Genomic DNA, 144,179 nt, shown 5'->3' on the forward strand with positions numbered 1-144,179 from the left:
GCCTCCCTGTCCCTATACTCTGACTCCTACTACAGGCACAAAATAATACAGTGGAAATGTTGTGGTGAGTGGAGCAGAGCATCAGAGAATTTTCAGAATGGGGATGTTTATGTGTTGGCATCAGATATTCCTCATCATGTCACATCACAGGGAAGCAGTTTATTCTGTAACAAAACATGTTGTACTTGATGTTGTATGAGGTCATTATTGAAACATTTAAAACAGGATTTTTTCCCAGTGCGGGAGTCATTTAATCGAAAAAAGAAGACGCTGATGAACGAGATCATGTTCCAGCAAAAAAAACAGATTAGAAAAGCCTGGCAGTAAGCAGCGTTAATACATCCATTGTCATGGAATCGAGTTTCGTTTCTACAGGCGCCCGAACACATATTTGAGTGAAAGCGAACAAATTGCAACCTCCATTTTGCTTCAAGACACGGGAAACGAATCTTTCAGGCCTCCAACAATTTCATGCATTATATTACAGACTGGAAATAAGTGACTTTTTTATGTTCAGCCCTTCTGATAATCTAAATGCATGTTAAATTTCTGGATATGGCTTGATCAAATGTAATTTTGAGAAAAACCTTTCGTTACGTTTTTTTTCTGGATTTGCAATGAGCAAATTGTAAAGCTTGCGTTTCATGTCTAAGTTCACATGGACGCCTGTTTTGTGACTGTTCTGCAATTATACCACTGGAAGGATTTAACATTCTTTCCGAGAAATACAACGGATTGCTGGTGTTAGTGAAGTTGGAAAAAAATGTTTTGTGCAACAGGCGTCCCTTGTCGGTAATACAACCATAACATCTGGTCACTCACCGAAGGTACAGCTTTCCCCGATTCCTTCCATCAACACATCTTGATCACACTGTTATGAATAGATCACATTTTGCTCCTGGGTTCCCCATGGCCTGTGGAAACCCTTACTTGTGGAATCCTCCCTACTGTGTTCCAACTTTCGTTACCGAATCTTTGCTTTCTTCTGCAGCATTGCAGATCTTTCGGTTTGTTCTCTAACATTTTAATGTATTTCAATATTTCGCAGCACATGCAATAACATTTGAATCAAACTGTTAACTATTTTCCAGGCTCAAAGCTTAATTTTCTTGTTTGGTTCCATTCCTTATAGTGAACATTGTCACGATGGTGGTCCTGAAATTCAGAAAATGTGGTCTCTCAAAATGTGTCACTTCTTACCTCGTGGCCATGGCAGCAGCGGATCTACTGGTCATTATCCTCGATCTGATATTGAGACACATTCCAATTGTTTATTGGGAACACTTTCTTTTCCTGCAGTATATTCCCGTGTGCAATGTCCACGCGGTTCTGCTTTACGCAGCTACTGACTGTTCTGTCTGGTTCACTGTTACTTTCACCTTTGATCGATTTGTGGCCATCTGTTCCCAAAAACTGAAAAGTAAATATTGCAGTGAGAAAACGGCAGCTGTCGTGCTGGGAACAGCGACTGTGATGAGCTGTTTAAAGAACATTTTCTGGTCCCTTATGCTGAAGGGTGCATATAGGTTGAGGAACATCCCTTGGTTTTGCCAGTACCCGAATTATGTTTTGTTCTCTCCAGTCTGGGGGACTGTTGTGTTCTTGCACAACCTTTTGAACCCATGTGTCCCATTTATCGTCATTTTGGTGCTCAATGTTTTCACCGTCAGGCACATTGTAGTAAGGAGCAGAGCCCGCAAGAGACTCCACAAGAACAAGAGTCACGAAAGCCCCAGAGACCTTGAGATGGAGAGCCGAAGGAAATCCATCATTTTATTGTTTGTTATATCGGCAAATTTCATCCTTTTATTGGCAATGTTAATGGTTTACTCTATATGGTGGCGGATGTATTACTTCGGATATCGGCACATATGGTTAGATGCATTTGTTCAGGAATTGGGATTGATGCTGCAACTCCTGAGCTGCTGCACGAACACTGCTATTTATGCCGTTACACAGACAATGTTCAGAGAGCAGCTAAAGAATGTGCTCAAGTATCCCTTAACTCCAATTCTTCAATTATTTCAACGATGAAAATAATTGACGCATTGGGAATTAGTCAATCATTTTCATTTGTTCCGAAGGTTCCAGGATTGAGAACACACAATTGTGCTTCTCTTGTCTCCCGGTAGCTGAACTGAATGTTCACATTCCCTCTTCCTCACATGGCTCACATGGATCAACCAAAACAGTACGTTTCTCTCGTCCAGTAAACCTGTACACGAGTCTGATGCTGCACACTTAATGGGCAGAATCACAGTATCTTAGGATTGTTGCAGAACAGAAAGAGGTCTGGTGGCCCGCCATGTCTCTTCCGTCTCCACATCTGAGTATTCTTCCAACCACAACACATCACCTCACACTTCACCGTATTGAATTTCACCTGTCATCTATCAGCTCTCTCCACCTGCTTGTCCATGTATTCTTTATCGTTATCGTCTCTCAGGGTACAATGCCTCCTGTGTCAAAGTAGAAACAAATATCAAATTTACTACTGTACACCAATATCGTAGTCAGTACACAACATCAAACTCAGTGGTCGCAATATCGATCTCTGGGGGATTCAAATGCAAACCTTTCTCCACCCTTAAAACTATTCTTTGACGATTACCCTTAGTTGGCTGTGATTTTGCCCATTGTGTATCAACGATTCGGCTGACCCTTTTATCCCTTGCCACACGGGTCTGTGCTTAGCACTCTGTATAATCCGTTTTGAAAGACCATTGTACACCACAAGAACAGCATTACACCAGCTATTGCGACAGGTGCGATGCTGCATCAATAAAATTTGAGCACACTTTAAAAAAATATATACTTGTTAGATTAACCAGAACAACTATTTTTCGTTTATGTATTCATCTCGGATGTTACAATACAATGATAATTTTTCCTTAATGTTTATCCATTAACCTGCATGACCCATCTCATCCGACCTTGCACTGTTTGTCCTTATACACCCTTTAAACTACCAATGACACCGCCTACAGTTATGCTATGAAAGTCACGCAGTATGACGCATGTACAATGTTTTTATCTTTGTGTAATTTTCCTGCAGATTTATTTATCTGCTTCACTCTCACGAGCTGGTGGTCTCTCGAAGATATTTAACAACTTATTTGCAATTCTTTTGTTCCATAGCACGAGCAAAATTGATTATGTTATTGATCCCCATGGGACGTAGTCTTCAACCAGCATTGCAATGCTCTCTTTAATCAATGTCGTGCTATTTTCTCCTTTCCTCCTATTCCAACATTTCCAACATAAACGGAATGACTTGGAGCCAAGAATATTTAACGCCCAGCCGTGACCTTCCTTGAGCAACAACTCTGTTATCGCTCCAACATCACATTTGTTCGAGACAATCAGCATCTGGAATGCACTAATTACATGTGTCAAATTCAATGCAATCACATACATGCAGATTAATCCTGGCTTGACCTCAGTACATTCTCCTTTCCTCCAATTGCACCTTTTTAACTTGCTCGTCTGTATACTCGTTCTTATTACCGATTGGTGTCATTTCTCTATCATATTGATGCTGTTTAATATTTCCTCACAGATCCCACCCTGATCGAGTTATTTTAAAGCCCTCGCAACAGCAGAAACACAGTGCCCTGTCTATTTTGGTGCAACGCTCCATATGTCAGAATGGTGCTTACACCAAAGAAAGGCCCAGCGTCCAATTAGTCTCAAGGCCTCCTTCCTGCACCATTCTTCCAGCCAAGAATCCTTCTGTCTTATTGTCCTACTCTTTATTGGCTTGCACGTGACACTTGTTCTGCTTGCTCATGTTCTACATAGCTCCCGCAATTGTAAAAGAGGGGGCCTATCCTTCTGAGTCATTAGTATCAATATATTCCGCAGATTTCAGCTGTTTATCCACTCCTCCCGCCTTCCCAGAAGAATGCCCTACATCTGCTCTGTGACATATTTGATCTTAACACCATGGAGGCAATACAAAATGCAAGAATCAAGCTTTCTGTGTGGAGCTTTGCTGTCTGCGTGGAGTTTGCACATTCTCCTCGTGCCTGCGTGGGTTTCCTCTGGGTGCTCCGGTTTCCTCCCACAGTCCAAAGATGTGCGGGTTCGGTTGATTGGCCATGCTAAAAATTGCCCCTTAGTGTCCTGGGATGCGTAGATTAGAGGGATTAGTGGGTGGGGCCTGGGTGAGATTGTGGTCGGTGCAGACTCGATGGGCCGAATGGCCTCTTTCTGTACTGTAGGGTTTCTATGATTTCTTTCCAACAACGTAAGCCTTTATATCACGAAACAATCACTTCAATATCACTATTCATCTTCAATTATTCTACCCTTCCTTGTTCTCCTGTCGTTTCACAGGCCATGCTCTAAATTCACTGCCAAGAGGAAACAGCATCTAAAATTACATATAAATTGCTGAGCAGGAACATTGTGACCCACGCACTATCTGCTTGCATTCATTTGAAGCTGAGTATTGACCAGTTCCCCCTTCGTTGATGCATTTAATTTAAGCTGTTACCACCTCTCTGAATTTACAATCCACATTGATCTCAGCCACGTTGTCTTCACCTGCCTCTCAATTTGTCACACCCGGATTTCAGATTGCTGCAGTGGTCAGCACCTTCAGCACATATGGTCACCAAGGATAATGTAAACTCCATGACTGTGCATATATTACTGGACACACATTCCACTGAGCTGCACTGCCATCTTCCTACTTACTTCTCTTTCCTTGCATTTTACGACTTGGCATTGATTTTATTAACTGACTACATAGGCTCAAATGTTGCGTTTTCCTGAAGTTGTTCTTCAAAACAATAACACCGAGTATTTAATCTGCTCGTACGTTTCCTGTGACGACTTAGTTGTTCTTCGTTTTCTATTGCTGCCTCATGTCAGCTGAAATAGTCACCAATAAGTCACAGGGGATAAGAACTTTCGCCGATGGCATATAACGCCCGAAAACAAACATGTAAATAACACTTCTCTCCCCTAATCACCAAGTTGCTACCTTGAACCAAATTCACAAATGTGTTTGCCTGGTCCCAATCTCACTCAGGCTGAGCTCTCCCTTACAGGTTCTGCACCTCTTACCGGTTAACAGCTATGAAATCTCTCTATATTGAATGAATATTTGAAGTGTGATTCTCTCCTTCAATCTCCTGCTGCTGTAAACAAAGTAAGACGTTTAACAACACCAGGTTAAAGTCCAATAGGTTTATTTGGTAGTAAAAGCCACACAAGCTTTCGGAGCTCGAAGCCCCTTCTTCAGGTGAGTGGGAATTCTGTTCACAAAGGCTCTGTTTGTGAACAGAATTTCCACTCACCTGAAGAAGGGGCTTGGAGCTCCGAAAGCTTGTGTGGCTTTTACTACCAAATAAACCTGTTGGACTTTAACCTGGTGTTGTTAAACTTCTTACTGTGTTTACCCCAGTCCAACGCCGGCATCTCCACATCATGGCTGTAAACTAATTCAGGTCCCATTAGAAGCGCAATCCAGCGATTGAAAATGATTTGTAATTCAGTCACATATCTCACTAAATCGTCGACTTAAAGAACAAAGATCAAAGAAAATTGCAGCACAGGAACAGGCCCTTCGGCCCTCAAGCCAGCACCGACCATGCTGCCTGACTTAACTAAAACCCTTCCGGGGACCATATCCCTCTATTCCCATCCTATTCATGTATTTGTCAAGACGCTCCTTAAAAGTCACTACCGTATCCGCTTCCACTAGCTCTCCCGGCAACGAGTTCCAGTCACCCACTACTCTCTGTGTAAAATATCTGCCTCGTACGTCTCCTTTAAACCTTGCCCCTCGCACCTTAAACCTTTGCCCCCTAGTAAGTGACTCTTCCACCCTGGGAAAAAGCTTCTGACTATCCACTCTGTCCATGTCTGTCATAAACTTGTACACTTCTATCAGGTCCGCCCCTCAACCTCCATTGTTCCAGTGAGAACAAATCAAGTTTCTCCAACCACTCCTCATAGCTAATGTCCTCCATACCAGGCAACATCCTGGTAAATCTTTTCTGTACCCTCTCCAAAGCCTCCACATCCTTCTGGTAGTGTGGCGACCAGAATTGAACACTATATTCCAATTGTGGCCTAACTAAGGTTTTATAAAGCTGTAACCATGACTTGCCAATTTTTAAACTCAATGCCCCGGCCGATGAAGGCAAGCATGCCCGTATGCTTTCTTGACTACCTTCTCCACCTGATATTGCCACTTTCAGTGACCTGTGTACCTGTATACTCAGATCCCTTTGCCTATCAATACCAATAAGGGTTCTGCCATTTACTGTATATTTCCTATCTGTATTAGACTTTCCAAACTGCCTTACCTTTAAGTTGGAAAGTGAAATCCCACTCCAGTTGCCAAATTCCCAATGCATCATTTAGTTCTCAGTTTCACTAACGTCTCGTGCTACTCTTCTACGATTTTGAATGGTAACGTGTGCTGAACAGATACATGATAACTCACAGAACAAGTACAAATTAGTTTTGAATGAAAGAGTGGATCGTAACACAGAATTGTTCTTTTTACTTGGAACTGGATGTTACTTATGAACAAAATAACGGAATGCACCAAAGTTATTTTCTTTTGCTGAAAAAAATGAATGCGTAATTCGAACAAAGAGGAAGGTATAGCACAGGAAATGGCCCTTCGGCCCTCCAATTGGCCCGTGCCGATCATAATGCCCTAACTAAACGAAAATAAAGCTTCTGTCCATACTCGGACCGTATCGCTATATTGCATCTCTATCCATGAATCCATGCAGATGCCTTTTAGATATTGCTGATGCGTCTGCTTCCAACACCTTCTCTGACAGCGCTTTCTAAGCACCCATCACTCGCTTTCTGAAAAACATGCACTACACAGCTACCTTAAACTTTCCCCCTCTCATCTTGAGTTTGTGCACCCTTGTAACTGGGTGTCCACTTCCACCCTGGTTAAAAAGCCTCTGAGTATCGACTATCGACGCTGCCTCTATTTCTCATAATTTTGTAGACCTTTATCACATCTCCCCTCAGCCTCCGTCTTTCCCGTGAAAACGATGCCAGTTTTATCAACCTCTCCTCATAGTCAGCACCCTTGAGACCCCGCAACATGCTACTGAACAGCATTTGCACTCTTTCCAAAGCTTCCCCGTCCTTCTGGTACAGTGGCCACCAGAACTGCATGCAATACTCCAAAAGCGGCCTAACGAAGGTTTTTAAATCTGCATCAGGATTTGTCAATCTACTCAATGTCCCGGCCGACAAAGGCATTCATGCCATATGCTTTAATTTCACCTTGGCCACCTGTGTTGCCACTTTTAGGGAACAGTGCACCTGCACTCCCAGGCCACTCAATATGCTAATTTTCCTGATGCTTCTGCCATTTGCAGTATAATTTACACTACATTTTATCCTCCAAAATGCAGCACGTTTGTCCAGATCACACTCCGTCTGCTATTTCCGTGCCCATGTCTCCAATCTATCTATATGCTGTTGCATCTCTTACAATTCCCGGCGCAAACTTACTGACCAGACCACCCACATTTTACTCCAGATCCTTTATATATATTGAAAACAACAGAGGTCCTCGCACTGAAAACTGCGGAACACAACTAGTTGCAGATCTCCATTTTGAATAAAAACCCTTCCACCACTACTCTCTGTCTTCTGTATCCATCTCGACAGTCTATCCCCAATCGAATGAGATTTATTTGCACTAGACTGTCATGTGGGGCCTTGGCTAACACAAAATGTGAACCATAGGACATATTTGGCAGATATCTTCCTTCACAATAGATTTGAATGCATTGCTATGAACAATAGATTGAAATGTATCATCCATGTACTCCTGCAGTAGATTTTGATGTGTCACGATGAAAAAAACGATTTGCATAGAAAACAGAAATGCTCCTCTGCTGTAGAATTGTATGCGTTATTATGGATAACATCTAAACATGGAACACAGAGATCTTCTTCCAAAGGACAAATAAATTTTATATTGTGAAAAAAAATCTTCTGAATATAACACCTGCAGGCCCTTCTAAAATGCAGCTAAGAATGCAATTGTGGACAATAATGTAGACGGATGCATAAATATATATCCAACTGTGCTCCAGATGGTCGTGTAATTGTGAACAATAAACTGCAATGGAAGGCGCACATGTTCTCATACACGGTGTTATGGAGAAAAAAGTACCGAAGATGTTTTTCGTTCGTATGGCTGGTTGCTTTATTGTGAACAATGGAGAGGAATTTAAAAACGCACCAATTTTCAGTTGTTCCAATGCATCTTATTCTGAACAATATAATGTAATATGACACGGAACGATTTTGCATATTAAAGCTGGAGGTGAAACTATGAGAAAAATAAAGTATAGAATGGAAACGGAAAGCTTATTCTATACGACTGACAGATCTCTTATTCTGAACAATCAGGGCTTAGAAGGTAATGTAACATTAAGGCAAAACACTGCAAATCCTAGAACCGGAAACAAATGCTGTAAAATGCTGGAAAATCTCAGCAGATCTGGTAGCATCCGTGGAGCGAGAATAGAACTGACGTTTCGAGTCTAAATGGCACTTCATCAGCTCTGACGAAGGATCATCGAGACTCCAAACGTTGCCTCGAATCTCTCTCGACAGATGCTGTTCAGACCTGCTGCGATGTTCCAGCATATTTCCGCCTTGGTTTGAGAATGTGCAATGTAACATAAATACATTCTTTCATAGTGTTGATTGACCTGAGTAAATTAGAATGATGAAGAACAGTGGTGTGCTCTACTACACGGAGCTGAATAAGCTTTCATGAGAAAAAAGTTTGAATGCGATAAATGGCAGGGAAGGATGTACTTTTTTTTTTAGCATTATCATAAGGTGTGATTGCTATTCTACGGTACAACATAGAGAGCAACTTACCAAATATTGTTTCCTCTACAGCGCACCTCGCTGCGTTATTCAGAGAAAAAATGGATTGGAATAAAACAGTTATTTTCTGTGAAGAAACCTGACATGTTACTGTGAAGAATCTCGTTGAATACAACAAACGAATGCTCTTCTACAGTCGAGTTGGAAGTGTGATTGTGCAAAATGGAATGAACTGGAATTTTCAAAAAAATTTCTATACTACAGCCGGATATAAATGCTCTCTATAATTCAGTTGCCTGTGCAATTGTGAAAACCAATGGATTTTAACAATTAAATTATCTTCCACAGTACAACCGGATTTGAACGCTTTTCTGAAGTAGAGTTTGATGTGTAATTGTGAAAAATGGAATACATTGGGACAAATAAATGATCTTCTACCACAAACCGGATTTTGCAGTTAAAAGTGGAGTGTTTAATGAAACAAAGTCCTGCTCTTCTATGGTATAGCCTCATGCTTTGATACAAACAAACAATAAAGATCTCCAAGCTTGCTGCCCGTCTGAACTGAAACCCGCTACCCTTCCGGGGACCATATCCCTCTATTCCCATCCTAATCATGTGTTTGTCAAGACGCCCTTTAAAAGTCACTATTGAATCTGCTTTCACTAAATGCCCCAGGAGCGAGTCCGAGTCACCTACCACACTCTATGTCAAAAACGGGCCTCATAGATCCCCTTTAAACGTTATCCCTCGCACATTAAACCTCTGCCCCCTCGTAATTGACTTTTCCACAACGGGCAATAAGTCTTGTCGACTTCCATCCGGTCGCCCCTGCACCTCCGTCGTTCCAGTGAGAACAAACGATGTTTCTCGAAACTGTCCACATAGCTATGTCCTCCATACCAGGCATCATCCTGGTAAATCTTGTCTGTAGCCTGTCCAAAGCCTACACATCCTTCTGGATGTATGGAGGCCAGAATTGAACATTATGTTCCAAGTGGGGCCTATCTAAGGTCTATAAAGCTGCAGCATGATTGCCAATTTGTAAACTCAATACCCCCGCCGATGAAGGCAAGCATGCTGTATGCCTTCTTGACGACATTCTCCACCTGTGTTGCCACTTTCAGTGACCTGCATAACTGTACACCCAGATCCATCTGCCTATCAGTACCCTTAAGTGTTCTGTCATTTACTGTATATTTCCGATGTGTATTAGACCATCCAAAATGCATTGACTCACAATTGCCCGTATTAAACTCCATCGACCATCTCTCCATCGAAGTCTCCAGTCGAGCAATAACCTGTTGCATCCTTTGACGGTCCTCCTTGCTACCCGCCAATCCACAAACCTTTGTGTCGTCTGTAAACTTACTAATCAAACATTTACATTTTCCTCCAAACCATTTATATATATTGCAAACAGCAAAGGTCCCAGCGCTGATCCCCTAGGAACACCACTTGTCACAGCCCTCCATTCTGAATCACACCGTTCCATTGTTACTCTGTGTCTTCTATGAGCCAGCCAGATCTGTATCCACCTTGCCAGCTCACCTCTGATCCGTGAGACTACACATTATGTACCAGTCTGTCATGAAGGACCTTGTCAAAGGCCTTAGAAGTCCATTTGGACAACATCCACTTCCCTACCAACCCATGTCAATCACGTTCGCCACTTCCTCGAAAAACTCGGTCAAATTAGTGAGACAAAACCTCCCCTTCAGAAAACCATGTTGCCTCTCTCTCATACGTTTACTTATTTCCAAGTGGGAGTAAATCCTGTCTCGAATAATCCTCTCCAATAATTTCCATACAACTGACGTAAGATCAGTTCATCTGGAGAAGAGAAACATTGCACATGGTGATGCTAATTTATACAACAACTGACAGTGTTATTAGAAAGAGTAGAGTGGAACTGAAGACAGAAATGTTTTTCTCCAGGACAGTTTGAAGATCGTTTTGAAGAATAGAGAGTGTTGGAACACCACAAGTCAGCTGGATGTATATTATGGACAATAAACCAGTATGGAATGAAAATAGCTCCTTCTGCAGAGCAGGTTATTGTATAATTTTGGGCATGGAACATTAAGTAAAAGAGACATTCACTTTCTAGCGAGATGTGTTATTGTGAACAAGAGCGTGGAACTTAACATTGATACCCTTCTGCTTTACATTGCATCAGCTATTTTGAACAAGTTAATGAATTGAAACACATGTAATCGTTAAAAAAGATGGGTGTCTTCTTATGAAAAAATCAGTTAAATGCAACACAAAGTTTTCATCTACATTAACGCTGAATGATGTATTTTGTTTAATAGAGTGGAACAGAGCACTGAGTTGTTCTTCAAAAGTGCAACTTAACGTGCTATTGCGAACTCCAGAATGTAACAAAACACCCACATATTCTTCTGGAGTAGTGTTCTAATGTTTCATTCTGAAAATTGGAGAACAAAATAAATGAAGATCTGCAATAGTGAAGGGAACTACTAGCCATACGAATATCACTAAAAGGGATAAACTATGCAGTAGAGAGGAACTAATTATAGAGACTGCTATTTGTGAGTCAATACCCATAGGGATAAAAATGTACACTGCTAGTTCACAGACAGAAACACTGCAGGTGTCAATACTCATGGACCATAAAACAATGTGTGGCTGTGCAGAAAACCAAATAATCTAAACATAACATGATTAATAACATGCCTATGATTTATGGCTTGAACACAGGGTTTAGTAACCTATCGCACATCACCAGCCTGGGAATTGATGAGTTATATCGGCAGAACTTATGATTTAATAATGAGTATTGATGGAGCAGATAAGGATGATTGGGCCCAGTAAACTCCCGCGTGGGCATCCTGAATTGATGCCATCGAGCTGACATGATTGACCTCCAAGGACCAAAACCATGCTCCTTGGAGCGATGCAGGGCGCAACCAGCGGTGAATTTTCCCACTGAATCCCAACTATTGCTGGATTGTCCATGCTCCTTGATCAGCCAAATTCAGCCATAATATGAGGGGCAGTCACAATCTCCCCACGTCCGTAGTTCCACTGAATATTTTTGCTAAGTTTTCCAATTGGCTTAAAATTGTTTGGAACTTTTTGAACGACAGCAAAACATTTTCCATGGTTATGACTAAAGCATGTTCAAGAATCATAAATTATCTGGAACTGTTGCAAATAAAATTAGAGAGTTTTTTTTTCATTTTAAAAGCGTTAAACATATTCAAGAATAATTATAAAGCATCACTTTGTATATCGTGAAACATGGTGATACAGTTTTATAAAATGATTAGATGGTAATGAAGGAGTTTAACCTCTTAGAAATGCATGCATGGGATTTTAGAGATGTATGCACATTTGTAAAATGTGCTTTTGGATTGTAAAATGTTATACCTGATCGCAAAGTGATTCACAATGTGTAATGCTCAACTGGTGTTTTTTTTCCACGATAGGAAACCTAATCATTTGGAGGCAGGAATTTTTCACGCTGTCCCTTGAGGCAGTTCAGCCCGTTAATTGTTGACCTGACATTACATTCAAATTCCTGCCGGAACTCAGATCACTGCCTTCTTTGTTCGCCTAGGCTGACTTGCTTCATTCAATGGCCCTAACTCCACATATCTCTCTTGCTGAAAACATTAAAAAATAACAACGCGCAAAGTATCTGGCGATTCCAGCATTTATTATACATTCCACATGTCCTTCTGAATGTGATATTGTGCTGCTTTCCCGAGTAAAAACATTTTCGGTGGTGAACATACATCGGCAGTGCTGTCGCAGGTCCCTTTCTTAATGCCCATTGTCCCCGAATGTTTTAACTGTCCCGGTCACCTCTCCAATAATGAATGTGAGTGCACTTCTCCTTTGACAGCAGTTGGTCTAACTTGCCATAAGTTTTCTATTCCACCATGCCCCAGTCACCCACCCCCATCTCCCCCATTTCTTAAAAGGTGTTGTTTCAATTGTAGTATTGCTATCCTCATGGATCTTTCAAGAATAGAGAAGATTTTGTAACTTACCAGCAATATTTCAACTATATGTTCAGCAGACTATTTAAGAACCGAGCACACCAATATGCGAGCAGACATCTCAGCAGTTTGTTCGCTGATTTTGCTTTGTCCCTTTCATCTTATTGTCTATAATTGTTTCATATTATTCATACAACTTTTCCACCTCTGCTTTCACTATTGGATTTCTTTTTTGGATTATCTTCTGTCGTAAATATCTGCACTCTGTCCTTCTCTTCTTGAAAGAGGGACACGAGATAATTATATCTCCTCTTAGTTGCATGTTTACATAACTTGACGAGAGGCTTTACTCTCAGTTTTGCTATTCGTTGATAGCATCATGTTGGATTCCAAATTTCCTTCATTTCTGCATTATGTGCTATTTTCAGAATGTTCCCCGACCATGTTTCTTGAAACTAAGCTTCTCAAATATCTGCGCCTTTTACTTCATCATGATGTCGTCCATATGTTTCCTTGTCATAAAAGACTGGTACATTTTCTATACGGTTTTCTTCAATGCATTAAATCGCTGGTAAGAGTCAGGAATAGCCCTTTCCCTTTCTGACGGTGCCTGATAGCAATGTCACGTTTTTAACAAAAGCATGAAGCATTTAAAAACGCAGCATTTCTGACTAACTTGATAGAGTTAACCTCAGGTTGTGCCTTCATAATGTTGCAAAGTATTTTAAGTGTGAAGCATTTGTTATAGATTCACAATTCTCGTTCCCAAACTGCAAATGATATTCCAGCATGATGTACTCTCCAAAAATATTTATTGTGACGTAAGTAATTAACGCCGACTCGTTGCACATCAGTTGGCCTAAAATCGCCTGATTTCTGTGGAGTTCCAGAGCGAATTTTTCCGAGTATCAACATCAAATATATTCCTGGATCGCCTCCTCTAAAATTCAAGTTACAATTCGATTCATTCAATTTGTCTGAAAGTTAATGGTTTCCATAATTATTGCAGTAAATATGTAGCAGGCTCAATTATTTGCAACTGCGAGGAGTTTCCAAATGTTTCGCTACTGTTAATGGCTCCGCAATCTACTGCAGCTGTTCTTTTATATCAGCCCAAACATTTTCAATATCTTCATCTCCTCAGCTGAGGCCATTTTCTTGTTCTTCTGTTACTCCACTCCACAGTGCCACTGTATATCTCGTTATTAAAGCCTTTGGAAGTGGAGATTTTGTTTTTTTCATGCAGAGCTGGATAGATTCTTGGTGAAGAAATGTGTGTCATGTTATCAGGACTAAGTGGAGTGCCGATTCAATGTTACCATTATATCCTCCCTCCATTTTCAAGCTGAAATGCTAAACCGACTTGAACATGCAGGCAATGTCGGTAAACTTGCAAGCACATGTTGTAAAGTGAATTATATATCCTATGACTTTTAATTGAAGTAGATATTGAGCTATATGTAAGTGACATGTCAACGGGTTTGCTCCCTGTTAGCAGAGCCACAAATATCTTCCTTGCTTAGTTACTCTGCTGGCAGCCCTGATTCAAATCAAAGAACAAAGAACAACGAACAAAGAACAGTACAGTACAGGAAACAGGCCCTTCGGCCCTCCAAGCCTGTGCCGCTCCTTGGTCCAACTAAACCAATCGTTTGTATCCCTCCATTCCCAGGCTGCTCTTGTGACCATACACGTAAGTCTTAAACGATGTCAGCGTATCTGCCTCCACCACCCTACTTGGCAGCGCATTCCAGGCCCCAACCACCCTCTGTGTAAAAAACATCCCCCTAATATCTGAGTTATACCTCGCCCCTCTCACCTTAAGCCCGTGACCCTCGTGATCGTCACTTCTGATCTGGGAAAAAGCTTCCGACCGTTCACCCTATCTATCCCCTTCATAATCTTGGACACCTCTATTAGATCTCCCCTCATTCTCCGTCTTTCCAGGGAGAACAACCCCAGTTGACCCAATCTCTCCTCATAGCTAAGACCCTCCATAACAGGCAACATCCTGGTCAACCTTCTCTGCACTCTCTCTAACGCCTCCACGTCCTTCTGGTAGTGCGGCAACCAGAACTGGATGCAGTACTCCAAATGTGGCCTAACCAGCGTGCTATACAGCTGCATCATCAGACTCCAGCTTTTATACTCTATACCCGTCCTATAAAGGCAAGCATGCCATATGCCTTATTCACCACATTCTCCACCTGCGTTGCCATCTTCAAGGTTTTGTGGAATTGCACACCTTGGTCCCTATGTGTTTCTATACTCTTGATGGCTCTGCCATTTATTGTATAACTCCTCCCTACATTATTTCTTCCAAAATGCATCAGTTCGCATTCATCTGGATTAAATTCCATCTGCCACCTCTCCACCCAATTTTCCAGCCTATCTATCTCCTGCTGTATTGCCCGACAATGCTCATCACTATCCGCAAGTCCAGCCATCTTCGTGTCATCCGCAAACTTGCTGATAACACCAGTTACACCTTCTTCCAAATCATTTATATCTATCACAAATAGCAGAGGTCCCAGTACAGAGCTCTGTGGAACATCACTGGTCACGGACCTCCAGCCGGAAAAAGACCCTTCGACTGCTACCCTCTGCCTCCTATGGCCAAGGCAGTTCTCAACCTATCTCGCCACTTATCCTTGTATCCCATGAGCCTTAACCTTTTTAACCAACCTGCCATGTGGGACTTTGTCAAGTGCCTTACTGAAATCCATACAGATGACATCCACGGTCCTTCCTTCGTCAACCGTTTTTGTCCTTTCCTCAAAACACTCCAACAAATTTGGAAGGCACGACCTCCCTCTTACAAAACCATGCTGTCTGTCATGAATGAGGTTGTTCCGTTCTAAATGCACATACATCCTGTCTCTAAGAATCCTCTCGAACAACTTCCCTACCATGGACGTCAAGCGCACCGGCCTATAATTTCCCGGGTTTTCTCTGCTACCCTTCTTAAACAACGGGACCACATTCGCTGTCCTCCAATCCTCAGGGACCTCACCTGTGTCCAACGAAGCAACAAAGATTTCCGTCAGAGGCCCAGCAATTTCATCTCTTATCTCCCTGAGCAGTCGAGGATAGATGCCATCAGGCCCTGGGGCTTTGTCAGTTTTAATGTTCCCTGAAAAACCGAACATTTCCTCCCTTGTAATGCAGATTTTCTCTAACGGGTCAACAACTCCCTCCGAGACACTCCCGGTTAACACGTCCCTCTCCTTCGTGAAAGTCCCCTATTCCCTTGGGTTCGAAGCATAATTCACCTCCTTTGTCCCTGAGAGGTCCGATTTTCTCCCTGACAACTCTTTTGTTCCCAACGTATGAATGGAATGCCTTAGAATTCTCCTTAATCCTGTCTGCCAAGAACATCTCGTGACCTCTTTTTGCCCTTCTAACTCCCCGTTTGAGTTATTTCCTACTCTCTCTGTATTCCTCCAGAGCTCCACCTGCTTTCAGTTGCCTGGACTTAACGTACGCCTCCCTTTTCATTTTAATCAGATCATCAATTTCCCTGGTTATCCATGGCTCTCGAATCCCACATTTCCTATCTTTCCTTTTTACAGGCACATGCCTATCCTGCAGCCTTATCAATTGTTCCTTAAAAGACTCCCATATGCCAGACGTGGACTTACTTTTGAACATCCTCTCCCATTCAACGTCCACCAATTCCTGCCTAATCCGGCTACCGTTAGCCTTCCCCCAATTTAGCACGCTGCCCGTAGGACAGCACTCATCCTTGTCCATTACTATCCTAAAGTTAACAGAGTTGTGGTCACTATTTGCCACATGTTCCCCTACCGAAACTTTGACGACCTGACCGGGCTCATTTCACAGAACTAGGTCCAGTATAGCCCCCTCTCCAGTCGGGCTATCTACATACTGTTCCAAATAACCTTCCAGTATGCATTTTACAAATTCCTCCCCGTCCGGAACCCCTGCTCTCAGCACTTTCCAGTCTATTCCAGGGAAATTAAAGTCCCCCACTACAACAACCCTATTTTTTCTGCACCTATCCAGAATCTCCTGACATATCCTTTCCTCCACTTTCCGTGGGCTGTTGGGTGGTCTGTCGTTCACCCCCAGCATAGTGACTGCACCCTTCCTGTTTCTGAGTTCCACCTACAGTGATTCAGTACATGACCCCTCTAAGTTGTCTACACTCTGCACCGCGGTAATATGCTCCTTAACTAATATCGCTGCTCCCCCACCTTTTTTAGCCCATCCTCTGTCTTGCCTAAAACACTTATACCCCGGAACATTCAGCTGCCAGTCCTGTCCTTCTTTTAACCAAGTCTCCGTCACCGCAACCACATTCAAATTCCGCGTAAGCATTAAGGCCCTATGTTCGTCTGATTACTCGTTATGCTCCTCGCATTGAAGCAGATGCACTCGACAACTCCAGGCTCACTAAGATCATCCTCTTCCAGAGTGCTCCTCTTCTTAGCTAGCCTTGCCCTGGCCCCCAGCTCAACCCCAGCCTCAGTACTTACTCACCTACTGATTTGTTCCCCACCCCCCTGCCACACTAGTTTAAATCCTGCCGAAATACTCCAGCAAAACTTCCAGCCAGGATAGTTGCTCCCTTCCAGTTAAGGTGTAATCCATCCATTCTGTACAGTTGCCATTCTGACTTGAGGACTTCCCAGTTATCTATGAATTTAAAACCCTCCCTCTTGCACCAGTCCTTTAACCATGCGTTCAACTGTAGAATCTCCCTGTTCCTCGCCTGACTTGCACTAGAGACCGGGAGCAGTCCAGAGATTGCTACCCTGGAGGCCTTACTTTTTAGCCTCGCACCCATCTCGCTGAATTGCTCTCGTATGACCCCCTCCCCCCTGCTCTTCGTACATACATCATACCTACATCCTACCTAAATCAATGCCACGACGTAGAGCCACTCACTTTGTTCTGTCCCTACGTGGACGCATCTCATTTCAACCCTTTGGTCATAAACACTGATCTTGAATCCACTCTCAACCGTTAGCTACAGATCTTGCGTTTGGTCTAACTGCTGCAATTAAAGCCATTTCAAACAGTCCCAAAATAGACAACATCACCTCTGCTCTGTGACGACAGAACGAGAACGGGACACCACCAATTGACATACTGATCAACACCAACATTCATTGATCCCACATAAATCTGAAATGCATATTAAGGTCGGCTCTATCATGACAGTGACATCACCACTGTCTAACGAGAAAGCCAGAAGGGGAAGAAAACAATGTAATTCTGGACACAGCCAGCGATCCCGTTATTCCGATAGTTGAAACAATTGAACAATTGAAGTAAAAGGATACATCAGCATATTCTTCAATTGCATTCTGAATTTAGTCTGTGTTACGGCATAAATACAAGTGTTTGTGCAGCAACTCATGAGCTGCAGCATGAAAACTAATTCTTTCACAAAAAGATGTAGATTCATGGAATAGTACCCCAAATAGCTCATTCTGCACTATATAGAATAAAACGTTAACGTTGGCCTTGAAATAATGAAATTTTCCCAGATGGCAAATAGTAGAACGATGGATGTTCTTCGACTTTCAATCTCTGGGTCTCTGGGACTGTCCCCTTAGAGTCTTCTGCGGGCTCTGCTGGATGTTAAAATATGTCGGACAGTGAAAATGCTGAGGAGCACAATCAGGAAAAATAGCAGAGAACAGGACATGTAATTCTGAGAAACAAAACAAATGAGAGTTCCTCAGTTGATAGTGACCTGTAAGCATTAAATACCAGAAAACTTTCCTTAAACAACTCAGACTGCTTAATATTCCCAACACAGCAGCTGCTATTTTCTCGGTGCAATATTTAATTTTAAGCTTTGGAGGACAAATGGCCACGAATCGATCAAAGGTGAAAGAGACAGTCAACCAAACAGAACAATCAGTCGTGGCATAAAGTACGGCAGCGTGGATGTTACAAAGAGGGATATGCATCACAAGTGAAATTCTTCTTCAAAAACAATTGGTGTTTGTCTGAATATCAGATCGAATATTACCACCAGTAGATCCGCCGCTGCCATGGCCACCAGGTAGGTTGTTACGCACTTGGAGAGGCCACACTTTCTTCCAGAAAGGATCACAATCGTCAATACATGTTCTGTCGAAGCATTGATGGCGAGAACAATGTCAGTTCCAAAATAAAGCTACGGGTTTGATTGAGATTTTGAAATTAAATATGTAATTCTCTATTTCGTAGTTTCGCAGGAAAGAACGACATAATTGTGTTATACTTGAATGCAGCGTTGATTTAATTACCAAGGATGAATGCAGAAACGATTTCCCTCAATGTTGATCATTTATGTCTCCTGCTTCATTTCAAGGTGTGATACAACAGCACAAAAGACGACATTTGCAGTGTCTAATTGTTACCTGTTCTGCCAAATGGCCAACACATTATGCTTAGAACCCAAGGGAATAGGGGAGATCCTAAATGAATACTTTGCATCGGTATTCACGAAGGAGAGGGGCGTGTTAACCGGGAGTGTCTCGGAGGGAGGTGTTGACCCGCTAGAGAAAATCTCCATTACAAGAGAGGAAGTGTTAGGTTTTTTAGGGAACATTAAAACTGACAAAGCCCCAGAGCCTGATGGCATCTATCCTCGACTGCTCAGGGAGACGAGAGATGAAATTGCTGGGCCTCTGACGGAAAACTTTGTCGCTTCTTTGGACACGGGTGAGGTCCCTGAGGATTGGAGCATATTGAATGTGTTCCCGTTGTTTACGAAGGGGAGCAGGGATAACCAAGGAAATTATAGAACGGTGAGCTTGACGTCCGTGGTAGGGAAGTTGTTGGAGAGCATTCTTAGAGACAGGATGTATGTGCATTTAGAACGGAACAATCTCATTAGTGACAGACAGCATGGTTTTGTAAGAGGGAGGTCGTACCTTACAAATTTGGTGGAGTTTTTTGAGGAAGTGACAAAAACGGTTGATGAAGGAAGGGCCGTGGATGTCGTCTATATGGATTTCAGTAAGTCTTTTGACAAAGTCCCACATGGCAGGTTGGTTAAGAAGGTTAAGGCTCATGGGATACAAGGAGAAGTGGCTAGATGGGTGGAGAACTGGCTTGGCCTCGGAGACAGAGGGTAGTGGTCGAAGGGTCTTTTTCCAGCTGGAGGTCTGTGACCAGTGGTGTTCCGCAGGGCTCTGTACTGGGACCTCTGCTATTTGTGATATATATAAATGATTTGGAAGAAGGTGTAACTGGTGTAAGCAGCAAGTTTGCGGATGACACGAAGATGGCTGGACTTGCGGATAGCGAAGAGCATTGTCGGGCAATACAGCAGGATATAGATAGGCTGGAAAATTGGGCGGAGAGGTGGCAGATGGAGTTTAATCCGGATAAATGCGAACTGATGCATTTTGGAAGAAATAATGTAGGGAGGAGTTATGCAATAAATGGCAGAGTCATCAGGAGTATAGAAACACAGAGGGACCTAGGTGTGCAAGTCCACAAATCCTTGAAGGTGGCAACACAGGTGGAGAAGGTGGTGAAGAAGGCATATGGTATGCTTGCCTTTAAAGGATGGGGTATAGAGTATAAAAGCTGGAGTCTGATGATGCAGCTGTATAGAATGCTGGTTCGGCCACATTTGGAGTACTGCATCCAATTCTGTTCGCCGCACTACCTGAAGGACGTGGAGGCATTAGAGAGAGTGCAGAGAAGGTTTACCAGGATGTTGCCTGCTATGGAGGGTCTTAGCTATGAGGAGAGATTGGGTAAACTGGGGTTGTTCTCCCTGGAAAGACGGAGAATGAGGGGAGATCTAATAGAGGTGTCCAAGATTATGAAGGGGATAGATAGGGTGAACGGTGGGAAGCTTTTTCCCAGGTCAGAAGTGACGTTCACGAGGGGTCACCGGATCAAGGTGCGAGGGGCGAAGTTTAACTCAGATATTAGAGGGATGTTTTTTACACAGAGGGTGGTGGGGGCCTGGAATGCGCTGCCAAGTAGGGTGGTGGAGGCATACCCTCTTGCTCCGAATACATGCAGAAAAGCCTTGGGATTCTCCATCTCCCTGTTTGCGAACAACATTTCATGGTCTCTTTTAGCCCTCCTAATTTGGCGTTTAAATTCCTTGCTATATTCTCCATACTCCTCAGGGCCTTTGTCAGTTTTTTAGTTGCCTCGACCTATTGTATGCTTTCTTTTTGACTAAGGTTACAATTTTCCTTGTCGCCCATTGTTCCCGAATTCTGCTATTAGTAGCCTTCATTTTTATGGGTCATGCATGTTCTGCAATTCCGTTAACCGGCCTTTAAAAGCTGCCCACATGCCAGACCTGGACTTGCCGTCAGATTTCCGCTCCCCGACCAAATTCCCCTGATCCTCTCTAACTTGTATGTATTTGGCTCTCGTCCTGAACCAAGGGCCACTCTTGTCCTTCTCCATTGCTCCCCGAAATCCTATGGAATTATATGGAATCCTTTGCTTCTGTGTCTGTTCTGATTTTTCCAGTTGATGTGTAGCTGACTCATGCATTTTTAAATTTGAATTTCCTTGCTCCACCTTCGACTTGCTCTTAGCATCTTTGCAGTTCGTGGCTAAACCCCCATTTTTGTTGCAGTGGCGACAAACAGCATCAAAGCATTTGCAATGATCCACATAATGTGTCCCTCAACACCTGACACATTCTATTGCTTTCGCCTTTCTTCTTGCTGCCTCTTTCTTTACTTGATGCAGTGTCCCCTCCTGCGCACCACCATTGGCCTTCTGGATATCTTTTGCATTGCAGCCATTTCGAGGCACTGATAAATTTCTGGGGTCCTCTTGAAAGTCAACGTGGCTTCACCCAATAACTGATGCTGGCTCGGTGTGGGCGAGGCCGGGTCATTGGGGTTGATGAGGAATAAATCCGGATCTGTTCAGATGACCAGATGTGTATTACAGAGCCTCGCTAGAATGATATTGTAAATTTAGTGTTAAATTGAAGCGACCCATCAGGGAGAATGAATTTGTGCTTTGGGATTTTTTTTTTAACAAAATCAGACACACTGGAAATCTGAGTTGTTCTACGAGATTAAGAGTGAAACGGGTAACTGCATTTTACATTGCTGGTTTTAAACCTTGGTTGTAAATTATTGCTGTTGAATAACTTCCAATTCTAATTTGAAGAAATTAAATGTCTGAATCACTTTTCCATTTCCATATCGGAGAAAGGAGAGGACAATAGCTGAGTTTGATTCGGGGTACAGGTATAGGGACTCAGACACTGACACATCCACACGAGTGGGGAATATGGAGCCACGTGCATTTGTATAGCACCTTTAACGTAGCAAAACATCCCAAGACACTCAACAAGAGAACAATTCAGTGGGAAAACAAATACATAAAACATTCGAAGGGATTGCTGGGCAGGTGACTAATTTTTGTCAGATTGTTAATCCTTTTAAGGTGAATCTGAGAAGAGGGAAAAGTAAAGCAGCCGAGAGGCTTCGGGAGGGAATTCCGGAGCTCAGTAATTGGTCTGGATTGTGGACAAATTATCCTCAAGATACACAACTTGTCAGACTGGGCAAGGTAGAGATGTCGCTGGCTTCTGGGGCTGCTGTAGGCTGCATGAATAGGAAGAGAGGGGCCATGGAGAGATTGAAAAGCTAGTTTGAGCATTTTAAAATTGAGCTGTTGTCAGGCTGTGAGACAGTGAGAGTTGGTGAACACAGGTGAATGAACTGAGACGTGGTGTGAGTTAGCCAGGATTCAGGAAGCAGAGTTTCAGAGCAGTGAGAATGTAGAGCTGGATATCAGCAGTTTGCATGTTGAACCTGCTGCCAGGTTACCGAGGGGCAGCATGTTGATGAGAAATACAAGAGGGCCAATGATAGAGATAATGGTGTGGGAGTGGCAAGAGAAAGCAATGTCACTGATTCTCTGGATGTAAAGTAATAGATCAGAATTGAACCAGGGGCCTTTGATGCATTTCCACTCAGCTGCACGACAAGAGGGAGGAGTTGGACAAGGATAACATGGTCAAGCACGTTAAAGGTTGCAGATGGGTGAATGAAGATACTTCACTGACTGTTGTCAGAGTCGGATAGGATAGTATTTGTGATTTCAAGAGCAGTGGCAGGTTCAAACTTGGCTGCAAGGTGCTCCTGCAAAAATGGTCATGGATTTGGGAGGTAACAACATTTTCAATGACTTTGGAGAGCAAAGTGGAAACTGGAAATTGGGTATAGGATTGAAAGGGAAAAGGATTTTTCAACGGACGTGATGATGGCAACTGATACTTTGTGAAACAACTGTTACTAATATCACAGTAACATATCTGAGACTGTAATATTCTGAAATATATCTTGCATATTAGTCAAGATCTCAACGCCCTGCTTCTGATTTCAATACTTACATCTGATCCTGACATTGATATTATCCTCATTACAGAGTCTCAGAATCAGGCAAGGCCTGTCAATATCATGGCTGAAGGTTCAAACAGGAGAGAATATACAGCAGCTTCATCAAAAATGAGAATGGACACAGGTAGGATCACAAAACTACAAATATAATTTCTATCCTGTCTACAGCTCAAACAGGAAGAGGGAACAGGACAGGGACTGAGTGGAAAGTGGGGGAGAGTGACCATTTAGAGTAGGATTATCCAAGCTTCGGACCGAGGGGGCCGGGTGTGACCCGCAAAGCTCCTCTACGCGGCACCGGAGACAGTTTCTAAATTGTTGTAAAACAGCTGAGTTTCAATTCAGGATTCTGCTTGGAGCTGATCCTCCAATCAGAGGTAATTTCTCTCTCCCATTGCTGCTGATTTGTCGACTATTGACTGTGAATGAGAGAAACAAACCACGATTGGTGGCACAGTGAACAGTGTGCTGAAGGCTGGTGTGAGAAAAGCAAAAGCATCTCTGGGTGGGACAAACTGCAGTGGGGCTGGATCTCCCCAACATTCGCTGCGAATAGAGCGATTAGTGAGTGGGAGTGAGGCACTGAGTGGAGGGGTGTGGGGTGGGGGATGTGTGGGAGTGAGCGACTGAGGGGGGGATGTGTGGGGGTGCGTGGGCGAGGCAGTAAGGGGCTTGGGTGTGTGCATGGGTGAGGGGCACTTGGGGCTCGGTGGCTGGGACTGCAGGGAGGGGGCCTGACAGTTGGGACTGCAGTGGGAGGGCTGTGCGAGTGGGATGTGGGGTGGGGATCAGAGGCTTGGTGGGTGGGAGTGCAGTGGCGGGCGCTGCGTGTGTGGGACTGTGGGTGGGGGGAGGGTCAGGGTCTGGTTGGGTGGAACTGCAAGGGGTGGCTGCGTGGGTGTTTGGGATTGCGGGGTGGGACTGGGGCATGGGGCTGGGTGGGTGGTGCTGTGGGAGTGGGCAGGGTGGGTGGGGCTGGATGGGTGGTGCTGTGGGTGAGAGGGACTGGGGGGTGCTTACCACTTAGCATCTCATGAATGCGTATAGTCTTCTTTGTATTATATGGGGAAGGACTGCTTCAGTATTGGAATAGTTATGAGATCAAATGAACATTGTGCAATCAGTCAGCATCCCCACTTCTGGCCTTCTGATGAAAGGAAGTCTTTAATGAAGCAAATGAAAATGTTTGGGCCTCGCACATCACTGAAGAACTCTTGGAGCTGAGATGGTTGGCGCCCAACCACCACAACAATTGTTGTTAGGTGTGACTCCAGCCGGTGGAAAGATTTCCCTGATTCCCACTGATTTCAGTTCTACCCGGACTCCCTAATGTCACAATTGGTCAAATATTCCCGTGATGTCAAAGACAGTTAGATCAGCTCACATCTCGCATAACTTACAGAAGAGAGTTCCTGTGTGGGAAATCTTCTCCTAATTTCACTCTTGAAAGTCAATCTCTGGAATTCTCTGCTCCAAAGGTGGATGGAGACTGGATCATGCGAAATATTTAAAGCAGAGGTAGATAAATATTTGATCGATGGATGAATGCAGGGCAATGGGGAAATGGCACAGGAAAGGAGTTGAGGCCGGCATCGATTAGCGATGATTGTACTGAATGGCGGGGCAGGCTTGAAGGAACTGGTGGCCTACTCATGCTTTCATTTCTTGTGGGTTTTCATGTTGTGAAAGGGCGCCTTATTTTAACTATGCCGCCTCGTACTCGAGCCTAAATCGAGGCGGAATCCTACATTAAGGCGGTGTAGGCTGAAAATTTAAGTGTCTGCCTTCATGCGACAGGGAATTTTCTGAACAATGTAATGGTCACAGGACCATAAAGTGGGTCAGGGCAAGACTTAAGCTGCCATCAAGAAGGATGTCCTGGCTCTGAGTTATCCAGCTGATCAAATAGCATGCAGCATTTGTGCTATACAATGCCAAGGAATGATGATTTCTAACAAGAGAGAATCTAACCATCTGCGGCTGACAGTCAGTTCAGCATTGCCATCACTGAATTGGCCATTCTTGACATTCTGGAGATTGTTTTTGACCAGGGTAATCAAACATCCAGATTTTCTGCACTGTCCTATTTTTGAGCCCTGTATCTCTGGGTTGTCTCCTGCCAGGATGCTTGTTGTCCTGAAATTTTGTGTTTCCAATTCTGCACATGCGCTGTGTGTATTCGCAAAGGCACAGCCTTTCTGGCTCTGACCCGTCACGAAGCAACCTGCTGCAAACTCCTCTGCCCCAGCAGTTACATGCTTGGTAGCCGCTCACCTGCCCATTCCAATGCCAGAGGTATTTCCTTACCTAAGAGTTGTTCACCGTGACTTTAACCTGAAACTGAACTGGGTTAGCCATATCAATACAGGAGCACGTCAGATGCGAGGCATTCTTTGGAGAGTAAGTCATCTCCTGTCTCCCCAAAGTCTACAATGTACAAGGCACAAATGGAAAATTTGCAATTTGTCTACTGTGGTTCCATGAACACTCAAAGCTCTACATCACCCAGGACAAAGTAGCTCAATTGATTGACACCACCCATCCACCACCTCATTCTCTTTGCCACCGATGAAAGTGATAGCAATATGCATCATTTACAGGATGCATTTCAGCACCTTACCAAGGCTCCTTCAACAACACTTTCCAAACCCGAGACCTCTGCCACCCTAGAAGGCCAAGGGCAGCAGATACATGGGGATACCATCATCTGTAAGTTGCCCTTTAATCCACACACCATTCTTACTTGAACAATATTGCTGCTTCACTTTTCCTGTATAGAAGTCTTGGTGTTCCCTTCCCAGCAGTACTGAGTGTATACGCACCATGCAAATTGCAGCAGTTCAGAATGGTGTCTCAGCAGCTTTCCAATAACAATTAAGGATTCACAACAAATCCCGGCCTTGCCTGGAACCCTCACACCCACTGACCAATGTAAAAAATGTTGATTTTATATTTGAAATTGATGGACTCTTGTTAACCAAGGGTGAGAATGGATTTAGGACAAAGGTGATTATAGTCAGGTCAAATATGCTTTCACTGAATGTTTGTGTTCCCAGAAGGTGGGATAATGTGGCTCACAGGAGGCTTTAGTTGCTCTCTGTAAAGGGAAGTGTAACAACATTAATAGGAATTCATTGACAGAAATGTGTTTATTTTACTCCATTTGTGTTTACAGATCCAAACTCCACAATTCCTCAGCTCCTGACAAAGAGTGATGATTATCAACTCTTCAAATTGACAAAATTCTACCGGGACAGACTAGAACAGGCAATGGAAGGAGGAGTGGATGGAGTCAGCTTATCGTTAACGTATGAGAGGATTTTCACTGGACAGGAGCATCGGGTAAGAGGGAGGGACCCAGGATAGAACAAAGAACAGTACAGCACAGGAATAGACCCTTCGGCCCTCCAAGCCTGCGCAGACCATGATGCCTGCCTAAACTAAAACCATATGCACTTACAGAGTCCGTATCCTTCCATTCCCATCCAATTCATGTTTTCATCCAGATGGCCTTTAAATGCCGCTTTCGTACCTCCTCCCATCACCGCCCCACCCCCTGGGCAGCACGTTCCAGACATTCACCACCATCTGTGTAAAAAAAAACTTCCCTCGCACATCTACTCTGAACATCTCCCTATACACCTTAATCCGGTGTCCCAAGTACTTGACTTTTCGACCTGAGGAAAGAGCATCTGACTATACACTCTGTCAATGCCACTCATAATCTTGTAAACTTCGATCAGGTCACTCCTCAACCTCTGTCATGCCAATGAGAGCAAACCGGGTTCATAGCTAATACCCTCCAGACCAGGCAACATCCTGGTAAACCTCTTCTCTACCCTCTCCAACACATCCACATCCTTCTGGTACTTTGGTGATCAGAATTATACACAATATTCTAAATGAGGCCTAACTGAGGTTCTGTACAGCTGCAGTATGAACTGTCAATTTCTAAACTCAATGCCCTGACTGATGAAGGCAAGCATGCCGTATGCTTCTTGACTACGTTTCCACTTTAAGTGATCGGTGGACATGTTCGCCCAGATCTCTCTCCCTGTCAATACTCCTAAGGATTCTACCATTTACTAAATAATTCCTACATGCTGTATCTTCCAAAATGCATTACCTCATATTTGTCCGGAATAAACTCCATCTGCCATTTCTCCACCCAAGTCTCCAACCGGTCTATATTCATAGAATGATTTATAGAATCCCTGCAATACAGAAGGAGGCCAATCGGCCTATCGAGTCTGGACCGACCACAATCCCACCCAGGCCTTATTCCCGTAACCCCATATGTTTACTTTGCTATTCCCCCTGACACTCGGTTCAATTTTAGCATGGCCAATCAACCTAACCCGCACAACGTTGGACTGTGGGAGGAAACCGGAGCACCCGGAGGAAACCCACGCAGACACAGGGAGGAAGTGAAAACTCCACACAGACAGTGACCCAGGCCAGAATCGAACCTGGCTCCCTGGCGCTGTGAGGCAGCAGCAATATTCTATTTTAAATGAGTTAATGAATTTGAAACTTTCCTTTGTAAACTCCAGTCTGAAATTCTCCATTGCTCTGACTCTGCACAGCCACTTCTTCAGACTCCCACTTGCAGCTGAACATGTTTATCTCTCAACTATCTAACTCACCAATCCTCCTTACTGAGCTTTTATGCCAGAAATAAATTGACAAATAACATTCTGTTTCTGACACTTGAGTTAATGAGTAGAAATGATTAAATGATTAGATTTTTCACCATTATTATTGCTTCATTCTCCTGACATAAATCAAGAGTCGGTGTTTGGGTTAGTCAAAAGTTTATTCATCAGCTAATTTTCATTTTAGGATTTCCATTCTTCTATTTAAATAACGTAATAATCAGAAGCATCCTATCCTTGCTCCCTGAGTTCTTACTCGCCACTGTATTATTTACATACAGAGAACAGGAGTGGGCTGTTCCACTCCTCTGTTTAACATCATTGTGGCCGATTTCATAGTGAGTTCAAATCTGCATCTTGCCGATCCCTTATAAACTATCACCCCCTTGTTTACCAAGTGTCCATCTACCTCCGTCTTAGAATTAGTCCATGGCCTTTTCAGGAAGAGAGTTCCAAAGACTTATGACCTCCTCAGAGAAACAAACTACCTCATCACCTCCGGATTTCGGAGTAAATCACAAAGTGATGCAGCAGGAATTGAGAGAAAGAAATGGATCATATTGTCAATCAGTAACCAACCAGATGTCATGTTGGACTCTGAAGGGCAGACAACTAATTACATTAAAATACTGCAGATTCTCAGTGATCCCTCACTCTCCTTGAAATATATTTTTGATTCGAGTTTAGTTGATTCTCATTTCTTAATCGTTAATGACTGGAATGAGATGTGAAGAGAATTTTCAGTCCATGTTTATTGTGGATCAGGACCCGGCCCAGTGACTGATTTCTGAGCTGAAAACAACTGGGAAATCCCATCACTGAGCAGATTCCATCTCATTCTCAGTGTTTACCTTTCACTCTGCGTCTCATTATTCTTCATCACTATTCTTCATAGAAAGTCACTGAGCTCGTGGATAAGGGAAACCGGGCGGACAGTTCCAAACTTCTTCTCAATCTGGTGATGGAAAAAGGATCTCGGGCTAGAAGGGTGATGTGGGAATCCTTTGTCAGAATGCGTCACGGAGTCCCAAAGCTGGATAAAATACTGAAAGAAATACAGGAGCTTGGTACGGTAAAATCACAGTGAATTCAATTTCACATTTAAACACTGCCGATATCACTGATTTGATTTCATGAATTATTTAAACAGGTTCTGATGCATTCGATGAGATGAACTTTGCACAAGATTTATCTGAATTGCCCAGTCACCTGAAAGGTAAGAGAGGAAATTGAGATTGTAAACGATTTCACTTCTGAGAATCAGAATGATTAATTACCGCCTTTGTTTAGGAGGTAGTCAAAAACCTGAGAATCAGAAAGATAAAGGCTGGGGTAACAGGGCTGAACATGATTGGGGTTTGTCATTGATCCTCAACTATGCAGAGATTCAAATTACAATTCATCGCATTTTTCTTGCATTCTGTTAATGTGTTGCCATTGCATCTTTTCACTTAATCAGCTGCTCATTTCTAGTATTTCTGATGTCTTATACACTTCACAGAATCCTGCTACAATATGAATCTCATACAAACCTATGTGTGTGCATGAATGGTCTGGATGGCAGTGAAGAGTAGAGCCTTGCTCCAGAAGTTAAGGTTTGTCTACACTGGGGTGGCACGGTGACAAAGTGGTTAGCTCTGCTGCCTCAGAGTGCCAGGGACCTGGGTTCAATTCCGGCCTCGGGCGACTGTCTGTGTGGAGTTTACACGTTCTCCACGTGTCTGTGTCGAACACCTTTGGGTCCTCCGGTTTTCTCTCTCAGTCCACAGATGCGCAGGTTAGGTGGATTGGCCGTAGTTAATGTGTCGCGTTCCGGGGACAGGGAGGGAGGGATACGTAGGCCTTGGTAAGATGCATTATTGGAGAGTCGGTGCAGACTTGATCGGCCGAATTCTGCACTGATGGGATTCTATGGTTCCATGGAAATCATTCGAAACAAACACAAACCAAAATACTGAGCAAAAAAATCCCAGAAGGTCAATCAAACAAAGATAACAAGGGTTCAGGCATCATGGCGAATGATATCTTTCACTGGTGCCTCCCAGTCCAAATTCTGCCACGAACAATGACCATGCAATCTTCTTGTAGCAGCAAAAATAGAAACGCCTCGAGTTTAAATGGAAAAATGCTGTGTTTAATATTCCCCTCGAATCCCTCAGCTGACTGTATCCAATCGTGTAGATCACGTTGCCCCATTGTTCCTCATATGCACTTCTCTTCCACATGATGCAGTCTCTGTGCCAGAGAGGATTCGACTGGCTCCCTCTTTAGAGTCGCCACAGCTACTCGAAACACCTTACAGAGGCTCATAGTTCTCTGGAGATAACGAAACGCTGAACATCCACTCTATTCCTGCATTTACATAATTCAAACATGTGCTATCTGATCCCACACAATTTGAAGACTGGAATCATCTATCAATAGTAATTCTGCACTCACTCAGATATTGACTCGACCTCTTTCAATTAAAGTTTGTATCAGTACTTCAAAATAAATAAACCATGGTCCTTGATGTTTTCCATGTAGCTGAGCTTCTCAAAGCTGTTAATCACTTTTGTAGCTTGCTTCTGTGAGTTTTTGACTCTATGTTGGGGGGTAACTACAGCTGTGCACACTATCCAGTTGTGATGTGAGCAGGAAAGTGTGCAGGCAAAATCATGTCGTAGAAATATCGAAAGTAGGAGCAGGAGTAGATCATTCGGCCCTTCGAACCTGCTTATATAGACGATCTGGAGGAGGGGACTGAGTGTACGGTAACAAGGTTTGCAGACGACACAAAGATAAGTGGAAAATTGAATCATGTGGAGGGCGTAGAAGGTCTGCAGAGAGGTTTGGACAGGCTGAGTGAGTGGGCGAGGATCTGGCAGATGGAGTATAATGTTAACAAATGCGAGGTTATTCAATTTGGAAGAAATAATAGCAAATCGGATTATTATCTAAATGGAAAGAAATTACAACATGCTGCTGTGCAGAGGGGCCTGGGGGTCCTTGTGCATGAGACGCAAAAACCCAGTCTGCAGGTACAACAGGTGATCAAGAAGGCAAATGGGATGTTGGCCTATATCGCAAGGGGGATAGAATATAAAAGCAGAGATGTCTTGCTGCATCTGTACAGGCCATTGGTGAGGCCGCAGCTGGAATACTGTGTGCAGTATTGGTCCCCTTATTTGCGGAAGGATATATTGGCCTTGGAGGGAGTGCAGAGAAGGTTCACCAGGTTGATACCAGAGATGAGGGGTGTTGATTATGAGGAGAGACTCAGCAGATGGGGTTTGTATTCATTAGAAATTAGAAGGCTGAGGGGGGTCTTATAGAGACCTATAAGATAATGAAGGGGCTGGATAGGGTAGAGATGGAGAGATTCTTTCCACTTAGAAAGGAAACTAGAACTAGAGGGCACTGCCTCAAAATAAAGGGGGGGTCAGTTTAGGAAAGAGTTGAGGAGGAACTTCTTCGCTCAGAGGGTGGTGAATCTCTGGAATTCTCTGCCCACTGAAGTGGTGGAGGCTACCTCGTTGAATATGTTTAAATCACTGATAGATGGATTCCTGATCGGTAAGGGAATTAGGGGTTATAGGGATCAGGTGGGTAAGTGGAACTGATCCACTTCAGATCAGCCATGATCTTATTGAATGGTGGGGCAGGCTCGAGGGGCTTGATGGCCTACTCCTGCTCCTATTTCTTATGTTCTTATGTTCTTTACCATTCATTATGATCATGGTTGAACATTCAACTCATTAGCCTTATCCCTGCAAATTGTTTGAGCCCTTTAGCTCCTGGAGGTACAGCTAAGTCCTTCTTGAAAACATACAATGTTTTAGCTTCAATTGTTTTTTGTAATAGCCAATTTCATACGGTCATGACTCTTTGCATTTCTCTGCATTTCAGTCCAAAATAGTGTACCCTGTGACCTCAGACTGCGATCCCATTTCTGGAATTCCCCGCCATCGGGTACATACTACCTACATCCATCCTGTCTAGCCCTGTTAGAATTTAGGTTGCTATGAAATCCCCCCCTTATTCTTCTGAACTCCAGTGAATATAATCCTGATTGACTCAATCTTTCTTCATACATCAGTCCTGCCATCCCAGGAATCAGCCTGGTATACCTTCTCTGTGCCCTGGGATGGGCGGCGGTCGGTGGGGGCGGGGCCGGGGCAGCGGGCGTGGGGAACTCCCAGGAATCAGCCTGGTATACCTTCTCTGCACCCCCATTATAGCAAGAACAACCTTCCTCAGATAAGGAGTCCAAAATTGCATGTAATATCCAGGTGTAATCTCACAAAGTCCCTGTTGTTGCAACAAGACATCACTGCTTCTGTACTCGAATCCTCTTGGTATGAAGCCCAACACACCACTTGCCTTTTTTACTGCCTTCTGCACCAGCATGTTTACCTTCAGTGACTGGTGAGCGATGACAGCCGGGTCTCGTTGCACATCTCCCTTAATCTATAGCCATTCAGATAGTAATCAGCCTTCCAGTTTTTTGCGACCAAAGTGGCTAAGTTCACACCGCATCTGCCATGCAGACACTTTGAGTCAGACACTTTAGGAACATTTAAGCGGTTATTGGATAGGCACATGGAGCACACCAGGATGGTAGGGAGTGGGATAGCGTGATCTTGGTTTCAGATGAAGGTCGGCACAACATCGTGGGCCGAAGGGCCTGTTCTGTGCTGTAATGTTCTATGTTCTATGCATTTCCCCACTTAATCAGCTTCTCCATATTACATGGAAGCATCTCTGCATCCTTCACACAGCTCACCCACCCGCCCAGTTTTGTGTAGTCTGCACATTTGGAGATATTAGATTTAGTTCCCTCATCTAAATCATTAATATATATCATGAATAAGTGATGTTGTAGTAATTGGTATCAGCCTTTTAATTGATCACAACTTTATCTTTCAAGGAACTAGACCAAGTCACGGAGTTCTCTTAAACAACTGTTTTAATCATCTACGTAGTGAAGTCTCTGGAAAGTCACAGGTCACAGTCTGTAACGAGCCAGAATACAGAATTCCTAAATACAGAAGCAATTATAGCCTCAAATTCAATTGCAGGTAATTAGCATACACCAATCACATTTTAGGAGCTACCTCAGTCCGCTCAGTTATTGATTGAGCTCATATCATTCAGATATTAAAACCAATCACAGTCCCCTTAAGCTACTCGTCTTGGTGCTTATCTGTGAAAACTTTTATAAGAACTTTTTTTTCATCGCAGCTTGGGTGACATTAACCATTTCATTGGTCTCCCAGCACCGATCCGTGCGGTATCCCAATAGTCACAGTCTGCTATTTGGAAAAAGACCCAGTTATTGCTACTCTGTTTCCTGCCTGCCAGCTTATTTCCTGTCCATCATAATACACTGCTCCCAAATCAATGTATTGAGTTTTAGAGGCTCATCTCTTACCTGGGACCTTGTCAAAAGCCTTCTGAAAGTCCAAATAAATCACAAACATTTACTCACCTTCGTCACCTCTGCTAGTTGCTTCCTGGAAAAAATTCAAGTAGATTTGTCGAACAAGACTTCCATTTCATATATCCATGCTGACTGTCCAATCCTGCCACTGTCTTCAAGTGCTATTAATGAACTATAGCATTTTCCCCACTACCAATAGAATGTTCCAGAAAACTATTCCGTATACAATCCAGGAACTCCTACTCGACGTTATTGTGTTTGATTTCACTTGGCCAGTCTATATGGAGATTAGAATCACCCACAATTACTGATGTTCCTTCAGCATATGCGTCACTAATTTCCTTTTAAATACCATCCCCAACCTCACCACTACAGTTTGTGGGTCTATCTACAACCCCCATTAAAGTTTTCATAAGTTCATAAGATATAGGAGCAGAGTTAGGCCATTCCGCCCATCCAGTAGACTCTAACGTTCCATCATGACTGATATGCTCCTTATCCTCATTTTCGTGCCTTCTTCCCATAATCCTTCAGCCCATTACCAATTAAAAATCTGTCTAACTCCTTAAATGTACTCACTGTCCCAGCGTCCACCGCACTTTCGGGTAGTGAATTCCACAGATTCACAACCCTTTGGGAGAAGTAGTTTCTCCTCAACTTTGTGTTAAATTTGCGACCCCTTATCCTAAGACTATGACCTCTCATCCTAGAATGCCCCACCAGCGGAAGCATCCGCTCCATGCCGACTTTATCAATACCTTTTATCATCTTAAACAGCTTCAATTTGATCTCCCCTCATTCTTATAAATTCCAGAGAGTACAGCTGAATCTATTTTAAATCTCTCTTCATACAACAAACCCCTCATCTCTGGAATTAATCTCATGAATCTCCTCTGAACTGCCTCAATGTCACGACATCTTTCCTCAAATAAGGGGACCAAAACTATGCACAATACTCCAGGTGCGGCGACACCAATGCCGTGCATAATTGCAACGACTTCCTTACCTTTATATTCTATTCCTGTAGATATAAATGCCGATGGTAGTCATGATGTGGAGATCCCGGCGTTGGACTGGGGTAAAAACAGTAAGAAGTTTAACAACACCAGGTTAAAGTCCAACAGGTTTATTTGGTAGCAAAAGCCACACAAGCTTTCGGAGCTCTAAGCCCCTTCTTCAGGTGAGTGGGAATTCTCTTCACAAACAGAGCATATAAAGACACAAACTCAATTTACATGAATAATGGTTGGAATGTGAATACATACAACTAATCAAGTCTTTAAGAAACAAAACAACGTGAGTGGAGAGAGCATCAAGACAGGCTAAAAAGATGTGTATTGTCTCCAGACAAGACAGCCAGTGAAACTCTGTGGGGGTTACAAATAGTGTGACATGAACCCAATATCCCGGTTGAGGCCGTCCTCGTGTGTGCGGAACTTGGCTATCAGTTTCTGCTCAGCGACTCTGCGCCATCATGTGTCGCGAAGGCCGCCTTGGAGAACGCTTACCCGAATATCAGAGGCCGAATGCCCATGACCGCTGAAGTGCTCCCCAACAGGAAGAGAACAGTCTTGCCTGGTAATTTTCGAGCGGTGTTCATTCATCCGCTGTTGCAGCGTCTGCATAGTTTCCCCAATGTACCATGCGTCGGGACATCCTTTCTTGCAGCGTGTCAGGTAGACAACTTTGGCCGAGTTGCAAGAGTATGTACCGTGTACCTGGTGGATGGTGTTCTCACGTGAGATGATGGCATCTGTGTCGATGATCCGGCAGGTCTTGCAGAGGTTGCTGTGGCAGGGTTGTGTGGTGTCATGGTCACTGTTCTCCTGAAGGCTGGATAGTTTGCTGCGGACAATGGTCTGTTTGAGGTTCTGCAGTTGTTTGAATGCGAGAAGTGGGGGTGTGGGGATGGCCTTGGCGAGATGTTCGTCTTCATCAATGACATGTTGAAGGCTCCGGAGGAGATGCCGTAGCTTCGCCGCTCCGGGGAAGTACTGCACAACGAAGGGTACTCTGTCCACTGTGTCCCGTGTTTGTCTTCTGAGGAGGTCGGTGCGGTTTTTCGCTGTGGCGCGTTGGAACTGTTGATCAATGAGTCGAGCGCCATATCCTGTTCTTATGAGGGCATCTTTCAGCGTCTGGAGGTGCCTGTTGCGATCCTCCTCATCCGAGCAGATCCTGTGTCAACGGAGGGCTTGTCCGTATGGGGATGGCTTCTTTAACGTGTTTAGGGTGGAAGCTGGAGAAGTGGAGCATCGTGAGGTTATCCGTGGGCTTGCGGTACAGTGAGGTGCTGAGGTGACCGTCCTTAATGGAGATGCGTGTGTCCAAGAATGCAACCCATTCCGGATAGTAGTCCATGGTGAGTCTGATGGTGGGATGGAACTTGTTGATGTCATCATAGAGTTGTTTCAGTGCTTGTACACCATGAGTCCAAAGGAAGAAAATGTCATCGATGTATCTAGTGTATAGCATCGGTTGAAGGTCCCGTGCGGTGAAGAAGTCTTGTTCGAACCTGTGCATGAAGATGTTGGCATATTGAGGTGCGAATTTGGTCCCCATGGCTGTTCCGTGTGTCTGGATGAAGAACTGGTTGTTGAAGGCCAAGTTCCGCACACACGAGGACGGCCTCAACCGGGATATTGGGTTCATGTCACACTATTTGTAACCCCCACAGAGTTTCACTGGCTGTCTTGTCTGGAGACAATACACATCTTTTTAGCCTGTCTTGATGCTCTCTCCACTCACGTTGTTTTGTTTCTTAAAGACTTGATGAGTTGTAAGTATTCGCATTCCAACCATTATTCATGTAAATTGAGTTTGTGTCTTTATATGCTTTGTTTGTGAAGAGAATTCCCACTCACCTGAAGAAGGGGCTTGGAGCTCCGAAAGCTTGTGTGGCTTTTGCTACCAAATAAACCTGTTGGACTTTAACCTGGTGTTGTTAAACTTCTTACGATATAAATGCCAACATCTCATTCGCTTTCTTTATTATCTGTTCTACCTGCATTGTAGTTTTCTGTGACTCAGATCCCTCTGCACCCGAGCACCCCGAAGTCTCTCCCCATTTAAATAATAAGTCGCCTTCCTATTTTTGTGACCAAAATGCATGACCTCACACTTATCCAAGTTAAACTTTTGTAACCTCTGAGCCTTTTCAGCACGACCCATGCGGATTACACATCATCAGAGCTAATATCCTACCTCATTATTTACCTAATTTCCTCTTTAACCAGCAAACCAGCTCTATCATCTTTTCCTTTTTGACTCTCCTTCCTAGATAGTGAACAGCACTGGATGTCCCATCGCTTGTCAATCTGCAGTCATTCCCGACGACATCACACCTGTTTGCATCTATTTGCACGATTAATTCATCCACTTTATTTCAAATTTTCTGTGCGTTAAAGCACAAAGTATTTTTGTCAATTGTCCCATTCCCACTGTGTGTTCATTTTGGCACTGTTTGATTTTGGCCCTTGATTTATCTGCCTATCACTTTTCTTAATCTCCCTTACTGTCTTTTTTTAACTTGTCCATGAAAAATGTTTGACTCTAGAACGTGGGAGGCAACGTATCATCCAGGAATTTTGTCTGTGACCACAGAAGGGCCTGTCTATTTCTCTTACAATTAAATCCCCGATAACAATTGCATTCCCATACTTTTTTCTCATCCTCTATGCAGCAGGGCCAACCCTGGTGCAACAGATTTGTCTGTTGCTGCTTTCCCCTAAGAGGTCATTTCCAAAGCGGTATACCTGATTTGCAGGGGAGTGGCTACAGGCGATTCCTGCACTGCCTGCCTCGTCCTCCTGATCTGCCTGGTCGTCACCCATTCCCTTCCTGCCTGTTGAGACTTAACTTGCGGTGTCACCACCTGTCCATAAGTGTAATCCTCAATACTTGTGGATGCTCCATAGTGTCCCAGCCGACCTCCAGCTCTAAAACATGGGCTTCCAGCAGCTGCAGCTGGAGACACTTGCTGCACACGTGGGCTTCCGACATGGAACACGAGGAGCACACCACAGCTTTGAGATCTCCTGCCATGACCTAGCCCTCTACCTTTTGAAAGATATCTAAAATGAAATAATATCAAATACTCTACATCGCTTCTTCCCGGTTCCTTGTTCCTGCATAATGGCACGGACAAACAAGAAACCACAAAATAAATACTTTAAAAACCATAAGTGATAAAACCAATAAAAACTTACCCGATCATACTTACCCAATCAGCTGCTTCCCCTGGCCCCGCACCATTTTTGAATCCTGATGTCAACACAGCATCTCCAAACTCCAAGCTAGTGTTCAAATTTCTCACTGCAGTCTTTGCTGTATATTTAATCTTCTCTTGATGCTGCTGACTATCTGTCTGAGTGACCCAGTGTCTTCCTCTCGCACTCTCCTCGAGGTGCTGCTGACTGTCTGTCCCAGTGTCCTACTCTCTCCCTCTTCTTTAGGTGCTGCTGACTGTCCCAGTATTCCAGTGTTCTCCCCTCTCACTCTCCTCTCGGTGCTGTTGAATGTCTGTGCCAGTGTCGTCCTCTAACGCTCTCCTCTAGGTTCTGTTGTCTGTCTCAGTATCCCAGTGTTCTCTTCTCACACTCTCTCCCCGAAGGGCTATTGAATGTCTGTCCCGGTGTCCTCTGCTCTCACTCTCCTATAGCTACTGCTTCTTTATCTAATATTGATTGGTTCTGTGAATGTAACCCAATATCGTGTTACCTTTAGCTACAGATTCTCAACATTGATCACAGACCTCCAGTGATATGTGTATGCTGGCACTGAGGTCTATTTCTGTGTCTCAATATCTTTCGCGCAAAGAATCCGTCTGTTCAATATTGGCTCGACCACTATGTATGAGATACATCTATCTTAATACGTTGTTTTGCGAATCTGTGGAATTGGCGACCCTGAGGTGCTGGGGCAGTGAGTAAATTTAAGGAGGAATGAGACATATTTTTAATTGGTAATGGGGAGAAGGCTGGAAAATTGAGATAAGGAGCATTTCAGCCATGATCGAATGGCGAGGCAGACTAGATGGGCCGAATGGCCAATTCTACTCCTATATGTTATTAACTTATGAACAATGTGTGCCCACTGCTATCACAGATCTAAACTTTTCTTTATCTCACTGCCTTCTACCATGTAAACCATTGTATTGTTGGCATCTGCAAACTTACTGTAGACATCACGTTAATGCTGCAAGCCCCTAGTTCATATGTTAAACCTTGCTCAGCTCTTGAATATCAGACTGTGAGGAGTAGAGAGACCCGGGCTAACATTTTTAATAAAACTATGGAAGTGGAAATCTGTAAAAACAAAAAAAAAGTGTGATAGACTTAGTTTTGGCAGTACCTGGAGAAAGAACGATAGTTAACATTTTGAGTCCAATGTGACTGAGTTCTGAGGTACCGCCATATGGAATAAAAATGATAATTACTGTCTCCATGGATGCTGATCTTACCCAATATTTTCTGTTCAGATCATTTGTGACATGTCTTCAAGCCAAACTACATCTGGTCCACTAAGTTTTAGTTGCAATATTGAAGACGATTCCTGAAGCAGAGTTTCAAATTTCCACTGATATAACAACTTTCTTTGGTGAGGAAACCTATCAACGGCTTTCTAAAAGTCTAGGGAGACAATGTCCACCGTATTTCCATCATTTATGATTCTACTCACTTCCTCAAACTCCAGCAAGTTGGACCTTTTTCAGTTCTTCTGTGAATTTCTAATGGTCTCTTCCCTTTCCCAGTGATCATAAGGAAAACTTTATATTATCACTTGCAATGTCCACTTGGTAACGGACGTCTGGCTCGTCGACTTGCAGTTCCCGAGCTCTGATTTTCCCCACGTTAGGGCTAAATGTGGAAGTTTATTGTGAATTTCTAATGTTTCATAAAGAATATCTCTTATTATCCCTTCCAGTATCTTCCCAATAACAGTGGTCAGGCTGAGAGGCCTGTACTTCCGGGGCTCTGATTTGTTCCATTTTGAACTGCAGGGAAAATGGTAAAGAAATGAGGAACATTGGGGGCGATTCTCCCAAAAGGGTTCTATGTGCTGAATTGGCGGGAAACTGGTATAAATGACGATTGTTTTTTCAGTGGGAGTTCAAACTCTAATCTCCCACACAGTGTGCAATGCAGAGGTCAAAAGCGTGAATCTCATTAAAGGTTTAGGGGGTGGGGCCGATTCACACCAGAGGCTGACAGTGCCTGACCTCTGCGCATGCGCAGTGCCCCCGAGCTGTCAGCCTGCAGTTTGCTGGCCCGCCACGGGACCCTCGTAGTGCTGCCCCTTGGGTCCACCGCCCCTAACGGCCCCCCCAACTTCCCAGGCCAGCCCCGACCCTCTCCCGTCCCGGAGCACCGCGATCTTCTCCGGATCTCTCTCTCTCTCTCTTACCCCCCCCCTCCCACCAATGGGAGGCAGACACCCTAGTCCCGCCCAGCAGATGCCCCCCACCACCAAAGAAAGCAGACACCACGCCCATGGAGGCCACCTAGGCCCTGCCCCCTTGGCACTGCCCCATGCCTGGTTCTTAGTGCCAAGGTGCCCCATGGGCATGGGCACTTTGCCCATTAGGCAGTGCCGGGAGCATAGACTGGCCCTGCCACAGTGCCCATACCCAGGGGGGAACAACCTGAAGCCACCCAACCCCCTGAGGGGCCCCAATTGCACCCCTCCCTTCACTCCAGCGGGGTCTCCTGTTAGTTCCCTGAAACTGGGGAGCGAATCTGAACGGCGCCGGAGTGAAATTGCACTGACGAGAGTGGGAGATGTTGCGGGTTCGGAGGCTTCAGTCCTGGGACCGCTAATAACTTTAAAATAAGGTTAAAATAGATTAAAATCTCGTACCAGTTGTTCCCACTGGTTTTCAGCGTGGTCCCCACCGTGCTGGATATCCGGCACTCGGAGATGCGTGCGCGTCGGGAATGCATGCTTGAATCCCACAAATCGGCCCACAAGCGATTCTTCCGGCCCGCCGCACTAAAAATTTAGAGCGTTGGGATGGGAGAATCGCCCCCAATAATCTTTCCCATATCACAGAACAGATTGAGAGGTCAGACAACCTTTGATAAAAATGATGATACTACAGGTGTTCACACAATTGAACATTAATCTGAAGAATGTCTCTGAGGAAAAGGGAATATTTAGGCTTATTACAAAATTACTGGTTAGTTTCCTAATGGTAGTTAAAGAGAGCACATTACTCTACTGAAAGGATAATCCCTTAATTCAGGGTTTTCCTTCAAACCCAATGTATGAACGAAGATAAATACATTTTCCATTTCCCAAAACGAGGTGATAGGAAACAAGTAACATAATTAACCATGAATTATAATTATTGTTAAATAGTTCAAATGAACTGTGAATGTTTCCTGGTTTCATATTACACTTAGTAAAGTAGCTCCTTGTTCTTTTTCTTGTTGCCATCATGGCAGAATGGTTATCAAAACACAGTTAATGTATCTACATGTACAACTGTTGAAACATAGTTATTGATTACTGAAATACACTACATCAAAGGGGTGGGTATTCTTTGAGTTCTCTGTCTGAAGGCAGGTTTGAACCACGGCTGAATGATCTCTGGCACGGATAAGGCAAGGAGTGAGGTCCGGAATTTGCCCCAGATACAACGGGGATCGGACCCCATGCTGCTGACACAATATAGCCCACAATCTGACCAACTGAGCCAACCGGCTCCCCAGTAACATGGGTGACCAGGTTACAGCCTGATAGAATAGGAGAACTTTCCATGTTCAAAACTGTTGGAATTCCAATGCTCACACAGTATGAAAGGGAACCTGTTGAAGGAGGGATGCAGTCACAGTGAGACTCCTGAACAATTACAATCTCTCCATCTCCCATTCATATCCAATATCCCATTTACCATTTCTGCAGCAGATTGGGAACACCGACTAGTTCACAGACTAATGGACTAGAAAATCGTCTAACATGTAACCATGATCCTTGCAGACTCCCAGTGAGGTGTCTGTATTAAGGGCAGGCTGGAAAGCATTAACCATCAGAGAGGAAACATCACCTTCATAAAATGGACAAGTTATGGAAATATTAGAGTTAAGTCACGATCTGAAACTTTAATTGAAAATTGGTGCTTGGGAAGCGAGGTTTCCAATAACTTAATTTCAATTCCTGCACAAACCTTGACTGACACTGTAAAGTAAGTCTAACAATTCAGCAAAGATGGTATTTTAATGCAACTAACATTTTCTCTCTGTTCTAATTGAAGATCTCCAACAGAAACACAAGGAGACACTCCGGGTACAAACTGAAACACTGAGAGTGAACACTATCCTCATAAAGGAGAAGGTTAAGATTTTCCAGCTGGTTGATCGATACGCTGAGCTAACGGTTATTTCTACTGTTCGAGATCGGACACTTGTCGAACATGAACTGCTGGCAAGAGGCCGAGACCATGAAGAGTGGAGAGAGAAACATCTCCGGAGAGAACTGGAAAAAATCCGAACTGATCAATTGTTTCAGAGCAGCTTTTCCCAGAGAAAATCCAAATCTGGGAATTCAGCAGCAGTGAGCGGAGTGCCGGGAATTGGAAAAACAACAATGGTACAAAAGATTGTTTATGACTGGGCCACTGGGAAAATATACCCACACTTTCAATTTGTTTTCAGTTTTAAATTCCGGGATTTAAACACTATTAACTGTAGAATAAACCTGAGGAATCTGATATTGGATCAGTATCCCTACTTTGGGAATATTCTGGGAGAGCTCTGGAGGAACCAAGAGGGATTGCTGTTTATATTCGATGGTTTGGATGAATTCAAGGACAGGATTGATTTTGCCGACAATCGGAGAAATACAGAACCTCAGTTCATGTGCACAGATCCTGAATGCTGGTGTGAAGTGTCTGACATTGTGTACAGTTTAATACAGCACAAGCTGCTCCCAGGATGTTCAGTGCTAGTGACCAGCCGCCCCACTGCATTACATTTATTGGAAAAGGCTGACGTCAGTGTCTGGGCTGAAATCCTGGGATTTGTTGGTGATGAACGGAAGGAATATTTCAACAAGTTTTTTGAAGATCAGACGGTGGCAGCAGCTGTTTTCAAACACGTGGAGGAGAACGAGATCCTGTACACCATGTGTTACAACCCTTCCTACTGCTGGATCCTCGGTCTGTCACTGGGTCCCTTCTTTACACAAAGAGACAGGAAACAGCAACAAGTTCCCAAGACCATCACCCAACTATATTCCTACTATATTTACAACATTCTGAAAAACCATGGCCGAGAGATTGAAAACCCCCGTGATGTGTTACTAAAGCTTGGTGAGATGGCCTACACAGGAGTCTCCGAGAATAAGATTGTGTTTAGAAATGGAGATTTGATTGAGTACAATCTACACCCTTCCCAGTTCCTGTCTGGATTTCTGATGGAACTTTTAGAGAGAGATGTTTCTGCCCAGAGTGTGGTTTACACATTCCCACACCTCACCATCCAAGAGTTTGCAGCTGCACTCACACAATTCCTGACTCCAGATCCTGGGGAGATCGGGAAATTCCTCAATGAAGCCGACAGGATGGAAGATGGGCGATTTGAGATATTTCTCCGTTTTGTTGCTGGTCTGTCCTCCCCACAGTCAGCTCGACCCCTGGAGAAGTTTCTGGGTCCATTTCTTCATCAAACAACCTGCCGAGTGATTGCCTGGGTGAAGGAGAAAGTTGAAGGACAGAATGAAAACAGAAGATTTAGAATTGGGAAGAGGAAGCTCCTGAACACATTCCACTACCTGTTTGAGTCTCAGAATAAAGCACTGGCTCGGAACACAGTGGGATCTATGGAAAAACTTTCATTTGCCGGATTCGGACTGACCCCGATTGACTGTGCGGTCCTGTCTCATGTCATTGGACTCTGTGATACAATAAAACACCTCGATCTACAGAACTGCAACATTCAGTGTGAAGGCCTCCAGCAGCTGGGACGTGTTCTGCACAAGTGTCAGGAGTTGAGGTAACTGTTTGTTTGGTCTCGTCCCTGATATTTTCATTGAGAAGCTATTTCCTTTGTTCTAAATAAAGCAGAGACATGTTCAGTTGAGGAAATCAAGAGGGAAACAGTGTCCAATGGTCACAGAGAAAGTGCGGGAGAATGGCGCAAAGTCATAAAGCTCATTTGAGGGCAGCTGCAGACATGATGGGCCGATTGGCCTCCTTCTGAACCTGTAATAAATCTGATTCTCTGATAAAACTACAGCGGTTCAAGAAGGCAGATTCTCGTGGGCAAATCAGCATGGGCAATAAATGTTGGCATAACCAGCGATGACACATTCCTTGAGTGAATAAAAGCATTATTGGCATAAATTTTAAATAATTAGAGGTGCAAAGGCCTCCCTGCAAAATTTTTTAAAAAGGATATTTCACTCTCCCAACAGAAACCATCTGATTATGTATGATGCTGGAAAGAAATTTGTTTCTCTTGTGTTCAGTATAGCTTACAGTTTGTGGCTAATTATTGTCAGGATTATTTTCCTGCACGCTGCCTCTGTTATCTATTATAGTTGGTGTGTGTTATATCGGGACAGTGTTCCTTTATAAGTCATGTGATCACTGGTGACATCAGTCAGGGTCGCAGTGGCAGTTCAGTCTTGTATTAAACTTTACAGTGTGCAGTTCTGAAAATAAATCTCCCTGTTAGGTTACAGCAGCCCACGAGTTTTCTGTTCCATGGTTCTGACTGCAGTCTCATAAAAGGCCCAGAAGAAAATAGCCTCCACCTCAATTCCAGGCAGTGCATTCCAGACCTGAACCACTCACTGTGTTCAAAAGAATTGCTTTTTTCACACTATTTGCATCTTTTGCAAATCACTTTAAATCTTTTCTTGATCCTTGTCTGAGCAGCAACTTTTTTATTTGCTACCTGTTCTGTTCAGCACCATCCCTATTTTGGACATTTCTATCAAATCTCCTCTTCACGTTCTTCCTTCCAAGGAGAACAACCTCTCCAATCGATCCTATGACTGAAGTTTCATATCCCTGAACCAATCTTGTAAACCTCTTCAGCACCCTGTCCGATGTGTTCTCAGACTTCCTAAAATATGACGCGCTGAACAGGGATCTAACTGATGTATTTTGCAGGTTCAGCACAGACTCTTTGCTCTATGCCCCTATTGACAATGTTACGATCCCATCTGACTACTGGACAGTCAGGGCTAAGAGCTGGCTCAGTAGATCATAACTTTTATTTATTTTTTTATTATTTAAAAATGTAGATGAACAGAATAACAAGGTAGTCGATTAACTTTTCACAAAAGACTAAAATCTTTGTTAAAAAATAACTATAATGCACCACTACTTCACCCCATGTAACTTCATAGATGTCTGCAGATCTGTAAGGATGTCACAAGTTAACAAATAGATCTTATGCTTTAATGTTCTCAGCAAGTACACAGTCAATGAAAACCAACAAGCCAGGTGTGGTCAGATACACCACACTGTGAAACTAATGGACAAATGCCACCCAAAGTAACTTCAGTGGATTCTTCTTCAAATCCTCCCAAGGTTTGTCACACTGTGAGAAATCTCGTCTCACTGGGACTCTTGCTTTCACACGAGTGTCTCTAAGCTTCACTCTAGAAAAAAAAAACAGCTTTTGGAATCTTTTCACAAACAATGCTTTCTCTCAGATGTCTTCACCAAGGACCCCCCTTCAGTATTCAAAGTTTCCTTTCATTATTCCTTCATATTCAGCCATGCCAGCAGACATCGGTGTTTCATAGTCTGTATTAAGGTGTCATCAACTTTAGGATTATATCAGATGTCTGGGTTCTCGTGAGCAACCTTTAACATGTCTGCACCGAGCAGCTCTGTCTTTAACTGGGAGCTTCTCTCTGCTCCTCTGTTTAACTTCGGGAGCAGTAGCTTGTTCAGATTCAGGTTTTTTTGACACTTTGACTTCTGTCTTCCTGGCACTCCTCTTTTCCTCCTTGGTATCTGACGGCGACTTATCTTTTGGGACCTGCTTTCTGAATCCCTGCATTGCGCTGCCTCTACTGGCAGCCTCTGTGAACTCCATCTTGCTTCCTGGATTAACTGGTTGTAACTGAAACTCAGTGCTTCTATCATTCATTGTGGGCCTCTGAATAGAAGCAACCATTTCTTTAAACCTCCATAACTCTTACAACATCGTAAACCTTAAATTAAAATGCAGGGACAGTTTAAAGTGAAACCAAAAACCTGCAGGCAGGCAGATTTGTTTAACATGAAGTGAAATTAAAGTTTTAGCCATTTCTGAGCTCACAAGCACAGAAACACAAATTAAACTTAAACTCATGATTTATTTTCTAATGCCCACAAACGTAAATTATTTCATAACAGTAAAGCCGAAGATGCTGTATTCTTTATTAAGTGCTTCCTACAATTGCCCTGCGAACAGCAATGATCGATGCACATATACATCCAGTCTCTCTGTTCCTGCAATCCGTTAACAATTCTACCGATTATTTTATATTGCTTGCTCGTGTGCATGTTTCCTGAAAGTATCACCTCACAACGTGTCTGCATTGAACTTAATCTGTACCCTCGACCATAGTCCGTTTTTCAGTCCAAGCTCTCCTCACAGTTTACGATGCCTCAAAGGTTTCTGTGATCAACAAACTTTGAAATGTTCCTCTACACTGCAAATACCCAGATCATTCATATATATCAGGGAAAAGCAAAGATCCCAATACTGACCTCTAGGGTTCTCCATTACCGACATCCTCCAGCCTTAAAAATATCCATTACTCATTGTTCATCCAATTTTGTATCCACGTTGCTACTTTCCCATTTATTTTATGAGCTTATACCACAAGTCTGTTGTGTCACTGCATCAGATGATTTTTTTATATCCATGTACACCACATCAACAGCAGAACCATCATTGAACCTTTCTGTTGCTTCCTCCAAATCACAGCAATATAAAGCCAGTCAAAAACTGCATTTTTTTAAACAACCAATGAATTTCGTTTCCTCTGTGTCACTATTAGATTCACCATTTCCTTTTTGAACTCAGCGTGGGCCGGCTCAGAGTAGCTGAATGATCAACTGACCCTCAGACCCTCAGCTAAGTTTCACACTACTTCTCAAGGCTGGAGCCGCAGACTTGACAAAATTGGATTGACCCACTCTTTTCAGTTGTGGTTACTACCTCCTGGCCCTCTCTTCATCCAGTCCAACAAACTGAGATAGCTGGGAATTAAACCTGTATCAACTGCTTGGAAAGCAACTATGCTCACTATTATATCACTGTCATTGCATTTTGTGACTCCTGTCATGTAGGTGCACCTACAGAGCTGTGAGAAAGAGAGTTCCAGAATTTTGACCCAGTCACTGTGAAGGAACGGTGATATATTTCCAAGCCAGGATGGTGTGTACCATGGAAGGAAACTTCCAGGTGGTGATGTTTCCATTCAGCTGCTGCCCTTGTCCTTAGGGATAGAAATCGCAAGTTTGGAAGGTGGTGTGTAACGAGCCATGGTGAATTGTTGCACTGCATCTTGTAGATGGTACACACTGCTAGCTCTGTACCTCTGTGGTGGATGGAATGAATGTTGAAGGTGATGGGTGGAGAACCAGTCAACAAGCAGAGTTATCCTAGATCGTGGCGAGCTTCCTGAATTTTGAGCTGCACTCATTTAGACAAGTGGATGATGTTCAATTAAATTCCTCACATGTGTCTTGTAGATGGTGGAAATATTTTGGGAAGTGAGGAGGTGAGTTATTCTGTGCAGAAATCTTTGCCTTTATTCTTCACTTATAGCTGCAGTATTCGGTGGCTAATCTGTTTCTGATCAATGGTAACAAACACCCAAGGTGTTGACAGTTGGGGATTCATGGTGATGATAATCCCATTGAATGTAAAGGGAAATGACTGTATTCTCTCTTGGTGAAGATAGTCATCGCCTGGCACTTGTCAGCCCTTCCCTTGTTCAAGCCTTGCTAAACATGGAAATGTTCTGCATCACTGTCTTGAGAAGATAGGAATGGTGCTGAACATTGTGCAGACATCAGCAAACATCTCCACTTCTGACCTGATGATGGAGGAAATGTAATTGATGAAGCAGCTGAAGATGGTTGGGCCGAGGGCAGTCCCCTGAGAAATTCCTGCTGTAATTTCCTGGAGATGAGATGACCTTCTGTTCACACACTCCAATAAACTGGGAAAGCAGGGAATTAAACCTGTATCAAATGCTTGGAGAGCAACTATGCTCGCAATTATATCACCAGCATTGCATTTAGGGACTCCTGTGGTGTAGGTGCACCCACTGTGCTGTAAGAAAGAGAGTTCCAGGATTTTGACCCAATCACTGTGAAGGAACGGTGATATTTGTCCAAGTCAGGATGGTGTGTACCTTGGAAGGGAACTTCCAGGTGGTGATGTTTCCATTCATCTGCTGCCCTTGTCCTTCCAGGGATAGAAATCACAAGACTGGACAGTGCTGTGTAACGAGCCATGGTGAGTTGTTGCACTGCATCTTGTAGATGGTCCAACAACCATAACTAACTTTGTTTGTGCTGGTATTACTCCAATCGGCAGATAGTTTTCATGGAAAGAAATCATAGGAACCCTACAGTGCAGAAAGAGGCCACTCGGCCCATCGAGTCTGCACTGACCACAATCCCACCCAGACCCTACCTCCATATCCCTACATATTTTACCCACTAATCCCTCTAATCTACGCATCTTGAGACACTAAGGGGCAATTTTTTTAGCATAGCCAATCAAACGAACCCGCACATCTTTGGACTGTGGGAGGAAACCGGAGTACCCGGAGGAAACCCACGCAGACACGAGGAGAATGTGCAAATTACACAGAGACAGTGACCCGAGCCGGGAATCGAACCCAGGTCCTTGGAGCTGTTAAGCAGCGGTGCTAACCACTGTGCTACCGTGCTGCCCATTTCTCATTTCCATTGACTTCAGTTTTTCTCTGGCTCCTTTTTGCTACATGTAGCCATATGCTGCCTTGATGTCAAGGGCAGACACTCTCCCCTCTCATCGCCAGTTTGGAAGGTGCTGTGTAACGGGCCATGGTGCCTGTTGCACTGCATCTTATAGATGGTTCAACAACCAGAACTATCTTCCTTTGTGCTGGTCTTCCTCCAACCGGTAGAGAGTTTTTTTCCCCCCCATTTCCATTGACTTCAGTTTTTCTCGGGCTCCTTTTTGCTACATCTGGTCATACGTTGAATTGATGTCAAGGGCAGACACTCTCATCTCACATCCTGAGTTCAGCTCTGTTGTCCGTGTTTGCATCAAGGCTGTAATGAGGTAGGGGGCTGAGTGACCCTGAGTAAGCACAAGCTCAGAGTCAGATAGCAGGTCATTGCTAATTAAGTGCTACTTGATAGTCTCGATGACGCCTTCCATTACTCTGCTGATGATTGAGAGTAGACTGATGGGGTGGTAAATGGACAGATTGGATTTGTTCTCTCCTTTTTGTTTACGGTCAATTCTGGGCAATTTCCCACTATTTTGGGTAAACATCAGTGTTGTAGCTTCACTGGAACAGCTTGGCGAGGAACAGAGCAAATTCTGGAGCAGTAATCTTCAGTACAGTTACTGGAATATTGTCAAGATCAGTGGTCTTTGCAGTATCCATTATCTTGAGCTATTTCTTGACATCATGTGGAGTGAATGGAATGAGCTGATATCTCTGATGTTGGGGACCTCTGGATGGTTCAGCCACTGAAGTTAGTTACTAATATTTGAACCATATCTTTTGCACTGATGTGCCAGTCTCCTCCGTCATGAGGATGGGATATTTGTGGAGCCTCCTCCTTCTGTTGTTTCATCGTCCACTACCATTCACAACTAAATGTGGCAGGACTGCAGAGCTTGCATCTGAGCCGAGGAAACCAGAATTTCCTGCATGAGGAAACCTGCTGCTGAAAATTCTCCAGTCAGACTGTCATTGATATGAAACAGGATTTTCGGATAATCCTTTTTCTATGTGAGGATCTACCGGGAAGAGAGAACTCCCGGTAATTCCCGGAGATAGAACACGAGTCATACCTGCAGAAAAAGTAGAGCCCGTTTACTGTGGAATGTAGCGGGAGACACCCCTCCCCTATAAACTAATCAAACAGATATATTTCAACTTTCTAATGGGAGAATAATCTTTCCGTGTATCAAATCTAGGGGATGGATCTTAAAGCAACAGTTAGCACAGTTTCACAGTTTAACTCAGCCTGAGACATTATACAGATGTTATAATGTCAATAGTTAAGAAGCACAGGGTATCCCGAGCGATCCACTCTCACAGCTTTATCATTTAGCTCTCAGTAAAATGTACAATTCTCAGAAAATCCTGGATTTATGGAACAGCAGAAATGATTTGAATTTCCGGAAACTTAGCAGGTTCAGTGAGATTCAGGAGGGTAATTCTGAGGATCAGGAAACAAAACCAGAATGTGGGACATGTTTAAAAATTACTTGCTTGTTCACAGGATGTGTGCATCACCTACTCAAGGGGCCTTTAGCAGTGGGAAATAAATGCTGATCCAGCCAGCAACACCCATATCCCATGGACAATTAAACAAAATATACATTTTGAGAGGTGTAAAAGTGGTTTCCCCCAGTAGGGAAACCAATGAGAGTGAATTGATCATCATTTTTCAATGCTGCCTTTTCAATTATTGCCTTTTCCATTCAACAGAAAGGGTTTGATATTATCTGATTTAATATTGTCACATTTGTGAGTGCCAAAGCATACCGTACATAGGGAAGGAAAGGGTCCAGAATGTAGTGTTACCTTCACAGCTAGGGTGTAGAGAAAGATCAACTTGGGTGAGGTATCGTATCGTAACTTGAATCAGTTCACCACTGGTGCTAAGTTTCTGACACAAAAATAGATTCAGCTATTTTTTCTGCTGAACATTAATCTAAATTTAATGTGTTTCTCACTTTCTCCATTTGGTCTGGGTGGCAATAAAGTGGGAGATTCAGGAGTGAAACTATTGTCTGTGGCTCTGAGGAATCCAGAATGTAAAATACAGAAACTGAAGTAAGTATCAGACTGTGTGAGATTGTGTTAATGATCAGTGGATGTCTCACACTGTAAATTATTATCAGTGTCAGTAATAGTGTCATTAGTAACCATTCCACGTTATTCCTGTCAGTGTGCGTGTTAAGCACCACGGATTCACTCTGATTCCTGAAATCTTTCTCTCTCTGATCTCCAGTTTGGAGAGTAACAGCCTCAGATATTCTCACCTCTGCTCTCAGTACAAACCAGTCAGTGATGTGTCTGAACCTGAGTTACAATAAACTGCAAGATTCAGGAGTGAAAGATTTGACTAATCACTTATAATTATTCTCAAAACCATTCATGAGAATAAAAAAGATGGACAAAACAACTAAATGTTTATAGAATTAGCAGATATGGCTGGTCACATATTCAATTTAGTTTAATTTGTCATTCAGATTATAGATGTTTATGTCTGTCGGCTTCTCAATTTGATTAAACATAGAAAACTGCTGTATATTGGTACAGTAAGGAGTCTATCAATACCAGGTTAAAGTCCAACAGGTTTATTTGGTAGCAAACGCCAAGGCAGATTACAAACTACATTGAATTCTGATGAGTTTTACTCCAATGGATCCACTCTCAAATTTACGTTAAATGGAGCTTAAGGAGCATCTCAAAAGAGAATACAGAGATCGAGGTGGGGAGGGTTATGAAGATAATTCCAGAGCTTACAACCCAGCAGTTCAAGGCACAGCTCAGCTGGCAATAGCAATAATCACAGTGCAGAATAGTCTGAATGATGTCCCTATTAATAATGGACATTGTTTTTAAGAACACAAATAATGATGCTAAATATACCATTGCTATCAGTATTCGTGTTATTAAAAACACTGTCCGCTATTAGTCGACACAAAATAAGCTTGGCAGCAAAGTTGGAGACCATGAAATAAAAGAGGCAAAGGCAGCCTGGATATGAAGTTATCTGAGTGACAGGAAACAGGCAGGAGAGGTGAACTGTACCTTTTCATTTATAGGAAGCTGACAGTGGCTTTCCCCAGCAACCAGTACTGTGTTACTACGACTAATTTTCTTTACATGTACTACCAAATGAGACTTGGGTTTATCTAAAGATGAGATGTGAAGCTCCAGCACACGGCCACCAGACCACAGAGTGGACGCAGCATATGATAGACCGAGCTCAATCACACCAAAACCAATGGATCAGATCAGAGATCTGCTGTCTTGCCATATACAGTCATAACTAGTGTTAGACCTGCCGCAAAATGTTGGACATGCCGGTTAAATTAGGCGACAAGGTGGCACAGTGGTTAGCACTGCTGCCTCACAGCGCCAGGGACCCAGGGTCAATTCTGGCCTTGGGTGACTTTATGTGTAGAGTTTGCACGTTCTCCCAGTGTCTGTGTGGGTTTTATCTGGATACTCCAATTTTCTCCCACAGTCCAAAGATGTGTAGGTTCGGTTGATTGGCTATACTCAGTTGTCCTTCGGTGTCTCAGGGTGTGTAGGTTGTGTAACAATTCCATTTCTACAAAGTCTCATCAAAAATGAAATCCTTACATTTGGGTCCACGATGAATGCAGCATGTGGAGTTACAGAGATAGGGCCTGGGTATAATATTCTTTCAAAGAATTGGTGAAGACTATGTGGGCCAAAGGTTCTCCTTGTACACTGCGGGAATTCTATGATTCTATAAACATGCCACAAGAATTCCATCATTACTGATGAGGGAGGCCAGAGCATCAGTGCCAGAAGTGCTGAGTAGAATGATTAATCTCGGCCTCCTCCTGAGGTCCCCAGCATTACAGATCACAATTTGATTCACTGCATGTGAGGTAAAGAAATGACTGAAGGCGCTGCATACTGCAAACTCTCTCAGCCTGGCAGTACCCCAGCAATGGTACTGAAGAATTGTGCTCCAAACTAGCCATTCCCCTCGCCAAGCTGTTCCAGTGCAGCTACAACACTGGATCTACCGGACAATGTGGAACAAAGCAGGGCAAATCCAATCTGATGAATTGCTGCTCCATCAGTCTGCTCTTGAACGTCAGAAAGGTGTCATCCTTCCAGCGCCTCATGAACATCACTGCAGGAGTTCCTGAGGGTGATGTCCAAAGCCAACCACCTTCAATTGCTTTATCAATGCCCTCCCTTCCATTATAATGTCAGAAGTGAGGATGCTCACTAATGATTGCACAATGCTCAGTACTGTTCACAATTCCTCAGAGACTGAAGCAGTCCATGTCCATAAACAGCAAGACCTGAACAAAACAGAAAATGCTGGAAAGGTTCAGCATGTCTGACAGCTTCTGTGGAGAGAGAACAACTAATCCTTCGAATCTGGATGACTCTTCGACAGAGATAGCGTCTTAAGGTCTGAAGAACATTCAGGCTGAACCTGATAAATGTCAAGTAATGTTTCACTACACAAATGTCAGGCAAGGACCATCTCCAACAGAAGGGAATCTAACCATATTCCCTTTACGTTGAATGGCAGCACCATCGCTGAATCCTCGACCATCAACATCCTGAGTGGTGGGGGCGCACTGGGACCATTGAACAGACACTGAACTGTAAACACTATGGCTCCAAGGGTGGATGACAGTCTGGGAATTTGGAGAGAAGGAACTCGCCTCCTGTCTCCCAAATTTTTCCCACCATCTCCAAGGCACAAGTCAGCAGTGTGTTGGAATCCGCTCATCTTGCTGGATTGACTGCAGCTTCAAAAACACTGAAGAAGCTCATCCATGAAAAAGGAGCCCACTGGATCAGCTGGCCATTCACCAAATTAAACATTGACTGTCTCTACCACTGACGCACAGTGGCAGTATTTTACCACATACAAGGTGGAATGTAGCAGCTCACCAAGGTTCCTGAGTCAGCATCATCCAAACAGGCACTATCCATCACCGAGATGGGCAAGGAGATCAGAAGGATGGAACACCAACCAGCTTCAGATTTCTTTCCAAACCACACACCATTCTGACTTGGAATAAAGTGCTTTTCCATCACTGATGCGGGATCATAGTCCCGGATGCCCCTTCCTAGCGGTTTTGTACCAGATGCTCTGCAGAATTTAAGAAGCTGGCTCACCACTTCCTTCTCAAGGGCAATTGGGGATGGGCTGCAAGTGTTTGCATTGCCAGTGATACCATCAACCCTTGAAAGAATTAATAAAGACAAGCGTTACCCACTGTAGGGATGGGTAATTGTGCCTGTGTGTAACCCAAACACAGTCACAGAAGAGAGAAAAAACAGCTGCGACAGGACAAATTGTGTGACCATTGCGCAGGCCAGAGGAATTCTAAAGATAGATCTGGTGGAACTATTCAATATACTCAGCGAGGGTCTCAAATGTCCTGGTGTTGTGCTGTGTGCGATACAACCTGGAGTTAGAGTGGCGAAGCTTTGAACAAAGTGTGATGCAACACAATGTTGACCAGGTGCTTCATGATGAGGAACCCCATGGACCACAGGCCAGGGACATGGGATATGTGTCAGGAAGGATCGAGATTCAGTGATACAGACATGTTTTCCAAGAACCTGAATTCACACAGCCATTCGGTGTAATAAATCTTCACCATCTCCAGCACTGTTGCTGTTTCTTTGAATGTTCCATAATTTCCCTGGAGCCGTCACGACATGAAACAAAGGTATTGGAATTGTATTGACCTCATTCAGTGCTGTATTTCCCATCTCACATTCCCAGTGAACTGTTAAAGACCCAGTAATATGGTGAAGGATTTTTTTAGTGGTGCTCCATCTCTGAATTTACTGAAAATACGTGGATAACAAAGTGACCAGTAACAACAAAGTATAACCCTGTGTGTATTAACCTGGTGGTGTTAAACATCTTACTGTGTTCACCCTGTGAAACCCAAGGAAGCAACCCCACCATGACAACCACCCCCATCCCCGCACTTTCCGCTGAGCTGCAGGCAGGACCTTTACCTCTCCTCTGAGAATTTCGATGACCGTGGCCTTTGTCTTCGGATTTCCTGAGTCCTGGAAGGATCCGGCCAACTGCGGGTCCTCTGCACAGATGTTGGAGTTGTCTCTGTCATCATAGCTTCGTGAGGTGCTTGTGTCACAGTCGGAGCAGAAGAGGACGCACTGTCCACACCAGGGGCATCCTGAGAGGAGCTCCCAAATGCTGCAGGCAGCCGCACCTCTATCCATTCAGGGCAAACTGGACCCTCCCTGCTCAGCCGGGAAGTTCTGACAGTTACTCCAGACACATTTTCCCACCCCTCCCGCAGCCCGTGTTCCACAGAGCTCATGGAGGTGTTGAGAACATGCAGGTTCATTTGTATTTCCTGTGGGTGATAGGCTGGATGTGACTCTCCATGAAGGTCACCAATCTCTCTGTGGAGGATGTTATTTGTGCTCATACCTGAGACATGGTAACACTGCTGGCCTGGATTGACTCCTCCATCCTTTGTGTATGGATACACAGAGCCTTTGGAAATTCCACCAAATGTTAAAATACCTTACGCTGCAGCTCCAGTATCTGCTGCCTTGTTAAAGACTCCAGTCACATTTCACCTTCCACAAGCTGGCTCTTCCCTCTCCCCTCAAGAGTGTGAGTGAACTCAGCTATTGCTGCCTCCATAAGCTGCTCGGATTTGTGTGTGCTGTCCTGTGCTGCCAGATTGTAACCCCTTTGCTATTCGTGTGAGGCAGTATCTGCTCTGGCAGACGTTATGGGGAATAATATGACAATCCATCCTCTGGCGACCCCTTCTCATCTTCAGAGCTGCACGCCCGTCTCCCGCTCACAGCAGCTGTTGTTTTATGTGAGAGAGTGAAGAATGTTAGAGGGTAATGCACATTCCAACATGTCCTGCAGACTTCCTAATGGAGAGCTCCATGTGACCAATGGTGAACACACAATTGCCAAATTATGGACTCGAGCAGCAGAGTCTGTCCTGTGCCCATCCATTCACTCACTCACTCTCTCTGGATCCACAACCCATCTCACCATCAGCGATTGCCCACCCAGCCTCCAGGTCTCCCAGCTCCAGCACTGCATCTTCAATTGGCATAAGGATGACACAATCCAGACACTGTCACTCTTGGCTCCTTCTCTGAGGCTGTGTGCCCTCTTCTACAAGCACATAAATTTCCATTGTTACTCACCCAACAAAGACACACACAAGCCTATGATGCTGCCAGACTGCCCATCATGGAACCACCAGGATGGTCACTCAGTGTCGGCAGTGCAGCAGTCATCTCTGACTGATTGGAACCCATCATAGAGAGGCTGACATGTTCCTGAAGATTGATGCTGCTGTCTGGACATTGCCAGTGTCTGGGTGGAGATGTTCTTTCCACAATTTCTCTTTCATCCTTATTCACATCTCAGCCTGTAAGTTTAACGCTCACCTTGTCAGAACATATCAGGTTATTGATCCCTTTGCCTCACTGCAGCCACGTGCTGCCTGCTCTGGCCCTCGGCAGTTTCCATCTAGACTTGCTTGGGTTGATGTGACAGGACTCCTCCTCCACTCCTGAGGGAACAGAACCTCCCTCCAAACCGATACAGCCTTGAGAATTTCCAGGGAAGTGTCAGCGAATTGGGTTTAATCTGCCTTCTGCCATTTCAGCCCTTTGTTCATTAACCAGGGCTCCCTCACTGCTCCCTTCAGAGCCTTTGAAAGTGCTGCTGGCTGCCTTTAAATCTCATGCCAGCATTGCCTGAATGGGGTCTTCCCCTGCAGCCAGTGGTTAAGATCTGGAATGCACAGGGTTTTGGGGGGAAGGTCGGGGGATGACACTTAGTGAGTTGCTCATTCGGAGAGTCAGTGCAGACACAATGGGCCGAATGGCGTCCTCCTGCTCTGTAACAATTCAGTGATTCTGCCTGTGCTGCCTGAGTGGACGGATTCCCCTCACCTGTCAGATATTAATGTGCCTGTTTGGTTATATGTGGAGTTGGTTAGTTCATTTGGTTTGGTGTTTAGAGTGTGATGGAGAATGATGCTAAATCTGAGGGCTTGGTCCTCTTACCGGCTGTGGGGTTCATGGAATCCCATCTCCTCCCGTTGCCGCACGTTTGTTAAGTTTTGTTCCTGAAGCTACATGTAACAAATTGTCTCTCTCTATTGGAGAGAAATACAAGGAACAAAGAAAATTACAGCACAGGAACAGGCCCTTCGGCCCTTCAAGACTGCACCGACCATGCTGCCCGACTTAACTAATACCCCGTACCCTTCCGGGGACCATATCCCTCTATTCCCATCCTATTCATGTACTTGTCAAGAGTCACCACCATATCCGCTTTCACTACCTCCCCCGGCAGCGAGTTCCAGGCACCCACTACTCTCTGTGTAAAAAATCTGCCTCGTGCATCTCCTTTAAACCTTGCCCCTCGCACCATTGTGAGGAGGATGCAAAAATATTTCAAGGGGATGTGGAGAGGCTCAGGGAGTGATCGCATTGAGGGGGTGAGACAGGGTGGTTGCTGAGAGGCTGTTTCTTCTTGTAAGAGAGACCAGAACAAGGGACAGATTTTAAAATGTAATTGTCAGTCCCTTAAGACTGAGATGAGGAGAAATTTATTTCTTAGATGGTCGCGGGAGAGTGGAACTCTATTCCCTCGAGACTAGTGCAGACAGAGTCATTGAATATATTCAAAGCTGAGTTAGCAATGACTTTGGATTGAGAAGCGAATCAAGGGTTACAGAGGAGCGAGCGGGAAAATAATTGTGACTGCAATTAGAACAGCCGGGATGGAGTATGCTCGAGGGGCTGAATGGCCTTCTGCTGCTCCTAGTTATTTTGTTCTTATCCCAATACGTCCCTCAGACTGCTCTCTCTGACCAGTGATAGATACACAATCTCTATGTTTTGTCCTCACCAGACGCTCTCCTGTGCCCATTCATTAGGCCACCCACTCAACCCATCTCACCAGCAGTAATTACCCACTCTGCCCCCAGGCCTTCCTGATCCAGCACCTCATCTTCCATTGGCGTAAGGTTGGCAAGACCTGGATGTCTCCACTCGTCTTCACTCATTCCCTGATGATGTTTGCTCTCTTTCCAAACACATAAAATGTTACTCACTCACCAAACACATGCAGTAGCCCAGGGTTGTCCAACGTGTGGACCAAGGGGCGAATGTGACCCTCGAAGCCCCTCAATGCGGCCCCCGGAGCGAGTTTCAAGAATCTCAGTCACACAGTTCAGTTTGAATGGAAGAATCTGCATGGAGCTACTCCTCCAATCACATCCCATTCATTTCCCATGTTTGCTGCTGATAGGTTTTTGAGCCAATCTGCAGCAAATGTGGGAGAGAAACAATTTGTGATTGATGAGGATTAAACTCTAATAATCATCTTTATTTATTACTCATCATTGTGCTCAGCAGGTTGGTTCTTTTCATATCTCAGTTTAGTTTTTAATTGAAATTTCTGCTGTGCCAAACTTTATCATTCTGAAATTTACTCATCGGCCCCTTGAGTGAGAAAAACATTGACGTGTGTTTGCCCAGTGAATATGTTGGTCAACCCTGCTCGAGCCTATGCTTGTGCCAGCCTAACGGACATGTCTCTGACAGTCAATGCTGCTGCCTTTGCATTGCCAGTGTCTGGGTGGAGATGTTCTATCTACAATTTCCCTCTCATCCTTATTCACATATCAGGCTGTGCTGCACTCACCGTGGCAGAACACATCAGGACATTCATCCTTTTCCACTCTGTAACCACGTGTCTGAAACCTGCTCACCTCCCAGCAATTTCCATCCAGACTTGTTTGTACCGATGGGATAATCTTCTCCTTCCATCCTGAGGGAACAGGATCTCCCTCTGAACCCGAGCAGCCGGGAGGAGCCCCTCCAGGGAGGAATTAGTGATTGGGGAGCAACCCTTGCTCTGCTTTCTGTCATTTCAGCCCCTCATTCAATAAGCAGAGCTCCCTCGCTGCTCCCTCCAGAGCTGCTGTGTTTGAAAGTCCTGCTGGCTGCCTTTGGAGATGGTGCCAGCATTGCCTGAACCGGGACTGCCCCCTGCCAAGGCTGCCTCAGTGGGCACCTCCCCCTGCCTGCCAGCCGTTAATTGTCCGCCTCTGACAATATCACCTTCATAACTCTGCCTATGCTGCCCAGACGGACACACCACCCATTTCCAATCCCCATGTTGGGACTTCAGAGCTTCTGATAAAATCACAGCCATTATCTTCAACCTCACCACAAACTGCATTCCCAAACCACTGACCATCCCATGTCCCTCCCGAGCCACTCCGAGTAAGGACATGGGGATCCTGTGATTATGGTCCTGTCCCATCATCACTTTTATCATTTAATCACTCCTGTAATTCCAGTTTGTCCTTTCTTTGTTTCTTCCCCAGCCACCCACCGCTGTCACTTCAAACCTGTCAATTTACTGCCCGTTCCCAGTTCCAATGGAAGCTCAAACTTTACCCCTGTTTCTCTCTTCACAAATATTTCCCTAACCTGCTGAGCATTTCCCATTTATTTATATTTCATTTTCAGCATTGAGTATTTCCTCATTCTACTGAAATGCAAGTTGTGTTTTTGGAATGTCTGATACAATACATTATTATTGTTATTAACATTATTATTTAAAACACCGGGGATTGAGCCTGATTCCTGTTATTCCTCTCTCTGGTCTCCAGTCTGGATAAGAACGCTCTGACAGATTCTTGTGCTGAGGATCTCACCTCCGCTCTCTGCACAAACCAGACACTGAGGATTCTGAACCTGGGATTAAACTCTTTCACAGATCAATCTGTCCCTGCTCTCCGCCGCCTCATACTGACCTGCAGGAGTCTGGAGGAGATCTGGTGAGTGTTTGTGTTAATTTTTAGTGTAACAATTAAAATATAAATGGATTTAAAATATAAATGGGCCTGAATCTTCCAAGCAGCAGCAATGGTAAGCAGATTGCCGGTATGTTTAAAAATTCCCCCAACCTGAAACTGCTGCATATTTCTCCCAGAATCCTCAGCACTGCGACCCTGGGAGCTTCATCAGAGCAGACAAGAGTCGGGGAAGAGACAGCACACACCCTATTTACAGCACAGTGACCCCGGGGAGCTCCATCAGAGTAGAGTCGGGGAAGAGAGAGCACACACCCTAATTACAGCACAGTGTCCCCAGGGAGCTCCAGCACAGCAGACTCGAGTCGAGGAAGAGAGAGCACAGGCCCTATTCATAGCACAGTGACCCCGGGGAGCTCCATCAGAGCAGAGCAGAGCAGAGTCGGGGAAGAGAGAGCACAGGCCCTATTCATAGCACAGTGACCCCGGGGAGCTCCATCAGAGCAGAGTAGAGTCGGGGAAGAGAGAACACACACCCTATTTACAGCAGTGACCCCGGCGATCTCCATCAGAGCAGAGTGGAGTCGCGGTAGAGCGAGCACACCTTATTTACAGCACAGTGACCCCGGGGAGCTCCATCAGAGCAGAGTGGAGTCGCGGTCGAGCGAGCACACCTTATTTACAGCACAGTGACCCCGGGGAGCTCCATAAGTGTTAGTTGATTGTGGCAGTGAATGGGTTGGTGTGTCGCTAGATGAATGGTTAGTCAGGGAACTGAGGAGAGGTTCAAGGAATAGTTCTGGGTGTCGGGAGGGTGGTCGAGTTGTATTGTGTTGGTTTGGGGAGTAAATCAGCAGTTTGGATGGTGGCTGGGAGTTGGTCATGTTGTTGGGTGTCTCGTTAGATTTGGTTGCGTGGTCGGAGGTTGGGATTGGTTAATAGCTTTGGAGAGTAGTGGGTTGGGGTTGCTTCTTGAGTCATCAGTTTAAGTCAGAGATATAGTCAAGAATGTATTCAAGAGGCGGCTGGATATCGCACTTGGGGCGAACAGGATCAAAGGTTATGGGGAGAAAGCAGGATTAGGCTATTGAGTTGGACGATCAGCCATGATTGTGATGGATGGTGGAGTAGGCTTAAAGGGCCAAATGGCCGCCTCCTGCTCCTATCTTCCATGTTTCTATGTCAGTTCAGGAGAGGTTTGGAAGGATGAGGCCAAGTTGGGAGGTTTAGTCAGATTTGTTCAAGGGCTAGTGGGAGGTAGTCGGGCTGGAGGGGAGGGAGAGATGATTTACGGGAGTGATAGCCTGTCAGGGGGAGATACCAGCAGTAGCCAGGCCTGTGACACCACAGCTGGTTCTGCTGTGGGACAGGGTCGGGCAAAGAGCAAACGAGCAGTAGTAATAGGGGACTCGCTAGTTAGAGGCACAGACAGGCGTTTCTGTGGCCGCAATCGAGACTTCAGAATGGTGTGTTGCCTCCCTGGTGCCAGGGTCAAGGACGTCTCTGAGCGATTGCAGGACATTCTTAAGGGGGAGGGTGAGCAGCCAGAGGTCGTTGTACATATTGGTACCAACGACATAGGTAGGAAAAGGGATGAGGTCCTGAAATGTGAATATAGAGAGTTAGGCAGAAGGCTAACGTGTAGGACCTCGAAGGTAGTAATTTCAGGACTACTATCGGTACCACGTGCTAGTGAGAGGAGGAATAGGAGGATTAGGCAGATGAATGACTGGCTTGAGAGCTGGTGCAGGGGGCAGGGATTTAGATTTTTGGATCATTGGGAGTTTTCCTGGGGAAGGGCTGATCTGTTCAAGAGGGATGGGTTACATTTGAACTGGAGGGGGACTAACATCCTGGCGGGGAGATTTGCTCAAGCAGCTCGGGAGTGTTTAAACTAGTTTGGCAGAGGGGTGGGATCCAAAGCAGTAGGGAGACAAAAGAGAAGCTTGAGGACAGCACGGAAGTTAAAGAGAGCACATTAATTAGTAAAGGCAGTGTCAGTAATCCTAGTACCAGACACATAAGACAGAAGCAAGACAGAGAGCAAGGGAAGTCCAGATTAAACTGTATTTATTTCAATGCAAGAGGCCTGACGGGCAAGGCAGGTGAACTCAGGGCATTGATGGGTTTGTGGGACTGGGATATTATAGCAATTACTGAAACATGGCTAAGGGAGGGACAGGACTGGCAGCTTAATGTTCCAGGGTACAGGTGCTATAGGAAAGATAGAACAGGAAGTAAGAGAGGAGGGGGAGTTGCACTTTTGATCAGGGAAAGCATCACGGCCGTACTGAGAGGGGATATATCCGAGGGTTCGGCCACTGAGTCTATATGGGTAGAACTGAGAAATAAGAAGGGGGAAATCACTTTGATAGGGTTGTACTATAGGCCCCCAAATAGTCAGCGGGAAATTGAGGAGCAAGTATGTAAGGAGATGACAGATAGCTCCAAGAAAAATAGGGCGGTAATAGTCGGAGATTTTAATTTTCCCAACATTGACTGGGACAGCCATAGTATTAGAGGGTTGGATGGTGAGAAATTTGTTGAGTGTATTCAGGAGGGATTTCTCATTCAGTATGTGGATGGCCCGACTAGAGAGGAGGCAAAACTTGACCTCCTCTTGGGAAATAAGGAACGGCAGGTGACAGAAGTGTTTGTGCGGGATCACTTTGGGACCAGTGGCCATAATTCTATTAGTTTTAAGATAGCTATGGAGAATGATAGGTCTGTCCCAAAAGTTAATATTCTAAATTGGGACAAGGCCAATTTTGATGGTATCAGGCAGGAACTTTCAAAAGTTAATTGGGGGAGTCTGTGGGAAGGAAGAGCGACGCCTGGTAAGTGGCATGCTTTCAAAAGTGTATTAACCAGGGTTCAGGGTAAACACATTCCTCTCAGAGTGAAGGGCAAGGCTGGTAGAAGTAGGGAACCCTGGATGACTCGGGATATTGAGGCCCTGGTCAAGAAGAAGAAAGAAGCACATGATGTGCATAAACAGCTGGGATCAAGTGAATCTCTTGAAGAGTATAGGGGGTGGAGGAGTAGAGTTAAGAGAGAAATCAGGAGGGCAAAAAGGGGACACAAAATTGTCTTGGCAAATAAGGCAAAGGAGAATCCAAAGAGCTTCTCCAAATACATAAAGGGCAAAATAGTAACAAGGGAGAGAGTAGGCCCTCTTAAGGATCAACAAGGTCATCTATGTGCGGATCCACAAGAGATGGTTGAGATCCTAAATGAATATTTCTCATCAGTATTTACTTTTGAGAAAAGCATGGATGTTCGGGAACTTGGGGAAATAAATATTGATGTCTTGAGGAGTGTACATATTACAGAGAAGGAGGTGCTGGAAGCCTTAAAGCGCATCGAGGTTGATAAATCTGCGGGACCTGATGAGATATATCCCAGGACCTTGTGCGAGGCGAGGGAGGAAATTGCGGTTCCCCTAGTCGAGTTATTTGAATCATCGATAGTCACGGGTGAGCTGCCTGAAGATTGGAGAGTGGCAAATGTTGTGCCTTTGTTCAGAAAAGGCTGCAGGGAAAAGCCTGGAAACTACAGGCCCTCACTGGTCTGTGGTGGGTAAATTATTGGAAGATTATTTTGAGGGACAGGATCTCCAGGCATTTAGAGACACAAGGACTGATTAGGGACAGTCAGCATGGCTTTGTGAGTGGAAAATCATGTCTCAAATTTAATTGAGCTTTTTGAAGGGGTAACCAAGAAGGTAGATGAGGGCAGTGCAGTTGATGTCTACATGGACTTTAGCAAGGCCTTTGACAAGGTACCACATGGTAGGTTGTTGCATGAGGTTAAATCTCACGGGATCCAGGGTGAGGTAGCTAAATGGATACAAAATTGGCTCCTTGGCAGAATAAGCCAGAGGGTGGTTGTAGAGGGTTGTTTTTCAAACTGGAGGCCTGTAACCAGTGGTGTGCCTCAGGGATCGGTGCTGGGTCCACTGTTATTTGTCATTTCTATTAATGATTTGGATCAGAATATAGGGGGCATGGTTAGTAAGTTTGCAGATGACTTGTGTATAAAATGATGAAGGGGATAGATAGAGTGAACGTTCAAAGACTATTTCCTCGGGTGGATGGAGCTATTACAAGGGGGCATAACTGTAGGGTTCGTGGTGGGAGATACAGGACGGATATCAGAGGTAGGTTCTTTACGCAGAGAGTGGTTGGGGTGTGGAATGGACTGCCTGCAGTGATAGTGGAGTCAGACACTTTAGAAACATTTAAGCGGTTATTGGATAGGCACATGGAGCACACCAGGATGATAGGGAGTGGGATAGCTTGATCTTGGTTTCAGATAAAGCTCGGCACAACATCGTGGGCCGAAGGGCCTGTTCTGTGCTGTACTGTTCTATGTTCTATGTTCTATGACACCAAGATTGGTGGCATGGTGGACGGTGAGGAAGGTTATCTCCAATTGCAGCGGGATCTTGATCAATTGGGCCAGTGGGCTGACGAATGGCAGATGGAGTTTAATTTAGACAAATGCGAGGTAATGCATTTTTGTAGATTGAACCAGGGCAGGACTTACTCAGTTAATGGTAGGGCGTTGTTGAGAGTTACAGAACAAAGAGATCTCGGCGTACACATTCATAGCTCCTTGAAAGTGGAGTCACTGGTGGATAGAGTGGTGAAGAAGGCATTCAGCATGCTTGGTTTAATCGGTCAGAACATTGAATACAGGAGTTGGGACGTCTTGTTAAAGTTGTACAAGATATTGGCACGGCCGAACTTGGAATACTGTGTGCAATTCTGGTCACCCTATTATAGAAAGGATATTATTAAACTAGAAAGAATGCAGAAAAGATTTACTAGGATGCTACTGGGACTTGATGGATTGAGTTATAAGGAGAGGCTAATAGATTGGGACTTTTTTCCTTGGAGGGTAGGGGGCTGAGGGGTGACCTTATAGAGGTCTATAAAATAATGAGGGGCTTAGATCAGCTAGTTGGTTGATATCTTTTCCCAAAGGTAGGGGAGTCTAAAACTAGAGGGCAAAGGTTTAAGGTGAGAGCGGAGAGATACAAAAGTGTCCAGAGAGGCAAGTCTTTCACACACAGGGTGGTGAGTGTCTGGAACAAGCTGCCAGAGGCAGTAGTAGAGGCGGGTACAATTTTATCTTTCAAAAAGCATTTAGCTAGTTACATGGGTACGATGGGTATAGAGGGATATGGGCCCAATGCGGATAATTGGGATTAGTTTCAGGGTTTTTTTAAAAAAGGGTGGCATGGACAAGTTGGGCCTGTTTCCATGCTGTAAACCTCTGAGACTCTATGAGTGGGTCTAGTCGGATTGTGGGAGGTGTAGTATGGGGATCAGTGAGAAGTGATTGGGGGACTGGGGTGTGCTATTCAGGTATTAGCCCAGGGGGTGAGCTGTCTAACATTACCTGATTAACTATCCAGGTAAACTTTGTGGATCTGTCCCAAGTATCTGACTCTAACTGCAGCAGGGGAGTTCCCCAATAGTAGTGAATACCTCTGGGACAATTCCCAGGTAGATCAGTGCGTCAGGACATCCACAGGGTCCCGATGCTCATGTTCGGATGTGTGTCTGGCCTCTGGCGATCCAGAGACCAGAAGATTTGTCCCATTAACTCCAGTCACCTGTTATTTACTCTGTTGTTCAATCTGTTTATTTCCTGTTTCATCTTTACTCTGTTTCAGGCTGTTTGGTAATCAGTTCAGTCCAAATGGGAAGAGACATCTGGAGTCGCTGCAAGGATCCAGACGGGGACTGAGGGTGACATTGTGAACATTTCAATCTATAAACATTGCTGCTCCACCGGTTACAGTGAAATCCTGAATTGTGAAGATCTTCGACAACTCCTTCCAAACCCTTCATTCCTGCCCCTCTCCCTCCCTATTCCATCAGCTCCTCCAGCCTGGCAGTGATTTCCCTGCTTACCTGGTTTCCCAGCTGGGAAACTGTTGTAGTTTTAGTCTCCACATTGAAGGAAAGATTGCTGCAAACCATTGTTTAAGCAGCAATGTGTTGTCAGTGTTCTCAGCAACAGAGACTTCACCCTCCTTTCAAAATGGAGCAGCAGAGATCATTCTCCAGAGAGAGAACAGTGTGTGTGATTCTGACAGTACCCAGCAGAGGGCAGATTGGTCAATCTTGTCAGAGTTTCCTCTCTGTCTCTGTGAATGAATTAAAGGCTCCACCAGCCTCTCCTCAAAACCTCTTTCACTATCTGGTGATTAAAGTGATACAATGCCACCATCTGCTGGTGGCTCACAGCTACTGCAGGGGCTGCTCTCTGTGAGCCTCAGACAAGTTCAGTAAGTCCCATGTCTGCATCAGGGAACCGGTTCCTGCAGCGTGAATATTGAACAATATTGACAGGGATTGAAGTTTGCAGCAGGAACCCCGGCTGGTGAATTAACCCTTTTATCACCAGACACTGTACATGAACTCTGTTCCCCCATTCCCTATGGGAGATATTGTCTGGAGATTGTAGTTGGGGATGATCTCAGACTGTAATGTGTACATTTGGTGCAGTTTTCAGACACTAATCCCATTCAGAATGGGAGTGGGTAAACTCTGCTGCACTCTGGAATTCCTGTTTCCAAGATAACACATCTGCACCTATTTCCAGACACACAGGCACAAACTGACACCCACATACTCACAAACACACACACACATACTCACAGGCACAGAGAAACACACTATCACAAACACACACACCCAGACACTTCCACACTCTTACCCGTGTACTGATAGACAGGGAGACTTACAGAGAGAAACACAGAATCTCTCTTAAATACACACAACACCCACAGATCACAAACTACAAGCAACAAACTCATGCACGACAGCGGTTACTGACTTCTCAGCGCCCCGTATCCAAATTAAAGTTAAGTTGGACAAAAGTAATAGCATTTCCTCTGAAACAGACATCCCTAGAACGAAAGCAACACAGCAACACTGGCGCAGCATTGCACAGGATTGGAGCTTTGGAAATGCGATTCCCTCTTTCCTTGTTTCTCATATCTCACTGAGCAGATGCAGAGCTATACCATAGAAAGGTAGAATTCACAATTTCACTCTGTTCCTGCACACTCGCCTCAGCTTTATTTAATTTCTGAATGTATGATTTATTTTGGATTATCCCAAAAATCTCAGGACAGATGCATCATGTCAGATATTGCCATTATTTATAAAACTGTTTGTTTTACCATGACAGATATTACCTGGTGTTTGTCGGATTGTTGTTTTTCATCCATCTACAGTTGCAGATGCCGGCGCTGAAAAGTGGGTAGATATTCTACACCATTAAAAGCATCACATTGAATCGGGGAAATTCTTCAAAGACTATGAATTAATCACTTTCAAATTAGTATCATTTCTTCAGAACAAACTATTCATATCATCTATTATGTCAATTTAAACTGACTTTATTGTGTTGTCTGGTCTGTGCTAGTTTGAACTGAATACTGCTCGGTTGGAATGCTGAAACTAAAGCATACACTGAAGCTAATAAAGAGTGGGGGACTAGTGTAAATACTGTAGCTAACAGTGAGCGTGAAACTAAAAAGGCCATATGATATAGGAGCCGAATTTAAGGTATTCTGCTCATTGAGTCTACTCCGTCATTTAATCATGGCCGATAAGTTTCTCAACCCCACTCTCCCGTCTTTTCCCCATAACATTTGATCCCCTTACCAATCAAGAACATATTTATCTCTGTCTTAAATACACTCAATGAACTGGCCATGCACAGCCGTCTCTGGCAATGAATTGCACAGATTCACGACCCTCTGGCTGAAGAAAGTCTTCCTCATCTTGCTGCAAAAGGGTCATCCTTTTATTTTGAGGCTGTGCCCTCGGATCATCGTCTCTCCTACAAATGGAAGCATCTTCCTCATGTCCACTCTATCCAGGCCTTTCAGTATTCTGTACGTTTCAATGAGGACCCGCTCATCTTTCTAAACTCTGAGAACAGACCCAGAGTCCTCAAACGCTCCTCCAATGTCCAGCTTTTCATTCCCGGGATCATTCTTGTGAACCTCTTCTGGACTTTCTCCAGGGCCAGCACATTCTTTAATACAGGTCCAAATTTGCTCACAATACTCCAAAGGTAGTCTGATCAGAGCCTTATAAAGCTTCAGCAGTACATCCCTGGTTTTGGTGGCACAAAATATTTTAATTTCTAAATGTGGTACAGACCTTGAAGTTAACAAATAAAACTCAGCTGATAAAGTCATTTATTACATGTCAATGTCCCAGATTTGTCTGTCATGGTTGACCGAACAACAGGAGATTCAGATGCAGCTTCCAGTCGCTTTCTCATCTGCTGGGATTTTAAAGGATGATTTATCTTTTGATTTGATTTATTGTTGTCACATGTATTAACATAGAGTGTAAAGTATTGTTTCTTGCACGCAAGACAGGCAGAGCATAACATTCATAGAGAAGGAAAGGAGAGAGTGCAAAATGTAGTGTTACAGTGAGAGCTCGGGTGTAGCAATGCACGAGGGTGTACTAATGCAAGATAGGTCCATTCAAAAGTCTGACGGCAGCTGGGAAGAAGCTGTTCTTGAGTCGGTTGGAACGCGACCTCAGACGTAGAGCAGGAGCCATAAAAAAATGAGACAATCAGAAAGAATGCTTTCCGTGGTGCATTTGTAAAAGTTGCTGAGAGTCGTAGTGGGCATGCCAAATTTCCTTTGTCTGTGATCGCCTTGGACAAATATTAATTTGGAGAGATGATAATGTTTGAATTGTAATATCTAATGGTTTAAAGTATCTGGGAGCTGAGTGGATTTGATAAAGGCTGGAATACAGACTGGGGGAATGAGTGGGAAGATGTTGTGCTGAATGAATGGTTCTTGTTGTCGGAGAGGGATGGATGGAGAGAGGGAAGGAGGGTGAGGTGGATAGAGGGAGGGTGAGATGGATGCAGGGTGGGTGAGATGGATGCAGGGAGGGTGAGATGGATGCAGGGTGGGTGAGATGGATGCAGGGAGGGTTACGTGGATAGAGGGAGGGTGAGATGGATGCAGGGAGGGTGAGATGGATGCAGGGAGGGTGAGATGGATGCAGGGAGGGTGAGATGGATGCAGGGAGGGTGCGATGGATGCAGGGAGGGTGAGATGGATGCAGAGAGGGTGAGATGGATGCAGGGAGGATGAGATGGATGCAGGGAGGGTGAGATAGATGGATGGAGAATTTGAGAAGCTGCAGTTTACATTTGAAGAGGTTCCCAGTGCCTCTGAGCAGCTGAATTGGGGAAGCCTTTGGGGCAGAGACTGTGCTGTTGCTGTTTCCCTCCCTAGCCATCAGGGGTCGCTGCAACACTCCCGGCTGCTGCTGCTGCCGCTCCTCCCAGTGTCACCTCCTGCCGTAACCGGCCGAGCCGCTGCTCGTTGGCGGAACATCCGGGGCCTGTGGAGGGGCGGGACCGCCGCCATGTTGACCCGACGTCACGGCGAGCCCCTCCCTCGCCGCCGTTTATTTTTAAATAAAAAGGAAGAAGTGAGTGTTCAGCAATGGGGAAAGTGCGAGAAATTCCCAGCCGGAAACCCCGCCAGGAAACCAATCAAAATTAAATCAAATCCATATTTATGGCCAGAGGCCGGGGCGGGACCGCGCATGCGCGGTGTGTTCTCCCAGACTGCACCGCGCGGGTCAGATTTTTAAACACACAATTTTAAAAAAAGCGACGATCCCGAATCGGAACCGAAATTCTGCCGGGAGCGGGTTAGAAATAAAAACCAACAACATTTAGTAATAATTAACATCTACCTACCGGTGCGCAAGTGCGGGAGGGCAATTCTCCCAGAGGGCCGCGCGCGGGACGCCGCCGCCGCCGCATTGAAGCCGTCTCCCCTGGCAACCGCAAGATGGCCGCCTTCCGTCTCCCCTGGCAACCGCAAGATGGCCGCCGGCGGTGAGTGCTGGTGGCGCAGCCGCAAACCGGGATTGGAAGCCGGGCCCCCGGCGCAGAAAGAGGCCATTCAGCCCATCAGAGCGGCAGCAGCTCGGGGAATGGAAACTAGCCGCCCATTGTAACCGCAGCTTCCAGTCAGGCAGCCCCCAGCCCCCTGTTTCCAGCCGGCAGCATTTCAGCTCCAGGTGCGGCTGCTGATGGAGTGAAGCCCAGGGCTTTGTGTCTGAAGCTCCAGTTTAGGCAGCGAATTGCAGACAGGCAGCAGCCTCTGAGTGAAAAGCTTCTTCCTAATGTCCCCTCTAATGCTGCCAGCAATCCCCTTCAATCTGTGGCAGCCCCCCCACTGCCCCCCCCCCCCCCTCCCGGGTCAGTCACCTCTCTCTGCTCGGGGGAAACTGCCCTTTCCTCTCCACCCTGTCTCCCACCCTCACCATTCTGGACACCTCAGTTCACTCACCCCTCAGCCTCCTGTGTTCCCAGCAACACAACCCTGGCCAATCCAATCTTTCCCCATCGCCGCCATTCCCCAGCCCCGGGGCAACACTTTTATAAATCCAAATGGTTCTCCAATCCCATTAAACTGTCCATTTAACATTGCCCCATCGCCAACTGTGACCAACCAACAGAGACACAAACCAGAGGCACAGACGCTGCAAATGTCGCAATCTTTATTTACAAAACAATGGAACATTTATTGACAGGTTCAGGTCAATCTCAGTGATGGGCGGTGACCAGGTCCACATTAAAACAATGGCTCAGTCCAAGGTTAAACATCATTGGAACAAAGTTGAAGTTTATTCTGAAATTGGACATTGCCGGTGACTTCCAATGTGATGGAGAGATCCAAACTCACACCACACCCTGATGTGGCAAAGGGGACAAAAGGCCGAGCTACAGAGTTGGATGTGAAGAACAGCGGCATGTGTTTGATTCTGGTGATGCACACACTCCGAGCCAGTATTGAATAATTCTGAGGCAGAGAGACATCAGATTGAGACCATATGACACATTGGGCCTTTTAATCTCCCATAATACACCCCCCTCTCTCTAATAAGATCTCCCTGTGTGTGTGAATAGAGGGATCTTTGAGTGAGTGTCCACTGATTCCTGAAGGTAGCAGGACAGCTCGATAAAGTGGTTTCGACCGGCAGATGGAATACTTTCCTTTACTGGCCGATGTATAGAATGCATTAAGAGGTCTCACAACACCAGGTTAAAGTCCAACAGATTTATTTGGTAGCAAAAGCCACTAGCTTTCGGAGCGCTGCTCCTTCATCAGGTGAGTGGGATTTCAGTTCAGAAACAGGGCATATAGAGACACATATAAAAACAGGACATATAAAGTGTAGACCACAGTTAGGATCAAGTATACAGCTGTGGTCACCACTGGTGAGAGTCCAGAGAGAATTATCCCCGTGTCTGAATGAGTTTACTCCGGGTGCTCCGGTTTCCTCCCACAGTCCAAAGATGTGCAGTTTCGATTGAGTCGCCATGGTAAATTGCCCCTTAGTGTCAGGGGGATTAGCAGGGTAAATATGTGGGGTGACAGAAATAGGGCCTGGGTGGGATTGTTGTCGGTGCAGGCACAATGGCCCGAATGGCCTCCTTCAGCACTGTCGGGTTTCTAAATTTACAGAGGAAGTTATCAATTGTGGCAGAGATTTGAAAAGCAGGGAGGTCATGTTGGAGTTATACAGAACTTTGGTGAGGTCACAGCTGGAGTACTGTGTGCCGTTCTGGTCGCCACATTATCGGAAGGATGTGATTGCAGTGTAGGTGGTGCAGAGGAGATTCACCAGGATGCTGCCTGGGATGGAGCATTTCAGTTATGAAGAGAGGTTGGATAGACTTGGGTTGTTTTCGTTGGAGCAGGGAAGACTGAGGGGGCGACCTGATCGAGGTGTACACGAATATTCAAAACGGCAAAAAAGAAAATATGCAGAAATCCACCAAAATATCCATTAATATGAACACAGAAAATATGATTAATGATCACATCTTATGACTTCGACGGGAAAAATAAAATTACATTTTCATATAAAACTAACACAGCAAACATTATCGAAAATGACGACAGAGCACATTGCCTTTAACGGCCACAGCAACTCTCACAGATAATCTGAATTCAAATGAAGACAAGATTGCAAGTAAAACACCCCACAAAAAATTTAGTTAGAATGACGCACTAAATGGGCAGACACAGAGACACACACACAGTCTCACACACGCACACACACACACACACAGTCTCACACACGCACACACACAGTCACACAACGGAGACATGCACAAATATGGACACACACACAGACACAGCGACACAAAGTAACACACACACACGGAGATACACAGAGACACACACACACAGAGACACACAAAGACACACACACACATGCACAGAGAGACAAAGGCACTTACACGGACACATGGATACATCATGCACAGAGACACACACACATACAGACTTAGACAGAGATACACACACATACATTGTCACACACAGACACAGAGAGATACATAACCCTCGTTTTTGTCTCTAAAGCTGCTTCTCTGTCACATTTAACGTCCTAACGTTACCTTAGTGAGGAGACAACTCTGTCAGAAATATGTCAGTGCTGCGTTCACATAAAATGGCCACTGTGAAGAAACGCCAAATGGCTGACTGATGTTTGTGGATATTTTTCAGATTCCTAGAGAGGGAGAGCGAGATGGAGAGAGGGACAGAAGACACAGACACAGAGAGTGAGAAAAAGAGCGAGACACAGATTGAGAGAGGTATAGAAGGTCTCCCTTTTGCTGCACATTTTAACTTGTTCCCATTTTGTTTATATTTTCTCTCCTCAACTTATTATCCAAAATGCATCACATTGCTCAGCGTTGAAGTTAACTCTCTGTCCGGGGACTAAAATCCTCGATGTGTTATTTCACCACCTTGTTATTTAACCCTTGCTATCCTGCTATCATTCTGATAAATCTACACTGCACACTAATGGATGGACCAATGCCACATAGGAGATTAGTGCGCTAACTTAAAGTCCATAGTATTGGGGGTAGTATAATTGCACAGATTGAGAATTGGTTAGCAGGCAGGAAACAGTGAGTTGGAATTAATTAATCTTTTTTCTAAGTGGCAGCCAGTGACTAGTGGGGTCCCGTAGGGGTCAGTTCTTGGATCCCAGCTCTTCACAAAATACATCACTGATTTGGGTAAGCTGTGTATCCTCCAGTCTCTCTGTAGTTCTCTGTTTATCTGTCTGTTCACCGTATTTCTCTGTGTATCTGCCTGTCTCTCCGTATTTCTCTGTGTATCTTCCAGTCTCTATGTATTTCTCTGTGTATCTGCGTGTTCACTGTATTTCTCTGTGTATCTGCCTGTCTCTCTGTATTTTGCACTGTATCTGCCTGTGTCTCTGTATGTATAAATACAGAGAGACACGCAGATACACAGAGAAATACAGTGAGATAGGCTTGAGGCTGTCAACAACACTCAGATTTGAATTCAATTGGTTCCGTGTCTCTGAGTGCTTCTTGCTCCAAATTCAGAAGCTGTTTTGCTCTGCTGGGACTCTGGATGCTGCTCTGGATACAAATGTTGCAATGTTGTCTTCTGCAGCCTGCTTTCTGCAGTTTAAACCCCCAGCACAAAGACACAGGCTTTTAAAAGAGACAATGCTGTGTGATTTCTTCTTTTGGTTTCAGCATTTCTTTTCAATGTGTACATCTGTCAAACACCACATTTTTAACCGTATATGTGCAACTTCATAACAACATGGACACAAATTGAATTCTAAATGGGGAATGCAAGTACAAATTAATAACGTCAGAAAAGTAACAGTCAGAAATTTTAAAATTAAATAGCATTTAAAATAAAGTGTTCTTATCAATTAAAATATACACAACAGATATTGTTTGAAATGTGCACCACAAATGTCATTTAGAATTGTCACAGCACACATCACTTCAGTTGTACAAAGCAAATATCTCTAAAACTGAACAGAACTAACAACTCTGAAAATGATCATGCTGTTTATCGTCACAGCTTAACACAGCAAACTCTCATTCAATTGTCCATAAAAGGACAAAAGAACAGTTGAGCAGACACAACAAACATATGTTTAAATGGTTTACAACAAGCGGCATTCAAACTGGACACAGGACAGATCTTTAACATTGTCACAGCAGTCATGTTTTTAAATGATCATGAAAAAAACAAATTAAATTGAGGCAGAAACTGAGCGAGATGGAGAGAGGGACAGAAGACACAGGCATAGAGAGTGAGAAAGAGAGAGAAACACAGATTGAGAGAGGTGTAGAAGGTCTCCCTTTTGCAGCACATTTTAACTTGTTTCCATTGAATACATTCAATGTCCCAACGCCCACTGCTCTCTGGGGAAGGGAATTCTAAACAGTAACCACACCCTGAGAGAATAAATTATTCCTCCTCATCTCCATCTTTAATGGGAGCTCCATGAATTTTAAACTGTGCCCTCCCTGATACTAGATTCCCCCATGTTGGCCCCGTTCTGTGATAATTAATGCAGATGTTTAAAGATTATTCAATTGCTCTTTAAGGGACACAGGGGAAAAACATGCAGTTCTTTACACAACAGATATATTTCAAGGGGATACTGCAGCCAGCTGTAACTGAGTGGGCAGTAATCTTCCTCAGAATCAGACAGATTGTGGGTTCAGCTCAGATCCTCAAATACTAGGCCCTTAGCATCGATCAGAGACTCCGCGCACAGCATGATGGGAGAGGGGACAAAGGAAACTGGTGTTGAATTTGTGAGCCTTGCTTTGTGGAAAGCTTTAGTGTTGGGGAGAATGGCAACTTTTCAATGGACCTACCATATATTAAGCTGATCTTTCTCTACACCCTATCGGGAACTGCAACACTATATTCTGCACCCTTTCCTCTCCTCCACCACTATGTACTCTACAAGAAACTCTGCTCAGTCCTGTGTTGAGTGTGGGATCAGTGTTTGCTTTTCTCAAACCGCACTGATATTCCCAACAAGGGCAAGAGGTTTCAGTGTTTAAAAATGTAAAAAATTAAAAACAAAAGCAGATAGGATTGGGTTAGATCTCACGGGATCCAGGGTGAGGTAGCCAAATGGATACAAAATAGGCTTGATGACAGAAGACAGAGGGTGGCTGTAGAGGGTTGTTTCTTTGTCAAACTGGAGGCCTGTGACCAGCGGGGTGCCTCAGGGATCGGTGCTGGGTCCACTGTTATTTGTCATTTATATTAATGATTTGGATGAGAATTTAGGAGGCAAGGTTAGTAAGTTTGCCGATGACACCAAGATTTGTGGCATGGTGGACAGTGAAGAAGATTCTGATCCGCTGTTGAACCGTTCGATCGACTATTCTCAGATTCTCAGCCGATGTTGTAAAATACGAGTCGGTTGCCCTCAGATTCTGAGCCACACCTCATTCTTCGACCTGTTAATAGACGTGGTTATCACTCCAGAGGCACAGTTGGGTTCTATTGAGAATGACATGAATTACAGTCCAGTTACAGAACAAACTGGTTCAGTTATCCCCTTCCAATTCATTTTGTACCAAAATAAAGTGGAACAACGAATGGTGGGAGAACAGGATTGCTGAGGGAAACAAGATGGAAATACTGGATGCACTGGCAAATCTGTCCTTCGTGGTAGTATATGCGAGTTATTCAGGTTAATTTTCAGGATGTGAATGATTTTTTTCTTAATGGTGAGATTAAAGGTTATGAATCTTCTAAATTTAGCCGTTGGTCTGATGTTACTGATGATGGAATTCCGAGAGGGCACAATTAAATACAGCAGGATTATTTGCTTGTAAGGAAAATGCGTTAATAAATGGAAATGGTCGCAAATATGTGAATGGAAAATTTTGTCTGATGAACTTAGTCAAGTCATTGCTGTATTTCCTGAAATGGCTGAAGGAGATAGATATGTCCGTGTCATGTGCATGGTCTTCGAAAGGTTGTGCAATCAAGAGCAATGTAACGGAATTGTCATGGAAACTGCAATGTATCGATGCACGGGCAGTATCCGCATAGATGTTATTTCTTCCAATAAAACAGGAATCACAGGTGAATGGGGAAGGGCCGTTTTTCATATGACTTCATTTTTTGCATAAGTGATAAACAGTGAGTGGGTTGGATGCAGGATGTTGAGGATAAAGATTGGTGAAACAGGATCGTGGCAGTTGGAAATGTTCATAAGGAAGAGAGAAACGAAAAAGAACGTACGTTGGAGGTAAGGGGAGATATATGGTAAAATATATCAGATTAAAATATTACTGATGACTTGTTAGGTCTCAGCTGGAATGATGTGTCTCATTCTGGACGCAACAATTTACGATGTATTTGCTGACCACAAATACTTCTTTCTGTCTCCGAGAGATAAGGTACAGGGAAGAAGCAATACCTTTAGTTGACCTCTCGTCAGTAATTGCATCTTTCCTGGCGTTTGTCAAGACAAATGTTTGAGAAGTAGATCCTGCCACAAACTGCAATACTGATGCTGTCAAGTGACATGGCTGGTAGTAATGTTGGACCTCGGCGCCTTTTCCCAAGATCCCACAGTCACTGTCAATTGTCCTGATGGATGCTAGCTCATATGAAGTGTCACTATTTCCCTCTTTCTCTGACTATACTCCGCATTAGTCGACGTTTAGAGCCTTAACCTCTTTCCAACATTCTTCAGCCGTAGCTTTGACGTCTGTTGTGGCTATCTCTCCCTATAGGAGGCCACATGTCTGAAACATTCTTCCATCCAGTGGCCGTGCGTGATCCTCCAAAGTTGTCTCTATATGATAATTCCCGCAAAACTTCTGAGTTCTCCCTTTGTTAGAGTTCTGAATTCGTGATTGGTTTTCAATCGGCGCAGACCTGTGGTGAGCCAGCCAATGAAAGGAGGCGAAATTAAATTCTAGGCCGCTATGTACCGCCAACTTTCCATAACCATTGCATTTGGCGCTGGGAATGCAAACGTTACGAACCAGCAGATTGTTCCTAAGTGTCAGCTCCATGTTATCCTGCGCACGTGTTTTGATTTGTTCGAAGATATTGGCTACTTTTCCTATCCGTGCTTTGGGCTCTGCTTCAAGGGTAGTGATGTATTTCACCCTGAACCCAATTTAGTTGCATTGGCTATCCTCTTCCTGTGGATTTTCATTTAGTTTAATCAGGGGCACAAACACAAACAGAAAACTAGCCTCACCATCACTGCTTGAATTGCAAGTTTAGTTAGGAAGAAACAGTTCAATTTATCTGACAGAGACTCACTGAGCACTTTTCACAACGTTTCCATGACTACTACAACATTTTCAGCCTTGATGACTGATTTGTTCAGGATGTCAAATTATGTCTTTTTTGCCTTCACTGAACGTCTTTTCAGATGGCAGAGCTTACAGTCTGGCCGAGTCAGTAAGTGAATGCCTTTCGTACCTACAGATTGGAATCATAGGCAAAGAAATGACACAACTGCCTGGAACAGAGGCCATATTTCACCTCATTTTTCATTCTTAGTCTGAGTGGAATGGGAGAATTGAAATTATGGAATGCATTGTATGTTGTTATAGAAGGACGGGATGAAGCTGAACAGCTTGTGTGAAAAGAAAATGTACTCACAATTGTGTAGGCACCATCTTCTTTAAAAGCATTGAATACCAAATTGAGATATGATAAAGTAAATAAATAATTCGTATATGGATTAGATCATAGCCACAGCACATCTGTTCGCATGAGTGTCATTGTTCCACTGGTACATGGAGACTCTTCTGCTAATTCGCATAAAATTACATGTTCCTGGTGCTAAGAATAGAACGACGTTGTGTTCATGCAGCTTGCTCTGTCATCGTTGATTGTGTGTCGTTAGGTGACTTTGCCTAACGTACACGCTGTGGATGAGAGCCTATCTTCCAGCAGAGAAGTAAACACGTTGAATATTCTTGCGCTGGCTGGCGCTTTCTTTTTTTGAGCAGTTCAGCAAATATTCTTTCTTTTCCATGTTTACAACTGTTCTCTGGGTGGCCGCTTCCCATTATGAGTTCAATGAGGCAGATTGTCATGATCTCATTCTGCACTGTGGGATCCGATGATTATAAGATTCGATGTAAATCAGTCGGGGTAGGAATTTGTAAGCGAGTGTCAAGCCCGGACTCAGTGGCATCAATCTTAGAAGCATTGCGGGAAATTGGTTTATTTTCTTCACTGAGTACTTCAGCATCTGCTAGACTCCGAAACTAATCTTTGTTGTTGCCAGGGCTTTGGGACCAGTCTGACTGAACTTGTCGTTCTTCATTGTAAGCAGTGATTTTTTTTTACATAAATTGATCTGCCTTTGCCCAGGATAGCATCTCCGTTTCTGGCATGGCTGTTCTGCTTGCCTGAAGGTCATGCAGTGCTTCAGATGTTGAGTGTATGTTGGTCATCATGGCTTTCTTTTTTGGAATAATGAATTATGTTATCTTAGCAGACAATGCCGAAATCCAACTTTTATGTTCGGATGCCAAATAATGTTCCTCTTGCTTCATGGATGATTGAATTCAGTGGCTTTCAACGTTCCTCAAGATCTGTTGATGCAATGTGGGCCCTTGTGTATGAACATTTCAAATGTATGTCTTTGCATGATCACTTGGTGGAGAGATCATTTCTTCCACATGTCATTAAAATGTTCTTCATATTTGACAATGCAGAAGAAAATTTGTGTGGAGAAGCTTCTGGTATTCTTTTTTTCTGACCCCATATCAGGTGTGGTACACCGACGTTGCTGCTGTTGGTTCGATGGACTGTGTCAGCTGGTTTATTCTGCAAAGCTTACATTAACCTAATGATCGTTTTCTCTGTTATTCCTCTGGCAGAATAATGTATACATAACCTAATATATAGATGATGATGTTGTTACTCCGGTTTCGTGGAAAACAACCAAGTAGATACCAATTATGTTTCGCTCATGATATATCAGGGTCGACTTGCACGATTTACTCTTCAGTTTATGCCACAGAGCACAGATCTTGCCTTGCTGCTGCCAGGCCAAAATGTTGCACTCTTTCATCTTCTTTCTCACAGCTTATCCTGGCCATAGTTTTCGGAGATGCAATCCTGCCCATAACTTCTCAAATGCACAGACTTGAACCCAAAGGGACAGTGAAAACGTAATGTCTGGGGTCCAATAGTGTCTGGCTTTTCTCACAATAAGTTCATTTGATCGAGAAAAAACACTCGTCCAACTGGGACAAACTTTATCTTTGTTCCATCCAAAAATTTTGATTTTGGTATTGTCGACAGCGATTTGAAAGGCATTGACCTGTCAAGCGCAAAACTTCATTCTGAGATGCACTTTTTTGTCCTGCAGATGCCCCATTTTATGGCAACTTTAGGGACGGTCAGCCTATTAGCACTGGTACTGATTTGAAATCCCAGCGATAAAGGAAAAATTCAGTTAATTCTAATTACTTAAAGTAAATCAGTCCTCCTCAATGATAAAGGAAGCCACTGGTTCAGTCATATAAACAACCGCAGTGCACATGCACATGACCACAAATACCGTTTAATTTGGCAACAGAGTCAGCACGATAAACCCTCAAATCTCTCTATTAAAACAGAAAATGCACCACAACAGATGCTTTACATAAAACTGGAAGCCCACCAATACTCTCAGCAGAATAAAGCATTCCTGCATAACAAAAATCCATGGACTCACTTATTACACAACACTGAAGGTCACTGCATCAAGCCCACCACATCACAGCAATCCAGGTGCCCAAATCATCCTTCCCGGAGCAGTCTGATAAGCAAAAGAGCTCAGCACAACAAATTCTCCAAAAAATATGTTCATCCCTCACTAGCTAAACAAAACATATTCTTACTCACTAACTAAGCCCGAGTCAAACAGAGCAGTGGCATTTAATCATCTGCCTCCCGCCATATGCGAGCTCAGGCGTGTAGCAGTCAGAGACCTAGCTGCATGACTGGTGGAGTATTCGCAGAAACTCTTCCCCTTCCACTCCAACGAGAGCCTCCTAGAGTCAATGCCAAACGACTACTGCCTTTCTACAGTCATCTGCTGATATGTCGGGGATTGCAGTAAATTCTGAAGTTCTTCGAAGAGCGAGAGGAATGATGAGGCGCTCAACAACCTCCTGCAGTTATGAGCCTCTATGCCTCTCCTCCTCTATAGCAACAAACTTTAATTTTGATTTGGTTTGTTATTGTCACATGTATTGGCATGCAGTGAAAAATATTGCTTTTTGCCCAGCATACCGTTCATGCAGAAGGCAAGGATATCGGGCAAAATGTAGTGATACAGCCATAGCCAGTGTGTAGAGAAAGATCAACTTAATGCGATGTAAATCCATTCAGTTGTCAGATGGCAGCATGGAAGAAGCTGTTCTTGAGTCGGTTGGCATGTGTCCTTAGACTTATGCATCTTTTTCCCGACTGAAGAATGTGAGAGAGAGTATATGAAGCGAGCATACCACAGCAGTGCAGCACTGAAGCTGCAGCAGACCAGGGGGGAGCCGTGCAGCAGGATGATATTTCTGATTTCCATATTGATATACAGGAAAATGCAACGGTTAAGGACTGCAACAATTGCATTGACATGGCTGCTGTGTTGAAGGAAGGCTCAGAGCCTTCAGCGGGGAGGAGCCTTCAGCGTTTTCAGTGGAAGAGCCCACACCTCCTTAATGTCACATTCATACTGGTCACTGAATAATTCCGTTATCCTCAGTTTTTTGAGGTTTGTAAATGGCCTGAAAATTATTAGGCCACAGCAAGGATCCAAGAAGAAACCTTAAGACATGTCTCCCAGCAGCTGAAAAGCGTTGCTGACGTCAATACTCACCACATACAGGTTTTGAAGCAAGTTGGTGAGACAGCATAATGACATTCCATTACAGCAAATTGAGCCGCTGAAACAGCACAGTGTGCGCCATCATCAGGTTATCAAGAATATGGTGGCACTTCATACTGCATCATCCGGCCAGGAGCTGCCACGTACAGAGACAATTGCTGCTGGACCAGATGCAGCGCCATCAGGAATGCAGGAGGCACATGAACCGGCACGGGTCACTGGCCGCCAGGAGGGACCCTCTCTCCCTCCAACCCTGCACCCTGTACTTCAACATTATCATGTTCATGCTCTTGCTCTAATTGCACTGTGCAGCATGGCACTGGTCTGATGCAATAAATAAGCTGCTGAAGCGATATCTTTTTAATATGGGCTTTATCATCAGTATGTTTTGGCTTTGTTTCCTTAAATGATGCTGTTCAGTTATAATTATCTCGCATTTCAATATTGCCCCATAACCTCTGATCGCCGACGGTCCGCCTAAAATTGAAAGAAAATTGAATATTGACGTTTCCTGAGCAGCTCGAACGAAACTCCCGATGTGTGAAGCCGACTGGGACCCTCAGCGCAGCCATCGCAACAGGCGCCAGCACGTCGCAAAATATTCCAACCCAGGACCCCTTCCGACACAGCAACCCAGAAACGTCCATTGAGGTCCAGATTTAAAAAGACAGTTTGACATTGAAAACGGAGTCCCCTGCTCTTATGGAAGGAATGTGTTTGTACTTGCACTTGAGTTATTTTCCTCCAACTTTGAAGCAGTTAATAGACTGTTATTGGTTCACTAGAATTCTAATTCTTAAACCAATTCTAATGATTGACCACGAGTATTATTTCACATGTATAAATAAATGTCATAATTGTTTTAAAGTCGTGAACGCATTATTTAAAGTAATAGATTTGGAGGGGCGAGTTTCCCCATTCCACCCTCCACGGGAATCGTTGCGACCATGGAAAGGTCCGTTGACCTCAGGCGGGATTTTCAATTTCGGGGTGAACACAGCCAGAAAATCTCACACATAGAATCTCGACGGTGAAGAAGGAAGCCATTCGGTCCACCAAGCCTGCACCAACAGCATTTCCACCCAGACTCTATGCCCGTAGACACATGAATTTACGTTGCTCATACCCCTGACACTAAGGGGCAGTTTAGCATGGCCAATCAACCTAACTCGCAACTCCTTGGACTGTGCGAGGAAATCGGAGCACCCAGAGGAAACTCATGCCGACATGGGTAGGACGTGCAAACTGCACACCGACAGCAAATCAAGGACAACATTGAACGTGGGCCGCTGGCACTGTGAGGTAGCAGTGCCAATGTGTCGCCCTAAATCTGCATCATATTACTGTTATGTACCTTTCTAATATACGTGGTATTCATATAAGTACATTTTGTGTTTAAAGTCAGAATATAGTTAGTGAAAAGTTTGCTGCAAGAAAAGAGATCTCAGAATGTCTTTGACCATGATTTCGAAAATTTATTGCATGAAGTAGAACACAGTTCAAACCTTGTGCAATGGTAAATCAAAGCCAGCAAGGAAAATACAAGCTATGGCTTGGAACGAAATTGAAACATTGGTGTCTGCAGATAGTGAAGTGGCTGCAGATCACTGTCGCAACAAAGTAATTTGATGCTTTCAGATGGGTATGTAACGTTTTGGATGAAAAATTAAAACGAACAAAATCACTTTCAAAGTAAAGATTTCAGTATGCTTTGCATAAATAGTAGTCACCTCGCAGCTTTGCAGAAGGTGTTGTAAAATTCAATAACAAGGATGATTTCCGACGCAAGTGAAATGACCAAGATGCAGCTCGGAATGGTGTCCCCCAGGAGCCCCAAATGGCAAATGAGCTGCTGAGACAGCATCGTGAGAGTTCGCTGCAGTGAAATGAGCAGCTGAGACAGGAAAACGAGGTCCTTCAGCAGATAATAATGAATAAAGAGGTGACATCTAAGAACATAAGAAATAGGAGCAGGAGTAGGCCATCGAGCCCCTCGAGCCTGCCCTGCCATTCAATAAGATCATGGCTGATCTGAAGTGGATCAGTTCCACTTACCCGCCTGATCCCTATAACCCCTAATATCCTTACCGATCAGGAATCCATCTATCCGTGATTTAAACATATTCAACGAGGTAGCCTCCATCACTTCAGTGGGCAGAGAATTCCAGAGATTCACCACCCTCTGAGAGAAGAAGTTCCTTCTCAACTCTGTCCTAAACTGACCCGCCTTTATTTTGAGGCTGTGCCCTCTAGTTCTAGTTTCCTTTGTAAGTGGAAAGAATCTCTCCATCTCTACCCTATCCAGCCCGTTCATTACCTTATCGGTCTCGATAAGATCCCCCCTCAGCCTTCTAAATTCCAACGAATACCAACCCAATCTGCTCAGCCTCTCCTCATTGTCAACACCCCTCATCTCTGGTATCAACCTGGTGAACCTTCTCTGCACTCCCTCCAAGGCCAATATATCCTTCCGCAAATAAGGGGACCAATACTGCATACAGTATTCCAGCCGCGGCCTCACCAATGCCCTGTACAGATGCAGCAAGACATCTCTGCTTTTATATTCTATCCCCCTTGTGATATAGGCCAACATCCCATTTGCCTTCTTGATCACCTGTTGCACCTGCAGACTGGGTTTTTGCGTCTCATGTACAAGGACCCCCAGGTCCCTCTGCACAGCAGCATGTTGTAATGTCATTCCATTTAGATAATAATCCAATTTGCTATTATTTCTTCCAAAGTGAATAACCTCGCATTTGTTAACGTTATACTCCATCTGCCAGATCCTCGCCCACTCACTCAGCCTGTCCAAATCTCTCTCCAGACCTTCTACGCCCTCCGCACGATTCACTTTTCCACTTACCTTTGTGTCGTCTGCAAACTTTGTTACCCTACACACAGTCCCCTCCTCCAGATCGTCTATATAAATGGTAAATAGTTGAGGTCCCAGTACCGATCCCTGCGGCACGCCACTAGTTACCATCTGCCAACCAGAAAAAGCACCCATGTATTCCGACTCTCTGCTTCCTGTCGGATAGCCAACAGGATCTGCTGCTGCACTCTCTGTCCAGCAGCCACCCTTTTGCAGAGACTGTTGTTGCTGGGCAACATACTGTTCCATCTGGGATGCAGGAAGATCGGTCATGTGGACGGGGAAGTCCCCATGGATAACGCAAGAATATTTAGTGTCCCGATCCTCTCCCTCCAACACTTCCACCTCCACCTCAACAACTTTTCCTTTTATGTATGTTGCGTTTTTAATTGCTTATTTTGATTCAGTTATGGTTAATCTTTCTACCTTTTTTATTTGAATTATCCAATTACTATTCTCATATTTGAATATTTCGTTTTGATGTTTGACGTTTTAGTAAAAAATGTATAATTGTGCTAATTTCAATGGAAAAGAACATTTTAGCCCAACGACAAAAATATATTTGTAATTGGAAAAAAATAAATATGTTCACATTTATCTGAACATAACTACCTCATCTTTTCAACTTGTTTGCAATAAAATATTTTGTATACCTTTAATACCACAAATAATTGATCACCTGAACATAATGCATGGGAAAGTTTGGTGACCGGAGGAAGACTGGCGTGTATTAAGGAGATTACTCCACAGGAGGAACATGCTTGGGACCTGCTGGGTTCGTCAACGCCCAGAATATGTGATGATGGGGATATTGGGTTTGGTCAGGGCGGACGAAAAGCCAATTGATTATATAGACACACACGACAGTTATGATGATGGAAAATAATTGTGCTTTCTTTAACTCTCACGGATGCCATGATGACAGAACAGCGAAACATGGTTGAGAGTCAGGCCATCCTATCTGCTGGTGATGTAACGGAAGCTGGTACATCACAGCAGTACAGCACGGAATCTGTGGCAAATGAGCGAGAAACCTTGTATCCTGCTGAGTTTTTTGACATTGATACTGATGTTCAGGATGATCCAGTGTTTAGAAGGGAGAGGCCAGTGATGACCCGGCTGCTGTAATGGAGGAAGAACAACCAGAACTATCAAGAGCTGAGGAGCCTTTGCAGAGGAAGATTCTGCAGCCCCTGAACATCAATGTCTTACTGTCAATGACAGTGAGGAAGTAGTTATTAATAAACTGTATGAGGTTGTAACGGTGTTGACTGAATGTTGTGCTGAAACTGGAAGGAGGAAAGCTGTAGCCCTGAGTGATTTCTCCCCATAGCTCTAAATAGCAAATGCGCTGCTGAGGCAGCATCATGAGGGTTCGGTGCAGCAGAATGAGCTGCTGGGACAGAGTTCGTTATAGTAGAATGAATTGCTGATGCGATGGAATGAGTTGCGAAGAGAGCAAAATGAATTCCTTCAGCAGAGAATGAATAAAGTGGTGAGACGTGCAGGAGAAAGAAAGAACAGAAAGAAAGCTTCCGCGTGTGTGTGACGTCGCTTGCCTTCGCGAAACTTGTGTTTCATGCTGGTTCTTCTGACCTATCCAAGTGAGTAAATCTTCGCCTACTTATGTCGAAGAAAAACGCTAATTCAAAGACTTACACAAACAAAAGGGCGACCATAGATTTGTGCGAAGGTGATGACCAATAAAGCATGAGCCACTCCAATTGTGCAGTATGTAAGAATGGGAGACGTACTTACACCCTTGCTAACAGCTCTTACTTACCTGGACCATTTCAGAATACTTTTCTGCACCTTCTCCAAGATGCTGACACTTGGTCCATGTGCATTGTCAGAGTTTGCGAAGAAATTAGCGACGGCCTGTCTAATGACTAATAAGGTTTGCAGATTTGTTTATTTAATTAGTCTTCATTGCTCTCTTTGCCTTTTTACGTTTTGAAGAAAGTAAGAAGCATACTTTACAACTTGGAACACCAGCATACATACGACTCATTTCCCAGGAGCATCATTACATCTAACCAATTTGTTCCATTTAGACGTTATTGCAATTTAAGCTGCATGTGTCTTTTGACTTTAACATCCGGTTTAAATTCACCAACGGCCTTCAACTTCGCCCTCGCTGTATTTTTTTTTACCGCGTTGACAGGCGCCTCCTTCGCATGTTTTGCAATTATTTTCTTCATGCAAAAGAATGTACAATTTATTGAATGAAATGCAATGTTTTTAATACCAAAAGAGAAAATAAGCTGGAAAACCTCAGCAGGTCTGGCAGCATCTGTAAGGCGGGTAAAGAGCTGACGTTTCGAGTCTAGACGACTCTTTGTCAAAGAACCTTTGTCGTCTGGACTCAAAACGTCAGCTTTTCTCTCCTTGCAGATGCTGCCAGACCCTGCTGAGATTTTCCAACATTTTCTCTTCTGGTTTCAGACTCCAGCCTCCATAGTAAATTGCTTTTATCCAGTGCTTTAATATCCCAGTGAAACCACTGTATACATTTGGCCTGAGTGATTAGCAACAAACCGCCACTTCTCTGATTTCTGATCTTATCAGTCTCACTTCCACACCGCATCTGCTCTGTAATGTGTGGGTTTCAGTTTGCCGACCACAACTATTGAATTCCAGCTGATAATACGCCATTTCTGAGTCCACATGCCTAACACAACAACACGATGGCCATTAACCCTTTCCATTAGTTCATCGGATGTCCTTTAGGGTCGTCAGAAATGACTTTTCCATGAATGAAGCCATACTGCTTGCCATTTATTATTTTATATTTTCGAAGAAACGAATAATTTTATCCTTAATTATGATGTCTGGAAACAGAGCACGGTGTCATTGCAAAGCCAGTACAGTGCTTATCACCTTGCCTCCCTTTCAGTCATACCCTAATATGTTCATTCCTCAAATCCCCTCGCGTCACTTCAAAATCCAAGAATGATTAACAGATTGAAGTCAGTGTGTGATGCAAAACTTGTCTCATCGGAAGGGGTTAACTCAATCTGTTTTTTCAGAGAATGAAAAAAAGATCCTAATTGTTTCCCTTGAGGGATTCCATCTTCTTTAAAACGAGACTCCTTTCAATGCCTTCTCTCATAGTGGCTGTTAGAGACCCCTGGGTATATCTGGAATCAGCGCCTGGAGACGGAGGGCGATGAGAGATCGCAATCTGTGCTTGACAGACTGGAATGTTAAAACAGTGGCTCATAATCTGAGGACAATGGATTTGAATGTTTCAACAATGACCCCCAATATGAGCACAACAGATTGGAATTGTACACCAACGGATCATAATTGGAAAATTAGAGATTTGAATGTTCCATCGATGAGCAGGAGTTTATCTGGAGCTCTTTACCAACTTTCTACATATTATTCCTGGATGTCATTAAACACCCGGATCTATTTTGCATTACTGATTATTCAGGCAGGTTACTATCCCATCCTGGCTATTGTTGGCGTCCCTGGTAAGTGGGTTTATCCCTCCATTAATTATAGCATATTTTTAATGATCCTGTCATTTTATTTGGGAAGACCAGATGCATTTTTTAAAAGTTCCGGTCACGAAAACGGTGTCCTACCCACCAATGTCCTTTCCCCCGAACTGCCCAATGCCTGAACCTCAAGAAAAAGAATGTTCACAACCTCCAAAATTGATTTGAAGTTGGGTTGTATCCAGAATCCACCTTTTTCTACATTATCAAACAAGGACCATGCCCCAACTCTGCCTTAAGGGAATGCTGCACAGATCCTCCTTTGTTCTTTCATTACAAAATGACTCGATGATTCGAAAGTCATCTGGCCGTTGCAAGCCTTCATAACCCACAGTCCATCCCGAAAGCGACTCTCTGTCGTGGAAATCACAGCAAACCAGTTCAGTCACTGTCCTGATGCAGAATGATATAGACAGCCGTCCATGCCAGCTGCTCGTTAAGTTAAGTAGTTTCCTTATTTCTCCAAAACATTTCCAAGAATATTGATATTATGCCCTTTAAAAAATGACTTAAATCTGCATCTGTCCTTGCGTACAATTTCCACACTCTCTCTCATCACTGGAGAAGGTGTGACGGAATTATGGTTTACAGCGTTGCAAGCTGCATTGTTGTCCCGTTCGTCTTCGGCACATCCCCCTGCAGGACAATGCATTACTCTGGCTGCATCATCAATGCTTCGCCAGCATGAGCAGGGATCTGTATAAGAAAGCAAGCAGTGGTCCCAGTCTTATTTTAAGCACAAATTTCAACCAATTTCAAATCCGTCTGTCAATGTTTACTCAACCCATGTGTTTGTCGCTGTCATCTTAAGTCGTGCTCTGTAGCTTCGGGAAACATTGCACCGTAATTTTAACATATTAGTCTGCAATTGAGGCAATTTATGAGCTGCAAACCCAGCTGGATAGTTAGAAGAGGTGTTGTGAATGTTTTTTTTTTTCTTGTGGCTGTTTCTGCCTTGCAGCACATAATGATTTTCTGTAGTCCTGGGTGCCAATCTAATCTCTTTGGAAAGTAATGCAATGAATTCCTGTCGACTATTCAATCCCAAGACGTCTGTGTTTTGCTTTCAATACGGCACTGTGGCACAGTGGTTAGCACTGCTGCCTCACAGTGCCAGGGACTCGGGTTCAATTCCCACCTTGGGCCACAATTTGTGTGGAGTCTGTACTTCCTCTCTGTGTCTGTGTAGGTTCCCTCGGATGCCACGGTTTCGTCCCACAGTCCGAAAGACGTGCTAGTTAAATGCATTGGCCATGCTAAAGTCTCCCTCAGTTAGCTAAACAGGCACGAGTGTGACGATTTTCACAGCAATTTCATTGGAGTGTAAATGGAAGCCGACTTGTGACACTATTAAAAAAAACTTCAATTCTCGCATTTTGTGAATCCCTTCATGAAAGTCACTGTCGAATATGATTAAGACAGCGCAATCCAGGTACCACCCCCTCACCGCCCTCCCCCACACCCCCCACCCCCTCCCCCTTCCGTGTCGGCGACATTGGTTTCGTGAAACTTGATGGTTTTGTGTTAGTCAAGCGGATCAATGGTTCACGGAGGGAGCTGGGACATGGAATTCCAAACACATTCAGATCAGCCATGATCTCATTCAATATGAATGCAGGCTTGTGTGGCAGAATGGCCAAATGCTGCTCTTATTTATTAAGTTCCTGATCTTCTAGAAATCTGCATTGTGATCTTTATTTTCATAATTTTGTCAACTCCGTGCTCAGAAGGTATTATTGAATCAGTTTTACGAAGCTTTGATAACGCATTTCACACCCTTTCAACTTTGTTAAAACAATGATCTGTTTCTTTTTTGCCAGTTAACTAAGATTTAACTCTGATCAGTATATATCTCGGTTCCGAAACAGAAAACTATATTGTCTGAAATTTTCATTAATTATAATTCAAAATGGTGGCCGAAATGTGGCGGCATCTTGAGTGCTATCTGCAGCCTACTCTTTAATTCTATCTTTTACTCTCATTCTATGCAATTAAATCTGGACTCTAACAATTTTGCCTGCTGCCAAAGGACTTTCGAATTAGCCTACCTTCGTTAAGCTGATCTTTCTCTTCACCCTAGCTATGACTGTAACAGTATATTTTGCACCCTCTCCTCCTCCCTATGTACTCTACATACTCTATGAATATGTTTTCTCCATAAAGCACGCAAGAAGCAATACTTTTTTTGTCAAGGAGACATTTAATAACCAATGATCTGAGCATTTAAGTCCCGGGCTCCGAGACTCAGCACCTACTTTAAAGTGTTTGCATTGTGTTCCTGCGCACAGCATAAAAAATTATCATTTAACCCTTGCCTGCCATAAATTTCATTTGTCAACTGACTTCCCACCTTCCCATTTCATCAGACCCTCCCCTGACTGCAACTTAAGGCATTCTTCATCACTATTAGGAACCATGCCACTCTTTTGAGGACAGTATTATTGGAGGGAGAACAGAACCTGGGCAACAGTGCAGTCCATTAGTGACGAATTGTTATTTTGCAAGTGGAGCAAGAGAACATTGATAAGGTGTAAATGAGTGTGTCGCATCTATCTTCACTCTGAAGAAGGAGGATAAAAGTAGTAAATTCGAAAATAGATTATGTATCCTTCTTAACAACGTGACTGAAGGAATGACGAGGTATTGGATGTTTTGGCGAGCTTAAACGTCCACAAATTCCAAGCTCCGGTAAGCTGTGTCCCAGGCGCCTGTGGGAGGGAAGGGATGAAATAGCAGCGGCGCTGACCCAAATTCTTTATTCTTCACTGACCACAGGGCAGGTCATGATGTCAGAATACAGGCGTTGGACTGGCGTAAGCACAGGACGAAGTCTCACAACGCCTGGTTCAAGTCCAACTGGTTTATTTGGTAGCACAAGCTTTCGGAGCGTTGCTCCTTCTTCAGGTGAGAGGGGAGGTGCCAGAGGGTCAGGCGGCAGCGAATGTGGTTCCACTTTTAAGCAAGGTAGTAAATATATCCGATTGAATTACAGGGTGTTGTCCTCACGTCATGATAGGAGAACTATTGACAAAATTCTGCATCAGAAGATTAATCTGCACTTGCAGAGGGAAGTTATGATCAGGGATAGTCTCATGGCCCTTCTGGAGGGAGATTAAGCCAAACGAATATGATTGAATATTTCAACGAGGTGACTTGGTGTGTAGATGCAGGTTCTGTGATTAATTTAATTCATATGGATTTCAGAAAAGCATTAAGTAAGTTCCACATGTAATGCACGATCGGTTGGCAAGATGAATCCAAAAAACATGATTAGTGCTGGGAGACAGAGGCCACAGTTTAACTGGCTCGGTCCGTCCATCAATGGGCGAGCCGGTAAAATCATGTGAGAGGCAAGAACTCATCTTCATGCCCGATTTCAAAGAATAGAATTTCTGCAGTTCAGGAAGAGGTCTTTCGGCCAACTGAGTCTGTACCAACCAGAATTCCACACAAGGCCTATTCCCATCGCCGCACATATTTACCCTGCTTATTCCCCTGACAAAAGGGTCAATTTAGCATGACCAATCAACCTAATCTGCACATCTTTGGACTGCGGGAGGAAACCAGTGCTCCCGGAGGAAACCCACACAGACACAGAGAGAAAGTGCAAATTGCACAGAGACAGTGACCCAAGGCCGGAATTGAACCCGAGCCCCAGGCACTGTGAGGCAGAAGTTTTAACGACAGTGCCATCGTGTCGTTTTCTCGACTTTTCTGATCTTCCCCGCATTGGATTTTCTGTGCGGCCAGCCTCTCGCACATTTCCAGTGAAAGACTGATTTATTTGTTTATATTTATTATAATGCTTATTTGCATGTTCTTAGTGAACCTGGCGCTCAACCGTCTGGGCTCATAGAAACAAAGAAACCATGAGCAGGAGTAGGCCATTCGGTCCTTCGATACTGCAATGCCATTCATCTTGATCATGGCTTCTCGTCGTATTCAATATGCTGATCCCCACTACCCCGCAAATCCCTTGATCCCTTCAGCCCCAAGAGCAATATCTAATTCCAGTCCATCTAGATTTCAAACAATATTTTGTCTTCGCCTACATAATGTGGTAATGAATTCTACATATTTACAGCACTCCGGGTGAAGAAATTTCTCCTCACCACAGTTCTAAACGGTTTACACCGTATCCTCAAATTGTAACCTCTAGTTTTGGACTCTCCCACCATTGGGAATATTCTTTCTGAATCTATCCTGTCTAATCCTGTTCGAATTTTATAAGATTCTATGAGATCCCCTTTCAATCTTGTAACCTCCAGTCAATATAATCCTAACCGACTTAATCTCACCTGGAATGACAGGCCTGTCATCCCAGAAATTAGCCTGCTGAACCTTGACTTTACTCCGTCACTAGCAAGGACATCCTTCGTCAGATAAGGACAGCAAAACTGCACTCCAGGTTTGGCCTCACCAAAGCGCATTGCTATTGCTGTATAGCGTCTCTATTCCTGGACTCAAAACCTCTCGCTATGAAGGCCAACAAAGCATTTGCGTTGTTTACTGTCTGCTGTGCCTGCGTAATTACTTTCAGTGACTGAAAAGGTCTCCTTTTGTATTCAATTTATAGCCATTCAAGGAATAATTGGTCTTCTGGTGAAACCAAAGCGGATGACCTCACATGTATCCACATTATTCTGCATCTGCCATGCACACTCAGCCTTTTCAAATCACGATGAAGCATTTCTGAAACATTCTCAGCGCTCACCCTCTCGCCCAAAATTGTATCATCAACAAATGTGGTGACAAGGCATTTAGAATCCTCTTCCAAATCAATAACATATTATGTGAAAAGTTGAGGTCCCAGCACAAATGCCTGCAGAACCCCATAAGTCACTGACTGTCAATCAGAAAAAGACTCATTTATGCCAACTCTTTGCTTCCTCTCTGCAAACCAGCTTTCTATCCATTTCAAGACATTGCCAGCAATGCAGCGTGCTTTTAAAGTTACATTGCCATCTTTTATGTAAGACTCCCTCGAAAACCTGGAAGACTAAATAAACAACATCCACTGGTTCTCCTCATTCAAATCTAGTAGTTAATTCATCATAGAATTACAATAGATTTGCAAGAATGATTTCCCTTTGATAAATCCATGCTGAGTGTATCTTATTATACCACTACCTTCCAAATGCTGATTTATGAAATCCTTGACAACAGACGCTGGCAACTTCCCCAATACCGATGTTAGCCGCGTTGGCCTATAGTTCCGTGTTGTCTCTCTACCTCCCTTTTTGAATAGTGGGCTTACATTAGCTGCCCACCAATCTGTAGGCGCTATTGCAGAGTCCAAAGCATTTTGAAAAGTAACCAGCAATGGATCTACAATTTCCCTATTTCCAGGGCCACTTCCTTAAGCAGTCCGTGATGAAGATTATCAGGACCTGCAGATTTACCCACCTTCAATCCTATCAATTTCCCCAAAACGATTTATCTACTAATGGTGATTTCCTTCAGCTCCTCACTACAACATGCTTCTCTCAGAAATTCTGGTACATTATTCGTGTATGCCTTTGTGAAAACTGAAGCAAATTACGAAGTTAATTGCTCAGCCATTTGTTCATTTCCCGTTATGAATTCTCTCAATTCTGATGGTAAGGTGCCGACATTATTTTTTTGTCAGTCTTTTTTTCTTTGCATGCCGATAGAAGATTTAACAGAGTGTTTTTTATGTTACATAGAAACAAACATAGAAAAGTACAGCACAAAAAAGGCCCTTCGGCCCCACAAGTTGTGCCGAACATATCCCTACCTTCTCAGCCTACCTATAACCCTCCATCCTATTAAGTCCCATGTACTCATCCAGGAGTCTCTTAAAATACCCTATTGAGTTTGCCTCCACCACCACTGACGGCAGCCGATTCCACTCGCCCACCACCCTCTGTGTGAAAAACTTTCCCCTAACATTTCCCCTGTACCTACACCCCAGCACGTTAAACCTGTCTCCTCTCGTAGCAGCCATTTCCACCCTGGGAAAAAGCCTCTGAGAGTCCACCTGATCTATGCCTCTCAACATCCTATGTACCTCTATTAGGTCTCCTCTCATCCTACATCTCTTCAAGGAGAAAAGACCGAGCTCCCTCAGCCTATCCTCACCAGGCATGCCACTCAATCCAGGCAACATCCTTGTAAATCTCCTCTGCACCCTTCCAATCTTTTCCACATCCTTCCTGTAATGAGGCGACCAGAACTGAGCACAGTACTCCAAGTGGGGTCTGACGAGGGTCATTATCCCCGGACTCCTAAACTCAATCCCTCGATTGATAAAGGCCAGCACGCCATACACATTCTTGACTACCTCCTCCACCTGCGGTGCCGATTTTCGAGTTCTATGGACCCGGACCCCAAGGTCCTTCTGATCCTCTACAGTACTAAGAGTCTTTCCCTTTATATTGTACTCCTTCATCCCATTTGACCTGCCAAAATGGACCACTACGCATTTATCTGGATTGAAGTCCATCTGCCACTTCTCCGCTCAGTCTTGCATCCTATCTGTGTCCCTCTGTAACTGCTGACATCCCTCCGGACTATCCACAACGCCACCAACCGCCAACTTACTTTCATACACTATTTTCCCCTTCTCAATCAATCCATTGGTCCTCCATTGCTGAATTTTAAACTGCTCCCAATTCTCAGACCTATTGCTTTTTCTTGCCAATTTGTATCCATCTTCTTTGAATCTGATACATTACTTATTTCCCTTCTATGCCATGTTTGGCCACAATTCCTTTACCACTGTTACACCAAACAGGATTAAACAAATTCTGGAGTTCATCTATTCGTTAATTCAACGTTGGCCATTGCCTGTGTACTATCTTTGATTTCATGAATGTTTCCCATTCCATCATGGCCAATTCATGCCTCATACCAGCTTAGTTACCATTATTGAGATTCAGGACCCTGATCTCAGAATCAACAACATCACTATCTTCTCTGACAATGATTACTACCATATGATGGTCACTCATCCCCAATGGTTCTCTCACAACTAGATTGCAAACTAATCATTTATCACTGCTCAACACCAAGTCCAATAAGGACTGATCCTTTCTTGGTTCCTCAACACATTGCTCCAGAAAACCATCCCGTATGCACTCCAGAAATGCCTCTGCTAGTTTACTGTGTCTAATTTGATTCTCCCACTCGATATGCAGACTAAATTCTCCCATATCACAGAAGCTCCTTTAATATTTGCATTTTGGATTTCCTGTCTCATGCTTTTCCCAATATTGCCACTGCAGTTTGATGGTCTGTATATCACGCCCATCAATGTCTTCACCCCTTGTTTTTTTTGTACCTCAACGCATTTAGGTTCCACATCATCGATGCTCATATATTTCATCAATGTCGTATCAATAGCATATTTAATGAACAATGGAACACCACAACTTTTCCTTTCTGTCAGCTTGGTTGCCTTTGTGGCCTTGCAAGGAGATTTTCTCTCCGGCGAGGAAAATGCTTGCTTCACATGAACAGGAAACAGTCACGTTGCCCTCGCCGGTACAACGGGAGACCATTGATGTCCCCTGGGGAAGCCGAGGGTAAGGGGAGAGAACCCCTTGGCCTGGCCATCATGGAACATTGGAAATACCCACAAGGCACATTTGCAATGCTCGTCGGTTCGTGCCAGGGGCTGCGCCTGAAGATGGGTCTATGGGGGCTGGATCTGGATAGTTTGGGATAATAGGGGAGCTGCCATGCTGGAGCGGCCTGATCAGGGAGAAAGGCGGCATTGTGATTGGTGTGGGCGAGCGCGGTGCCCGCTGACGCTCTGCAGCTGTGATTGGTGAGGAGAGGGAGGGGGCCCCGGGGAGGGGGCCCCACTGCCATTCTAAATGTGATCGGTCGAGGGTGGTGATCGATCTGGGCCATGGATGTTGCGGGGCGGGCGCACTATTTACTGGCAGTGTTTGTTCTTGCGTTCAGTTGCGGGCCACGTGATTATTTTGGGGGTTGCAGGGGGCTGGGTTGAGCCTTGCTCAATTTGTTTCGTAAAATTCCGCCGAAAGGGTGCTATTAGAAATTTTTTCACGTGACCGGAGGTCGGTGGCCAGTGGCATATCACAGGAGTCAGTGCGGTGTCGCATATTGGTCATGACATAAGTTAACAATGCAGACCAGAATGTCTTTTGGGGTGGGTTGAGCAGATGACAGAAAAATTCTGGAAAAGTGGAGAAGTAAATTTTGCATTGCCAAAAGACATAGATTGGTTGGACATCCAGGCAGATGATTGGCAGTTGGAGTTTAAAATTGAAAATTACATGTGATTCACTTTGGAAGGAACAACACGATAAGCTTGTATGAAATGAATTACAGGGCACTCAACACTGAGAAAAAAGAGGGATGTCCGGAGTGCTTGTCTTTTTTCCAGATGTAAGAAGTAGTTGGAAGAGAGAATGTCCGGGTGCATGAGGTCCTTATTGTGCTGGCTGCTTTTCCGAAGTAGCGGGAAGTGTCGACAGAGCCAATGGATGGGAGACGGGATTGAGTGATGGACTGGGCTACGTTCACAACACTTTGTAGTTTCTTGTGGCCTTGGGCAGAGCAGGAGCCAGACCAAGCTGTGATGTGACGAGAACAATTGCTTTCTAGGGTGCTTCTGTGAAGGCTGGTAAGAGCTGTAGCGGACGTGACAAGTTTCGTTAGTCTTCTGAGAAAGTAGAGGTGATGGTGGGCTTTCGTAACTGTAACCACTGTGTGGCGGGACCAGGACAGGTAGTTGGTGATGTGGACACCGAGAAACCTGAAACTCGGCCACTTCCACTTCTTCCCAGTTGATGCAGACAGGGGCATGTCCTCCAATATGCTTCGTGAAGTCGATGACTATCTCTTTCGTTTTGTTGATATCGAGGGAGGGATTATTGTCGCCGCACCATTTCACCACATGGTCTATCTCTTTCATGCACTCCATCTGATATTGCCTGAGATCTATTGAGTTACCAGCAAACTTGAAAATCGAGTTGGGGGGTGAATTGGCCAGATGCTCGTTGGTTTATAATGAGTTTAGTAAGGGGCTGAGGGCACCGCCTTGAGGGACATCAATATTGAGGAAAATCTTGGAGCAGGTATTGTTGCCTTTCCCTCCTGTTTATGGTCTCTGTGTTAGAACAACTACGATCCTGTCACAAATGGAGGAGCTGAACCCCTGTCCACGGAGTTTGGAGATGGGTTCTGGAGTAACAATGGTCTGAAAGGTTGAGATGTTTTTCATAAATAGGAGTCTGCCATAAATGCCCTTGCTATCCAGGTGTTCCAGCGTGGGGAACAGGCCCTGGGGATGGCTTCTATTTGGGCATTTTGTGGCGATAGACGACCTGTAGTGGATAGTGGCATAAACTATAGGAATAGCAGGGTTATATTGGAGATGCCCATTCTTTGGTTAGGTCACAAATGGAGTACATGTGTCGTTCGGTTTGCTTCACTACCAGAAGGATTTGAACGCACCGGAGAGGGTGTTCATGATATTTGCAAGCATGTATTCGGGATGGAGAATTTGGGGAATGAAGAGTGGTTGAATAGGCTCATTGAGTTTTATTTAGAGTAGGGAAGGCTGAGGGTAACCTCATTGAACTGCACAAGATTATGAGCGTTGTAGATAAGATGGGTATGAAGCTGCTTTCCCCTCAGCTGAAATGTCCGTAACGAAGGGACATCATTTCAAAGTGTAGAGCAGGAGGTTTAGAGGTGATTTGAAGAAATATGTTACAACCCAGAGGGTCTCGATTGCACTTCCTGGGAGAGTCACAGAGGTGGGCAAACCCACAACAGCTAATGAGTGTAAAAATGAGCACTTGACATGGCATAACACTCAAGGCTTTGGGCCGAGTGCTGGAATGTGACATTAGTGCAGATTTAGTGTAGTCCTGTCGATGCAGACTCGATGGTCCTCACGGCCTCTCCTGTAAAGGATAACACAATGCCTAATACTTCTGAACGTGTAACTCTAATTTCCAATGCTGATGTATTTATATTCCCTGCAATCTGAAAACTTCAAACTTATACAAAGCTATCACCATGCACCAGAATATTAGTGTAACCAACAGTAACCCAAACGATCCCATGAAAATAAAACAAAACAGTCAATCTTGTCTCTGCTCTTTTTTTGTTGCAAGACCAATGTATGAACCACGATGCAATCGACATTTACTCACGTCTTTTTTTTTACATTGGCAGCAATTATTTTAACTTGTACTTAATCATGTAATTTTTAGGAAGACACGAACATTGGAAAGTTATATGGAAGCAAGTGTCATGTAAGCAGATAATAGGTTAGCAGCGAATATTATCAGGTTCTTCACAGCCTGGCTCCTTCCCATATCTCTGCATTTTTAAATCTTCAAATGTTTTAACAATTCAAAATTAGAATCGACCAACGGAACTGATTCCAGGAACCGATCGGAAATTGCATTCCAAATCCGCCATTACAGCCACTGCCAACATTTACTCTTCATTTAATTTAAATTCTTGAAAATTTTACACTCTGTATCAAATTCTCAACTAATCTCTACTGCTCAAAGCAGCAAAGCCCCAGATACTGAATTGTCCTCACCTAAACTACCATCTGACATGTCCGTACCGAGGTGATTATACCCCTTTTGTGCATCGAACATGATATACAATTTGCATTCAAACTAAAGAATGGAAATCGTGCTTGGCAAATCTAGGAGACATTTTGGAGGATTTAACTTATGGACTTCATTAACAGGAGCCAGCGGATGTCATTTGTTTTGACTTATAGAAGGCTTTCGTCGAAGTGCCACACACGAGATCAGCAAGTTAAGTTGAAGCACATGCGATTGAGGGAAGAGCATTGAGAAGGGTCGGAACTCGATGGCAGACCGGAAAAAAGAGAATAGGAATAAACAGATCGTATTCCGAGATGACACAAACCTGGGTGGGGCGAAGCGGGCGGGGTGGGGTGGGAGTGGTGGTGGTGGTGGGGGGGGGGGGGGGGGGCGGGGAGAGGTGGAGGAGGGATCAGTCTGTGTTGTTGTGGCCTATTAGTGGAGAACTATGTGAAATTTGAGGGCTGAAACGTGCATCACCAGTACTTCCGGTGACCAACATAGAAAGAACAGTACAGCACAGGAAACAGGCCAATCGGCCCTCCAAGCCTGTGCCGCTCCTTGGTCCAACTAGACCAATCGTTTGTATCCCTCCATTTCCAGCCTGCTCATGTGACTATCCAGGTAAGTTTTAAACGATGTCAGCGTGCCTGCCTCCACCACCCTACTTGGCAGCGCATTCCAGGCCCCCACCACACTCTGTGTAAAAAACGTCCCTCTGATGTCTGAGTTATACTTCGCCCCTCTCACCTTGAGCCCGTGACCCCTCGTGATCGTCACCTCCTACCTGGGAAAAAGCTTCCCACTGTTCACCCTATCTATACCCTTCATAATCTTGTACACCTCTATTAGATCTCCCCTCATTCTCCGTCTTTCCAAGGAGAACAACCCCAGTCTTCCCAATCTCTCCTCATAGCTAAGACCCTCCATACCAGGCAACATCCTGGTAAACCTTCTCTGCACTCTCTCCAATGCCTCCACGTCCTTCTGGTAGTGCGGCGATCAGAACTGGACGCAGTACTCCAAATGTGGCCTAACCAGCGTTCTATACAGCTGCATCATCAGACTCCAGCTTTTATACTCTATGCTCCGTCCTATAAAGGCAAGCATACCATATGCCTTCTTCACCACCTTCTCCACCTGTGTTGCCACCTTCAAGGATTTGTGGACTTGCACACCTAGGTCCCTCTGTGTTACTATACTCCTGATGACTGCCATTTATTGTATAACTCCTCCCTACATTATTTCTTCCAAAATGCATCACTTCGCATTCATCCGGATTAAACTCCATTTGCCACCTCTCCACCCAATTTTCCAACCTATCTATATCCTGCTGTATTGCCCGACAATGCTCTTCGCTATCCGCAATTCCAGCCATCTTCGTGTCATCCGCAAACTTGCTGATTACACCAGTTACACCTTCTTCCAAATCATTTATATATATCACAAATAGCAGAGGTCCCAGTACAGAGCCCTACGGAACACCACTGGGCAGCACGGTAGCACGGTAGCACAGTGGTTAGCATTGCTGCTTCACAGCTCCAGGGTCCCAGGTTCAATTCCCGGCTCGGGTCACTGTCTGTGTGGAGTTTGCACATTCTCCTCGTGTCTGCGTGGGTTTCCTCCGGGTGCTCCGGTTTCCTCCCACAGTCCAAAGATGTGCGGGTTAGGTTGATTGGCCAGGTTAAAAATTGTCCCTTAGAGTCCTAGGATGCATAGGTTAGAGGGATTAGCGGGTAAAATGTGTGGGGGTAGGGCCTGGGTGGGATTGTGGTCGGTGCAGACTCGATGGGCCGAATGGCCTCCTTCTGCACTGTAGGGTTTCTATGTTACTTCTATGTTACCTCCAGCCGGAAAACGACCCTTCGACCACTACCCTCTGTCTCCTATGGCCAAGCCAGTTCTCCACACATCCAGCCACTTCTCCTTGTATCCCATGAGCCTTAACCTTCTTAACCAACCTGCCATGGAGGGACTTTGTCAAATGCCTTACTGAAATCCATATAGACGACATCCACGGCCCTTCCTTCATCAACCGTTTTTGTTACTTCCTCAACATCTGGAAATTGCAGTGCTCTTAATTCCACGCTATTTGCTGCATTGGGATTTGTCAGACGGGAAATTGGAATGGATGAGAAGATGAACACACGTTTTGCATTGCTGAATGAGAGCATGCCGTCGTGGCTTCAAAGGCTGCTCTGGCCACATCTTTGATCAAGCAGCAGGACTTACCAATCGGCAGGACATATTGTGGGGTTACTCTTAATCCAAGATTACCTCCAGAAAGGCCACACAATGTGACTGCCATTTTGGCTGCATAAAGTCGCCAGCAGCATGGCAACTTCTGTAATCCGTGCACGACTTAGATTCCTGGCAATCAGACTCGGTTCCGGCATGCTCACTACAGCGGTGTCATAGCAGCATCATACCAAGAGTTCTCCACTCACTTCCTACACCACACTCCACCTCCAACAGGCAGTCCCCACCAAACCGCAACTCCTGTTCGGCCGCAGCATCTCGGGTTCCACACATCTCATCACAAGCCTTCTGCACCCTCCACCTCAGGCTTCTCAGCCACAGACTCCTGTGCTACGTTTCCAACCACAATATTCACCTCTCTCTGTCACTTGCTGCCACAGCTGTAGCAGTCATCCAGGACTCACTGAACACCGAATCGTTCACTGTTCATGTGACACCACCATGCAACCCCGCTTCCCCCTCCCAATACACAGACACGCTGTGCGATGCACCTCTGGGTATATTACGAGTACTCACATATGTACGTTGGACCCTTACTTTTAAACTGCAACCGAATCATAGATCCCCTTCAAAGTTGCACAGATGGCTCGTCACCTCCCCGACACAAAATAGCTGCGGTCCCCCTGGATCAAAGGCTCTCTCTCTCTCCGACCTATTCACCCCAGGAAATCAAACGCCACCTCATGTGTATACCAGTGCTCCGTCGCACACTCCTGTCTCAGCTTTAGTCATTCTTCAACCTGCCTCATAGAGAATCTCTAAAGAAAATTCTGCCTCCATCGACAACTTCGCAATCGACCAACAAACCCGTACCCACTGCTTCTCAGCGCTGTCGCTATTGCCAGTTTGCATGGTATACAGGTGGAGAGTTGGGATATGAAGCCTCGAGGGAACGGGACAAAAAAGAAATCCTGTATTGGGGGTATGAGGCCATTGGATGTGTCACGTTGGGCGGGCCAGATGCGGTAAATTGGTAAAGAATCCGTCTGAGGAGTGTTGAGGAAATATCAGAGGTCAATGATTTTAATTAAAAATGAATGAAATTGCATATTGCAGAGAATCAGGAAACAAATTACCTGAACTTGGCATGATGCACACATTCAAGGGATCGACGTTCAGCTCAAAACATTAAATGGGGATGTTCCAAATAGAACCTTTGAGCAACGGGTGGAGGAAGATACTGCTGTAACCAAGGGAGCAGTGTGATTCGCTTCATGAAATGTTCACTGGCTAATGGTGGTAGATCAAGGCACAAGAATTCAGCAATTGGGACTCGAGATCCAGGAGGGAACGAATTTAAGAGAAGGAAGGGAGAAGACAAGGAAGGAACAGAATGGACGATAAAAGTTAACAATTCAACAATTTCAGGACCTTCCGCTTTGCCACTCACTCCCTTCTGCATTCTGCCACTTAACTGACTTTGTAGTTTATTCAAATTAAAAGCCCTTCAATATGTTTCTGGATTAGGTAATATATTTGACGACAGTGGATAAGTCGTCACTAAAACTAATGTTCTTCCCATCCTGACGTATAATTTCCCTTTTTTTTCTGTCTCCTGCAGCTAACTTAGCTACGATTGCGATCTTAGCCTTTCGAAAATGTGGTCTCTCCAAATCTGTCACACGCTACCTGCTGGCCATGGCAACAGCAGATCTACTCCTTCTTATTATCGATTTGATATTAAGACACATTCCAATTGTTTACTGGGAACATTTTTACTTTCTGTGGTCCATGCGTGTGTGTAATATCCATGCAGTTCTCCTGTATGCATCAACTGACTGTTCTGTTTGGTTTACTGTGACTTTCACCTTTGATCGTTGTGTTGCTATTTGTTGCCAGAAGCTGAAAAATCAATATTGTACAGAGAAAATGGCTGCTGGGGTTCTGGCAACTGTTGTTGTGCTGAGCTGTTTCAAGAACATCTTCTGGTATTTTATGTTGTCGGGCAGATACATGCTGTGGAACAACCCATGGTTCTGTTTGGTAACATTCAGTGTTCAGGTGTCTCCAGTTTGGATAATTGTCGAGTTTCTGCATCACATTCTAACCCCATGCTTACCATTTGTCCTGATTTTCTTGATCAATGTTGTCACCATCAGGCACATTATAGTGAATAGCAGAGCCCGTAGAAGACTTCGAGCTGCAAACACTGGGGATAGTTCCAAAGATCCAGAGATAGATAGTCGACGGAAATCTATAATCTTACTGTTTGTTATCTCTTTGAATTTCATTGTGTTGTGGGCTGCTATAATGGTGTTTTCTGTATGCAGGCGGATGTATTATCTATTGGATAATTATGTACTGATAAGTGATGTTGTGCAGGAAATGGGCTTCATGTTGCAGCTGCTGGGTTGCTGCACAAACACTTGCATCTATGCTGTGACCCAGACTATGTTCAGAGAACAATTGAAAATTGTGCTCAAATAACCGTTTATTTCTGTTGTTCAATGCATTCAAAGTTATAAAGAACTGAATCACTGATCATTCGATAATTTTGTCATCATACGTTTTTTTTCTAACGGGGTCACAAGCTACCACAATCGCGACAGAGCAGGAAGTGAGCTGCCCACATGCTAAAAAAAATGTGGACCGGTCTGTCACTGCAACAAGAGACTGCTGTGTATTTCCCACTCTGAAGAAAGGGAGACACTGCAACGATCATTAGAGAATGAGAAATTGTTGCAATGCAGAGAGACAAGGTGCCCGCTTTGCTATGGTAATAACACTGACACTGTATGTATGCGTATAATGGTAATGGAGGGCAAGACTTCTCGCTATGTTGACAATCAGGACGTTCTCTGTCGCTATGATGGCAGAGGGACGGCTGGACATTCTCAATATAGTAGCAAGGCAGGCAGGGTCTTCTTTCTATAGAGGCAGAGCTAGTCCATCATGTTTTTAGCTGAACGCACCAGGACCAATTCCCAATAATTCAACAGCTCCATTTATCGCCTGCACTCACAAATTAGAAAGTAGATGAGGAAGAAATATTATCCATTGGTCCAAGTTCCATTGCTCGCCATTACAGTGAATTACGGAGTTGGAAATTCATTTCAAGTGTACTGTAGAATGGCCTACTGGTATTACTCCAAAAACTCAGCTCATGTTGTGTGGACCCTGATTCAAAACCCGCCATGGTAGATGGTGGAATTTGAACACAATTTTAAAAAATCTGGAATTAAATATCTACTGATGACCATGAAACATTGCCAATTGCGGGAAAAAAACGGATTCACTAATATCCTTTTGGGATTGAAATCTGCCGTCCTTACCTGGTCTGGCCTGCATGTAACTCCAATACCAGTCCAACGTGGCTGACTCTCAAGTCCTCTCTGAAATGGCCTAGTAAATCATTTAGTTTCAATTGCTACTAGAGACGGCCAACAAATGCTGGTCATCCAACGAAGCGCGCATGCCCAACAAATGAATAAATAAAATGTTGCCAAAATGCCTGGCTCACCGGGGTGGCATGAGATATCCCAGGTAAACCATCGTGCGATAGTTGTATTACAATCAGTACTGGAAGGTTAATTTGAACCGCATACACTGGAGGGAAAATCTGCCAGGTCCGCTAGGGAAGGGGAAGATACACCAGGTGCATTCTGAGAAGCAGAATGAAATATATAATACACTAGGCAAGATGAGGTATGCTACTGTAAATTGGGCAATTTCTTCATATGCCATGTGCAACGGTTAATGTGTGGTGAAAAACTGAGCGGATATGAGACATACGATATGGCAAGGAGGAATTGGTCAGATGCAAGGTGCATTGGAAACTGATTGCAACTTACAAAGGGATACAGACGGTTGAGTGTTCGAGATGCTTAATGTAGCATAGTACCGAGGGGAGGCATGGAAATTACCATCTCGTCGTCGAGAGGGCTTATTCACAAGGTGCTGGATGTGAGGTAATATACTCTGCCACAAGGTGTGAGGTCCTACTTTTCCAAGCAAAATGGGAGGGGTTTGATTCACCCGGTACGATACTGCAGGCAGAGAAATATACCACATATACTGTGGTGTATGTCATATGAAGCACACCGAGGGAGGGGACAATATACATGGTGATCTCGGAGAAATGCACACATATGCCACCGACATGAGACATCTGCAAAGCGATACAAACATAAGGAGGAATTGTATGAGTTGCACTCGGTGCAATCGATGGAATATAGAAATGTAACATGAAAAACATAGTAGGGGCATCATATACCAGCTTTCTTACAGAGTGAAGAAATGTAACAGTTAAATTGGGGAAGTGGGTAATTATAAAAGATTGAAAATTCGTCAGCAACGAGATACAAAGCAAACCAGAGCACCTTGCCTATTATGGCATGTGTCTGGCACAGTCCAACATATTTTCTTCATGTTGCACAAAATCCTTGGGATCTGTACTGGTTTTACGACGTGCACAATTTTATGGTCTGTATGCTGTGAGAGTCGATATTAGATTCAGCATCCATATTCTTTATGGGGTGGCACCGTGACACGGTGGTCAGCACTGCTGGCTCACAGCTCAAGGGATCTGTGTCCGATTCATTGCTTGGGTCACTGTCTGTATGCAGTTGCACGTTCACCCCCTGCCTGTGTGGGTTTCCTCTGGGTGCAACGGTTTCCTCCCACAGTCCAACAATGCGCAGGTTCATTGGCCTTGCTAAATTGTCCCTCAATGCGTATGTAAGAGGCATTAATAGGGTAAATATGTGGGTTTATGGGGCGAGCGCCCAAGGTGGGATCGTGATCGGTGCAGACTCGAAGGGCCGAATGGCCTCCTTCTGCACAGTAGGGATTCTATGATGATTCTATTTCAGTGTTTGTAATTTTTCAGGGTCTGTATTTGTTCAGGTTCTGACGTGCAAAGAACAATACAGCTCAGGCACAGGCTTTTTGGCCCTCCAAGCCTGCGCCGCTCATGTGCCCAACTCGACCATCCGTTTGTATCCCTCTATTCCCAGTCTATTCATGTGGCTATCTTGATAAGTCCTAAACGATCCCAGCTTGTACGCCTCAAACTTTCGTGGCAGTGCATTCCAGGCCCCCACCACCCTCTGTGTAAAAAACGCCCCCCTGACATCTGTGTTGAACCTTGCCCCCCTCACCTTGAACCTGTGACCCCTTGCGTTCGTCACCTCCGACCTGGGAAAAAGCTTCCCACCGTTCACCCTATCAATGCCCCTCATAATTTTATACACCTCTATTAGGTCGCCCCTCATCCTCCATCTTTCCAGGGAGAACAACCCCAGTTTACCCAATCTCTCCTCATGGCTAAGACCCTCCATACCAGGCAACATCCTGGTAAACATTCTCTGTACTCTCTCCAAAGCCTCCACGTCCTTCTGGTAGTGTGGCGACCAGAACTGGACGTAGTATTCCAAATGTGGCCTAGCCAACGTTCTATAGAGACGTAACATCATATGCCACGTTTTATATTGTATGCCCCGTCCAATAAAGGCAAGCATACCATATAAATTCTTCACCACCCTCTCCACCTGTGCTGCCACCTTTAAGGATCTGTGGACTTGTAGACAGTACAAGTCCACAATAGTTTGCAGCCATAAGTTATTTTAGATTTTTCATTTGTTTTGGTTCCTTTGTTATTCTCGGTAAGGTTATCATTTTCCAAGCCCATGTTGTTTTCAAGTTATGCTTTAATTTCATGTTCCAGCTTCATGTTATGACAGGTAGATTATCCCATTGAGCGTCATTATTATTCTTTAAGCATCTATCAATTGTGGTGTTCATTCAAAAACCATATTGGTATTGTACGTATTTTCAGGTCAATATTACGCCAATAGCGTATATGGGTTTGCAGCATTGGATTCATTTTGTTGCACGCATTGGGATCAGTGAGTCCATTAGTTTCAGGATCTTTTATCGTTTCATTGTCTTTATTCAATTCAGAATCTCTATTAGCTTCTGGGCCTGAATTAGCTTCAGGATGCGAACAATGGGCGCTTTAGCTGTTCTTCATTCATTTGAACGAGAGGCATCGTGTTCAAATCTTACTCCCACACTTGATAGTCAAGGAAGCAGCTTTCATAATGCGGCCAGACCGATTGAGGTATTAAATTTCTCATCCTGTGAACATGAGTCAATCACAACTGGTAACAATTTCATAGATTCTTGGTCACGATGGGTTGGACATTAATTTGAGCTTCGACTGTCACTTCTCAATCTAAGGACAACCATCTTTTGGAAACAAACGCTGGCCTTGCTTGCGAAGCTCAGATAGAATGAAAGAATAAACAAAAAGCTTCGCAAAATAAAAGTAGGCACGAGCAGTAGTCAAGTTGACGAGATGGAAATAATTTCAACCTATGTTGTATGTTATTAAGAAGCTTGGACGAGTGTTATTCACAATGACACCTCGAGTATCATCTCTGGAAAAATGACGATAAAGGATTGATATTACTGGAGAAGTTTTAGTTTTAATAATTGTGTTCTATCTTAAATATTTTACACGCTGTGTGGAAGCTGCGAAACAATACAAGCGGAACATGTTGAGGGATAATTCTGCATCTTACTTTCAAACTCAGATAATCTGGAAGACGGTCCTCGTGTCAATGTTTCTGCCTGGTAATATCCCCCGTGAACTTTCCATTATGATTCGTGAATGAAGTCATTGATGGAAGAAACTTGGATTTGTTTTCCCTTTTGTAATAAGATATGTACCTGACCAGGAAAAGAACTGCGATCTAAACTACTGAAGCAATTTTAACAGACACTGATATTCACAATATTTGATGAAATTACTGAAGATATTTTAACTTATGCATATTATTAAGGAAATCTCCATTATTATAGTCAAAAAGCAGAACATAGAACATAGAACATAGAACATAGAAAGCCACAGCACAAACAGGCCCTTCGGCCCACAAGTTGCGCCGATCACATCCCCACCTCTAGGCCTATCTATAGCCCTCAATCCCATTAAATCCCATGTACTCATCCAGAAGTCTCTTAAAAGACCCCAACGAGTTTGCCTCCACCACCACCGACGTCAGCCGATTCCACTCACCCACCACCCTCTGAGTGAAAAACCTACCCCTGACATCCCCCCTGTACCTACCCCCCAGCACCTTAAACCTGTGTCCTCTCGTAGCAACCATTTCAGCCCTTGGAAATAGCCTCTGAGAGTCCACCCTATCCAGACCCCTCAACATCTTGTAAACCTCTATCAGGTCACCTCTCATCCTTCGTCTCTCCAGGGAGAAGAGACCAAGCTCCCTCAACCTATCCTCATAAGGCATGCCCCCCAATCCAGGCAACATCCTTGTAAATCTCCTCTGCACCCTTTCAATGGCTTCAACATCTTTCCTGTAATGAGGTGACCAGAACTGCGCGCAGTACTCCAAGTGGGGTCTAACCAGGGTCCTATAAAGCTGCAGCATTATCTCCCGACTCCTAAACTCAATCCCTCGATTAATGAAGGCTAGTACGCCATACGCCTTCTTGACCGCATCCTCCACCTGCGAGGCCGATTTAAGAGTCCTATGGACCCGGACCCCAAGGTCCTTCTGATCCTCTACACTGCTAAGAATGGTACCCTTCATTTTATACTGCTGCTCCATCCCATTGGATCTGCCAAAATGGATCACTACACACTTATCCGGGTTGAAGTCCATCTGCCACTTCTCCGCCCAGTCTTGCATTCTATCTATGTCTCGCTGCAACTTCTGACATCCCTCCAAACTATCCACAACACCACCTACCTTGGTGTCGTCAGCAAACTTACCAACCCATCCCTCCACTTCCTCATCCAGGTCATTTATGAAAATGACAAACAGCAAGGGTCCCAGAACAGATCCCTGGGGCACTCCACTGGTCACTGACCTCCATGCAGAGAAAGACCCCTCCACAGCCACTCTCTGCCTTCTGCAGGCAAGCCAGTTCTGGATCCACAAGGCAACAGCCCCTTGGATCCCATGCCCTCTCACGGATGTGGTGCCAATCAAGTGGGCTGCTTTGTCCTGAATAGTGTCAAGCTTCATGAGCGTTGTTGGAGCTGAATCCATGAAGGCAAATGAGGAGTATTCCATCAGACTCCTGACTTGAGCCTTGCAGATGGAGGGCAAGCTTTGCGGAGTCAGGAGGTGAGATATTTGCACAGTATTCCATGCCCGTGACCTGCACTTGTAGCCACTGTGTTTATGTGGTGACTCCCGTTGAATTGCTGGCCAATAGCAACCCCAAGGATGTAGACAGTTGGAGGCTCAATGGTAGTATCACCACGGAATATCAGATGGCGGAGTTCAGATTGTCGCTCATTAATGATGGTAAATGCCAGGCATTAGTGTGGCGCGAATATTACTTGCCACTTGTCAGCGCAAGTCTGGATATTGTCCAGATCATGTTGCATTTGAACCTGGACCGCTTCAGTATCTGAAGAGTCGCGAATGTTGCTGAACATTGGCAATCATCAGCGGGCATCCCCACGTCTGAGGTGATGACGAAGGGAGGTCATTGATGAATCAGCTGAAGATGGTTGGGCCTCTGACAGTACTCTGACAGATTCCAGCAGAAATGACCTGGAGCCCTCCACAACTACACGCATCTTCCTATGTGCCAGGCATGACTCCAACAAGCGGAATGTTTGCCCCCTGATGCCCATTGATTCCAGATGTGCTGGGGCTCCTCGATGCCACACTCGGTCGAATGCGGCCTTGATGTCAAGGGATTTCAGTCTCACCTCACCTATGGAATTCAGCTGTTTTGCCCATGTTTGAACCAAAGCTGTAATGAGGTCAAGAGCTGATTTACTCTGGCGAAACGCAAACAGGGCTTCACTGAGCAGGTTATTGCTGAACACTGAACAGGTTATTGACTACACCGCCGATGACGCCTTCCATCGCTTTGTTGATGATCGAGTGCAGACTGATAGGTTGGTAATTGGCTTGGTTGGATTTGTCCTGCTTTCTGTGTACACGACATACCTGGGCAATTTTGCACATTGTCGGTACATGTCAGTGTTGTAACTCTACTGGAAGAACTTGGTTAGGGGAGCGGCAAATTCTGGAGCACAAGTCTTCAGTCCTATTGCCGGAATGTTATCAAGGCCCATTGCCTTTGCGGTATCCAGTGCCTCCAACCATTTCTTGATATAACATGGTGTGAATCGAATTGGCTGGAGACTGGCCACTGAGATGCTGGACACCACTGCAGGAGGCCGAAGTGGATCATCCACTTGGCACTTCTGGCTGATGATTGCTGCAAATACTTCAGCCTTAACTTTTGCACTGATGTGCTGAACTCCTCCATCATTGAGGATGGGGATAATTGTGGAGCCTTCTCCTCCAGTCAGTTGTTTAATGGTGTAGGGGAATCACACCAATTCCAGGTAGAATTAGATCAAGAAGGATAGAGGAGATGGGTGCCGACGGTTCATGAATGGGGAATTTTGCACAGGATGGGCCGGCGTAAACCATAACGGATCGATCATCCATAAGGGTGGGATAGCTCGGGGAATGCACGTCCATGTAGCAGATATGTGGTAATATTTAGCAAGGACAACACACTGGTTAACTGATCGATTGGAGGGAGTCTGCAAGATGGAATATTGTTTCATGTGGCAGATGTTGAACAATGACAGCTGCAAGGACCTGTGATGGGGCCCGCAGCAATTTATAATACATATTATGGATTCGAACATAAACACTCATGATTCAACGCTTCATTTTCATAAAAGGGCTGTAATTTGCTATTGGGAAGACAAAGAGAGGCATCAGGGAAATATGGCAGAATAAATGAATGACCAGCGGGATTCCAGAACGATTCCAATGAGTTGGAGAATCGAATGTACTTAATTTGGTCATTGGAATAGAAAACCATAAGGTACTTATGAAACATGTAACACTGTATGTTCAAAAGATATGGATATTCTTGTGCAAGGCACGCACAATGTCAACAGACATATGCAACTTTCAGGCAAATGTGGTTTTTTTTGCCTTTTATGTAAAACCCAGGGACCCAGGTTGAATTCCCGGCCTGGGTCTCTGTCTGTGCGGACTCTGGTTGTTCTCCCCATGTCTGCGTGGTTTTCTTCCTGGTGCTCCAGTTTCATCCCACAGTCTGAAAGATGTGCTGGTTAGGTAGATGGGCCAAATAAATTCTCCCTCATTGTACACAATGTGTGGCGACTCGGAGATTTTCGCAAAAACCTCACTGCCGTGTTGATGCAAGCCTACATGTGACACTAATAAACGTAACTACTGTGCCCCAAGTCCGCCCTAAGCAAAGTGAAATGTAATCGTTCAGCCCTCAATCATATCATGCTAACTTCTCACCCAAAGTGATAGTTGCCATGTTCCACATCTCTCCAAACTCATACAAACTTGAACAGGCATTAAAAGGCTATTACCTGAGGCCCACATGATCGTGCTGGCCGTATGAAGAGGCAGTGTGGGAAGACTAGTCAACAGGTTAAAAGGCTTCCATCCAGGGTCAGGAACAAACCTCTTTCGCAACGTGGGAAGAGAAGAGAGTACACGTTATTGCAATTCTTTGCGACCAATTTTTGTACGTGTACAAAACGATAATAAAAGGTATTGAATTTGAAGCCATAACGAGTCGCATTCTGACTTAAGACACCGGCGACGAGGAAACACTTCCCTTCAGCACTGGAAGATGGCAGTGTATTGCTAGATAGTGAGGGGAGTGAGCCTCGAACGTACAAAATAGTGTGTTATATACGCCAATTAAAATGTGGCAACATGGAAAGAACGAGCTGCTTGGCTCAGAAGAGAAGAAGTGAGGTCAATAGAGTGAAATGTTGTGATATTTCGTTGTAGCAAATGGAAAGATAACTCACAAATAATAGCCAAGATAGAAGTTTAACATCTGTCGCTCCAATGGTTGGAATTTTAGCGCCCTGCCCGTCACGGGAAGTGGGGTGAGCGTGGGGCAGACAATGGGAAAGCCCCTTGCTCTCCGGTGGGATTTTATTGCCTCGCTCGTCCCAAAAACGTACAATCCCACCGAGGTCAATGGACCTTTCCATTGTCCGCCACTTGCTTGCTTTGCTTTCTGTGGAAGGTGGGGCAGTAAAATTGTGGACAATGTCTTTTGAACAGACAGTCTATTTGGCCATGCAGCATTTTAACCCCGACTATCAGTCGTAATTTAAATGTACAAATTGCATTTTCCAGTGTGTGAGTAAGTCGAGAGAATATCCGGTTTCCTGGCCGGTTTGCTTCTTCAGGGGAGATGTTAGGAGACGATAGAAAATTAGAAAGAAAAAAGCAGGAGTGGACCAAACAGCCCTTCGAACTTGTTCCTCATTTATTTTGATCATAGATGATCATTCAATTCAATGTTCATTCCCACCTTCTCCCATATCTCTTGATACCTTCACCCAAACAGATGTACCCAATTTCTTCTTGAAATCATGCACCGTTTTGGTCTCAAATATTGATTGTGATAGTGAATTCCACAGGGTCACCATCCGCTGAGTTTGTTCTATGAAATAAATAGCCTTGTAATGCAAAGGAATTTACAGGCTGAGCTCAAAATCTCCTGAGAAAAAACTGTGGAAATGCTCAGGCGACCTAAAGCACTGAGCAGGTCGCCAGTAAACCACATGGCGCGCCCAAAGCGGTGAACTCTTTGTGGTGGGAAGTGGCCACTGCGAGCAAAAGCCCGACTGGCAAGAAATAGCAAGAGATCAACAGAAATGGAGACAAACACTAAGATTGTTTCCATTCGGAAGCGGCAGGTGTGCATTTCAGAGAAACGATCTGATGCCGAAATTACATATTTTAGCAATGTAATAGGAAGCGTCATTTCCAGACGTGACGCAAAGTGAAGCGGTTCGGGCAGAACTTGCGAAAAAAAAGGGAATCCGACTCGGGGCACGATGGCATGCCTTAAACGAGGTACAAATCAGGAAAGTGACTGCAAAAGATTGTAAAAGCATAGAATCTACAGTGCAGAAGGAGGCCATGTGGCCATCCAACCTGCACTGCGAACGACCTCCACCATAATCCCACACATGTGCCCTCCTATTCCCCATGACATCAAAGGCCGAACACCTGCCCCTTCATTCTTCCATGCTTACCAGCCAAGGGCCAAAACAATCATTCCAATTTATGCAGCGTTTCACTTGCACTCTTTCGATTTGTTCTATTGCATTCGATACTCCCAACGTCGTCTCCTCTGTATACGACAGACCAAACGTAGACTCGGTGATTGCTTTGCTGGGCACCTTCGGTCTGTGCACAATCAGGACCCTGGTCTTCCTGGTGCTTGCATTTGAACACACGATCTTGCTCCCATTACCACATGTCTGTCATTGGCCTGCGGCAATGTTCCAGTGAGGCTTAATGCAAACTGGAGAAACAGCATCTCATCTTCTGGCTGGGCACATTACAGCCTTCCGGTCTCAACATCGAATTCAACTTCAGATGATTAGCTCTAACCCACTTCGACCCCTGTGTTATTATTTCACTTAATTTTTATCTGTTCTCTACCTTTTATTTCTTTATTGTCTTTCTTCATTTTACTTCCCACCCACTCTTTCCCCCTACTTTATCCCTCATTTCCTTAGGTTTTCTTCTCATTTGCTTCCCCTTTTTTCTCAAGTTTAGCTGTCTCTCACCCATCTTCCCACTCCCCTCACATCTTCATCTGTGGCAGCTTACCTTATGATTACAGCTTCTCTGCCATTTGACCATTCACACACTTTAGTCTCTCTATGTCTGCTATCAGTAGCCGGTCACCTTGTTTTTGTAGCTATGGCTCATCCTTCATTCCCTCACACTTTAATATAAATATCTCACACTTTCTATGAATTTTAGCTTTGTCAAAGTGTTATCGGTATTTGAGACGTCAGTTTTTTTTCCCCCTGCTTCGGCTTGCTGAGATTTTCCAGCATTTTCTCTTTTGGTTCCAATCCCACAGTTCCCCAGTTCCCATTACGTCTGATGCCCAATTTATGTTGTTTCTCTACAACCCATTTTGGAAGGGATAGATTGAGAGGGATTTTTAATGCATGGCTATATCCGAATGTTTTACTTGTTCCCACTTTATGTGTACAGATATGTTCAAAATTACCAAAGAAGTCGAAATTTTAAAACAGGTCATTATGGAGGAACCGACCTCTCGGCCCACGATGTGGACCGAACATGACGCCACATTAAACGAATCCCTTCTAACTGCCTTTGAAATTTCTCCCTCTATTACTTGCATATTCGTGTGCTTATCTAAAATCGCCTTAAACGCCCCTATCGTCTCTGTGTACACCTCTAACCGTGGCAGCGCGTTCCAGAGACATACCAATGTGTAAAAAAACCTCACGTCTCTTTTGAACTTTCCCCCTCTCACCTTAAATCCACCCCCCCCCTAGTATTAGACATTTGAACTCTGAGAAGAACGATTCCGGCTGTCAACCCGATCTATGTCTCTCCCCTCATAATTTTAAACATTTCTATCAGGTCTGCACTCAGCCTCCGACACTCCAGAGAAATCAACCTTAGTTGTCCAGCTTCTCCTTATAACTTGTTGTAAGTTTTAGGGCAAATCCTCCATGGGATAAGGAAAATGGCCGACTGGTTGTCAAGCCACATGAATATGCAAGAGGCTGGGAATAACGAGAAGGTCGAGACTGGGATAATCTAATCAACCGGAAACAAAGGAGTAAATAGCCCAGCAGCAAGACAATGGGAACAGAGATCATTCCATCCACAGACAACATCAATGACTCAGCTCGCTGATGGGATTCCAATCAGGATGACTCAGAGAACATTTAAAAGACATTAAAATGTCAATTTAGGCTGTCGGCCCTTTTGTCCCAGTCAATCGAAACTATTAATGATCAGAAACTGTTTTGTGTGAGAGAATCACTGCTTCAGGTTTTAAAAAGGGACAAGAAAGCTCTGGTTTCTCTCTCTTTTCTCTTCGGACGAGCATGGCAACACTCTCCACTCTCTTCTCCTGTTCCTGCCTCTCGTTCGTCTCTAGCACGCAGCCCGAAGCCCACTGAGCAAATTAAACTAGGATTGTGAGTACCCACCGGTAATTCGCGAAGTTCCGGAGATCATCATAGTGGATGAGGCTTTGGGGAAAGGGGGGCTTTTGCATGCACCTTTCATAGTTTAAGACACTGGTAAACTTGTGTAAAATAAGCATTCCGTGTGCCCGTTTTAGTATTCCTTCCATAGCCATAGTCTTATAGAGCATAAGGCATTGTGTGTTGTTTTCCTGGTGTTTGGTGATTGACCTTGATGTTTTAACAAATATATATACATATATATATATATATATATATCTTTGACTTCCATTGGAGTCCGTTTTGATCTTTTCAATTTCTCACCAACGATCTCTGACCAAGTCACAATATTAAATATCCCTCACCATAATTCCGGAGTCTAGAACTGAGGGTACCCTGGCCGCTTCGAAACCGCCCACTCAGGAAAGGCTGCCAGGTAGTGGATAGGCAGCAGTTTCCTTTTCTCTCTCTTGGGAGCGCTACTCGAGTGAAGTAGACGCAAAGTGGCTGTTGTTCCATCGGCGAGAGAGAGAATCACTCGGGCATTGGTGGGGTTTGGGTAACGGAGAACCAAACCTAAAATAAGCCCAGTGGAGTTAAAAAGGGGATCCCGCTACAATGGCGGCCGCGACAGGACTCCGGTCGTCTGGGATATGTGACTTATCAGAGAGGGTGAGGGAAAGAAGCAAAATGGAGGAGTGAATCTCCTCATAACTGTGGGAAAAGGTCAACCTCACCAAAACGTGGGTATTAGCACTAATCAATGCGGAGCAGCCCGGAATGGCTGCGGCTGCATTGACAGAGAGCAAGGAATACACTAAAGGGTTGGAAAAGGCAGTTTGGCTAGCCTGCCTGTCCCAGCAGGTAGCCAAAATGGAAAGGAAAATTGTTGTTCTGGAGGGAGAGTTGAGCAAAGTTAGGGCCAGCGTGGGGGACAGCGCTGGAGCAGAGGAACAGTTATTTAATGAATTAACTGATGCGAGGCAGTGCATCCTACAAGCTAGCGAGTCACACCGATACGAAAAGGAATTCCTCCAATACCAGGTAGTTGAGGCAAAGGAGAGGGAACGGGAGGCCCAGGAACTCCTGGCTCAAGGTGCGCAGAGGTACAAGGAGCTGGAAGGGAGGTTCAGGGACACCCAGACAGCTTACAGGGTGGCTTGCGACGAGTTAGGTGACGGCGAGCATGGGCTGTGCCAGGCACGGGTAGAAGAGCTGGAGGAGGCTCTGTCCACGGTCAGGGGACGGGTGTACCTGGGAGGTCCAGGAGGGTCCCCGAGGGGCAGAGGGCTCCTCGCAGCGGATGATTCCCCGGGCGCTAAGGGGAATAGACCGCTTCCTGAGGCGCCGGAAACGTGCCCGGGTCGGCAGGTGGGGTTCGGGCTGTCCAGAGAGGGGCAGGTCCAAGGGGGGTCAACGGGGTACCCCCAGGTAGCGGCGTGTCCGCCGGGTATAGCGCATAATTCCTTTGGGAAAGGGAACAGACCGCTGCCTGAGATGCCGGTAATGTGTCCGGGTCAGCAGGTAGGGTTCGGGACGTCCAGGGAGGGACGGGTCCAAGGGGGGTCAGTGGAGTATCCCCAGGTTATGATGTCTCCGACATGGGTAACACACCCCGGAGTGGTGGGGCTACCGAGCATGGAGGGAGAGCCGGATGCCGATGAGGCAGGGGGGCAACAGCCCCAGATGGGGCAGATGTGCCTGGTTAGACAAAAAAAGTATGGTCCCCCGGTGGGAGGGGACGCAAGGGGACCGATAGAGAATGATATAATAATTCCCCATGGGGCACATGTGCCCAGGGGGATGGTAACCCACATCCCAAGACTGACTAGGGCGGGAGACCCATCGTTACATTTTACGGAAGTGCATCAGGCAGCCGACATAAATGATTGTGATGGAACGGGTGAAAATACTGCTGATGACCCTGGATTCCTATTTATGTAAGGCAGTGACCTCCAGGGAAGGGGGAAGACCTGCCACATGGGTAGCGGCACAGACAGCGGTTCTGGAGGCCATGGGGTTAAACGAAGGTAGTCCCTTCGCAAGGGTGTGGGAGACAAAGCAGCAAGTCGCAGAGTCTCCAGACATGTTCGCAGACAGGCTGTGGACGGTGTATGAGGGAACGTGTGGGATTCCCTTAGACAGGCAACATCTGGACGAGAGGACAGCCCACTGGCTGAAGACTCTCGTGGCTAACTGCCTTCCGCGAGTTTGAACAAAGGCCGAGCATTGGTTCGACCCGCTGGACCCCAACCTTAACGAGGCGGAGGTAATAAGGAAGCTCACCCTTGCGTATCGCAACGGGGAGAGAAGTGAGGAAAAGCCCCATAAGGGCAAGGTGCATGAGGTCGCACGGGCACCCCTCCCTAGGAGGGAGTGGAAGCAGGAAGGCAGCCGGGCCTCAGACCGGAGGCCGGTGTGCTACGGGTGTGGGAAGCCCGGGCACTTCAGGAGGGAGTGTAGGAACACAAGCAGGGAGGAAAGGGCTCGCATGAAAAAGACACCAACCCCGGTGGTAGGAGCACTTACCCCGGAGACGATCGATGTAAAGGATCTGCTGGCTTCTCTGCAGACTAAGGCAACAGGGTCCGGGCAGGTAGCGATGGCAACAGGTCAGGGCGAGCCCGCACCACGAGCTCCCTTATGACTGCCAGCGGGGCAGCCCACCTTCCTATGTCCATTAGAGTATGGCCCATGCGGGAGACCCTGGGTCAGAATGGAAGTCCAGGATGTGGTCGGGAGTTCCCTACTGGACACAGGTGCTTCCAGTACCATTGTCCACACGGACAATCCCCAAACATCCCCCCTATCCAGCGGGGCGCCCTACAGTCTTGTTGGCTTCACGGGAAACGAGAAGACTGTTTTTTTCTCTGTTCCCCTGTCCATCAGGTTGGGGACACTCCAGGCGCGGTGGAAATGCGTCCTGATGAGAGGGGAGCAGGAGGGAAAGGGGATCCTAGGCGCCGATTTTATAGTGGCTCATCAGGTCTTGGTGGACCTGAGGAACCACTGTTTGTGGGGAATAGCAGGGGAAGGGGCTGAGAAGGAGTTCATGGTCATAGAGAGGGCACAAGAAAGGGGGGCTTTGTGTGTAGTGAAACCCAAGGAGGGGTATGATTTGGCAGCAATGGTAGGGAATACCTCGGAGGAATATAGGGGGTATGTCCGGAAGAATATGGCCGCCTTTGCGACCCAGAAGCACCATTGCGGCAGGGTCACTGGGACAGAGGTCAGGATAGATGGAGACCCCATGTCCCGACCCCAGAAACAGTATAGTTTCCCCCGGGAAGCGGAGGCAGATTTAGAGGTGGCCCTAAATTCACCGGTAAGGCAAGGCATTTTGAGACCAATTGCCACACATGTGAACTCACCGCTCTGGCCGGTGAGGAAGCCAGATAATTCCGGGAGGGCCACAGTGGACTACAGAGTCCTTAATAAGAATATTCCGGCATGCGCCCCAACGATAGCAGCCGTGGCGGACCTGTTAGGAGAAATTCCAGCGTCAGCCTCTGTTTTCACAGTGCTGGATATTTCGAATTGGTTTTGGTCCATCCCAGTCAGGCGGGAGGACCAGGAGAAGTTCGCCTTCACGTTTAACGGGCAGCAGTATACATGGAGCTGTCTCCCACAGGGTTTCCACAACAGCCCCAGCATTTTTCACCAGTGCATGGCCGAATGCCTGAAAGAGTTTAGTGAGCCCCACAGATTGGTCCAGTATGTGGATGACATACTACTGTTCGCAGACAGCAGCGAGGAACATGCCCCCCTGGTAGACGAGTTGTTGAGGTTACTCCATAAGGGAGGGTTAAAGGTTAACCCCAAGAAAGCCCAAATCGGGTTGAGGGAGGTCAAGTTCCTGGGTTTAACCCTTAGGGCTGGGGAGAGAGGGATAGATGCGGCCAGGAGACAGGCGGTGCAGGAACTCCCAGTCCCCGTAGACGTTAGGGGGTACGGTCCTTTTTGGGAGTCACAGGCTATTGCCGTGACTTCATTGAAGATTACGCCGCAACTGCAGCGCCTCTGCTCAGGCTGCTGCACAAGGGGGTGGAATGGGAGTGGGACAGCAAGTGCGAGTCGGCATTCGTCCGACTCAAGGAGGACTTGCAAAAGGCCCCAGCTCTGGGAGCCATTGACCCCCGGGAGGAATTTTTCCTGGAGGTAGCAGCAGGCAGTGATGGCCTGAGCGCTGTACTCCTCCAGGAACGGCATGGCAAGCTTAGTCCCGTGGTGTATTCCTCCCGAGTTCTCACAGAATTGGAGCGGGCATACTCCAACTGTGAATGGCACCTGCTAGGCACATACTGGGCGGTGAAGCGGGTGCAGGTTTTTATTAGAATTGCACCCATCACCCTCCTGACTCATCACACCTCAACACAAATGTTGTTAAACGGCCGGATTAAAGATGGCACGGTCAGTAGTGCCAGGATCACCCGGTGTACTCTCTTGTTGTCCCAAATGGCGCTATGGGTGAAGGGGCTGAGTGAGCCACAGCTCGCAGCCAACCTGGTGTACCCAGGGGAGCCACACCGTTGTTCCGTAGAGGGGGTATGGGAGGTAGGTTTTTGTTTTCGGGCAGGGCTGCATCACACGGGTAGGGAGATATACGTAGACGGATCCAGTTCCGTATCGGGGGGCATCAGATTCACGGGTTGTGGGATCTGGGACCCCGAAGCAGAGAAAGCCCTGGCCCTCAAGCTCCCCCACACACTGAGCGCTCAGCAGGCAGAGCTGGCCGCAGTGATGTATGTGGTCACACATCCGGACTGTTTCCCCATTCCATGCACCATCTGCTCGGACAGCATGTTTACGTGCATCTCGTGCACGGAGTATCTGGCCATCTGGTCCCGCCGAGGGTACACCTCCTCGGATGGGAATCCCTTCGCCACAAAACCCCTGTTAGAGAGGATCGTGGCTGCTGTAGGAGAGGGCGGGGATAGGTACATCCATAAGGTTAAAACCCACTCCAAGACGGAGCCACGGGCTGAGGGGAACCAGAGGGCAGACAGTCTGGCCAGACAGGGGGCTAGGTACGGGGTAGAGTGGGATCCTTACGGGGAAGGACAGGTGGCAGCAGTCAGGGGACAGCCCCGGAGAGGGGATCCAAGAGTGACCTTAGCCCCAGACCTAGCCACTGTTCAGGCACAGGACCCCGAGTTGAAGACCGCCATAGCAGCCCTGGGTAGGCAGGAAAGGGTAGAGGGTCCTTATGGAGAGAAGGACATGACCTTAAAGGAAGGCATGCCCTTTAGAGGGGACCAGTGGATAGTGCCTTCCCAGCATAGGAGGGAATTCTTAGAGGTAGCTCATGAGAGCCCCAGAGCGGGACATCCCGGTTCCGAGACCACCTGGCAGCGGGTAGAGAAGGTAGGATCGTGGCCTGGCCTCCGGGAGGACGTTCGCGACTTTTGTGCGAACTGTTTAGTGTGTGCCATGAATAATCCCGGTCCCCAAAAGAGGAAGGTTTCGCTGGGGCACGTCCGTAGGGTGGAGGGGCCCTGGCAGTCGGTCCAGATCGATTATATTGGACCCCTTCCCACCGCCGCAGGGGGATACAAGTACTGCCTTGTATTAGTGGATGTGTTTTCGAAGTGGGTGGAAGCCTTCCCGTGCCGAACAGCCACCGCTGTAGGCACGGCCAAGATCCTAGTCAGGGAGATGTTATGCAGGTGGGGACTCCCGCAATTTGTGGAGTCGGACCAGGGGAGTCATTTCACGGGGCAGGTCATGCAGGCGACCCTTAAGTTCCTGTGCATCAGGGCAAAATGGCATGTGGCCTATAACCCCCAGTCCTCGGGTCCTGGAGAGAGGTTGAAACGCACCATTAAACAGAGGTTGCGGAAGGAGACCGGCAACTCTCCTAACCGGTGGGTCGAAGTTCTGCCCCTAGTACTCATGGGGATCCGGGCTCGTCAGTCCACGAGTACAGGATATTCCCCACACGAGCTCATGACCGGGCGAGTCATGAGGACTTCGATTCATGTCATGGCACCTGCCCTGACAGAGGGACAGCTCAGGGAGGTCAACAGGGATAAGTTCGCAAAACAGCTGTTGGAACAGCTGAAACATGTTCACTGGCAGGCAGCCAGTAACATGTGGGCCCAGCACCGCAGAAACTGGCTGCTGCTGGAGCCCCGCACTACTCACGAGTGGGCCATAGGAGAGCAGGTGATGGTCCGCAATTTTGCGCGGGTGGGGACCTTTGAGCCACTGTACGCGGTGCCGCTCAGTATAGTGAACAAGGCCAGCCCCATGGTATACGCTGTTCAGCACCCCCGCCACGTGAAATGGTTTCATGTAAACCAATGCAAGCTCTTTGACCCCACCATGAATGGGAAGAGCAAGAAGGGAGTGAGGAAGTGGGTAGCAAGTGAGGAAGCCCCCGTAAAGGTGGAAACAGTAGGGGAAATACCTGACCCCACCGTTACCCAACAGGTGACAATGTGCTGTCCCAGCTGGGCAGCACCGGAGGTAGCGGCCGCAGTGAGGTTAACGGTGATACAAGCATCCAGCCCGGGTAATTTTAAACTACCCGAGCATCAGCTCACCGGCCGGGTCAACTGCCTCAGTGAGGCCGAAGTTTGGGAGGCAGAGGAGATGGAGGTATCACCCCTGGTATGGAAGTCAGGGAGGGGTCGTCGGAGCAGCAGGGTCTCCAGACCCCCGGTTTGGTGGACTCCCTCACACATTGCACTCGGGGCCCGACCCCGCAGCAAAAGGGCCCGGGTGGAAAGTAGAAGGCGTGGGGCACTACCAAGTGCGGCGACGGGTAGCCCAGTCTCCGCAGGGAACGGAGAGGGATTCCGGAAACCCTTTGGGGAAGGGGAGGCCAGGGGCAGTCAGGACCCTCGGCCCATGGAGGTCCGGACCGGACGGTCAGGCCAGGCAGACAACTGACCTCAGCAGGGTGAGGATCAGTTTTAAGTTGGCCACCCGGAGACGGGTGGCGGTGGAAACAGATATAGGACTCACGCTTTGGTTGTTTTAGTAGTTTTCCTTGTAGATTATTCTGTGTATGTGATGTTTTCCGAATTGGGAACAGTCGTGTGGAGGTCGGGAACTTACCTTGATTAAGAATGGACGCAGGGCACTAGGACCCTGGGGAGCCGGGCTGCGAAATACAGGACCGCAGCCGGCAGCTTGTGAAATTGCACGGCGGCAATTTCAAAAGCGGTAACTGCAAGCGGGGAATACAATGGCGCCCTTCCGTTTGAAGTGGTTCCAGGAAGGGTGGACGGCAATGTGGAGGCAAGGAGGTATTCTGTTTTGTTTTACAGATGGGTCGTCCTGCCATATGGATACTGAGTATAACAATGTGCCTGGAGATGTGTGAGACCGGCAGAGGGGAAATGGAGGAGTCGTTGGGTGCTCTGGCGGCAGGGCACCCCTCGTAACTACCGGTCAGGGAGACCTGGTGGCCTCGGAGCAGGCAGGCTACTCCCACGTGAGGAGGTGGCCTGGGTGGCTGGGGTCGAACTCGACCAGGTACCCCAGCCACCAGAGCTTCACATACGGAGAGGCCTCTGTACTCTGCAAAGAGATACAGGTGGCGACTGACCGGGTTAGGGTGACTGAGGGCAGGCGGGTGTGTTTAACCTGTAAGGGGGATGTTCCTTTGGGGAGGTGGTGGTGGCTCAGGAAGCTGAGCCCGGACATGAGGGATCGATCCTCGGACTGGGAACGACTGGACAATGATACCTACCGGACCATCACGGGGTCACCAGGAGGGATTACTGTATGTTGGGAGAAATGTTGGGCTTATGACCAGGGGATATATTTGTGCCTATGGGGGTCTGCCAGGGTATATCCACAAGGGGCATCGATCACCTTCGTGAGGTGGTGGCAAGACTCCGGGGGCGGGATAAATTGGGACCGCAGTGGAAAGGGATGCGTAACTCCCTGGGCTGGGATGACTGTGAAAGCTACCAAACTGCTGGTTCAGGTAAAGAGACCCCTGCCCACGGCCCGACCGATCGACCCCCACAGCTGTCCGACAACCACCAAGGGGCCCGAGAATGGCCTAGTGCTCGTCCCCACCAAGAAGGTATTGTACCAGGGGGTACATTACGCTGTTGCCTCTGTTGTGTTAAATTTGACTGAAGTGCGTCTACCAGCATGGTGCCCTCGCGAGACAGAGCTATTATACCAGGAGTTGTTAAGAGAAAAACCGCTACTGTATCCCAATGCTGTGAAGTTTCTGTACATATATGCGGTAACCCCTACGTTTGGGGGCCGCTGGTTTATTGCTGTACTTGTTGTATTTAATGTTTTTCCATCCCGCATATTGCAAGGGATTGTTGTAACGTACCTACCTATGTCACCTTTCTCTGTGTTGCTGTATATAAGAGGGGTGTAGCTCAGATTAAGGGGACTCCTCTGGACACAGAGCTTCGCGGGTTAGTAAGGGGTGCTTACAGTCACGAAGGAGGAGAAGTGTTGCCCCTCAAACATTTATGTCGATACGGTCCGAGCGAGTCTGGACGTATCGAAGGGGCATCTTTAAGTTTTTCGGGCAACTCAGGCCTTTTTTATGAGCTGGGAAAAGGACTTGAACCCTAATGAACTGTGAAACTGGGCACACCTGGCTGCAGGACTTGACCAAAAATGTCCCAGGGAGCTCAGCCAGCCTGTGTGTGTGTGTGTGTGTGTGTGTGTGTGTGTGAAGGGGCCCAGTCCAAAAATTGCAAGCAGCCAGAAACCAGACGGGCTGCTGATTAGGTTATCAGCAGCAGAAAAAGGAACTCACGACATCACCAGACTAGGCCGGCAGCAAGATAATGCACCTGGTCTGGACTCAATACAGGTGATAATGGCCTTGTCCCAGAGCGAGGAGAAGCCCATTTCCCTAATGGGAAAACAATTAAACGATCTCCGATGGAACAATACAGGACAGCAAGAGACCTATCACCTGGGATGGGACCATCTGGTCTCTATGGACTGTAAGATCGCAGTTGCAGATAAGGAGCAAGCCTTTGTCTGTGGAAACTGCCGGTTGGAAGGGGGGCGGAGTTGGCAGGAAAAGAATTCAAGTTTTACAATATAAAAGGATGGTCAGGCCGGCCATTTCTTTTCCTTTTCTCTTTGGACCAGCATGACAGCACTCCTCTCCTGGTTCCTGCCTCTCGTTCGTATCCAGCACGCAGCCCGAAGCCCACTGAGCAATTTAAACTAGGATCGTGAGTATCGCCTGGTGATTTGCGAAGTTCCCGAGATCATCATAGTGGATGAGGCTTTGGGGAAAGTGGGGGGGGGGCGGGGGGGGGGGGGGCTTTTGCATGCACCTTTCATAGTTTAAGACACTGGTAAACTTGAATAAAGTAAGAATTCCGTGGTGTCCGTTTTAGTATTCCTTCCATAGTTATCGTCTTTTAGAGCAGAAGGCATTGTGTGTTGTTTTCCTGGTGTTTGGTGATCTTTGACCTTGATGTTTTAATAAATATATATATACATATATATATATCTTTGACTTCCGTTGGAGTCCGTTTTGATCTTTTCAATTTCTCACCAATGATCTCTGACTAAGTCACAATATAAATATTCCTTACCATAATTCCGGAGTCTAGAACTGAGGGTACCCTGGGCGCTTCGAAACCGCCCACTTAGGAAAGGCTGCCAGGTAGTGGATAGGCAGCAGTTTCCTTTCCTCTCTCTTGGGAGCGCTACTATCGTGAAGTAGATGCAAAGTGGCCATTGTTCCATCGGCAAGAGAGAGAATCACTCGGGCATTGGTGGGGTTTGGGTGACGGAGAACCAAACCTAAAATAAGCCCAGTGGAGTTAAAAAGAGGGATCCCGCTACACTCTAAATAGTGACACAATCCCCAAGGATCACAATAAATAGCGACACAATCCCGAAGGAACGCTCTCAATAGTGACGCAATCCCGAAGGATCACTCTCAATAGTGACACAACCCCCAAGGATCACTCCCAATAGTGACACAACCCCCAAGGATCACTCTAAATAGTGACACAACCCCCAAGGATCACTCTCAATGGTGACAGAATCCCCAAGGTTCACTCTAAATAGTGACACAATCCCAAAGGATCACTCTAAATAGTGACACAATCCCCAAGGATCAATCTAAATACTGACACAATCCCAAAGGATCTCCCTAAATAGTGACACAATCCCCAGGGATCACTCTAAATCGTGACACAACCCCCAAGGATCATTCTCAAGAGTGACACAACCCCAAGGATCTCACTAAATAGTGACACAACCCCAAGGATCACAATAAATAGTCACACAACCCCTAAGGAACGCTCTCAATTGTGACACTATCCACAAAGATCACTCGAAATACTGACACATTACCCAAAGATCACATTAAATAGTGACATAATCCACAAGGATAACTCTAAATAGTGACAAGATCCCCAAGGATCACTCTAAATAGTGACACAATCCCCAAGGATCACTCTCAATGTTGAAACAATCCCCAAGGGTCACACTAAATAGTGACACATTACCCAAAGATCACATTAAATAGTGACACAATCCCCAAGGATCACTCTAAATAGTGACACAATCTCCAAGGATCACTCTAAATAGTGACACAATCTCCAAGGATCACTCTAAATCGTGACACAATCTACGAGGATCACTCTAAATAGTGACACAAACCACAAAGGATCACTCTAAATTGTGACACAATCCCCAAGGATCACTCTAAATAGTGACGCAATCCCCAAGGTTCACTCTAAATAGTGACACAATCCCCAAGGATCACTCTAAATAGTGGCACAATCCCCAAGGATCACTCTAAATAGTGACACAATCCCTAAGGATCACTCTCAATAGTGACACAATCCCCAAGGATCACTCTAAATAGCGACACAATCCCGAAGGATCACTCTAAATAGTGTCACAATTCCAAGACCTTGACCAAAACGGAAGTAAGGCTCACCGGCCTATAATTACCAGGGTTGTCCCTACTCCCCTTCTTGAACAAGGGAACAACATTTGCTATTCTCAAGTCTTCTGGCACAGTTCCTTTAGACAATGACGACACAAAGATCAAAGCCAAAGGCTCTGCAATCTGCTCTCGCGCCTCCCTGAGAATCCTAGGATAAATCCCATCCGGCCCAGGGGACATATCTGTTTTTACCCTTTCCAGAATTACTAACACCTCCTCCTTATGAACATCAATCCCATCCAGTCCAACAGCCTGCATCTCAGTACTCCCCTCAACAACACTGTCCCTCTCCAGTGTGAATACTGACGAAAAATATTCATTTAGTGCCTCTCCTATCTCTTCAGACTCCACGCACAACTTCCCACTCCTGTCCTTGACTGGCCCTAATCTTACCCTAGTCATTCTTTTACTCCAGACATACCTTTAGAAAGCTTTAGGGTTTTCCTTGATCCTACCTGCCAAAGACTTCTCATGTCCCCTCCTGGCTCTTCTTAACTCTTTCTTTTGGTCCTTCCTGGCTAACTTGTGACTCTCAAGCGCCCTAACTGAGCCTTCACGTCGCATCTTAACATAAGTCCCCTTCTTCCTCTTCACAAGAGATTCAACCTCCTAAGTAAACCACGATACCCTCACACGTCTGCTTCCTCCCTGCCTGACAGGTACATATTTATCAAGGACGCGTAGTAGCTGTTCCTTGAACAAGTTCCACATTACAATTGTGCCCATCCCCTGCAGTTTCCTTCCCCAACCTATGCCACCTAAATCTCGCCTAATCGCATCATAATTTCCTTTCCCCCAGCAATAACTCTTGCCCTTCGGTATATACTTATTCCTTTTCCATTGCGAAGGTAAACGTAATCGAACTGTGGTCACTGTCACCAAAGTGCTCACCGACCTCCAAATCTAACACCTGGTCTGGTTCATTACCCATTACCAAATCCAATGTGGCCACGTCTCTTGTTGGTCTATCTACATACTGCGTCAGGAAGCCTTCCTGCACACACTGGACAAAAAACGACCCATCTAAAGTACTCGAACTATTGCTTTTCCAGTCAATATCTGTAAAGTTAAAGTCCCCCAGCACAACTACCCTGTTACTAAATAGTGACACAATCCCCAAGGATCACTCTAAATAGTGACACAATTTCCAACGATCACACTAAATCGTGACACAATCCACATGGATCATTTTAAATAGAGACACAAAACCCAAGAATCACTCTCAATAGTGACACAATCCCGAAGGTTCACTCAAAATAGTGACACAATCCCCAAGGATCACTCTAAATAGTGACACAATCCACAAGAATCACTCTAAATAGTGACACAATCCACAACGATCACTCTACGTAGTGACACAATCCCCAAGGATCACACTAAATCGTGACAGAATACACATGGATCATTTTAAATAGTGACACCCACCCCTAGGATTACTGAAAATATAGACACAATCCCCAAGGATCACTCTAAATACGGACACAATCCCCAAGGATCACTCCAAATAGTGACACAATCCGCAACGATCACTCTAAATAGTGACACAATCCCCAAGGATCACTCTAAATAGTGACACAATCCCCAAGAATCACTCTCAAAAGTGACACAATCGCCAAGGATCACTCCAAATACTGACACAATCCCCAAGGATCACTCTAAATAGTGACACAATCCCCAAGGATCACTCTAAATTGTGACAAACTCCACAAGGATCACGCTAAATAGTGACACAATCCCCAAGGATCAGTCTAAATAGTGACACAATCCCCAAGGTTCACTCTAAATAGTGACACAATCCCGAAGGATCATTCTAAATAGTGACACAATCCCCATGATTTCTCTCTATAGTGACGCAATCCCCAAGGATCACTCTAAATTGTGACACAATCCCCAACGATCACTCCAAAGTTGTGACACAATCCCCAAAGATCACTCTAAATATTGACACAATCCCCAAGAATCACGCTAAATAGTGACACAATCCCCATGGATCAATCTAAATAGTGACAGAATCCCCAAGGTTCACTCTAAATAGTGACACAATCCCAAAGGATCACTCTAAATAGTGACAAAATCCCCAAGGATCAATCTAAATACTGACACAATCCCAAAGGATCTCTCTAAATAGTGACACAATCCCCAGGGATCACTCTAAATCGTGACACAACCCCCAAGGATCATTCTCAAGAGCGACACAACCCCAAGGATCTCACTAAATAGTGACACAATCCCCAAGGATCACAATAAATAGTCACACAACCCCTAAGGAACGTTCTCAATTGTGACACTATCCACAAAGATCACTCGAAATACTGACACATTACCCAAAGATCACATTAAATAGTGACACAATCCCCAAGGATCACTCTAAATAGTGACAAAATCCCCAAGGATCACTCTAAATCGTGACACAATCTACGAGGATCACTCTAAATAGTGACACAAACCCCCAAAGGATCACTCCAAATTGTGACGCAATCCCCAAGGTTCACTCTAAATAGTGACACAATCCCCAAGGATCACTCTAAATAGTGGCACAATCCCCAAGGATCACTCTAAATAGTGACACAATCCCTAAGGATCCCTCTCAATAGTGACACAATCCCCAAGGATCACTCTAAACAGTGACACAATCCCGAAGGATCACTCTAAATAGTGACACAATTCCAAGACTTTGACCACAACAGAAGTAAGGCTCACCGGCCTATAATTACCAGGGTTGTCCCTACTCCCCTTCTTGAACAAGGGAACAACATTTTCTTTTCTCAAGTCTTCTGGCACAGTTCCTTTAGACAATGACGACACAAAGATCAAAGCCAAAGGCTCTGCAATCTGCTCTCTCGCCTCCCAGAGAATCCTAGGATAAATCCCATCCGGCCCAGGGGACATATCTGTTTTTACCCTCTCCAGAATTTCTAACACCTCCTCCTTATGAACATCAATCCCATCCAGTCCAACAGCCTGCATCTCAGTACTCCCCTCAACAACACTGTCCCTCTCCAGTGTGAATACTGACGAAAAATATTCATTTAGTGCCTCTCCTATCTCTTCAGACTCCACGCACAACTTCCCACTCCTGTCCTTGACTGGCCCTAATGTTACCCTAGTCATTCTTTTACTCCAGACATACCTTTAGAAAGCTTTAGGGTTTTCCTTGATCCTACCTGCCAAAGACTTCTCATGTCCCCTCCTGGCTCTTCTTAACTCTTTCTTTTGGTCCTTCCTGGCTAACTTGTAACTCTCAAGCGCCCTAACTGAGCCTTCACGTCGCATCTTAACATAAGTCCCCTTCTTCCTCTTCACAAGAGATTCAACCTCCTTAGTAAACCATGGTTCCCTCAGACGTCTGCTTCCTCCCTGCCTGACAGGTACATGTTTATCAAGGACGCGTAGTAGCTGTTCCTTGAACAAGTTCCACATTACAATTGTGCCCATCCCCTGTAGTTTCCTTCCCCAACCTATGCCAGCTAAATCTCGCCTAATCGCATCATAATTTCCTTTCCCCCAGCAATAACTCTTGCCCTTCGGTATATACTTATTCCTTTTCCATTGCGAAGGTAAACGTAATCGAACTGTGGTCACTGTCACCAAAGTGCTCACCGACCTCCAAATCTAACACCTGGTCTGGTTCATTACCCATTACCAAATCCAATGTGGCCACGTCTCTTGTTGGTCTATCTACATACTGCGTCAGGAAGCCTTCCTGCACACACTGGACAAAAAACGACCCATCTAAAGTACTCGAACTATTGCTTTTCCAGTCAATATCTGTAAAGTTAAAGTCCCCCAGCACAACTACCCTGTTACTAAATAGTGACACAATCCCCAAGGATCACTCTAAATAGTGACACAATTTCCAACGATCACACTAAATCGTGACACAATCCACATGGATCATTTTAAATAGAAACACAAAACCCAAGGATCACTCGAAATAGTGACACAATCCACAAGTATCACCAACATAGTGTCATAATCCCCAAGAATCACTCTCAATAGTGACACAATCCCCAAGGATCACTCTAAATAGTGACACAATCCCCAAGGATCACTCTAAATAGTGACACAATCCACAAGAATCACTCTAAATAGTGACACAATCCACAACGATCACTCTAAGTAGTGACACAATCCCCAAGGATAACACTAAATCGTGACAGAATCCACATGGATCATTTTAAATAGTGACACACACCCCTAGGATTACTGAAAATAGAGACACAATCCCCAAGGATCACTCCAAATAGTGACACAATCCGCAACAATCACTCTAAATAGTGACACAATCCCCAAGCATCACTCTAAATAGTGACACAATCCCCAAGAATCACTCTCAAAAGTGACACAATCCCCAAGGATCACTCCAAATACTGACACAATCCCCAAGGATCACTCTAAATAGTGACACAATCCCCAAGGATCACTCTAAATTGTGACAAACTCCACAAGGATCACGCTAAATAGTGACACAATCCCCAAGGATCAGTCTAAATAGTGACACAATCCCCAAGGTTCACTCTAAATAGTGACACAATCCCGAAGGATCATTCTAAATAGTGACACAATCCCCATGATTTCTCTCTATAGCGACGCAATCCCCAAGGATCACTCTAAATTGTGACACAATCCCCAACGATCACTCCAAAGTTGTGACACAATCCCCAAAGATCACTCTAAATATTGACACAACCCCCAAGAATCACGCTAAATAGTGCCACAATCCCCATGGATCAATCTAAATAGTGACACAATCCCCAAGGATCACTCTAAATAGTGACACAATCCCAAAGGATCACTCTAAATACTGACACAATCCCAAAGGATCTCTCTAAATAGTGACACAATCCCCAGGGATCACTCTCAATGTTGAAACAATCCCCAAGGGTCACACTAAATAGTGACACATTACCCAAAGATCACATTAAATAGTGACACAATCCCCAAGGATCACTCTAAATAGTGACACAATCCCCAAGGATCACTCTAAATCGTGACACAATCTACGAGGATCACTCTAAATAGTGACACAATCCCCAAGGATCACTCTAAATAGAGACATAATTCCCAACGATCACACTAAATCGTGACACAATCCACATGGAACATTTTAAATAGAGACACAAAACCCAAGGATCACTCGAAATAGTGACACAATCCACAAGTATCACCAACATAGTGTCACAATCCCCAAGAATCACTCTCAATAGTGACACAATCCCCAAGGATCACTCTAAATAGTGACACAATCCCCACGGATCGCTCTAAATAGAGACACATTCCCAAGGATCACTCTAAATACTGACACAATCCCCAAGGATCACTCTAAATAGTGACACAATCCCCAAGAATCACTGTAAATAGTGACACAGTCACCAACTTACGTCCAATCAAAGACACCCTCACCAACACACGTACACTCACACACAGCCTCACCAGCTCACCTACACACTCACACGCACCCTCACCAACTCACGTACACTCACAGACACCCTCACCAACACACGTACACTCACACACAGCCTCACCAGCTCACCTTCACACTCACACACACCCTCACCAACACACGTACACTCACACACAGCCTCACCATCTCACCTACACACTCACACACCCTCACCAACTCGCGTACACTCACACACACACCCTCACCAACTCACGTACACTCACACACAGCCTCAGCAGCTCACCTACACACTCACACGCCCTCACCAACTCGCGTACACTCACACACACCCCCACACCAACTCACGTACACTCACACACACACCCTCACCAACACACGTACACTCACACACAGCCTCACCAACTCACCTACACACACACACACCCTCACCAACTCACGTACACTCACACACACACCCTCACCAACTCACGTACACTCACACACACACCCTCACCAACGCACGTACACTCACACACACCCTCACCAACACAGGTACACTCACACACAGCCTCACCAACTCACCTACACACTCACACACCCTCACCAACTCGTGTACACTCACACACACACCCTCACCAACTCACGTACACTCACACACACACCCTCACCAACTCACGTACACTCACACACACACACACTCACCAACTCACGTACACTCACACACACACACCCTCACCAACTCACGTACACTCACACACACCCTCACCAACTCACGTACACTCACACACACCCTCACCAACTCACCTACACACTCACACACCCTCACCAACACACGTACACTCACACACACACCCTCACCAACTCACGTACACTCACACACACACACCCTCACCAACTCACGTACACTCAAACACACATACCCTCAACAACTCACGTACACTCACACACACCCTCACCAACTCACGTACACTCACACACACCCTCACCAACTCACGTACACTCACACACACACCCTCACCAACTCACGTACACTCACACACACACCCTCACCATCTCACGTACACTCACACACACCCTCACCAACTCACGTACACTCACACACACACCCTCACCAACTCACATACATTCACACACACACCCTCACCAACTCACGTACACTCACCCTCACCAACTCACGTACACTCACACACACCCTCACCTACTCACGTACACTCACACACACTCACCAACTCACGTACACTCACACACACACACCCTCACCAACTCACGTACACTCACACACACCCTCACCAACTCACGTACACTCACACACACCCTCACCAACTCACCTACACACTCACACACCCTCACCAACTCACGTACACTCACACACACACCCTCACCAACTCACGTACACTCACACACACACCCTCACCAACTCACGTACACTCACACACACACACCCTCACCAACTCACGTACACTCACCCACACATACCCTCAACAACTCACGTACACTCACACACACCCTCACCAACTCACGTACACTCACACACACCCTCACCAACTCACGTACACTCACACACACACCCTCACCAACTCACGTACATTCACACACACACCCTCACCAACTCACGTACACTCACACACACCCTCACCAACTCACGTACACTCACACACACACCCTCACCAACTCACGTACATTCACACACACACCCTCACCAACTCACGTACACTCACACACACCCTCACCAACTCACGTACACTCACACACACCCTCACCAACTCACGTACACTCACACACACAACCTCACCAACTCACGTACACTCACACACACACCCTCGCCAACTCACGTACACTCACACACACACCCTCACCAATTCACGTACACTCACACACACACCCTCACTAACTCACGTACACTCACACACACACCCTCACCAACTCACGTACACTCACACACACACCCTCACCAACTCACGTACACTCACACACACACCCTCACCAACTCACGTACACTCACACACACACCCTCACCAACTCACGTACACTCACACACACACCCTCACGAACTCGCTGACACTCACACACACCCTCACCAACTTGGATACCCTCACACTCACACGCTCATCAACTCATGGACCCTCACACACCCTCACCAACTCACGTACACTCACACACACCCTCACCAACTTGCGTACACTCACACACATAACCTCACCAACTCACGTACACTCACACACACACCCACACCAGCTCATGTAACCTCACAAACACACACTCGCCAACACACGGACACATACACAGCCTCACCAACTCAACTAGACTCACACACACACCCTCACCAACTCACGTACACTCACACACACCCTCACCAACTCACGTACACTCACACACACACCCTCACGAACTCGCTGACACTCACACACACCCTCACCAACTTGGATACCCTCACACGCTCATCAACACATGGACCCTCACACACCCTCACCAACTCACGTACACTCACACACACCCTCACCAACTCACGTCCACTCACACACACCCTCACCAACTCACGTACACTCACACACACAACCTCACCAACTCACGTACACTCACACACACACCCTCGCCAACTCACGTACACTCACACACACACCCTCACCAACTCACGTACACTCACACACACACCCTCACCAACTCACGTACACTCACACACACACCCTCACCAACTCACTTACACTCACACACACACCCTCACCAACTCACGTACACTCACACACACACCCTCACCAACTCACGTACACTCACACACACACCCTCACGAACTCGCTGACACTCACACACACCCTCACCAACTTGGATACCCTCACACTCACATGCTCATCAACTCATGGACCCTCACACACCCTCACCAACTCACGTACACTCACACACACCCTCACCAACTTGCGTACACTCACACACATAACCTCACCAACTCACGTACACTCACACACACACCCACACCAGCTCATGTAACCTCACAAACACACACTCGCCAACACAGGGACACATACACACCCTCACCAACTCAACTAGACTCACACACACACCCTCACCAACTCACGTACACTCACACACACCCTCACCAACTCACGTACACTCACACACACACCCTCACGAACTCGCTGACACTCACACACACCCTCACCAACTTGGATACCCTCACGCGCTCATCAACTCATGGACCCTCACACACCCTCACCAACTCACGTACACTCACACACACCCTCACCAACTTGCGTACACTCACACACATAACCTCACCAACTCACGTACACTCACACACACACACACTCACCAACTCACGTACACTCACACACACCCTCACCAACTTGCGTACACTCACACACATAACCTCACCAACTCACGTACACTCACACACACACCCTCACCAACTCACGTACACTCACACACACACCCTCACGAACTCGCTGACACTCACACACACCCTCACCAACTTGGATACCCTCACACTCACACGCTCATCAACTCATGGACCCTCACACACCCTCACCAACTCACGTACACTCACACACACCCTCACCAACTTGCGTACACTCACACACATAACCTCACCAACTCACGTACACTCACACACACACCCACACCAGCTCATGTAACCTCACAAACACACACTCGCCAACACACGGACACATACACAGCCTCACCAACTCAACTAGACTCACACACACACCCTCACCAACTCACGTACACTCACACACACCCTCACCAACTCACGTACACTCACACACACACCCTCACGAACTCGCTGACACTCACACACACCCTCACCAACTTGGATACCCTCACACGCTCATCAACACATGGACCCTCACACACCCTCACCAACTCACGTACACTCACACACACCCTCACCAACTCACGTCCACTCACACACACCCTCACCAACTCACGTACACTCACACACACAACCTCACCAACTCACGTACACTCACACACACACCCTCGCCAACTCACGTACACTCACACACACACCTTCACCAACTCACGTACACTCACACACACACCCTCACCAACTCACGTACACTCACACACACACCCTCACCAACTCACTTACACTCACACACACACCCTCACCAACTCACGTACACTCACACACACACCCTCACCAACTCACGTACACTCACACACACACCCTCACCAACTCACGTACACTCACACACACACCCTCACGAACTCGCTGACACTCACACACACCCTCACCAACTTGGATACGCTCACACTCACATGCTCATCAACTCATGGACCCTCACACACCCTCACCAACTCACGTACACTCACACACACCCTCACCAACTTGCGTACACTCACACACATAACCTCACCAACTCACGTACACTCACACACACACCCACACCAGCTCATGTAACCTCACAAACACACACTCGCCAACACAGGGACACATACACACCCTCACCAACTCAACTAGACTCACACACACACCCTCACCAACTCACGTACACTCACACACACCCTCACCAACTCACGTACACTCACACACACACCCTCACGAACTCGCTGACACTCACACACACCCTCACCAACTTGGATACCCTCACACGCTCATCAACTCATGGACCCTCACACACCCTCACCAACTCACGTACACTCACACACACCCTCACCAACTTGCGTACACTCACACACATAACCTCACCAACTCACGTACACTCACACACACATACACTCACCAACTCACGTACACTCACACACACACACACTCACCAACTCACGTACACTCACACACACCCTCACCAACTCACGTACACTCACACACACCCTCACCAACTCACCTACACACTCACACACCCTCACCAACACACGTACACTCACACACACACCATCACCAACTCACGTACACTCACACACACACACCCTCACCAACTCACGTACACTCAAACACACATACACTCAACAACTCACGTACACTCACACACACCCTCACCAACTCACGTACACTCACACACACCCTCACCAACTCACGTACACTCACACACACACCCTCACCAACTCACGTACACTCACACACACCCTCACCAACTCACGTACACTCACACACACACCCTCACCAACTCACATACATTCACACACACACCCTCACCAACTCACGTACACTCACCCTCACCAACTCACGTACACTCACACACACCCTCACCAACTCACGTACACTCACACACACTCACCAACTCACGTACACTCACACACACACACCCTCACCAACTCACGTACACTCACACACACCCTCACCAACTCACGTACACTCACACACACCCTCACCAACTCACCTACACACTCACACACCCTCACCAACTCACGTACACTCACACACACACCCTCACCAACTCACGTCCACTCACACACACACCCTCACCAACTCACGTACACTCACACACACACACCCTCACCAACTCACGTACACTCACCCACACATACCCTCAACAACTCACGTAAACTCACACACACCCTCACAAACTCACGTACACTCACACACACACCCTCACCAACTCACGTACATTCACACACACACCCTCACCATCTCACGTACACTCACACACACCCTCACCAACTCACGTACACTCACACACACACCCTCACCAACTCACGTACATTCACACACACACCCTCACCAACTCACGTACACTCACACACACCCTCACCAACTCACGTACACTCACACACACCCTCACCAACTCACGTACACTCACACACACAACCTCACCAACTCACGTACACTCACACACACACCCTCGCCAACTCACGTACACTCACACACACACCCTCACCAATTCACGTACACTCACACACACACCCTCACCAACTCACGTACACTCACACACACACCCTCGCCAACTCACGTACACTCACACACACACCCTCACCAACTCACGTACACTCACACACACACCCTCACCAACTCACGTACACTCACACACACACCCTCACCAACTCACGTACACTCACACACACACCCTCACGAACTCGCTGACACTCACACACACCCTCACCAACTTGGATACCCTCACACTCACACGCTCATCAACTCTTGGACCCTCACACACCCTCACCAACTCACGTACACTCACACACACCCTCACCAACTTGCGTACACTCACACACATAACTTCACCAACTCACGTACACTCACACACACACCCACACCAGCTCATGTAACCTCACAAACACACACTCGCCAACACACGGACACATACACAGCCTCACCAACTCAACTAGACTCACACACACACCCTCACCAACTCACGTACACTCACACACACCCTCACCAACTCACGTACACTCACACACACACCCTCACGAACTCGCTGACACTCACACACACCCTCACCAACTTGGATACCCTCACACGCTCATCAACTCATGGACCCTCACACACCCTCACCAACTCACGTACACTCACACACACCCTCACCAACTCACGTCCACTCACACACACCCTCACCAACTCACGTACACTCACACACACAACCTCACCAACTCACGTACACTCACACACACACCCTCGCCAACTCACGTACACTCACACACACACCCTCACCAACTCACGTACACCCACACACACACCCTCACCAACTCACGTACACTCACACACACACCCTCACCAACTCACTTACACTCACACACACACCCTCACCAACTCACGTACACTCACACACACACCCTCACCAACTCACGTACACTCACACACACACCCTCACCAACTCACGTACACTCACACACACACCCTCACGAACTCGCTGACACTCACACACACCCTCACCAACTTGGATACCCTCACACTCACATGCTCATCAACTCATGGACCCTCACACACCCTCACCAACTCACGTACACTCACACACACCCTCACCAACTTGCGTACACTCACACACATAACCTCACCAACTCACGTACACTCACACACACACCCACACCAGCTCATGTAACCTCACAAACACACACTCGCCAACACACGGACACATACACACCCTCACCAACTCAACTAGACTCACACACACACCCTCACCAACTCACGTACACTCACACACACCCTCACCAACTCACGTACACTCACACACACACCCTCACGAACTCGCTGACACTCACACACACCCTCACCAACTTGGATACCCTCACGCGCTCATCAACTCATGGACCCTCACACACCCTCACCAACTCACGTACACTCACACACACCCTCACCAACTTGCGTACACTCACACACATAACCTCACCAACTCACGTACTCTCACACACACACCCACACCAGCTCATGTAACCTCACAAACACACACTCGCCAACTCACGGACACACACACACCCTCACCAACTCAACTAGACTCACACACACACCCTCACCAACTCAACTAGACTCACACACACACCCTCACCAACTCGCGTACACTCACACACACACCCTGACCAACTCATGTACACACCCACACCCTCACCAACTCACGTACACTCACACACACACCCTCACCAACTCACGTACACTCACACACTCTCACCCTCACCAACTCCCGAACACTCACACACACACCCTCACCAACTCACGCACACTCATGCACACACCCTCACCAACTCGCGTACATTCACACACACCTTCTCCAACTCATGTACAGTCACACACACCCTCACCAACTCACGTACACCCACCCATACACCCTCACCAACTCACGTACACTCTCCCACACACACATTTACACAATATTACGCACTCACACAGTCTCTCATCCACACTTACACAAACTCACACTCTCACATCACTCGCACACCCTCTCAAATGCACATTCAGGAATTTGTATTTACGCACTGTCCAAAGATGTGCGGGTTAGGTTGATTGGCCAGGTTAAAAAAATTGCCCCTTAGAGTCCTGGGATGTGTAGGTTAGAGGGATTAGTGGGTAAAATATGTGGGGGTAGGGCCTGGGTGGGATTGTGGTCGCTGCAGACTCGATGGGCCGAATGGCCTCCTTCTGCACTGTAGGGTTTCTATGATTTCTATGATTTCTAAACACACCCTCTCTCACACACTCTCACACAAACACACACTCACATTCTCTGGTAGACACACTAACATACATGCTCACAATCACAAGCTGTCTCTCGCGGACACGCTCACAGACAGGCACACTCGAATCTTCAATCTTCCATGACAAAAACACCCACAAACACAGACACTATCAAGCACTCTCAGACCTGACACAATCCGCACGCCCTCTGCCTCCCTGTGTCACCCTCACACACTCCCACACTCTCGCTCCCTCTGTCACACTCCCTCTCTTTATATACTGCATGCACCGACACACACAAAAAGACACATGCAAACTCACACACTTGCACGCTCACACGCTTGCACACTCACACTTCTCACACACTCTTTCACACAATCCCTCTGTAACATTCACTCCCTCCCTCACACTTTCCTCTCACAAACTCCCACTCACTCCCTCCCTCTGCCCCTCAACACAGCTTCTCTCGGGCCATTTCATATCACTGATCCTTCTCTCCCCACCCATCACCCCTTCTCTTTATCTGACCCCACTTCTGTCTCTCTCACCCCACCCAATTCTCCCCCTCAGCCCATCTCTATTCTGTGTCTCTCACTCTCTCAGTCCACACGCACACCTCGCTCTCTCATTCGCATTGCATCTCCTACTCACCTCATTTGTCTTCCTCGACCTCTTACCCACTCTGTATCCATCACTCTCTCCACCCATTTTTCTCCCTCTCTCTCACCACAGTTCCCTCTTTCCTGTTGGACCTTCTCCTCCATTTCTCTTGCCAATGTCATCACATCTTGTCGAAAGTGTGTGACCCAGAACAGGACACAATACTCCAGCTGATCGATTTAATGTGAACGCAGCACCGGGTCCATTACGATGGAGCTGTCTTCCTCTGAGTTTAAGTTACTATTATGAACACCATTCCTCTCACAATATCTGCTTCCACACAATCCCTTCCACATTTGCAGGTCCTGTCTCTCTCTGTCTCTCTCTCCACATCTGGGCCCATTTCTCTGCCCCCATAAGGTTGTGTATCAGATGTGGGGCCTGTATCAGTTGGTGTCTGTGCATTACTTGTCACAGTTAATTCTGCATATTTACTGCTCTAAGAGATGATGTGTTTGTATCTGCTGCAGGCTCTGAGGGTCTGGGGGTAAATAGTTCCAGATTATTGATTAACATCATTTTACAATCTATGTTCACCCAGAACCCACTTAATTCACATCACTGAATGTCCACAGTTAAATACCACACAGAGAGAGACACGGTGACATTTGAAACTTCATTACTGAAACGTCACAGTCCAGTGACAGCTATCACTGAAACAATGTGAGATCGAGAGATGGGACTGATGGTGTTTGAGTGGACAGCATCTTTCCACTTGTTATTAGATGATAAATGTGATCAACAGAATCCAGTGTTTGGAAAGATTTAATTTTAACTAAAGATAATTATCCATCACTGAACTCAATGTCGTAATCTGTTTGTTCAAATATTTTTTTAAAATCTTGTTGCTCCCTCAGTGTCCCTGAGGTGATTCTGCAGTGTATATATTAAAGGCTTTGGGAATAGGTAACCTCAGAGTTTAAGACAGAGAGACTGCCAGCAGCTCGAAGGGACACATCACTTCACACTGAAGATGCATGATCCAATCGACAAGGCTGCGAAAATAATCTACCCAATCATTGCCATTATTGGTGTTCCTGGTGAGTGACTCTAACCATTGAGGTTGTGTAAACCTGTGTGTGAGCGGCTCTCTGATTTTAAACTCTGAATGAAAATGCTCCATGCTGATCTCATTGTCACTGTTATACAGAGACCAGGTGAAAGATGTAATTCACTTAAATCAAATTACTTGAAATATCTCTGTGGCTATAATCCTTTTCATCAACTGACACAACAAACTCTGCATGTAATTCATCGGCTCAGTAATCAATGAAGTTATTGTATTGAGTGGAATCTTGTGTAATGTTAGATTGGATTTCAGTTACAGCGATCAACCTGAAATAAAACTTAGTGGGAGTAAGAATAAAATTACCCTTTGATTGTGGATCAGTAACCAGAGTGGAATATCTGACACAAGTTAACAAGTATTGCAGGATGTAGTTGTCAATGTAGAATTATACTCATTGTGTCTTGTTGTTCACCAGAGTGGTATACCTGATTGAAGTATCCATCTATTTCTGGAACTATCTCTCCGAGTCGAATTGGATTGTGATTGTAAAAAAGTACTGGAATGAAATAAGTTGGTTTAACTTCAATTATATATATTTTTTGTTGGGTGAGAGAGATCTCCATTCCATGGACCTGTCTCTGTGTTTAATCTTTAGAATAGCTCGGAAATAGGAAGCGATTGGTTTTGTTCTAATGATGTTTTGTGGTCAGTGTGTGATGTGAAATGCCTCGGTAACTCGGTTATGTATTGAAAAGAAACAGGTTTCAGCTAGTTCCTGATATTTAAACAACCCAATAACAGAGGGGCAATATTCTGTGATTTGTATTTCAAAAATGTTGTGATTTTCTCGCATTTCTATTAATCTATAAATGAACTCCAATGTTTTATTTTCCGGATTGTTATGGTTATATCTGAACTGTGTTGCTTCTGAAAGCGATTTGTGAATCTGATCACCTGAAGCCCTGAACTCCTCGAAAACATTCAGATACTTGATTTCTACAGAGTGATTGGGAAACATATTGTTCTGGTCAGAATGAAGAACCTGACACTGAGCTGTGGTGAAATTGATTTCCAATTCCAATACCCAATTTGCAAGTTTATAATTTATTATTAATGTGTTATTGTGTTGAGTTGTATTCTTCCACTCTGCTCATTCTCATTCTCAGTTTGGATTGGTTGGTAAATTTTGGAACTATAATTTTGCTTCCCTATTCCATATTGTTGATGTAAATGGTGAAGGAAAGTGATCCCAGTGCTGATCCTTGTGGAAAACCACTTCCCACCTTCCAGCAATCAGAGTAAATCCCTTTAACTCCCACTGCCTGTGTTGTGTCTTTGTAACCAGCTTCTAGTCATTCTGCTGCTGGTCCTCTAACTCCACTTGCTCTGAGTTTAATGAAGGCTGTTAACTTACTGAAGGTATCTAGAAACACCATGTGTCGGACATCGACCAGATCATTCCTGATAATTGTGAAAATTATTCAATGAAATCTGTCAAGAATGATCTTAATTTTGGAACATGTGCTGAATGTTCTTTATCACAGCCTGTGTTACTTGATGTATTTTTTTTACTCTTTTGAAGTTAGTTCATTTATTTTTTTATGTTGAGGTTGTGACTGGACAACTGCTCTTTGGATTTTTTAAAATTTAATTTCTGTTTAAACTCAAGAAAGAACATAAACCTTCTATTGTTTTCCATTCCAGTGGGTAACTTCTGATGATCAGCTGCTTAAGAAGGCAGACATGACAATTTTCTTTATTAGCTGATGTATCGAAGATAGGAGCAGGGAGGTCATGATGGAGATGTATGAAACACTCATTTGTCACTAGACGGAGGATGTGATTGCTCTGGAAGGAACGCAAAGGAGATTCACCAGGATGTTGCCTGGGCAGCAGTGTTTCTGCAGTGAAGACAGGCGGCACGGTAGCACAGTGGTTAGCACTGCTGCTTCACAGCTCCAGGGTCCCGGGTTCGTTTCCCGGCTCGAGTCACTGTCTGTGTGGAGTTTGCACATTCTCCTCGTGTCTGCGTGGGTTTCCTCCGGGTGCTCCGGTTTCCTCCCACAGTCCAAAGATGTGCGGGTTAGGTTGATTGGCCAGGTTAAAATAAAATTGCCCCTTAGAGTCCTGGGATGCGTAGGTTCGAGGAATTAGCGGGTAAATATGTGGGGATAGGGCCTGGGTGGGATTGTGGTCGGTGCAGACTCGATGGGCCGAATGGCCTCCTTCTGCGCTGTAGGGTTTCTATGATTCTATGATTTCTATGGTTAGGCTGGGGTTGCTTTCCACAGAACAGTGAAGGCGGAGTGCGGACATCATTGAGGTGTTCAAAATTATGAGGGACAAAGATAGGATAGTTAAGAAGAAACTTCTTCCCCTGAGCAGAGGGGTCAATGTCCAATGTGTGTAGACTAAGGTCAGCAGCAGGAGGGTTAGAGGGTTTCTGAGGAAAATAAAATGTTCCTGTGTCATTTCAGAAATGCTGCTGGTCATCCTGCACAGCAAGATCCCACAATCACACTGCAATGTGGGAGCAGCCAGATTTAAAACACAATTGTAGGTGTGATTTGGTGAAAAGCTAAAACACATCATCACAGATTCACCCTCAGTAACACAATCACTGTTTACAAATCCATCCTTTTGGGAGAAGCAAGGGATTGATTAAGGAAAGAAAAATAGGGTATGAAAGTAATCTAACGTGGAACATGACAACTGACTTCAAAAAATATCTATCGGTATGTAAAGAGAAACAGATTGACAAACTAGGAATTTTGCAGTCAGAAATGGGAGATTCTCTAACGGGGACAAAGTAATAACTGAGGAATTAAATTGAAGATTGCTTCGAACTTCGGAAAGGAAGACATGAATAATGTGCCAAATGTTCTGAGAGGAACACGTTTTAGAGAGAAGCTGAAGGAAATTTGAATTTGTAGAGAAATGGTTTTGGGGAAAATGATGGGATTGAAGGTGGATAAATCTCCAGGTCCTGATAATCTTCATCCCAGAGTAGTTAAGGAAGTCTTCCTGGGAATAAGAGCTCCAATGGTGGTTATTTTCCAATTTTATTGGACTCTGGGCTGGTTCCTACAGACTGGAGGGTAGCTAATGCAAGCCCGGTATTCAGACAGGACTGGAGAGAGAAAACAGTGAACTATAGACCAGTGAGCCTAACGTCGGTGCTGGGGAAGTTGCAAGAGTCAAATTTCAAAGATTTGATAACTCGGTATTTGGAAGGCAGTGCCATAATCAGACAAAGGCAGCATGGATTTACGAAAGGGAAATCATGATTGGAATATCCTGGAATTGTTTGAGGGTGGAACGAGTAGAGTTGACCGAGGGGAACCAGTGGATGTGGTTTATTTCGTCTTCCAGAAGGGTTACTGAATGCATCATCTCCAAATTTGCAGATGGCACAAAGCTGGGAGGGAGGGTGAACTGTGAGGAGGGTGCAGAGAATATTCAGCGTGATTTGGACAGGCTGAGGGTGTGGTCAGACGCATGGCAGATGCAGTTTAATGTGGATCACTGTGAGAATATCGATTCTGGTAGGAATATTAGGAAGACAAGTTATTATTGAATGGGTGTAAATTGAGGGAGGTGGATTCTCATCAAAACCTTGGTCTCCTCGTGCATCATTCACTGCACGGAACCAGGCAGGTACAGCAGGCAGGAATGGAGCTAAATGGTCTGTAAGCTTTCATAGCGAGATGATTCCTATTTAGGGATAGGGATGAGTTGCTGCAATTTATAGAGCATTGGAGAGGCAACACCTGGAGGATTTTGTACAGTTTTGGTGTCCTTATCTGAGGAAGGATGTCCTTGCTATAGAGGAAGTACAGCGACGGTTTACCAGGCTGATTCCTGGGATGGCAGGTCTGTCATATGAGGAGAGATTAGATTGGTTAGGATTATATTCAATAGAAATTTGTAGAGTGAGAGGGGACCTCATAGAAACGTATTAAATTCTAACAGAATGACGCAGCGTAGATTCAGAAAGAATGTTCCCAATGGTGGGGAGTCGAGAACTAGGGGTCATAGTTTTAGGATTAGGGACAAACCTTTTGGAGCTGAGGTGGGGAGAAATTTATTCAGTCAGAGGGTGGTGAATGTGTGGGATTCACTACCACAGAATGTTGTTAAGACAAATGCATTCAGAATAGTGAGAGGGAATCTCATAGAAACTTATAAAATTCAAACAGGATTCGAACGGGTCGATTCAGAAAGAAAGTTACCAATGGTAGGGGAGTCCACAACTCGCTGTCTTCGTTTGATGATAAGGGAAAACCTTTATAGAACTGAGGGGAGGAGAAATTTCTTCAGTCAGAGGGTGGTGAATGTGTGGAATTCACAGGCATTCTGTGACTTCAAAAAATAAATTAGATATAGCTCTCGGGGCTAAAGGGATAAAAGGATTTGGGGTCAGGGTGAATCAAGATATTAAATTTGATGATCAGCCACAATAAAATTGAATGGTGGCGCAGGCTCCCACTCACGCTTCTAGTTTATATGTTTCAATGTCTGGGGGGCTCGGCTGGAATGAAACAGTGGAGGGCCCCCTAAACACGTCCTCTCTCCCCCCACCCACCCTCCCTCACCCCCCCCCCCCCCCCCCGACAATTTATCTTCTCACCTCTCCCTTCCTCTCGGCCTTCTCTCTCTCACTCTCTCTTACACCTTCCTCTTCTTCTCTCTCTCCCTCACTGATAACACAATCTAATGAGAACGTTGGGTGAGAGAGTTTGAAAACCGACAATTGCATCCTGACTGGAATGAATTGCCGCGGCTGCTGCAGTTTTATTTAACAATTGATCTCAGAAAATGAAACACAGTAACTGTACGGAATAAAGCGAATGGAAAAGGCATCCTGAGGGCCCTGAGATTAGGCCTTGAATTGAGGCCTAGTCCCAGAGGATGCAATAAACCTTGGGGACAAAGAACAGGATTCTCGCCACCCCAGTGAAACAGAACTGTCCTTTCCAGCCCCAAAACATCCCACACACGGATGGAAGGGGCAAGAGGGAAAAGAGAACCACTGTTCCGCACCCTCTGTCCCGTCCGCACACCCCTCATACACCCCGCAACAATAAAACAAAACGCAAGGGGATTTTATTTTACATTAATTACAGGATGCAACATTGAAGCAAATGGTTGGAGAGAGGGAAAGTTGAAGTGACAGAGGTAGAGATATTGAA

The 144,179-nt window shown here is 45.4% G+C and overlaps 2 protein-coding genes across 2 annotated transcripts; both read left to right on the plus strand.

Moving 5' to 3' along the window:
- Positions 1-23,208: 23,208 nt before the first annotated feature.
- LOC144487451 (NACHT, LRR and PYD domains-containing protein 3-like) lies at positions 23,209-64,808 on the plus strand. Its single transcript, XM_078205530.1, is given in 9 exon segments — positions 23,209-23,300; positions 26,352-26,518; positions 28,727-28,898; positions 28,982-29,047; positions 41,508-43,244; positions 50,191-50,304; positions 50,472-50,574; positions 58,894-59,061; positions 64,721-64,808. Coding segments are annotated over 9 exon segments (2,679 nt in total). The 5' UTR covers positions 23,209-23,236.
- Positions 64,809-93,651: 28,843 nt separating this feature from the next.
- LOC144487452 (putative G-protein coupled receptor 139) lies at positions 93,652-101,434 on the plus strand. The gene is made up of 2 exons (XM_078205531.1): positions 93,652-93,724; positions 100,569-101,434. Exons 1-2 carry the CDS (start codon positions 93,652-93,654, stop codon positions 101,432-101,434), a joined length of 939 nt encoding a protein of 312 aa, XP_078061657.1.
- The last annotated feature ends 42,745 nt before the right edge of the window (positions 101,435-144,179 follow it).

This window comes from Mustelus asterias, unplaced genomic scaffold (assembly GCF_964213995.1).
Source record: "Mustelus asterias unplaced genomic scaffold, sMusAst1.hap1.1 HAP1_SCAFFOLD_800, whole genome shotgun sequence".
NCBI classification, from domain to species: Eukaryota; Metazoa; Chordata; class Chondrichthyes; order Carcharhiniformes; family Triakidae; genus Mustelus; species Mustelus asterias.

Excerpts from the sequence above, each read along its gene's own strand:
- LOC144487452 (XM_078205531.1), top strand. The coding sequence starts at position 93,652 with ATGAACAGGAAACAGTCACGTTGCCCTCGCCGGTACAACGGGAGACCA. Across the intron at positions 93,725-100,568 it reads GTCCCCTGGGGAAGCCGAGG|CTAACTTAGCTACGATTGCG; the intron begins GTAAGGGGAGAG and ends TGTCTCCTGCAG.